At 40.7% G+C, this 118,566-nt stretch overlaps 3 protein-coding genes across 5 annotated transcripts; 1 reads left to right on the top strand and 2 right to left on the bottom strand.

The window, feature by feature from the left end:
* Nucleotides 1–6,279: 6,279 nt before the first annotated feature.
* GUCA1A (guanylate cyclase activator 1A) lies at nt 6,280–20,263 on the bottom strand. The gene is made up of 4 exons (XM_089514420.1): nt 19,812–20,263; nt 10,739–10,888; nt 9,617–9,707; nt 6,280–7,984 (listed from the first exon to the last, which is right to left on the bottom strand). The coding sequence occupies exons 1-4, from the start codon at nt 20,007–20,009 to the stop codon at nt 7,827–7,829; spliced, it is 597 nt and encodes a 198-aa protein (XP_089370546.1). The 5' UTR covers nt 20,010–20,263; the 3' UTR covers nt 6,280–7,826.
* A 4,654-nt stretch (nt 20,264–24,917) lies between these two features.
* CIMIP3 (ciliary microtubule inner protein 3) lies at nt 24,918–35,813 on the bottom strand. The gene is made up of 2 exons (XM_089514421.1): nt 35,772–35,813; nt 24,918–26,071 (listed from the first exon to the last, which is right to left on the bottom strand). Exon 2 carries the CDS (start codon nt 26,057–26,059, stop codon nt 25,658–25,660), a length of 402 nt encoding a protein of 133 aa, XP_089370547.1. The 5' UTR covers nt 26,060–26,071; nt 35,772–35,813; the 3' UTR covers nt 24,918–25,657.
* Nucleotides 35,814–51,287: 15,474 nt separating this feature from the next.
* Nucleotides 51,288–110,641, top strand: CUNH6orf132 (chromosome unknown C6orf132 homolog). Of its 3 annotated transcripts, XR_016280411.1 has the most exons (6): nt 51,288–51,528; nt 72,189–72,304; nt 97,217–97,292; nt 102,642–105,459; nt 106,603–107,187; nt 110,419–110,641. XR_016280411.1 is itself a non-coding variant. In XM_089514419.1 (5 exons), exons 1-5 carry the CDS (start codon nt 51,381–51,383, stop codon nt 107,038–107,040), a joined length of 3,180 nt encoding a protein of 1,059 aa, XP_089370545.1. In that variant the 5' UTR covers nt 51,288–51,380; the 3' UTR covers nt 107,041–110,284. The 3 variants fall into 3 exon arrangements, 2 of the variants coding, with proteins under 2 accessions (XP_089370545.1, XP_089370544.1); XM_089514419.1 differs by lacking the exon at nt 110,419–110,641 and having other exon boundaries at nt 107,019–110,284; XM_089514418.1 differs by lacking the exon at nt 110,419–110,641 and having other exon boundaries at nt 106,603–110,284.
* The last annotated feature ends 7,925 nt before the right edge of the window (nt 110,642–118,566 follow it).

The raw sequence follows: 118,566 nt of genomic DNA, 5'->3' as shown, positions 1-118,566 counted from the left end.
GAGAAAAACTGTGAGAATGAGTTGTAGTAACTAGTTATGAGGGGGAAATGCAAGGTGAAAGTTGGGCATGTATATTGGTTTTCAAACCTATATAGCAGAGGTGGACAATGTTGTTGTCCTGGAGGCTGGAAGTTATAGACCAAAACACTGCAAGCACATACTCTGAACATCTCTGTTGTATAGCTTTGTCAATCACAAACTCTTCTCAGGAATACTGGAAAACATCGTAGTCTCTGAAGATGCCAGCCACAAATGTTGGCAAAACATCGGGAATAAACCCTTCTAGAACACAGCCACATAACCCTAAAACCCCACAAAAATGTGGTAGTACATGTTTTGGTAAAAGTGATTTATTTATTTATTCATAGAATGAGGTAGCTATTATTTGGCTAGCTTTAAAAAAATCAGTCCACTATATTATGCTGTGTTTTGACTAATGTGTCAAACTTGGATATAAAGACAGGAGTAATGAGAACTTGTTACAAATGAAGCTATCTGACCTTGTCGCACTCTGAAGTTCAGTGAATCTTCTACATTATGCATTTACCTGAGGTCAGCCTGAGTTGAAGCTAAATTAAGTAGCAGCTCAGTTTTAGTGTATGTAGTACATTTGCAAGGGCAGTCAGTGTAGTATAGTGGTTTGAGTGCAGGACAAGGACTCTAGGAGACCAGAATTTAAGGTCTTGCTTGGCCATGGAAACCCAGGGGGTGGCTGTGAGCAAGTCACTAAGGCACACACCTCTTTCCGCCTCAGAGGAAGGCTACGGCAAACCTCTTCTGAAGAAATCTTGCCATAAAACCCCCAGTTTCACCTCATGGTAATCATAAGTCAAAAAGGACTTAAAGCCATTCAAGTACAAATATATTTGTAACTACATATTTGCCAATACGTGATCAATTTTCAGTCTGGTTATAACATTTGTCAGAGGCTTTTTAAAAATGGCTTGGAAACCAATAAGAAGGGTGGAGGGTGAGGAGTAGATACTGTATACTAAGGACTTTATCATATGCAGCTTCTAAACCATAATTAAAGCTTAAAGATTGTGCCTTTGACTATACTTATCACATGACACCATCTCCATCTTGTTGCTGCCTTCCTCTACAAGCATAGTTAGAGTGCATCTTGTCACTGACAGGAAAACCTATCAATAAGCCCCCAAATGCACTGCTGTCCCATTAGTCCTCAGGTGTGATAGGTTCTTTGCATGGCAGTTCTGGTACTGAGTAGTCATATGATGTCAGTGTCCAATCTTCTCCCCTATCTCCTCTCCTTCTCTCTATTCCCAGGCAGGCTCCCCCCCCACACACACACATTTAAAAAAATTCTTTTACTTTGTTTACTTTAAAAATTGTATTGACATACCTAGGAATTGTGTTAAAAATAAACAAACAACCCCCCCCCCCCCCGAAATGTATGCTGGGCAGGGCATGGAGATGGGCTCAGGGAGGAGTTCAGAAAAGTGTGGAAGACAGTGTGACGCCCCAGTTGCGCTACTGCAAAGACTTGTGAGAAGGAATATTTCCAAACCAGTATGAATCCAGTTCTCCTTACTAGTGCAGATCATGGTGAGAACAGATCTCATGTGATAAACTCCTGTGTGAAGATAATTTCTATGACTTTTCCTTCTTCCAATGCTTTATGCCTTCTTTGCCCTGTCACTGTTGTGTGATCAGCCCAGTTTATCTGGAATTTGAATTCCATTAATTCAGATTCAAAACTGAATTTAGTGACGCACAGAGGCAGCAGCAGAGGTATAGTAAAAGATCTTGAGAGTGCTGGATAGTTTAAATAATGAAAAATAGGATTGTATTCCTTTTAAACTAGTGCTTCTCAAACTTTGGTGCTCCAGATGTTTTGAATATGAACTTCCCGAAGGCCCAACCAGCATGGTCAGGAATTCTGGGGACTGAAGTCTAAAACATCCTGACAGTCAAAGTTTGAGAAGCACTACTCTAAAACAATGTTATCCTCTCCTACTGTCTTTCTCTAGTCAGTTTAAATGCCAGCCCTGTTTACCTAGAATACATAATAATATCACCTAACAATTCCTATAGATTGGAATCCCAAATGAACAGTCATTATATATGCATTTCAGAATATGGGGGAAGAAAATAAATTTGTCATTCTGTAGCTATTGTTGGGTTGATTGTGTGACTGTAAATGTGGATAAATTATATGTAGTACAGTAGTAATGTTCTTGATAAATTGTATCTCAGAATGAAGGGGAGCAAGACATTGTATTTCACTGCTCCCCAGAACATTAGTGTTCAGATGAGGAATGGGTAAACACTGTGTTTCAGAGAACCAATAATGTTTTCTTTTTTAAACATTATATTTTGGCTCATATAAAACCAGTGAGTATACAATATACATAAGGCTATGCTTTTTAGAACAACTGAATTAATTGGATTAGACTCATCATTCAATAATTGATTGAGTGGCTCTCTTCCAGTTAGGACTCAGCAACAAGAGTCCATCCAGTGTCAGATGAGTGACATATGAAAGAAAAAGTGATCCCTTTCCCCCTTCTCTTTGGATTTTTCTACAGTATTATGTATCATAATCTGTGTGTTGACTGCCATGACAGCCTTCCTTATGAACAAAGCATTCTGGAAAACTTAAGTGAAAGAACAGTGATTCAAGGGCCAGTCCAAGTGTTAGGCAGAGGAAGGTAGAGTAAGCAATGCAGAATGGAAAGAGCTGTGTGTGTAACATGACTTGTCCTTTGCCACCAAAGTGCTGTTGCTTTCTTTATTGATGTTTTTATTGTCACATTTTCCCCAAAACTGGGATTCATGACAGTTAACAAGTTAAAATCAAGTTAAAATCAATACAGATTAAAATGCATATAGGTAAAAATATACAAAAGGTTATTGTTAAAATTTAGTTAAACTATTCATAGAGTTAAAACCACTTAAAACATATCCATTAAAAAAGACAAAAAAATAAAAAAATAAAAACACTCTTTCCTTAAGCCAGTAGGAATACATTCTCTTCACTTACAGATGGAAAGACAAGGAGCTTGCCAGCCTAACTTTCCTTGAAAGGGAGTCTCATAGCTTCAGAGCAGCCATCAAGAAGACCCTCTCCCACCAACATGTCTGTGTGAGGGCAGTGCGACCAAAAGAAGGTCTGCTCCTGCTTTATGTTCTTCTGATATCTTGGGAAATACCCACAAACCCTGACCATGGGTCATGCGAGGAGGGAGGGAGAGCCTAATGCAACTTGGACTGTTAAACATCTAGCAGTCCTAGTTTTCTTGCTCTGATAATGTCACATCACTAGTGTTGAATTAAGACTGAACTGCCCCATTTGGTTGCCTTTTGCACATGGTAGCTGAGTAAGATGGGGGAGAAGGCATAGGACAGACTGCCTGAAAAGGGCGGCCTGCCGGCAGCCTAATTTTCTCCAGAGGGAAGCTGCAGCTGCCAAACTGCGTGACTTCCCTCCAAAGGAAAAAGAACCAGGAAAAAATGGCTTCTTTTTGCGCTGCAGGGCCGATGTAATGAGTGTGCCAGTGGCGCACTCGTTACTTAAGTGCCGTGTGGTGACATGTAGATGCCATGCAGTGCTTATGTAACAATGGTGGTGCCATGTACATGGGGCGGTGCCATTGTTACGGTGCCATGCCATGTTAGGGTTAGGGACCATGCAGTTGCTGTGCAGTCTGTAACCCTAAAATTGGCGCCAGCATGGCGCATTTGCACAATCTGTACCACACTGAAGTTATCCTGCTCTTTGCTTCAGGCAGCAAAAAATATCTTGGGCAGATCTGAGAAATTCAAAAGGTTAGGTAAAATAGCCTGAAAAACCCACAAAAAACTTTAGGTAAAATACCTGAACGGAGCTGACTTTCTAAAACACCATCTTTAACATATCCTTTTATTACACTGTACAATGAAAAGTATAAAACATAAAATCTTACATTTGTACAGAAATATGTACAGAAAATAAGAGAGGAATTTGGAAACATGTCATGTGCGATGGTTAAAAGCCAAGACAATTGCTATTTATTGGTTTTTTTTTATGGTTGCCAGGTTAATTAAGGGAAGATCTCCTGTTTCTTTAATGGATTTCCCTTTTCTATGCCACCATTAAAGGGACAGTTGCCCTGTCCCTTATTTCATCTGGCAACCTTAACAACCTTAACTAAAGTATCATCTAACTTCTTATATCTGCCAACTCTCCCCATAGGTAAATAAAATTCTACATTCAATCATTCCTAACAGGGAGAGTAAAAGTGTGCATGAAGTATTATGTGCTAAAGAGTTCTTCAAAAAAAGTCTTCAGGGTTCCCACAAAATATCATAGCCACATTCATTAGTGAACAATGAATATCAATACGATATGTAATCCAATTTCTTCAGTGGAGTAGATAAGACAATAATACAGTCTTTGCATTTTCCAGAACATCTATGATTATTGGGCCAGAAATAACATATTTCCCATGAAATGTTTTCAAGTCATCTAATTCAGAATTTTAAGCCTCCTATTTTTCTATCACCAATTTCTATCAATTGGAAATTGGGTGGAAAACTGCTTAATTATTTTAAAAATGACTATTACAACTTTCTGTAACATAAAGCACTTGAACCAAAAATCTCCATTAGTCTCTCCAAAATACAATTGGGCACTAAAATAACTAGCAAGATGATTGTCTGCACCAGGATCTAGATAATCCAAAAGAAATCTCAGAAGACTAGCAAATAAACACTGTATACAATATTCAGAGAAGGAGATAGCTGAGAAACACTTTTTGAGCCACAATATGTCACTATTGCACTTGATAAATTCTTCATGCAATACTGAGAGGCTTGTGCAGATGCTGTTTTGAATAGTCTTGTACACATTTAAAGGCACATGCTGAATATTTAAAAATGAAGAAAAATAATAGCAAAAACTATTATTATTTGATATTATTCTAGCTCTGGCTTTGGGCATATGCAGATTATCTATGAACAATTATATAGTACCATTCCTATTAATCTTATCCATACAGACAAGAAAACAACAAGCAGTTGTTTAAAAAGACTGACAATGTTAAGACTTTAAAAAAATACTCTTGCATTATTTATGGCTGTCTCTCTTGCTTAAAACATCACATTTTCTCCTCACAAATATGTATATTTGTATTCCCAAACACTCTAAAATACAGTTTTGGTCTTTAGGAGTTTCAGGGAGATGATGAATTTTCAGTCTATTCTCACAATCTTCTCAACAAACAAAAAAGCAGTTTAGATTTATTTTGTGTTGATGACTTTCAACCATACTGTGGCCACAAGTAAAACTAAATACAAATCAATTTTTTTAAAATTCCCTCATGAATGCTGAGAAAACTACTCTGACAATGACAGATAAACCTGATCCACATTATTTCTGCACATGTCATAAGAGAGGGTAAGATTATCATGCCCAACTCATTAATAGACATTTGATAATGTTATACAAATTGAGAAGGGAACATTTTGGCTGGTGTGTAACATGCCTATTTTACTGTGCATACCTATGCCAACATTTTATTTTTCTTTGCTAAATATAGCTATTAAATTTTGAAGTCTCCTTTACTAAATCAGCATAGGAGAACTTTTCGTTGTATTCATTCTGAAGCTAAGTTTTATCTCTAAGGCAATAATAAAGATATACAGGAAAAAAATATCAAGTGTAGCTTAATCCTTCTATAGAAGCATTTAAGCAGATATAGGTTTTCTATAGGTTCCTGAATTTCAGTGTTGGTGCCAGTTGTTTCATAGACCTGCTAAACTTGTAAGCTGTCTTTCAATCTCATGGTGCAAAATGTTTTCCAAATACAAACCAAAGGTAATATAGCTTTAACTCAAGACATATACAGACCGGCACTTTTTGCTGGCCTGTGAGTGGAGTCAGGGTGCAGCGCCCTGATGCTGGTCACCCTAACTCTGCCCCCATGGTGTCATTTTGGTGTGTGCAGGTCCACATGGCATGTTCCATCATGATGTACCTCCGGCGCTGCATCCACATGATGCAGCACTGAAGGGGCATTATAAAGCTGCACCGCAGCAGCTATGGTGCCCCTTGGAGGGAGCAAAAAGGAGCTGCTTTTTGTGGCTCCTTTTTGCACTCTCCAGAGGCCAGATTGGGGCCGCAGCATGAGGTTGCCATGGCCCCAATCTGGCCAGTAAAGGGGTGGCTGCATGCCCCTCAGTTAACAAAGTAGATGTGTTCCTAAGCATTACCATTTGCTACAACAAATTACTGAATAAAATCATTTTTCCCCTTGAAAAAAACAAAAACAAAAAGGCAGAAATAACATGGAAAGAATAGGGATAGGTGTCTACACAACAAAAAAGAAGAGCTGTTCAACATGTTTCAGCAAACTTTTTATCCAAAGCTAACGATAGTCACATGTGCTATAAAACTACCAGTTCACAAAAGCCTTAAACTAAAACATTTTGAACTTGCTGGAGACCATTTGAATGCTTCTTCCAAAATGTATTTGGTCTTAAGATTTCCATTTTTAATGGCCAAATTTATAGATATATACTCCAGTAACATGCTTGGGGAGCTGGTGAGACAGGCTTATCTACTCTCCTCTTTTCTATTTTTTTCTGTTCATATATGCTCAGTAAAGAATGCTGGAGCAGCTGCTGTTTACCTTGCCTGTTGTAGGCAAATGCACCCAGCCACAGTAGGATCAGCTGGAGCAGAATCTTGTTCTTTCCCAGCTCAACTTTTATTGCATTGTATGCTGCAGACATGCTGTGCCACCCAACAACAAAAGTCTATGTATTCCAGCTCTTTTTTGCCACCCTTCACATGCCAGCAATGTTTGAAAAAAAATCCCAAAACAAAATAAACCTTCCAGCAAAACAGAGGAGGAAAGAGAAGCTGGGCAGGTGTGAAGACTGTCAAAAGGAGCTTTTCGCAAGAGGCTTTGTTAACTGAAGTATGTCTGCTGAAGTATACATTTTCAACTCCAAATTTTTTATTACTGCAAATTTTTGTGACAGGTGAATGTTAATTTCTGTGAAATATCACAGCTTGCAAATTCTTACTTTACCTAACACAAATTATTCTATTCAATATAGTATACAAATTATTTTGGTTTCCTAATCTTTATATTGTGTGCTTAAATTGTATTTTCCAAGCTGCCACTTGCCAAAGACAGCTGCACTATTGTTCTTTGAAGTATTACATTGGTTATCTATATATACTTCACACACAGAGAGACTCTTTAAAAGACTATGCCACAGACCTTAGATCAATTTACATCAATGAGTCTTTGACACCTGACTTTGTGGAACCAAAGTCAGGCTGTCAGGAACTAGTTGGAGATAATATTGGGGTGTAATCCATAGCTATCAAGGAGAGCTGGTGTGTGAGCATTTTGTAAATATTTTACTTTTCAGTCCACTGTGATCTTACTCCTTGTACTCCTCACCAGAATCAGCAACATTCAGAAGCAGTCACGATGGCACAGGGATTCTTGTGGCACCATTCAAAACATTCCCTCAAACTGACTTCCCCCACTAACACTGCTTTTTGAGGAACTTGGCAGGTAAGCATCTCCTTTTCTTTCCACATAATTCCCTCTAGAGTCTAGCAGAAGCCCAAGACACTGTCTTTACTTCTCGTGCCTTAAAGAAGTGTCAGCAACAACCATCATTCATTGTGTTCACAAGAGACAATGATTCCAATAAAAGGTTGTGCTTATTTTCTATAGTCTGGTATCCTAAAACACCTGTTCAATTTGTTTCCCTGATTTTTAAAAATGTATTATTGTGTTTTATTTAAATTTCTTTTTCTTTAAAAAACAAAAATGCATGTTTAAACAACAACAACAAATGGTCTATTCAGCTGCCTCTGCCTTCCCTCCTTCATCAGGATTCTTCCCATCATTCTGGATCATTCGAACAATGTGAGTCAGGTCCAGGCTACGAGTAAGGATCTCAAGTAGAACCTCATCTTTCTGTACACCGTCCATGAACTCCTCCAGAGACAGCTCACCTACAGAAACACATAAAAGGATTTGGTTCCTACAGAGCCTAAAGTAACAAGAAGTATTTGGTTTAATGAGTAATCCAGGACATGGATATCCAATTATCTATTTCTAAGTTAGGATTGAACAACTTGTGGTCCTCAAATGTTATAGGACTGCAGTGCCCTTCAGCCCTAGCCAGTAAAGCCACTGGTAAAAGGTGATGGGAGTTGTAGTCCAACAACACTTGGAGGGCCATAAGTTGTCCATGTCTATTCTATATCTTGTGTACCATTTCTGGCAAACTCTGACCATGTTTTTCAAAAAGCTAAAAGATTGTATTTAGCATCCAAAGAACAGGGAATCCAAGTATTCAGGACAGGAATCATGCAACCCTCTAGATGTTGTTGGACTGCAAGCCCATCAGCCTTAACCAGAATAGCTAATGATGAAAAATGCTTAGAACATGGGGTAAACATTGCACATCCTTTCACTAGTTCTTTATCATGGGATATCAAAATTATACCCATTTAGAAAGAAATTACACACTAAATGTTGGCAAATACTGATAATACTTCCCTGTATCATATGATATGGACATGTTCAGTGGCTATCCCCTTTTTGGTTGGATATATTACAAAGCAGTTTTGTACTAGAAAAATGTTAGATATTTATAGATACACATATTCTTTCAAGTTATATCCCTGTGACATGGAATTTAACTAATGCTCCATTTGACCATTAGTTGGCTCCTGTAAACTTTGTCAAAAGGTTCATAATCCAGAGCTGAAAGATAAATATTTTCCATCTATTGTTCAATGGACAGAAAATCAGACTGCTACTCATGAATATGTATTATATAAATACCAACTTCAAGAAAACATGTTTTTGAGAACATGGTCAGATTACATCTTCATATACTATGTAATCCTTCCTTCCTTCCTTCCTTCCTTCCTTCCTTCCTTCCTTCCTTCCTTCCTTCCTTCCTTCCTTCTTGTAATCATATACTTATAAAAACATAATTAAAAATGTGACAAGATGTCACACTGACTGATCTACCTAAATATTTCTTCAACTTATCCAGTTTGAATTATTGGTTTTCTTCCCTTAAAGCTCTGTGTTTACCTTCCTCTACCCATCTGAATTCTCTTCTTCACATTTTAATGAATCCTGATAAAGTTACTACTGATTATGTGAAATGCCTTCAGGATAGATGGATGTTTTTCTCTGAGGATCTGTGCCTTTTCCTGTTGACTTGCTGGCTATTTTCTGTCATTAATAAACATTTTCTTGCACATCTCAGGACCAACTTAGAGTTGGAGCAAAAGGGGGGTGGGGGCGAAAGTAAAAGAAAATTTGAGAGTTTTGAGGGAAGTGAGATAATCTCAAAGTTTGTAAAGATAAGCTAAAATGGTTAGACCAAACCCACATACTTCGTGAAAATTAAGATGGCTGTTGGTCCACATGAAAAGAAGTGGGATGGCACTTTGCCAATGTACTGATCTTAGTAGCTAACATCAGCAGTCATTCCTCAGGTGCTGGATTTCCTCTACAACGCAGTGGTGTCATTTTGAAACCTTCGTATTAACTTCCATGATGGAATATAAACAACCATATTTTGGGAATACTAATTTAATATAACATCTCAGAGTTATCCTTACCATCTCCATTTATATCGATTTTATCAAACACCATGTTTGTGAATTCCTCAGCCGACATTATTTCATTGCATGGATTAATGGTCCGAATTGCCTGCAGGAAATAAAGATGGAGAACATTCAATGTGTACATGTTTCAGAATGATGCATCTGTGAACCGTATAGGAAACAAAAGACTTCTTTTCTGAAGCATGAATCAACAAATTCTTAGGTTTCCCAACTGAAAATTTCTGATTCTAAAATTGATGAAAAAAAATCAGGGCAGAGTATGCTACACCAGAGTTCATAAGGTTCCATCAAAGTTTTTTCAATGTTTTTGATTCTAAATTCTCTTTCGTTTTGAACAGAGATTGTGGACTCAACCCCCTAAAAATGTCATAATTGTATTGAGAGTATCTACCTTTGGTGGGAATTGGGAATAGCTGTAGAGAGTAAATAATTGTGTATAGCCATCTCCTAATCTCAGTTGCAGAATCCCAGCAATCCACCTCCTATAGTGCACTAACAAGATTCTGGCCACAGTGTGGGACTGAGACATAATGGCCAGATTCCTGTTAATGACAAGTGTAGATTGTACATATGTATGTTTGCTTTTTAATCACATGCAAAGTACTATACTGTAGCCCTTATTGAAACACTCAAACCCTATAATGGGCCACTACAGCTGCTTACCAGTGGGAAGGGGAACAAATGGGGAGGCAATTCAACAGAAGTAGGGAAGGGATAAGAAGGTACACTCGAACTATGAGCACATTTCCATTTCCTTGCTCCTCTGAGCAGAGCCAAGCCAGCTCATTAACAACTGGATTGTCTTCTGGCTCTCCCCACTCCCCAAAATTAAGTTGCAGCCACTGCCATTATTGAGGTTTCACAGCTGTGATGGTGGTAAGATTTGGATAGGGTTCAAAAGAAGACATGAGCAGGGGATGGACATGGAAGGGCATGGGATCCATGTTCTGCTTCCTTGATGTAGGATATCAGTCATAATATGGAACTGAAAGGCTAAAATACTTTCTGAATATCATGTATAAAAAGCTGAAAGGCAGTTTCCTCAAAGGCTCTTTCAGTTATATCTCCCAACTGCATAGCAACTGGCTAAGAAAGATACTGATGAAAATAACCCACCTTAATAATGTTTAGTAACTCATCTCTGTCAATACATCCATTACCATCCTCATCATAGAGTTTGAAGTACCACCTCAGTTTCTGCTCCACTTTCCCCTTCAGGACCAAGCTTAGAGCTGCTACATACTCCATAAAGTCAATGTAACCATCCTGTTGAAACAGAAAAAGCAGCATTTCAGAGGCATGAGGGAGCCACAATTACACTTACTGAATATCTACCTTGCAACAACCACAGGTATGTCTTCAATGCATGGGGGCATAGAAAATATAAACATCTATTTTTACAGACCTTTTCAGTGGGGTTCATCAAATCCAGTTGCATTTGCCAGAATACATTCTTGGAGACTTTAACACAAACAACTAATCTGCAATGGTGGTACAATGAGAATGAAATCATATGTCCATCTGTGATGTCTCACAGATCACAAAAATCAGTCTCAGCTGCTCTTATGAATCAGCATTCCAGTGTCCTCTTTCCTTCCTACTTCTTTTTTCATAGGAAGAAAAATTAAGTGGGCTGTATAAGCTCATTGACTGTATTTTCTTTATTTACAAGATCCTCAAATCACAGTCAATATAAGTATACACAGGAAACTAATGTTTGTTTGTTTGTTTTTAAATGGACACAAGGCTACCAGGGCTATCCTATATGTGTCTACTCACAACTAAGTCCCACTGAATTAAAAAATGTGGTTCATAGGATACATTTGGTTTCAACTGAAATACTTCTAATGATGGTAAGTAGTATCTTTCTGTACAGTCGTGACAGAACATAAGCTCAGGCAGGTGTATACAGGTAGAGCAATTATTAGAATCTAATGAATGTGACTTTTAAATTAGACACTTTACTAAAACCGTTGTATGGATCTTTGAAATGAAAAGAGGAATCGTAGGCAATAGCCAAAATTTAACAAGTGGTTATTTGGGTTTTTTTTATTTTGTTTTTGTTTTGTTTTATGTTACACAAACACAAATTGTATGGATCACAAAGATTTATTACTGATATTATTTGGGATAATGATCCTCAAACAAGGAAATTATATACAAAGGAAGACTAGAAATACAAACCATAGAACTGAATTTAGTTATTTTATGTATGTTGTTCTTGTTTTATATTTGGTGTTTGTCAAGTATATAATAGTTTAGCTATCTTTATATACATGTTTTCAAAATTTAATAAAATTTATATTAAAAAACCCTGTGGAACTGAATTATATTCACAAATTCCAATCCTTTGGCAAAGGTATGAAAAAAGACAATAGCTTCATTGCACACTACATATATTATTACTAGAGTCCTCCCTATTGCACATGTAAGAAAAGGAGTCCTCTCAGAGAATAAACAGATATATTGCTTATTTGGTTAAACCATGTTTTTCTTGTCTAGCTTTGTCCTTACGATTTCACGTTGAGTTTTGATTTTTATCTTTGTCCTTGCATTTCATTTCAATTTTGGGGGCGTTATATCTTTAGCTCTTGTTGCCATGTAACCTGAAGAGATTTGTGTCTTAGCCAGGACTTTCAAGGCGGTTTTAAAGAAGATAGATATTAGGATTAATGTCTATTTGCATACAGGGGAAACAGATATACATGTGGCATGTGCATGTGCTCAATATTCAATATACAAACCATGCCTATGTTTACACTAAAACTAAAGTATACTTATAACACTCTCACCTCTATGTTTCAAATATAAAATAACAAAATCTAAAAGCAGACAGAGCTCCTGCATCAACTCAACCTGTTGACCTTAAATTCAAAAATAGCTAATCTGATTTCTTCTACAGATGGTTTATTCCAAAACCAGATTAGGTTTTAACAATGTTGAAACCAATTACTGCTCTGGATATCCTGTATGTTGACTTAGTTATCAGGGTTAAGAATCAAAGAAACATTAAGATAGTCTCATGTACTCAAGAGCAGTTTCAAATTGTGTGGTTCAAGCACTAGTCCTGCATGCCACCTAGCAAACTTTATTTGCAGTGGAAGATATTTCGGAGTAAGGGGTTGGGAATGAAGCCAAGCACAAACTTTGCCTGTGTTTAAACAGCTCTCTGAATTCCAATGCAAAATTTTATTTAGGTCCCCTCCTTGTTTGGCTGGCATGTCATTTACATTTTTTCATGGGGGGCTAAAACATAAATGAAACATGCATCAACAGGAACCTAAGGCTGCATTTCTTCCTTGGAATTAAATACCATTAAAATCTATTATCATGATTATGCTCTATTTTGGAAGAAAGGTAGGATGTACCTTAAGAAAAGTAAATATAGAAATAAATTTTAAATATATATTTCTGTATCTAATATGTGTGTTACTCGTGCTTTTCAAAACCTATCCCTACCTTTATTCCTATTATTATCATTACTACTACTACTACTACTACTACTATAAGTTGAGTACCCCTTATCCAGAATTCCAAAATCCAAAATGGTCTACATTCAGTAGCTGGCTGAGATAGTGACACCTTTGCTTTCTGATGGTTAAATGTACACAGACATTTTTCATGTACAAAATTATTAAAATATTATTTATAATATTATCTTGAGGCTATGTTTAAAAGGTGTATACAAAACATAAATGAATGTCATGTTTAGATGTGGGTTCCATCTCCAAGATATCTCATTATGCAAATATTCCAAAGTACAAAAAATAAAAATTATATATATATATGTGTGTGTGTGTGTGTGTGTGTGTGTGGTCCCAAGCATTTTGGACATGAGAGACTCAACCTGTTTTATTACATTTGATCTTGAAATGCTTGTTCAGAAACTACTTTACCTGAGATTTTTGTTATGGCCAGATCCTTAGAAGCTTAAAAGATCTGCCAACTCTAAATGTGAATGGCAAAGCTGATGATTAGTCCCTTGATGTCAAAGGGCAAAGATTTATTTCCTCTGTGAATTCCATGGTGAAACTCGTCCAGGCAATGAAATAATTAAACTATTGTGTGTTGTAGTGGAAGAACAGTGTAAAAGTTGAATTGCAAGGAAGAAACAGTGGGCAGGTGTCACTGTATGAAGAAGTATTCATACTGAGGGAGTGGTTATCTGGTGTCAGTTATGATTAAGTCAGACGTAAGAACGGAAAACAAATTATGATCAGTTTTATAACACTGATCACCAATAGTTTCTCTCAAAACAATCAGACCATTCAGGGCTTTGAGTGAATGGTAAGGATTCACAGGCACATCCTGGGGAAATGCTGAATGCAAGTTAATAGGTTCTGATGGACGTTCGGTTATTGTTACAATATAATAATTTCCTTAATATCTTAAATCCTAGGAGATTTTTAAATTAATGAAGACCATAGTAGTTAAAGCAGCAAAGATCCTAGAATCATAGAACTGGAAGAAACCACAAGAGCCATCCAGCAAAAAACAAGCTTGCTCCATCCTCAATGTGACACCCCTTCCAATACTTAAAGAGAACTATCATATCACCTCTTAACTGTCTCTTCTCCAGGCTAACCATACCTAGCTCCCTAAGCCTTTCCTCATAAGGCATGGTTTCCAGACCCTTCACCATTTTAGCTGCCCTCCTTTGGACACACTCCAGCTTGTCAACATCCTTTTTGAACTGTGGTGTCCAAAACTGGACACAGTATTCCAGGTGAGGCCTGACCAAAGCAGAATAGAGTGGCACTATTACTTCCCTTGATTTAAACTTTACACTTCTATTGTTGCACCCTAAAATTGTATTGGCCTTTTTAGCTGCCACATTACACTATTGACTCATGTTCAACTTGTGGTCTACTAGGACTCCTAGATCCCTTTCAAACATAGATGTTTATCACACTATGCTCTTAAAGAGGTACTATTCCAGTGTGACTCCTCTAGCTGCCTCCTGTTGCATGCTGGGATTGGCAGTTTTAAGGAGGGGTATTTAGAATTCTCAGGCAGAGAAGTTCAGCTCCTTAAAACTGCCAATCCCAGCATGCAACAGGAGGCTGCTAGAGGAGTCACACTGGAATAGTACCTCTTTAAGAGCATAGTGTGATAAACATCATAGTCTCATTCAGGTGTCTCCCATCCTACATTTCTGCATTTCATTTGTATGCCCGAAGTGCAGTACCTTACATTTCTCCACATTGAAATTCATTTTGTTAGCTTTGGCCCAGCTTTCTAATCTATTTAGGTCATTTTGAATTTTCATCCTGTCCTCTTAGCTATTCTTCCTAATTTTGTGTCATCTGCAAATTTGCTAAGCATGCCTCCTATTCTTTCATCCAAATCATTGCTAAAGATGTTGAATAGCAAGATGAAGTAGTCTTACGCTTATACTTGTGCTAAATAAGAAATGGATGATATGTATGATTTATAGTTCATCAGACTAATAAATTATTGTTTCAGTCTCAAATATAGATATGTCCCATTGAACTTTTTAATTTGCCTCTATGTGAATAATAGCTATTGTAGGCTATATTTCAGAAGACAATAACAAAACATCCCTGAATATCCCCCCCCCCCCGAAACCACTATGAAATTCATGAGTTGCCATAAGTGGACAGGTGACTTGAAGGCACATGTACATACAAATATGCTTAGAAGCATGAAGCACATAGGTCATTGATTTGGCCTGTGATCATGCAAGGCCAAGCCCAAGCACCACTGTGAACATTCTTATTTAGCCTGTTATGTGTATCAGTAGCTGTGTCTTGGCTTACAAATATAATGGATGTTTGGGTGGACAGTATATAATGGATGCTTTGACTAACTAACGCTATGAATTACATAATCGAGCATATTGAATTCAGCACATAAACAAACACTTAGATGTGTAAGGAGAAATGGACAGGGAAATTGTGAATTATTGTAATTTATGTCCACTCTCTAGGTGCTCTTGTTAGTAACAGAGACTATTATCAGAATAAGCCAAAATATAATACTGATACATATTTAATGTTTACTGTTACCTGCCCTTGAGTTGGGCTCTACTCATGGTGACCCTGTGGATGAGATATCTTCAACACTCCCTATCCTCAACTGCTCTGATCAGATTTGCTATAGTCTACAAAGTACATTCTGATTTTCTTTTAGAATTTCATGGTTCACTCCATTAACCATCATATGTTTTCAGCATGGTCACTAGTGCCTCTTCTTTTCCTGAACCTTACTTGCATGTCTGGGATTTCTGTTTATATATGTGATTGGAGTCTGTGCTGCATAATTTTGATTGTGTGGGATATTACTGTTATGTTCTTGTAGTTGCTGCAGTTTTTTGTGTCTCCTTTTTTGTGGATTGGGATGTATATTGATCTCCAGTCTGCTGGCCATCTTTTTGTGTTCCATATTTGTTGGCATATTTTAGTTATCACTAGAGTTGATTTCATCTATGTGGATTTTAGCAATTCTATTGGAATATCATCTGTTCCTGGTGACTTGTTTTTCCTAGTACCTCTTATTGCAGCTTCCACATTGCTGTCTAATATTTGGAGTTCATCTTTATACAGTTCTTCATTTCATGTGTTGTATATTTGTTCTTCTCTTAGTATACATTCTCTTAGTACACATTCAATGTATACTAAGATTTAAAAGTTGTCATTTTTCGTTTTAATGCAAATGTTATGCTGGGTATGTAAGAACTCACGAAAGGGGAAATACTTCTGTCAATTAATAAATCTACTATAGTCAAACAGATATTTCTGAAATGGTTTTAAAAGATGATTAAATAGAAATAGCATCATGTGGGCCCTATTTATGATATTTTTTTACAGGACTAAATTCAATTGGTATACCCATAAGAGTTCACCCATTGAATCAAGTGATAAATGGTAAATCAACATTTGTGTGAATCACACCTATTTGATCAGCCTACTCTAAGTGTTACTAGCAACTGGATTTTTACTGTACTTACTGATATAGTTTTCCTATGGTTGCCTTTGATGTGTATAAACTATGCATTTATTGGAAAGGGTGCACTTTTAAATCAGTAGTTGTCCTTGCCTAAGAAAACACTATGATATTTATGGGGTTACCATAAGTCAACGGGTGACTTGAAGACACACACACCTCTGGATAACCTCTTTTTCAGCCATAAGTTGAAAATGACTTGAAGGCACACAACAACAACAACAACAACAATGCAGAGTTCTGTTAAATCTGACAACTGGTCTATTGCTTCTGATGACAGTTTTTTTTTTTGGGGGGGGGGGCAGGTTTCAGCCAGCAATATCACCACCTGAAATCTGCACTAAAATACCCACAGATAGTTTGTTATTGTTGTGTCTTCAAATCATTTCCATCTTATGGTTACCCTAAGGAGAACCGATCATGGGGTTTTCTTAACAAGATTGGTTCAGAAGAGGTTTGCCATTGCCCTCCCCTGAGGCTGAGAGTATGTGACTTGCTCAAGGTCACCCAATGGGTCTCCAGAGTCATACCATTAAACCAAGCTGGCTGAAGATAACATTCCCTCTAAAAACAGGAAATTTTCACTGTGAAGCTCATGGGTCCATACTCAATTTCTAAACTAACTACAGGAGCACAATAGGCTAACTGTATATGTGTGTAAAAATGTCCAGTTGTCTTTCAGAATTTAGTAGTGTAACAAAATAATTAGTTCTCTTGAAGACCAGCTGTGATCCATACCTCCATATTTACTGAATAATAAGTCTAGAAATGTTAGTCAAAAAATCGACCCAAAAAACCTGGGTCGACTTATCCATGGGTCAATGTAAGTACTGTACTTTAACTCTTTTCAAAAAGGGAACCATGCCCTGGTGAAAGGTGAGAACTTAATCTCATCTTGGAGCACCTAAAACAAGTATCAATCCTTTCTACTACCTCAACTATCCAGCCTTTAAGGTGAACACAAACAGTCATGCCTGTCAGAAATTTTAAAGATCTTTAGCATCATTTTCCTTTGCTTCATCCTTTACATCCTTTGTTACATGCTGCTAAGTTTTACCTCCAACTTATCCACGGGACATATCAAAATCCATAATTTTAGCCCCCAAACCTGCCCTCAACTTATACATGAGGTTGACTTATAGTCGAGTATATACAGTAGACGTCACTTCTTTAGCTCAATATATTTTTATTAATTCATTTTCATGTTATCTGTAATTGACCAGTGCAAGAACTACACTAAAAATAATGGATTTAAACTAGAAACTCGTTGAAAAGATTTTGAGATAGTTCCGTCTGGACAATCAAAGGTATATCAAAGTAAACCATTCTAGTACAAAGCTGATGGGAGAATAAAGCTGGGACTGCTCAGGTCCAAATTTATACTCTTTTTACTTGAGAGCAGAATTTGCTTCTACAATCCTGTGTCTAGAAAATAATCCTTACAGCTGTCTTTGTCCTAAAAGACCCTTACAGGGTTCTGAATCTGGCTCACTACCCCCTACACAGTGTGAAGTAATCTTAAACAGGTTAATGAAGGCATAAAATCAGAATGCTACGTGCTCCTAAACATATCACAGATGAAAATCAGGACATATGCCACCAAGCAGCATCAGAGTATGGTCAAGATGGCCAAAGTGATTGAGGAAGAACACACAAGCTAGGAGATACTGCAGCAGTTTGCTTTTGTCTGAACCTACTAGGAAGGGCAGGATCACCCTCTCTTCTCCTCTTTGCTGAATTAACTAAGTGCAAAATATTTTTGCACTTCGAATTCAGTTTGCTGCAGTTGAAGTAAGCTGAGTACAAAGGCCTGTTACAGACTGCCAAAATAAAGCTGCTTCGGGTCTCTTTGGAGGTATGCTATTTAAATGATGCATGGGTCCTAAGAGTCCGGAGGTAGCGCCAAAGCCACATTCCATTCCTAAACACTGGAGTGCAGCTTTGGTGCAGCTTCCAGATTCTTAGGATACATGCATTATTTAAATAGCATACCTCCAAAGAGACCTGAAGCAGCTTTATTTTGGCAGTCTGTAACAGGCCAAAGAAAGGTGGGATGTGGAAGGAGGAGAGGGAAATGGGGACATTTTAAAAATAGATGGAAAAGTGGGACAACTTTTTTAATTGTTAATTTTAATTAATTGTGACTGTCAAATCAGGACAGTTGGGAGGCATGGTACTATAGCAATATAGACCACAAGATAGCAGTAACTAACACTTGAGCCCCTTAGAAATTTCTAAGTTCATTTAACTAGGACAGCCATTGTGACTGGTTTGAGCATTGGACTATGACTCTGGAGACCAGGATTCGAATCCCAGCTTGACCATGGAAACCCACTTGGTGATCTTAAGCAAGTCACAATCATTCAGCCCCAGGAAATGACAATGGCAAACCCTCTCTGAAGAAACTTGCCAAGAAAATCTTATGATAGATTCACCTTAAGGTTGCCATAAGTAAAAAATGACTTGAAGCCACACAACAACAAACACAAATATTTACACTTGTCACAAGAAGCACTGCATAATCAGAATATTCTTATACAGTATCAACTAAAGCAGAAAAAATTAACTGAAGAATGTATAGTTTCAGTATTTTGCAAACGAAAGTGATTTGTGTTCATATGCAAAAGATTTTTATGCAAGTAATAAGAAATCCTGATGCATACAATGAAACAAAATCAAATGACTAAGAATAAAAACTAAAGCATGATGCCCTAATGTATTGCAGTATATGTGTTATAGGATTCCATTTTTCTCTGTTTGCTGAGCAGATCTGAACAGAAAACTTGGGGAATAGCTGGCTTATTCCATTTGAGCGCTATCTATTAAACAGTAAAGTTAAATGATCAAGCTAACCATTGTAAGCAAAATATTTCTGAAAAGATGCACTTTGATTTACATTTAGAGCACATTATCAAGGATAGTAATTTAGAACAGAACAATAAAAGGGTATGTGCAATTCAAAATCAGCAACTCTGAGTGAAACAGAGATAACTCATTTTCACAGATATAAATGTTTATCATGCCAAGTAGAAAATACAAAGAAAAGCAGAAGAAAAGAAAAAAGAAAAGAAAATGTTATAAGGAAAGTAAATGTTATAAAGAAAATACAAAGAAAAAAAGAACCAGCAGTTTTTATTTCACAGGTCTTTCTATTATAAATTTATATAAGATAATATTTAAGCACAGACACAGTAAAATGCCTTCATCCATTTTGAATGCTCACCTTATTAAAGTCGAATGTTTCAAACATTTGCTCAATGTATTCATTTGATGCTGGTGTAAGGTTTTTCAATCCAAAAAACTGCTTGAACTCATGCAAGGTAAGTTGTCCTGAGGGACATTCCGTCATGAACTTCTTGTACCATTGGTGGCACTCTGTAGCACTCAGTTCCTCAACGGATTTTCCATCCATGTTCCCCATTTTAAAGCGAAGGAGGTGGGCCTGTTTCTCAAAAACAGTGGAGCCCTTCAGTAAGTTTTCCCTTCTTTTGAATGAAAATGATTAGACAGTACGACCTTTACTAGCAGCAAACTTCCTAAGGCTTGACCATGTATAAGGAAAAGCTGGCAAAAGGCTTTCAGAGAAAATATCTCCCACACTCACTGAGGTTTAAAATGGCAAAAGCCTGTTCAAAGAAGTTCTCGATGTTTTAAGTACTCACTAAATCCTTCTCCAGCCAATGAGAAAAGAATCTTATGATGAGATCCCAAAAGGAGCATGGGAAGTTCAGGGCAAAAAATAGAAAGGTGGTATAATGGGAAAGAGTTTTCAGATTAATAGGTGTCAGGAGGAGATTAAAATGGCAAGCTTTACCTGAAGACAGCATTAAGCTTCTAATCCACTTCACTTGTGATTCCATTTGCGTAACGGACTAGAGGGTAGGGAAACATTTCTTTTGTCTTTTCCTTGTTTCCTAAAATCTCCTTGAAGAATCATAGAGTAAGAAGGGACCAAAATATTTCTGTACCGATCATCATGTGGGAAGCAAACTGATCAATTAATCAAGAAGCTTCTCAGATCAATTTACATAATCTTACACTGTGCCCTAACAACAGATCTCGTGGAAATACAAAATTCCAGCAAACCAATAGTTATGACAAATATAACATGACCCCCAAAAGTTAATAAAACAAGATAAGATCTAAACAATAAAACCGCAAGGTTAGAGGAAATCAAACAACAATCAAATGTCTATTTGAAGACACAGTGCAAAATGCTTTTAACCAAACGGGGGCAATTTTTGATGATGGCAGAAAATACCATGGGAGTCAAGTCATAGAGGAAAAATGCATTAAATAGTCCAGTCCAAATACTGCACATCCTTATGACAGACTGTTTCATGTACAGGTGAGAAGCACATCCCAGCAGTGATTAAGACTAAGGAAACTGTTATCATGTCTCATCTTCCTTAGTCTGAAGCATATGTGTTATAACCCCAATTTACCAATGCTTTGTATACCAATTCTAAAAAGCCTCACCACATCACTAAACATTAAAAGAAGAAATAAAAGTAATGTACAACAAAGAATGTTGTTGTTGTTGTTATGTGGCTTCAAGCCATTTCTGATTTATGGTAACCCTAAGGCAAACCTATCCCAGGTATTCTGGCCATGTTTCTTCAGAGAAGGTTTGCCATTGCCATCCTCTAAGGATAAGAGTATGAGACTTCAGCTAAATTATTTTACTTCCCAGTTTGGTAACTGTCTTCATTCCAGGTTATTTTTGTTCTTTAAATTACTCTGGAGGAGCCTTGACATGCCTCTGCATTGTAAAGATTTCTGGGAGTTAGAGTTTGTTGAAGAAATGAGTTTCCATATACTGTACTTTAGGAGAGTGGAGTAGTACCTCATCAAAATACAAATCCCAGGATTCTGAGGATGGAGCCATAACAATTAAAGTGGTGTGACACTATACAGGACAGCAGACACAGTTTTACCTTTCTGTCTCGAGCAATGTGAATCATTCCTCCATCCTGAGAGCAGCTTGGATCCTTCCTGATCCACTGAATAGGGATAGATGTTTAGCAGCACTGCCTCAATTGGGATATTTCAGGTAGGGAACTGGTTTTTTTGCAAACCATTGTGAGAAGATATGATTCCTTGTAGCAGCATTCCACTATATATCTTTTCACCTGAATAAATCTGCCTATTTTTTCATTATTTGCATTTCTTCAAAGGTTTTGTTCCTTATAATTTACTACCACTTTTCTTTCCCCATATGTTCTTTTTTAAAAAACTATATTTGCCTAATAAAGAGGCCATGGGCTTCAAGAGTTAGGATGACACATTCTGCTTGACCTAGTAAAGGTATTGGTGCAAAGTATACTTTGGATTTGTTTAATAATCAACACAGCTACCCTTGTTTGTTTGTTTTTCCTTCATCAATTCAGTTGCTTTTTTTCAGACTCTTTTCCCCATTTTCAGCAAGATTCACACTTTAGTGAAGATATAACCTATATGCTGAACCAGAGTAGAACATTATCAACTTCAACAGAAAACTGTATTTTTGTTCCTATCAGAGAAGATTTCACCAAGGGGATGGTGTCATTGTGCTGATACAAAACTAAGAACTAATTTTAAAAAATTTTCATAGACATTTGTGTTCCTTCATCTTTCATATTTTCCAGTAATCACCGCATCATTTCATTACTGTTATATATGCCCTCACACATATTCACTATGACATAGTAAAATGCTTTCCTAGCAATACCTCCCATTGAATGATAAACACCCAATTATTCCCCCAGAAGATCTCTTAACATATTTTGCACAATCTGATGTGGTTTAGCAGGTGAAAAGTTGTTCCCATTTCTATCAAGATGTCACTGGGTGGTCAGAGCTAAATTACACATGATGCTGCAGCGTTTCTCAACCCAAGCCTGTATCTCCAGTTGGTTCTTCAGGTTTGTCCTGTATGTTTATAGAAGCTGTGTCATAGGAAGGAGAAAATCAGATCAAGGAGACAGACGCAGTAGAGAATAGGGCAGTTCTTGGCACACTTCTATGAACTACGTTATCAGTGGATTAAGGACAAGGAGGAAACACCTAGTTAAAGCAGAGGAATTACCATGTCCACTTAGAACTCAGGACAGCCATTACGCAATTAGAGGATTTTGAGAGATTCCCTCCAATCTGCTGAGAACCCAATGTGTGTTGAAATTTAGCACTTGGTTATCCTGACCTAAGCTTGACTTTTGCTAGGAGCTACTCGGCATTTATACCCATTCAAGGATTTCCCCCTTGCTATCCCCATGGCTGCTTTTATCTTCTATTAGCTCCTTCCTACCTCGGGACCTTTCACACTACACATATAGCATTATGATCCCACTTTAACTTCCATGGTTCCCTCCTGGAGGGGTACTAGGAATTCTCAGCTAGAGAAAAATCCTGTCCAACTGTGGAATGGTTTGCAAGGCATTAATATCCTCAGAATTGAGTTTGCTTATATTCATACAAAAGATGCATTAAGTGAATGGAAGCAGTTTATAGCTACCTGGTAGCCATATGTAACTAAGCATGGAAATTGTTCTTAGGTAAATGGCCTTTCTTCGTTGTGATCATGGACAAGTGAGAAGAAAAGGATGTTTGGATGAGAAAATGCTACACTACCACACACGTAAAATAACCCTTAAGAATTTTGTTATAATGGGCACAAAATGAAAAGCTTAGACACACAAAGAGCTCAGCATCCTCCTTTTGTAAGGTGATAAAAATGGGAGGAAGCAATATTTCATCCGGTCACTTCCCCAGTAGAAGAAAAGCTCAGACATACTTCTACCTCAAGGAAGGCTTTACCATTATGCAGAGAGAGGCAGCTGCCTCAAGCAGCAGAACTGAAATGTTCTGAAAGGGCAACACATTGTTGTCTATTGCAATGGTTAGTATTTTCACTGCCAGTGTTGGGTGGACATATTTGTGAGTTTGTCTATCACCTACCAAAATAAACTGCCTGCCTTTGGATACTATTCTCTTTGATTCAAGTGATGGAATGGGGTATCATTTGCTGCTTTGTCTCAGGCAGCCAAATGCCTTGGAGTGGTTCTGTCTATTCACTTTTACCCCTACATGGGGCTCAGGCATAATGCTAAGCTCTTTCTGGGGGGCCCACAAAAATCCTGGAGCTGATCCTGCCAATTAAGTGTCTGCTTTAACAACTTCTGAATAAAAAGTACTACAAAGATGCCTAAGACAGCATAATCTATTTCTGGTGGTCCATAAACCGCTGGACAATGGAAGCACAGCATGAAGCTATGGCAATAGCCTCCCACACTATTGGTCCTGTTATATGAAAGCCCTCTCTGGGAGTTTATGATATGCTCATGTATGTTATTCACCTTTACTGCTTCATTTGCCATTTTAACACATTTCACCAGAGCACAAAAAAGTACTCAGGGTCCAGCTCCCAGAATCCCTCAGCCAACATGGCTTCTGAGTAGTAGTAAAAACATGTTTCCCAAGTTTGGTGCTTACTCTGTTACAAATCAACAGGAGGATAGTGTCCAGATGAAGATAAGCAATGCCCCCACTCTGTTGTGCTTTGGTTAGACTTTACCTGGAATACTTCGCCCAGCTCAGAGCACTATAGTTCAAAAAGGATATTAACAAGCTGGAGTGTGTCCGGGGATGGGGGGGTGGCAACCAAAATGGTGAATGGTCTGGAAAAGAAGCCCTGCGATGAACAGCTTAGAGAGCTGAATATGTTTAGCTTGGAGAAGGCTGAGAGGTGATATGATAATCATATATAAAAACCTGAAAGGATGTCACATAAAAGATGGCGCAAACCTGATTTTTGCTGCTCCAGGGAATAACTTCTTGACATCAAGAGCTGTTTGACAGTGGAACAGACCACCTCAGACAGTGATGGGCTCTCCTTCTTTGGGGGTCTTTAAACAGAGGTTGGATGGGCATCTTTTAAGAGTGCTTTATTTGTGTATTATGCATGACAAAGAATTGGAGTAGACAACCCTTGTGATCCCTTCTAACTCTATGATTCTATATTTCTATGTTTTTACTCTTTTAATGTATCCAGTGTAAATGAGTATCTACTTCATGAAGCTGACCATTGGCTTTGTACGGACTCATTCCCACTATAAAATAAATCATTTTTGAGTCAAGTCAATGAAGCGATTTAGCACTGAATAAACATTCACACTATTCTAGCCATGATCGAACCTATCCATTTCAATTTAATCCACTTCGCTTTCACATTCAGGAATGGATCAGTTCAACATGGAGTCACCTCACAGAGGTGACCATGCCACAGGAACCGAATCAAATAGACAGTGCATTCACACTTGCACTGAATTGATTCATTTCAAAAGAAGCAGTGAATGCTGTGGATCTGGTTTAAATGAGTTTAGCACTCAATAAACCATACCAGAAATTTAGTGCAAGTGCAAACAAGGGCCATTTAAACCAGTTCAGATCAGTTTGAAAACTGGTTTATTATGTAGTGGGAAGAAGGCCCTTATCTCTGCTGGAAACAGATGTATTTTAAATTTTGGAGCCTGAAAGTCAATGCACAATAGCTGAAGGGAATAACTAGTTATGTTTCTTGCCTTCTCTGTTTTAGTTGCAATATATGTAATTACAAGGGTCATTCCAGCTCATGATGATTGAAATCCAGAGGGCCCCACTTGATTTCCTAGCAAAAATGCGGAAAGCAAAATATACCTTTCTGTTGCTCTTGCCCTCCCTGTTTCTCTGCTGAGCAAATCAACCAATGAACCACAAACTAAATGAGGCAACTCAAGAGGAAAGGCTATGACCTCATTTGCTTTGTCTTTTGGTGTTGCTTCACTGCTTTGAATATCTATGCCTGGACATTGGGGCAGTTTGCATATTACTGACTCATGTAAAAAGATCAGAGTCAGTCATTTTGATTGTTTCTCCTCAGCTAAAGGCTTGGTTTGGTAAAATTCAATCCAGAAACATGTACTGTAAGGCAGATCTACTTCTCCTGAAGTTTCTAAAGTATTGTTTCCTAGATAACCTAGAAGAATGAGCTCAGTCAGACTTCATCTTAGAATGCCTTATAAATGAGACTTGCAGGCAAGTTGTGTGGCAGTTTCAATGTTTTGAGCCTGTGGAAAGCACACCTGGCTTTTTCACAACAATGGTTCGCCATTTTGGAATATTCACTCTTTCGACATCCAACACCTTCCTCGTGTGATCTGTGTCTCGGCAATATCGATAACCACAGGTTGGTTTCTGTAAGGTGTAAAATGGCATGTACGAATTGGTGTAGTTGGGGTTGTAGAAAGCAAAGCTAAGAGACTCAGCCTTGTATCCCCCTGGGTGTATGACAACAGGGACATATTCTGAAACTAAGGCCTGCTCCATCTTGTAGCCCAGAGCTACAGGTAACTGCTTCTTGGGCTTGGTCCCAGCAGCCGATGACTGTGGTAATGCTTTGGCCGCTTTCTTCTCCTGTGACATTGTGCAGGCATTGACGCACCCTCGGATTTTCATAGATGTTTTGGTCTGTAAAGAGAAAAGCCAGATGGAGGAACAGATTGAGTCTTTTTTCCCTGTAGCCAACTATTTGAATACCATTTTGAGGTCTAATTAAACTGAAATTAAATTAATTGAAATATGCTGACATAAGACTTGTGTCTGCTGCTGAATTTCTGAAAAGCAGCTTGTGTGGCTATGGGGGAAAGAGATATTTAAAGCACATTGTTGGTGGACAGATCATGCCCAGTGCATTTTGCTGCCACAGATAGAGCAGCAAATGGCACACTTTCTTCAATCAAGTCAAATTGCTTGGCATTTATTTATTTTTTTAGTGAAATCCAAACCTATGCATCTGCTCTCTTGGATGAGTGCAAATACAGGGAAATCACCAGTTCCTAGACCTACAGATCCATAAATCTACACAGTTTCTTTCGTACAACAATTCAGCTTCAGCCTAATGGCCTATTACAACAACCAGATACTGCTGCAGCTCTTGTACAGACTGAGTTGAATCCAACAAGGAGAAGTAAAGCTGAGTGACATCAGCATACTGATAGAATCCAATTCCAAAATTTGTTTTGTTTTTTGTTTTTTATTTATATACCGCTATTCCAATGATCATAGCGGTGAACAGCAAGTAAGCTAATTAGCAAGTAAGCTAATTTGCCCCCAACAGACTGGGTACTCATTTTAGCGACCTCGGAAGGATGCAAGCCTGAGTCGAGCTTGGGCCCTTTTGCTGGTCTTGAACTCGCAACCTTGTGGTCTTGAGTGAATGGCTGCAGTACAGGCATTTAACCACTGCGCCACCAGGGCTTCATCCTTCATGAGCCGACACAGTGGTTTCATATAAATATTGAACAGGATGGCACCTTAAGATATCCCATAGTATAATGGCCATGGGACTAAACAGGAGTCCCGCTGTGTCACTTTGTGGAACTAACCTTGCAGACAGGAGCAGAACTACCATAACACAATACTTCCTCCTACCATCTGGCACAGACAGACTAACACTGTGTCACTGTATTGCTTTTAAAGAGAACATCATATAGCTGGAATTCCTGCTAGCGAATTGGATCTAGGTTCTCCTTGGCCCACAGGAAGGAGGTCCTAGCCATAATGGACAATGCTGTGGAGGTCTAGATGACCAGAAAGAAGACCCTGTGAGCCTTCTTCAGAGCCACCTGTGCCCTCTTGGCTTCCTTATCCTTCAGCATGACCTCCTCATCTTTGGTTTAGAGGAGACCAAAGAGAAGAACAGAACATCCAGCAAAGTTTGGACATCACCTTTCTGAGCAAGGTGTAGAACCTTTCAGCTTGTGGACCTGCTAAGACAAGTCTTATCCATTTGTCATTTACTACATCCATAAAGTGTCTGGGAAAGGAAATCCCAAGCCCTAAAGCCTACCTCACTCACTTGTACTGTATATGTTCCCTTGGCTTGAGCAGGATAGTGGGTGGCAACTCTCTGAAATCTGATCCTGACTCAGCTGCTAGTTTCTCTCCCAGAAATAGTTGGTTGATGTACCTTCTAAAGTCTGGGTGGACAGGGAGACCCTCTATGATGAAGGGGGAGAATCTGGGGTTATGGACCTATTAACCTCCTCCATCATTCCAAGGATGGTCCTAATTGAATCAGCCCATATTTCTGGAACTGCACCCAATTCAGCACAAGAAGCCATGAATTGCTGGCACAGTGGGCTTTTTCCTGGCACTACACAGCCATGCATCCAGATAGGCCCACTAAGATTTTCTTCCTACTGTGGGAAAGCATACAGAGTCCCCCAACATGCCCAGGCTGCTTCTGCCCCTCTGCATGGCCTCACAGAATTAGGGAAGAATTCTTGTTGGCAAGAATGGCGAGAAAAGGCAGAGGAAGGGAAGGAGGGTTTTTTAAAGGGGAGAATGAAAGTGAAGAGATTGTAATGCTAGGCTGGCAAGGTGGAAAAGAACCTTTGTCCAGGCTGAATCTTCACTGCAGAATGAATGCAGTTTGACACTGCTTTAACTGCAATGGCTCAATGCGAGAGAATTGCAGGCGTTGTAGTTTTGTGAAATATTTAGCCTTCTCTGTCAGAGAGCTCTGGTGCCATAACAAACTACAGATCTCAGAATTCCATTGCATGTAGCTATTGTAGTTAAAGTGGTGTCAGAATGCATTAATTCTGCAGTGCAGAAGAAACCACTATGCTGTGGTTTCATCCCTTTGGAAAGCTGGTATGCAATCCATTTGACTGAAAGATAGACACCTGCCTTGTGAGTGAGTGGGAGGAACATGTCACTACAGGATGCCCTCTGCTTATTAGAGGAGAATAAGGTTTACACTTACAGTCATTGATATGGATTGGGAGGGATTCTGAAAATCTGAATCTCAGATTTCAATTTTGATTTTTGAAACTCAAACTAAGAAGAAGCTTTGATCCCAAACTAACTGTTAGTTCTGACTTGAGTTGACCTGTTGAATCAACAGAAATTCACATAAGGGCTGACTTACCATACTCCCATTCATTCATCAAGTCTCCTCTGGTGATAATTGGATTTAGGTTTTTGTTTTTTACATTTTTGGCAACTAATGCCAAGTGTATTAGCTAGTTTTGTCAGGAATCTGAAATCTTTGTGAGAACTTTTTTCTCATTGTCTCTTAACTGGGCAGTTCTAAATGAGATACTTTATTTTTTCCCCACTGACGCCTGCACTCTAGGTGGTTGTTTATTTTAAAGCCATGTTACATTCCATGACGTTGTGAGCTTCTTAGGCTGTATTATTTTCAGCCTCTAGATTGGGCTCTGCCTCCTGACTTGTAAGGCTCTTAATCCTGTAATAAGGGAGATCTGTGGATGTTTATGTAAAGGAATGAACGTCTATGAAGCAAAGAGATTTGGTGCTATGGAATAACTTGAAATTTTCTGAAGAAGGGAACAGCACATTATGCCTATTATAAGCACCTTATTTTAACCAACAGATCCACAAATTCCAAGCATATTTTGTCAGCAATCAGATAGTAATATAAAATTTCCAGACCACTTCAAAAATTGGTTATTTTAATTAAGCTTCGGTCAGACTGTGCCAAACTTATTCAGTTTTCTTCCAAACAGAGTCATATAATAATTAAGTTAGAGGAAACCACAGGAATATATAGCTAAAACACGCATGAGAAATGTCCATCCCACCCCTTTTTAAAGACCTTCAATGAGGTAGCGTCCACCACCAGATACCTTACAGATACCATGAGTCTAAATTCAGTTGCTAGTGCAAAATTGAATAGACTCATTAAGTTAATGAGAATTTAGTAAATCAATATTTATGTACATTCCATTGGTTCAATGGGTTTACTTCAGTTGGAACAAAGAATTTGATTTTGGTTTTGAACCATGACTCCCATCATTCCTAACCAGACTATGGGAATTGTAGTACAATCTATCTAGAGTGAGCCATCATGGGGAAGGGTGGACCATATCATAGAATCATAGAGTTGGAAGAGATCACAAGGGGCATCCAGTCCAACCCCTGTCATGCAGGAACTCACAATCAAAGCATCCCCGACAGACGGCCATCCAGCCTCTGTTTAAAAACCTCCAAAAAAGGAGACTCCAAGGGAGTGTGTTCCACTGTCGAACAGCCTTTACTGTCAGGAAGTTCCTCCTAATTTGGATGGAATTTCTTTTCCTGTAGCTTGCATCCATTGTTCCAGGTCCTATTCTCTTGAGCACAGAAAACAAGCTTGCTCCATCCTCAATATGACATCCCTTCAAATATTTAAACAGGGCTATCATATCACCTCTTAACTTTCTCTTCTCCAAGCTAAACATACCCTGCTCCCTATCATCCTGTTATCCCTCTTTATTAGGACAACATCCTCTTTTCTGTTACCTGTTCCCAAGAAATCAAGTCACTGACTATTTTGTTCTTAATTACATTCTGGAGGTACTCCATGAAAGCTTTGTTAGTGTGAGACATTGCAGGTGGCATCCTTCAGAATCATTGTCTCTATCTCTAGGATTTCAACTGTCCAGTGGGGGAATGGATACATCATGTCCCCTTCTCCATCCCCCCCCCCCCCACAAACACACAAATTAATATGTGCAAATGAACACTAAAACAGCACACAACCTGACATGCCAAGTACATCATCTTAGTGTAGGTTATTGGGAAAGGTAATATTTTGCCCTCTCCCTCCTCATTCTGCACTTTGTATTGAGTTTGCAGCAACTGAAGTAAATTGAGGACAAAGGGGGAAAGTTGGTGGAATAGAAAAAAACTGGGACAGTTAAAAGCAGTTGGAAAGGTGGGACAACAGATTAACTAGGATTGTCCTTACCAAATCAGGACAGTTGAAAGGTATGAAAATATGGCATTTCCCTTACAAGAGCTGATGGTGCCCTTCCCACTAAACAAAATCTTATTGTCATATTTCATACATAAACAGCTATCATATAGTAATAGTCCTACATTTCCCTACAACTTCCTCTTAATTCAGTGGTGGGCCACCTCAGAGGCCACAGGCTCTACAAGGCCTTCTTGGCTTCCACAGGCTGCATACTGCCATTCCTGTGGAACCAGAAATAAGATCCAAGTCACCTCTGATTCTTATTTTTGCTTAAAACATAATTAGTAGTTACCACCTCCTTTTCTCTTTATTTTCAAAGGTTAATTAACTTTTTCCTGTTCACTCACCATGGTTGAGTGTTCGTGAGTTGCCCTTAACACATCATTTCCTGTCCCTTGATGGCTTGAATTATGGGCTACCTCTTTGCAGTACAAATATATACTTTTATTTCATGAGAGCAATTTTGAAAAGAGAGGACCAGTAATAAAATCCCACCTCCATATGTAGGGGGAGAGAAACAAACGTTAAGGGTAATTCAAGAGCACTACAATAGCGGTGTGTTAACAGGGAGCAACTAGTACAGTGTCTGGCAGGGGGTAAGCAAGAAGAAAGTTATTAATTAAAGATGCAGAATCCTTTGGAAATTAATGCCACCATACTAGACAGGTTGGTGCGGCAATTGCATTTTCTGCATTTCTAATGGCACATGAAGGCCCTTGAAAGCAGCAGATCAATATGGAAGATGGGTAGGATTGCCATTTACTTCCAGGCCCTGGGACCATTGACTCAGAGATCAGTTTAAATTATAGTAAAAACAAGCTCATTCTTGTTTCTTCGTGGCTTCTATATAAAAACCTAGGTAGAAATGTGTACATCTTTATAACTATTATTACTATGTTGTCAAAAAAACAATTTACTAAACAATTATTAAGAACTTTGTGCACCACATGATTCCCATCCTTATATTAAATTGGTTTGACATATTTGTTGTTAACTGACATCAAGTCAACTCCGACTCATGGCTACTTGGTCAATGAAACATGCCCAAAACACCCTATTCTGTTATTCTGTTCAGGTCTTGCAGCCTCAGGGCTGTGGCTTTCTTGTTTGCGTCTATCCATCTGGTATGCAGTCTTCCTCTCTTTCTACTGCCCTCTACCTTTCCTAGCATTATTGTCTTTTCAAGTGAGTCATGCCTTCTCATGATGTGCCAAAGTACAACAGCCTCAATTCAGTCATCTTGGCTTTCAGCCAAAGCTCAGGTTTGATATGAATGCATTTATTTGTTGTTTTGCCCATTCATGGTATCTGCAACATTCTTCTCCAGCACCACATCTCAAATGAGTTGACTCTACTGTCAGCTTTCTTCACAATCCAGCTCTCATATTTGACATGTATGAGTGTTAATTTACCAAGAGCCATTCATTTCAATGCATTTACTCTGTTCAGAATAGTAACTGGATTTAGCCCTAATTAATCTTATCTAATTCAAACAAACAATCCATATTGTTCAAGATGGGTTAGAGAATAATATGTGTGTCACCAAGAATGTTGGGTGAGGAAAGAAAGGACAAGAGAGAGGCAAAGTATAATCGACTGTGGTGTAGGATAATCTTTCAACCTTGCAGTCTTCAGATGTTTTAGATCACAAATCCCATAATTCCCTGGCAGTTGTGTTCACAGTCCAAGATATCTGGAAACTGCCAGGTTGGGGAAAGCAACTTAAAGTACACAGAGATTTAATGATACAGACGGGAAGCGCCATCCTGGCTCCAATTCTAGGGTTCGGGAGTGCGCAGCCTCTGCATGCTCCTGAACCCTAGTTTGTAAGGATGGTGCCATCATGGCAGCCTCCCATCCACAAGGGGGCTGACATGATGATGCAAGCATGGCACAGTGTCCAGATGTCACTGCACCGTGCTTACATCATGGATGTGCAACAGTGCGCCAATGGCACACTCATGGCATCTGGACTGCGCTGTAAAACTTAGGCCCGGTACAGACGGCGGAGCGATGCCACGTGGCTTGGCTGCTGCAGCGTCCTTCACCAGCAAAAAGGGCAGCTCCAGCCCACCGTTTTGGGGCAGTCTGTTGAGCCCCTTAATTTGGTACAATCTTAATTTGAGAAGTGTTTTCTGAAAATGCCCTGTCTTGTTGATCTGAGCAAATCTGGTTGTACTGGAGGGCAGCATGCTCACAAGATACAGAATCAAAACTCATGACTTTACAGCAGGCATTTCTAGATGCTTTCTTCTCTCCCATCTTCTTTTTATTCTTGGAAGCATTTAACTTTTAACAGACATCAGTGTAACTGAATTCCCCCCAATAGATATCCATTCCAGAATAAACGGACAATACAGAACACCAAAGTTGAGGAAACTGCCTCTGCCTTTTCTTGATTCATTTAGATTCTCTAGGAGAAATTTCCATTCCTCATCTAGATTAACATTCTTTAGTATTCCATGTTCTGCAGGTAATTGGTATGATTTTGGAGTTTATGAACAAACAAACAGCTTCATTTATATACTGCTTCATACTGAACTAACAGTCTCTAAGTGGTTTACAACTGTAAGCTAATTGCCCCCAACAAGCTGGGTACCCATTTTAGCGACCTCGGAAGGATGCACGCCTGAGTCAAGCTTGAGCCCTGGCTAGTATTGAACTCACAGCGTTATGGTTTTGAGTGAGTGGCTGCAGTACAGGCATTTAACCACTGTACCACCAGGGCTCCTGAAGTGTGATGTATGTCTTATACGAGGAAACATTTTTTAAAATGTCTAGCAATTTGTATACGGATTTTGTATTTGTATTGGCTTAGTGTCTACTGTTTTTATATGAATTTGTTGTACACCGCCCTGATTTGAAGAAGGGCGGTATAAAAATAAAACTTTTATTTATTTATTTTATTAAATACCAGATAGTGCTAAAGAAGTCTTATAGGAAACACTAATGTAACATATGGTGCATCTACATGATAGAAACAAGGCAGTTTGGCACCACTTTAAGTACTGTAGCTCCATTTTATGGAATCCTGGGATCAGTAGATTTACAAAGTCTTCAGCCCTCTCTGCCAAAGAGCCCTGGTATCTCACAAAACTACAGGTTCCAAGTTTCTGTAGGATGGAGCCATGATAGTTAAAGCAGTGTCAAACCGCATTATTTATACAGTGCAAATGCATCCATTGGCTAAGAAAAGAAAGAAATAACGAACATATAAAATGCATATCTATTTAGATCTACTTTATGAACAGAGAATTTCCTCACACCCTTTTACTTACATTCAAAGAACTCAGTTAGAGCCAAATGCAAAGTTCCCATACTCATTTGAGCTGCTAACAAAGCTGCAAAACACTGGGTGTTTCCTAACACAGCATATTTCCCAGATGAACTAGCAAGCTTTCTATTAACCCCTTTCAAAGCCTGGGGCTACTAGTAGGAAATGATACGTGCAACACAACTCCTTTGAAACCCAGACACACAAACACATTGGTTGTGAAGTCATGGGAACTAAGAAATGATCCTCACAATTAATCTAATTGGGTTTCCACGTCTTCTTTTACCATCTCACTGTCTATGGATGGACAACATCAGGATTTGGGTACCAGTTTTTGTTCTAATCAATCCCATGATGAGCTGTATTCCAATCCTCCCTACTCTCACCTTCTGCGGAAATCTGGAAATGCTATGGTCCATAATAACCATAAGTAAGGGGGGGGAAACACCAAAAAACACACACACTATACTTCTTGTTGCAGAGTAGTGCTTCCGTAGGGTTGGTGTCACCCAGTGAAGTAACTCATGGTGTCACGCACACACACACACCATTGACCTTCTCCCATCCCATGCCATGCAGAATCCTTAGCCATGTTCTTTTGTGCTCACCTTACCCGTATCCTAATTCCCGCATACCACTGAGTGTGTCGGTAACACATTGTGGCATAAACAACTTGCAAAATTAAAGTCCTGCCTTTAAATGACAATATGCAGGACCTAAATGTATTTTTACATATATAGTTTCATGTGGTTATAAAGTGAAAATCTGGTATTTTTTTTTAAAAAATGAATAAGTGTGTGGTGTGTGTGTGTGTGTATATATATATATATACACACACACACACACATATATATGATTAAAATTATGAAAAACCCTGGCCCTCTCCTTCTCTCACTAAGCCTCACCCGACTCAACCCATCTCTTTAGCATTTTAAAGGGGCACAGGAGAGTGCCACCATCTATTTCTGCAAAGAAGCAGGACTTTGAGGGGAAGTGGTGTTACCCCACTTTAGGGTGTCACCTGGTGTGGTTCATATCCCCCGCACCCCCTTCGTGACTCCATTTGCAGGGAGGCAAGGTGGGCCTTCCCCTCCTCCCTCTTCCCTGTCAGCCTATAAAGGACAGGACCTCCATTTCTACCTTCTGGAGGGTGGGATCAGGCGTCCTCCTTTCCCATGACACATCCTCCATTTCCACCTTCTGCAGGGTGACCAGAGGTCCTCCTTTTCCAGTACATGTCCTCCATTCCTCCTCCTACAGCAGCAGTTTTCAACCTGTGGGTCTTGAACCCTTTGGGGGTTGAATGACCCTTCCACAGGGGTCGCCTAAGAGCATTGGAAAATACATATTTCCGATGGTCTTAGGAACCGAGACACTGCAGTTTTATGGTTGAGGGTCACCACAACATGAGGAACTGCATTAAAGGATTGCGGCATTAGGAAGGTTGGGAACCACTGCTCTAGAGTGTGACCAGAAGTCCTCCTTTCCCAGGCCATGTCCTCCATTTCCACTTTCTGCAGGGTGATGAGACGCCTCCCTTTCCCAGGACATGTCCTCCATTCCCATCTTCTGAAGGGTGACCAGAGGTCCTCCTTTCCCAGGACATGTCCTCCATTCCCATCTTCTGAAGGGTGACCAGAGGTCCTCCTTTCCCAGGACATGTCCTCCATTCCCATCTTCTGAAGGGTGACCAGAGGTCCTCCTTTCCCAGGACATGTCCTCCATTCCCATCTTCTGAAGGGTGACCAGAGGTCCTCCTTTCCCAGGACATGTCCTCCATTCCCATCTTCTGAAGGGTGACCAGAGGTCCTCCTTTCCCAGGACATGGCCTACCCTTCAGCTTCTGTCTCCATTTGGAGGAGGAACTAAGAAGCATGAGTTTACATATTTCTAGTTCAGTTTTTCTTTGGACGTGTCCTCCATTTTTCCTGAACGTCCTACATCTTGTGGTGCCTTGTCCTCCTTTGTAGGACACCTGGCCCCCTTGGATTTGGGGCTTCTGTTTGGTCCTGCCCTCCATGTTTTGCTGAATGCCCTAAGTTTCGTGTTGCCTCGCCCTCCTCCTCCTCCTCCTCCTTTGTGGCCTGGAGCTCCCCTGGGGCCTCTCCTCCTCCTCCTCCTCCTACCTCCAGTGGAGGGAAGCCCTTCTCGGCGCCACCCCTTGGCTCTCCTCCTCCTCCTCCTCCTCTCCTGCTCGGCTTAAGCCCCGGGGGAGAGGCGGCCAGGCAGGCGGGCGGGAACTGGTCTCTCGGCCTGGGGCTCCTCCGCTGGCCCTCCCGCCGCCGCTGGGCGCATGGTGGCCTCTGCTGCCTCTGGGCCTCTCCCTCCCCGGCCTCAAGGCAAGGGAGCGCGGGCTCCTCGGCCCATTGTGACCCGGAGGCAGGCGTCAGACCCAGGCACGCCACGCTGGGGCCACAGGGCCTCCTTTCCCAGGACATAGCCTGCTCCTTCCCACTTTCTGCAGAGTGACCAAGGACACGTCCTCCATTGCCACCTTCTTCAGGGGGACTAGAGGTCCTCCTTTCCCAGGACCCATCCTCCATTTCCATCTTCTGGACCAGAGGTCCTCCTTTTCAGGACATGTCCTCCATTCCAACCTTCTGCAGGGTAACCACAGGTCTTCCTTTTCCAGGAGGCCTCCTCCATTTCCACCTTCTGCAGAGGGACTAGGATTCCTCCTTTTGCAGGACATGTCCTACCTTTCAACCTTCTGCAGGGTGACCACAGGTCCTCTTTCTCCTTTTCCATGGCCTACCTTTCAGGCTTCTGTCCAGGAGCCATTCCCAAATGTCCTCCAGTTGGACCAGGACTGAGAAGCATGGATTCACATTTAGATGAGTGTGTTAAGCCTTTATTTGGTCATGTCTTCCATTTTTCCTCAGTGGCCTTCATTTTGTAGTGCCTTGGCCTTCTTGGCTGTTAGGACATCTGGTCACCCTGGAGCTTAGCTTCTATTTGATCACATCTTCCATTTTCTTGAACATCCTCCATTTTGCAGTGCCTCGTCTTCCTTTGTGGTTAGGACATCTGGGCAGCCTGTCCAGGGGAACCCCATCATCATTCCTGGAGAAGGAAGCGCAGTAGCCACCATCGCTTCCTCAGAGACCCTGATCTCGGATGCAACATGGGAGGACAGGCACTTCCCACATGCTCCAAGGCACTCTTTCACAATATTATCCATTGCTTTTGTACATTGATGAACAATTCAATGCAAAGCATATTCAGTGGTCCCTCCACATTCTCTGGGGTTAGGAGTGATGGACCCCCATGAATAAAAATAAAATAAAGCACTATTCTTTTTACCCGAGAGAACACCTCCCTGGGAATCTCCAGGTCCTCCAGTGCAACTCTATGGTCAACATCTGCCAAAAGGTGATCATAGAATCATGCTAGAGGACCTACAAATGTCTAGAGAAGTGTTTTCTCTAGGAACTTCTCTAAGTCTTCCAGCATAACTTGTGTCAGAGTTGCATTGGAGGACCTAGAGATTCCTAAAGAGGACACATTAACCAAAACCACAAAAGTCAAAGCCGCAAACATAGAGGGCCAACTGTACTGTCAAGAGACATAGCCTAGCTAGTCTCATGTATCAGTATGCAAAGGGCTCTTGTAGCACCTTTGAAACTTTATTGTTGCTGGGTGCTTTCACATCATTGCAGACTTATGGAAACTCTAAGCCGAACTGTAGCACAGTGTTTTGAACTCTGGAGACCAGGGTTTGATTCCCAGCTTAGCCATAAAACCCACTGGGTGACCTTGGACAAGTCCCACACTCTCAGCCTTGAGGAAAGGCAATGCCCAATCTCCTCTGAACAAATCTTGCCAAGAAAAGCCCATCTTGAAGGCGCACAACATACAACCTCTATCACAGGGTTTTCTTGGCAAGATTTGTTCAGAGGAGGATTGCCACTGTCTTCACCTGAGACTGAGAGAGTGTGAATTGGCTAAAGTCAGTGGGTTTAATGGTCGAGCAGAGACTCAAACCCTGGTTTCTAGAGTTGTAGTCCAATGCTCAAAGCACTACGCTTTGCTGAGTGAAAAACGTTGTGGCATGAGCTTTCATAGACTTGTTCTGCTTCCTCAGAATGTCTCCATGCTTCTGAGGAAATAGATCAAGTCCATGGAGCTTATCTCACGGGATGAATCCTGTGCAGAAACTAAATTTAAACTGAAAACAACCTGCATTTGCAGGTTGTTTTTCAGACAATGTTTGGGATTGACACAAATTGAAAGTTGAAAAAAACCTATTTGCAGGCTGTTTTTCAGACGACATTTGCGTGAAAGAGAAATAACGCTAAAATAAGCCAAATGCAACGTCATCAAAACCAGCTCCTTTTTACTTTTGCTAAATTCCTCAAGTACAAAGGAGTTTTCTGTGTTCTGATTATTTCCACGTTATTTCACTTTCATGCCAACGCATCTGACAAACAGCACCTTGATTTTAAAATCCCGTTTCTGCATGGGATTTTGCCAATTCGCCCTCTATGTGATGAACTCCTATGAAAGCTTATGCTGCAACATCTTTCGCTCAGTCTCAAAGGTGCTACTAGATCTCTTTGCATACATATACAATCAAGACTAACAATAGTAAATAAGCTTAAAACAGTAAATCACATCACTATGAATTGCATGGAGAGTGCAGGATGCTTTTCTCTGGTAAATTAGAGAATGAAAGCAATATCTCAGGTGTCTCCCTAGTTTTGACTGAATTAGGGGATGACATTTTGGTTAGCAGAACTTATCAACAGATGCCAAGAATCTATTGGAATCTTTGAAGTGATTTGTACAAGGTCCAAAACATAGGTCCACCCATTTGGGAAGGTTATTTCTTACTTTTTCTCTCAAAAGAGAGGTATTTAAAAAATAATAACAATTAAAGGGCTCAGCTTTAGAATAAATGGGACCAATTAGTCTGATCCTTTTCCATAGAAACTGTAGCCCTCCAAATGTTGCTGGATTAGAGATCCCATCAACTTTAGTCAGGAGAGCCTATAGTGAAACATAATGGGAGTTGGAGTCCAACACCTGGAGGCATTTTGCCCAACCCTGATATGTGGTGATGAAGCCAAGACCTTCTTCCCTTTCTTGTCCCCATATGTTTTTCTTTGGAATAAGGGCCTTAAGGGCAGTCTGTAGAGCCCCTTAGTTATGATTTAAGAATCAATGCAAAGTTCTAATGATTGCTAACCATTCACATAAATACTATACATCAGTTAATCTGTGGCTGCCAGAAAATTCCACATTGACTAAAAATGCTACTGAACTGCAAGTTTCACTGTGAGTTTGGTCCCCCTGCATCCAGCAAATCCTCTTCCCAGTTACAATGTCACTGTTGTGCATTGTGGCATAACTGCTGACGGTGTAGTATATAAATCAGTTTGTTTCATGGTTGGCTGCCTATGACAGCCTATCATTCTTAACAATCTTTAACATATTTAAAAGGTACTACACCCTACTTGGGAATGCATCATTTTAACTAGATGCATAGCTGAAGTTTCTTGTGAGTTCGTGGCATGAATAACTTGCGTCATGTCATAACAGATACTTACAGGAAAGGGAGTGTTGCATTAATTATATAACTCTGTGTTTTTATCCCTCTGCCAATGGGAGAACACATAGAATACAATGTTCTTGTTATGGCAGCTTGCACAGCTCAGTTTCCATCAGTGACTAGATCTGTGCATCTATTTCAACAACATGATTTGTGTTTACTTGAACTAATTTTTCTTAGTGTAATTCCCAGAATTTTTGGATTTAATTTGGGCACAATAGTCTTGATTTCCTTTCCTCTTTTTTCAATTGAATCCTATCATACATTTTTGTTCAACCACAGCTCCAAAGGAGTATTGCGATATCTGTAAAAATAAGTACTGCCTCTGAAAACGATCCAGCCTCCAAATAGGACATGTTTCTTCCTATAGCTCCCATGCCTTGTTCTTTCATTTAACTCATATTGTGTTATTATGACCTCATATTGTAATTTCTTCTGGCCATACTCCATTCTGTCATTTGACATGCATATAACCAACTGCAAGAGTGCACACTAAAATAAGTTAATCCTCAGAAAATCTCAGTCTATCCAACCCTTTCTAGGGAATCAACAAGGGTGTGCTTTTATTTCTGAACACAGACTCCCCAGCAATGTCCAAGCTTGGTCATCTTCAGAAGAGTCTTATGGATCATATATTGTGTGATGATAGATGACATACAGTAAAATACGTATGCGTTCAGCACATGGATTTTTCTACCCAGAATGACAATCTATTAAAAATGGTAGAATTCAAAGATATAACCATGTTAGTCTGTAGAATCAGTATGCAGAGAGATCTTGTAGCACCTTTTGAGACTAACTGAAAGAAAGAAGTTGGCAGTATGAGCTTTCCTAGACTGAAGCCTACTTCCAAATGCATCTGAGGAAGTAGACTTTAGTCTATAATAGCTCATATTGCCTACTTCTTTCAGTAAGTCTCAAAGGTGCTACAAGATCTCTCTACATATTAAAAATGGTGCGAAATAACTTATAGTCCCCCCTCCAATTTAAATAAGCATTTAATGGTCTGATTTGAAGAAATTTTTCATTTAAATTTAAATTTAAGAGATTTTTGCATTTCTTATTTGTCTTCATTTGTTGTATCAGCCATGGACATTTGGAGCATGAAAAATCTAACCAATCAGTAATAATATTCCATTGCACAGATACATAGCAATACACTTGTACATACATACATACACTTGTATGTTGCAAAAAATAAATAAATAAATCCTGGCCAAGGAAGCAGAAATTGTTGTTTCCAGTGTTTTATAAGAAAGCAGAGCTCATAAACCTCATCTATGCCACACACAGGCATGTAACTGACAACAAGATGAAAGCCATGTTGAATGCAGCCAGATCAGTGATCTGATCTGGCCAAGAAACTAAAGGTTTGCTGTCCCTGCCAAAATTGCAGTCTATTTCACAATTCTGTACATGAGAACCTCTTCTGAAGTGTCTCGGGTGCCAATTGTAGTGAATAAGTGTATATCAAAATAAAATCCACTCATGCTGATTTCAAACTGCATCACCTCATGGAAAAGCAGTTTAAAGAAGTCACTAAATTTTTACATGCCACCACTGAAGCCAGTTTGAAAGCACTGAACACCCTTTTTACATGAAAAATATATTTAAAAGTCCAGTCCTTGTCTGTCTTGAGCCAAGTTATTCATGCTTTAGTCTTACTGATTTCCATGAAACTGACGTATAACAAATAGAGCTGCCAGTTCAGGAGCATCCCAGGCCCTGAGGTTTCTGGGCCAGAGCCTGAGACCTAGGGATGGGCCCTGGTGATGTCATTAAGTGTTGTGTGAAATACCAACCACAGTTGCCCACAATTGGTCATTCAAACACAGAGACACACCCTATTTTCTTGTTTGGAAATGAAGACAGAAATCTTGGCTAAAGGGGATCTTCTCAGATCAAGGTGAAATGAAGGTATTTATTCCATCAAGATGAAATGAGGGAATTTATTGAGAGTTTGAGCCTAAACTCACCTATTTAGGGAAACAGGATGAGGAACGTAAAGTCATGGGCTTTCATGGCAGGCATCCATAATTTTTTGTGGGTTTTTCGGGCTATGTGGCCATGTTCTAGAAGAGTTTATTCCTGATCTTTCGCCAGCATCTGTGGCTGGCATTCTCTGAAGATGCCAGCCATAGATGCTGGCGAAACATCAGGAATAAACTCTTCTAGAACATGCCCACATAGCCTGAAAACCCACAAAAAATTGAGGATGAGGAACACTTAATCTAGTCTACTAGCTTCTAGCCAAAGGTTGGATGGAGAGCAGAGTAGAGGGTGAGCTGTGGCACCACTGCATCTGGTAAGGAAGGAGGAAGTTAACTAAAGTAACTCCATAGACCCATGGAAAGTCTTTCCACATTGCAGCAACTTGTAACAAGCTGCTGTTCTGCTAGTTGAACTGAAGCTTAGCACATAGCCCTCTGCTCTTGTCTGGAGCAGAACCCACCAAAACTGAAGAATTGTCACCCTTATTTCTGACCTGATCCATAAAAATTGACTCAGGGTGCATCTACCTTACAGAAATAATGCCATATTACTTTAATTGTCATGGTTCCCTCATATAAAATCCTGGCATTTGTAGTTTTGTGAGGCACCAGCACTCTTTGGCAGACAAGGCTAAAGCCCTAGTAAAATGACAGATCCCAAGATTCCATAGGCTGGAGCTACATCACTTAAAGTGGTGTCAAACTGCATTATTTCTAGAGTATAGATGGACCCTGAGGTCAGGCCCTGAGATCAGGTAACCCTAATGTAGACTGCAAGCTTGTAACCATTTAACGGGAAATAAATACCACTGAACTCAGTGGGGTTTAGTCTGGATCCAGCCTTACATGCAGATTTATTTTTCCATGATGTGTTACAGAAAAACATTGGAGTTCATAATGATATCACCATGTATATGCAGGCTAATTCTATCTCATTTCCACCCTACAAATCATATGGGAAAAGGAGATTGTATTACAAAATATCCATTTCTCTTTGTCTCTGTGGAGCACTGCCCTCTTGTGGAAAATAAATTGTCCTAATAACTTCTTTTTCATTGCCAGCCCATTTTCCGCTACATATTGATTATATTAAACACCTTAATTATTTTTAGATACAATACAAAACAATCTAAAAAGTCTGGAAACCTGTTGGTTAATTCCTGTAAGAGCGGCAGACTGAATCAATTGATTCAGTACTGAATGAGCAAATAGGTAAATCCAACTGGGGCTATTTTATATGAGACTAATAATAGGAGTTTGGTATAAAATTCCAGTTTGCTGAAATACTTGTAGGCTATTTAAAAACGTTAACATTCTCCCAGTGCATTTTTTCAAAATGCATAGCTAAAATAGACAAAGAAATATTAATCATCCAGGAATTGAATTTACTGAAGCTGAATTTACTGCAAAAACTGATGCAGACAATGCTGTTTCTTTCATACCAAAAAAGCAATTTTAAAAAACAGTTTTTTAAACAATGGCTTTTTTCTAAATAATATTTTTAAAACATTTAAAATAATAAAATTGTAAAGCTGAATAAAATTAAAAAATACTTCAAGTGCACTATTTCCTCGCAAAATTGCCATGAGTGATAGACACAAACTGAAGCAAGGTGACTGTGTTACTCATTAAATTCCAAATATCTTTTTCTGCCAACACAAGAACAAATGTAAAATTAATTTCACAGTACCTAAGGAATTGTTTTCTGTACCTGTTTATTTAAAAGAGTCATCAAATAACTCTAAATGGTGGATGAGGGGAGACATCAGTCAGCAGAATGGCCTTGGGTTAGATGAATGATAAATTGCCAGCTGAACAGTTGACCAACAGTATAAATGCCAAATTTCCCAGTCTGAAACTCAGGGTTGTTGTTTTGTTTCTTTCACTCCTACCTACATTTTAAAAAATCCTCAAAATTTTGCTCACTATTTTTGGGTCCCATCCACAGAGAAAGATGAGATAGAAATGAAATGAAATAAATAATCAGCATTTGGGCCACTTGATTATATCTTTCTTACATTTTCAAGTTCAGGTCTCATATCGTCAATAACATTCCAGATAACCTCAAAGCTGCTGGTACCAGCAGTCCTTTGAAAGAGAGTGTTATTGTATAAAACAAACATGTTTATTTCCATCCCGTGAAATGAGCATATTAAAATATTATTTCCACTCATGTGTTGTCGTTTGCTTTTCCCCTCTTCTTCTTCCTTTTTAAGGTTTGGTGCTATGTTTGTGCTTTCAACAAGGTGAGAAAAAAAGAAGCTGAAGTTGAACAATGATATCACATACAGAAATCACATCAGCTTCTGAGGTAGAGTAATAAAGACATATGCACACAATTAAATAGATAAGCTGCTATGCTTCCTTAGACGAAAATTCTGTTGAGCTTTCAGGTTATAAATAACAGTTATGTCAGGCTAAAGATCTAACTCCTACAATGTTTCCCCTCTGAAGTTAATATCAGTTCAAAGCCATGGAACACGTATTTGATCTATGATCTCTGTGTGGAGAAGGATGATTAAAAATGAGCAAAATATTCTGCCTTAGTTTACCTTCCTTCAAACATATGTGGTTCCATTTCTTTAGTTTATTTGTTTTGCCCAGATTCTGCTCTTCTTCTAAGAGCTGAGGGCAGTAAACTTGCATTTTATCTCTATGACATTGCTGTGAACTTGGTTAGAATTCTATTAAGGCATTCGCAATAAGGGTTAAAATCAACACATGACGAGGAGAGCACTACAGCCATCCCCTCCTTTCTCTTTATGTGAAGACAGAGATGTGACAATGTGAAGAGGACAGCATCCTCTCCTTGCAGAGCCTCTCCATACCATCCAGAATCTTCGTTTTTCATATGTTCTGAGAGATAATGCAATTGCTTTCAAATAATTGAATGTGATAGAGAGCCAGCATGGTGTAGTGGTTTGAGCATTGGAGACCAGGGTTTGAATCCTTGCTCAGCTATGGAAACCCACTGGATGACTGCATAGGCAAGTCACTCTCTCTCAGCCTCAGAGGATGGCAATGGCAATGCCCCTCTGAAGAAACTTGCCAAGAAAACCCTATGATAGGTTCATCTTAGGGTCTCTAGAAGTCAGAAATGACTTGAAGGCAGACAACAACAACAACAAAATATGATATAGGGTGTGCTTTTTATTTATTTTTTGAATTTTTATTAATGCATATAAAACAAATTATAAAAATGTATATTCTGTCATCACACATGTCAACATACTAATACAATACAATTCAATACAATACAATACAAACAAGTCTACATACAAAAAAACCAATTAGAAGTATATACATAAACAAGACAGTTCATTCACAAAGAAAAGCATTACTTCCTGTTGCTGTTCTTAAGTTATATCAACGATCTCTATTTGATAATAGGTAAGATCTTTATATCATTGGCGGAATACAGACTGCCCCTTTAGGGTGGCCTGCACCCGCTCCTTTCCCCAACAGATCGGGGCCTGAGCATGTTCTTTCAACCATTCTTCCCGCCCCCCCAATCTCTTTTGTAAATTGTGGTGTTCCTTGGTTCCTCTCTCTCATTCGCCTAAATATGCTATGAGAATGCGCAAGGGTGCCAGTTCGCAATTAAGAACCCACCAATGTGATGGCTTACTTCGCACAGAATCTGGGTCATGTTTGGGGAGGCCATTACAATGAATTTAAGGTGTGATAAGTAATCATGTAATTGCGTGAATTTTTGAATTGACCTTGCTATCTTCTCTTTCGAAATTGAGACCCTCCCATCCCATTTAATAAACTGCATTGTCACTGCTTCCCTATTCCCCCTTCCTCATTATTTGCTGACTGAGATAATTTCTTCATTTTGCCTAATGGTAGGTTCAGTCCTGGAGGGAGATGGTTGTGCATCTAAATCGATATGCTTGTCAATAATATGGAAGTCATCCCCTGAAAATGCAAGTAGTGACTTCCTGGGATATTACTGCAGTATAAAGTTGTAAGAGAGTAATACTTTCCATATTATGGCAAATGGAACCAGTTAAGGACCACAATAGGTTGAATACCAGTTGACACCCTGTTCCTTGCATATCAGTGAGGCAATATATTCACTCCAGATCTTAGTCCAAGCTCTAAAGAAGCTATCCCAGAGGTGGAACCCTCTCCCCAAAATAGTCTGAGTGTCTTGAATTGCTTTTTTAAAGTTTAGAGTAATACCAAGTATGGATTCCCTAAGACACTGACATAGAAGCATCCAGTTGCCACTGTTGAAGCCCCTGGTGTGTTTGTGCTCTGTGGATGGTCTGGAAACATTTTATGAATGCAAAACCTGAAAAAGTGCCATGGATTTGAAATCATTTTGTAATCTGAGAGATCAGGGTGGAAAAGAGTGTTAAGTAGTACTACTGATGTTTTTCACAGTCAACCAATCAATCTTATTTGAGATAGGTTGGCTGCAGAGTGCAGCTGTCTCTAAATTACCAGTTAAACAGATGAGAAGGTTATTTTTTGATGTAAATGCATTCAGCCATTTCAAGTAGACAGTGGTATAATCACATTAACTTAGCTGGTTTTAACACATGCAGACACATGCAAGGAAATATATAAGGTGTCACCAACAGTTCAGTTCTCTCAAAACCTCATAGGGCAATTTCACTACATTTTTGACTTAGAAGAGGCCATCTTCCAAAAGGAAATAAATCTGAAGTTGAAAAAATTGCCCCCTACAACCTCAAGGGAGCAAAAAAATGTTTTAAAGCTTTTTCTGCCCAAAATGTGGGGACTGTGTGCAGCCCACAGGCCAGACTTTCCTCACCCCTGGTCTAGAAAATATAAATACATAACATGCAAGTAGCAGAAACTAGATTATGATTTGCTTTTTATTTTTCAGTAAAATGATTAGCCAGGCATGAACACTGATACAATATTGAAGAGCTAGTCATTGCTAGAAAATGAGGAACACCGCACTCTGTGATAAGCAATTAAGATTATACTTTCATAGTTTTATGTGAACAGTGTTGCAGAAGTATAGCAAGTCAACATACCTATTTTATGCATAGGTTTTCCTTCTGTTGCAGAGGCAGGGAGGAATAAGAAGAAGAAGAAAAAGGAGGAGGTGGTGGTGGTACTGGTTGCAGCATTAATTCCTAGCTTATTCCTAGAGGTAAAAAATAAAAATCACAGGCAGCCCTAGAATTAGATAGCAAAGTACAGTAACAATAGTGTCATACGTTTTTATATGACTGACAAAAAATGTAACAAAAAAGCAAGCAAGCTCTAAAGTTCACCAGAGTTCTTTCTAGCTTTGTTCTAAGACTGTATAAGGGTTCCCAAACAACCTCTGAACTTACTACTCTTTAAGAAACTCCTCCCATTTTTGTTCCTTTGCTTTATCTATATAGCTTGCTAAACTGGTTTGATGAAATAATGCAAATACCAGATGATATGTCTTGCAAATTTCTTATTGGTATTGTCTGCTGCCCACTGTGAATCTACATTTCCTTTCAATGGGACAAGAATATAACTAAAAGAGAGATATCTTTTTATTGAGATATTTGCACAAAGAAGGGGTTTTCTCCACCTTCAAATCTTGGATTCTTATTTGGTGCACTTGAGATGGGCAGCCCCCACAGCTAGTGTGCAGCAAGCCTGCTTAAATCCCTGCATGTGTAAATGTTGGTACTGGAGAATTCTGGGCTGTACATACTCACCAAGTAGCTGCAATGTACATGGAAGAAACCTTCATACAATTCCAGCTGTGCATTAGAGCACATGTCTGTGGCCTCCAACATTTCACAGGTTAAAAACTGAGACACACGTGGCCATATCCAAAGTGTGGTCAAGAGGGCAATTATTAATAAGGTAGAACAGGAAAGGTAGGAGAAGCTACAGTGATTTATTTTTGTCTGACCCTACCTAGAAGGGCAAGATTACACACTTTTCTTCTCCACACCTGAATTAATTGAGTGCAAACTATTTTTGCACTTTGAACTCAGTTTGCAGCAGTTGAAGTAAGCCAAGGATAAAGGGGGAAGTAGGAATTGGCAAGAAAAATCATGACATTTTAAAAGCAGCTGAAAAAGTGGGACAACAGAAGTTTAACTGGGACTGGCCAGCAGACATCTTATATCTTTTTATTCATGCAAGCCTGTGACATTTATACTGGGTTGCGGTTTGAGGCTTTTAACTGGTTGGATGTTACTCTTTTTTTAAAAAAAAATGATGTATCTTAATTCTCTTTTATGTTTTAATGGTATTGTTGTTATAATTTGTAGTTTATTGTTAGTGCCAATTTTGGCAGGAAATTGGGATATAAATAAGTGAATGAATGCATAATTGAGTGCTTTCACCGGAATGTCAATAGCTGTCCAAATATTTATTTATTTATTTATTTAGATTTGGACTACTATGGACATTGGCACTATCAACAGCCCTAACAATAAACTCAAAATTATAACAAGAATACAATTAAAACACAAAGGAAAATTAAGATGTATCATTTTTACAAAAAAGGAGTAACATTAGAATGTCCATAGTAGTCCAAATGTTTATTTTATTTATTTATAAATACATACATAAAATAAAGATTTGGACTACTATGGACATTCTGGAAAGAGCACACAGTTATTCGCTCATTCACTTATTTATATATATAAATAACTTTTCTTGACATAGGCACAAATGCCTGAAGTGACAATAAATAAGACTTATTTTAACAGCCAGGTGTAACTGTTGTAGGAATTACTGAGATATGATATACAAAATCCTCTGAAAACATGAAATATACGGTATAAATGTAATATATTATTATTGTTATTACAGTCAGCCCTTCTTATACACAGATTTTTTAATACAGGGATTCAAGCATTCACGATTTGAAAATGTTCAAAAAAAGTATAAATTTCAAATATCAAACCTTGATTTTCCATTTTTTATAACGAACACCATTTTGCTATGTCATTATATTTAATGGGACTTGAGCATCCACGGATTTTGTTATATACAGGGGATCTTGGACCCAAACCCCAGCATATAACAAGGGTCCACTGTAGTAATCTTAATCCTAGACTGCCTTCAATTGATAAAATTAAACATAAGCCTTGAATTAATTAATTAATTAATTAAGCAGACACATAACCTCCTTGCATATTCTCCCACCCTCAGGCCTTGCCATTCAACAACAAAACAAGACACAGGTCAGTCATTGTGGCTTACCCAGCAGGTAATGTTTCATAAAATGACAGTGGCTCAAGAAAATTATGGTTCAAACTTCCTTAAAAAAATTATCCAGCATGACTGCATATTTTAGCCAACAAACATGTATTTGAAACAGGTTCACTTTCTGATGATAGATTAAAACAGACTAGAGGAAGGTTAACTACATGCTGCATGATTTGTATTCCTTTTAAAAAAATTAAAAATAAAATAAGTCTCCATGGTTTGTTATATTTTAGAAAGTAAGAATAAATTTTTGATATCTTGTTGTTATGTAAGACATAACTGATCCACATTACATTATGGTTCTTGTTTAAGTATATATGAGTTGTTTAACAAAGCCAGGCCAATTTTCATCTAGCCCAGTATTCTCTAAAATATTCTCTAGTCCAATATTCTCTAAAAGAAAAAAAAGAAAAATGCATATTTATATCCTTATTCTAAGTACAGTATTCAAATGTTAAGATATTCCCATATTGGTGGTGCTTTTAAGATCTGTATCCCATCTGTTCTTTTAATTGTGTCCAACTAACACACTTAAGCAACCATATCCTGCTGCTGGGTGAGCAGCTACACTATATAATAATAATAAATAATAATAATTTTTATTTTTACCCCACCTTTCCATAAAAAATGATCAAGACGGCTTATATATAGATGCTGTTGCATTCTCATCTAAATTTGATGAGCATTTTCCAGACCTAAGAAGAAATTTTGCTGGGAAAAAAATCTAAGAACTTCTTTTCTTCACCCCGTCCAAAACAAAAGGATCATTTTGCCAAATATTTTCTACTGTGTGTGTATATACCCCTTGGACTGGTTCAAGATTTTGAACTCTGCATACAAAATAGTGATTGGTAACATGGTTGCTGCTTTTGTTCCCACTTATTACTAATGCTAAGTTTTGAGAAAAAACTTGTGATGCTGTACGTACCACTGATGGGGAACACTCCCCCTTCAAAACAAAAACAAAAACAAAAACACTGATGGAAAACCTATCTTTCTCTCATTTTGGATACTCCAGTTTTGCCAACCGTGTATTGAGTGAATAATTTCAGGATGACCACCTTCTCCAGGGGTTTGAATTTTCGCACCATAGTTCAGAATCTGAATCCCCCAGATTTGAGTTTCATTATGACATTTTTTAATCTGAAGTTCAAATGAAGAAATTAGATGCTGAAAGTGGCATTTTGACCCAATACAGACAGGCAGGAAGTGCCGTCATGGGGCCAAAACTAGGGCTCAGGAGAGCACAGCAACCACATGCTCCTGAGCCCTAGTACATACTGGCAGCACCATTTTGGTACATGTGTGTTTACAGAGCACGCATACCCATGATGTGTCTTGTGTGACACGTCCAAATGGCATGATGCACAAGACATCACTGCGACACTCCAGGGTGGTAATCGCACCTTGGCAGCGTCGTCGGAATTTTGCATTTCGAAGCTCCTTTTTGCAACGGATCATTGTCACAGCCTCTGTCCACCCCTTTCCCCCATTCTGTACTGGGCCTTTGTTACCTTTTGGCTTTTAAAATATGAACCTTCAAGTTTACAGTGTTGTTTCTGTACAGTACAAATTTCAAAGAATCCTGAAAAACTGTAGTTACCTTTGTTTAAACGGTTAATACCCAATTCTTCAAATGGAAAGGTTGGGTTACATCAAAGTGTCCTTCTGCCTGTGAAAAGACACATTCAGTGGACTGGACTGGATTCCTCCTCCCCCTGCAGCCAGTCTTGCATCACCACCCTGGAAATCTTCTCCAAAGGGTTGGGAGACCATTAAGAACAGATTTGGGAGCTGTAGGAGGAGGAAAGGAACAGAAACTCATACTGTGTAAGCAAAGGTCTGTTTATTTGGTTTAGCCCAATAAAACCAGAACAGTCCCAAAGGCATGGTGGCTTATGTTCCGAGTAGGCATAGGTGCCTCATTTTGCCATTTAGGATGTGGTGCCTCTCCCTACAATGCAATGAGAACTAGGTGTGTGCTTCCAAGTGAGGCTTTTATAATATTATTTGTCCTGCCTCAGTTACAAAATTTTACAGGTGAGTGGACAACTCAATATTATCTTCCATTTGCAGCCTTCCCATCTGTATTGCTGATTACAGTTTTTTTAAAAAATAATAATAATCCATGGATAAAGATGAATTAGCTACCCAGTGCCCTTTAAATAGTTGTGCTAGGATCCATCCAGAAGTACCCATCATGAGGAGACAATTCCTTATTGTGAACACTGTTCTGATCTGAAAGCAGGCTGTTATTGTTCCCTCCAACACTGAATTATAAATGGTAAGGATATATAGAAACAGAAACTCCCAGTGGCTGCTTCCCATCTGTGGGAATGTTCGCCAGAGCTATACCTTGTGCTCATTGGGCAAAAAGTAGATTTCAGTAAATATGGAATTATGACAGCTGTATATTTCTATTTTATAAATTTATTGTAAAAGACACTTGAAATAAAACATGCATTTACTAATATTATTTCTTCTGCACCTAAACAAACAGGAAAGGTTAGAAACCTAAATCAATATTGACTGTAGGTTGGGGAATTCATGCATCAAGAACAAATGCATTCTTATTCACGCTGCTTTTCTTCTGCAAACCTGGAAAGTATGTTTGATTTTTTCCCTGAGAATTATTGTAAACTTTATATGGTGGAAGTTCATAGTCTTCCTTGGACATGGCAGTTCCCTGAGGAAGACCTTCACAAGTTTTAGGACTAAAGAACGGCCTGGAGTTTAACAATGGCTTATTGTAGCAGTGAGGAAAGAATGTGACCAAAGGAACTGCAGTGGGGTGTGGCCAGGTAACAGCAGCCAGCCTCCTGTCTCTCTCTCTCTTTCCCTACCTGCTCAGGTGGTTGAGCTTTAAAGCGTCTGAAAAGTTAGTTGAGCAGCCTACCACCTGTTGGAGATCTGTGAGCTCGATGGTAACTGAACAAACTGGAAATATGTCTTGCTAGAGAGAGTATTTGGAGACTCACCAAAGAAGGCAGAAGATAGAAAAGATGAAGAAGCATCATTCTGTTCAAGGAACAATTAGCCGACTTTTTGGGAAAAAACATGCCAGCAACAATTCAGCCAGCTCTCTCTTTGTCACCAACCCCCCCTGGATCTTCACGCAGGAGGTCAAATCTGACACCCAAGCAAGCTTTGGTTAGTATGCCTTTCTTGTTGCTATGTTTTTGAGTTTTCAAAGTAGAAAAAGGACTCCCAGGAGATCTGACAAACTTTTTACTGTGTAGTTTGTCCAATTCTGGCTCCAGACAGGAGAATATTTAGCCTGGGGAGTGATGTAGCAACTGGATAACTCTGTAATGGGGGTGAACAGGTTTGACCTTGGTCTGGGTGCTTTATTTGTGCCATGCATGAAAGCATTATGAAGCAGCCATGCGGCTGGAAAGCTGCAGGAAGCATTTGGGAGAGCTGACTGGATTAAAGAGAAACATGTTGGAACTTGCAGACCTAAACTAGCAGGCTGTGATCAGCTCTTTTAAAAAGCAAAACAACAAGCTGAGAAAAATAAGTGGATTCCAACACAATCTCTTGGAAAGCAAGAATATCAGAGTATTAAATTGTATGATGAGGACTGAACCATCACAGGTTGTAAATAAATCTCTGGCCTGGTACAGACTGCCAAAATAAAGCTGTATGGACTGACCTGGAGGTATGCTATTTAAATGATGCATGCATCCTAAGAATCCGGAAGCCGCACCAAAAGCCGCACTCTGGTGCTTAGGAATGGAGTGTAGCTTTGGTGCAACCTCCGGACTCTTAGGACCCATGCAACATTTAAATAGCATACCTCCAAAGAGAACCGAAGCAGCTTTATTTTGGCAGTCTGTAACAGGCCAAAGGCATTCTTTTTGAAGAGATTAAAGTTACACTGATTACTGCCATAAGGAAGCCTTTAGAGGGATATTTCATAGTTGCCTTTCTGGATGGTTTGTTTAGTCTGTGGATTTTATTTTTCTCTTGTAGTTTATAATTGTGCTACAACAGCCTGGAGGCTCAGGTGCGTGAGTGCCAGTTCTAGAGCACAGCTAATCAAATGGCAAATTTCAGGAACAAGTGCACCAACATCTTTTTGTTTCAGCAGGGGATTGTTTAGAAAACCTGCACAAGGTGTAATTGAAAGAAACAGAAGTTGCACAGTCAAGTCATCACTTGTGTCCTTGGAGTCCAACAAAAGTTACATAATTTGGAACTGATAGAATGCAGCACTGCTTCTATCATAATATCCAAGAGACTGGAGGGGAAATAATTCTATGAGCTTAAATGAAACATGAAGTTTTGCCGTTTGGTTTATTCCTTGTTCAACAAATGCTATGGGCAAAAGGGTTTTCAGTGTTTAATTAGCCAGCTGTGTCCCAAGTCTGAGCATCTGTCAACAGTGGAGTCGTTCTAAGTGTTAAAGTTCAGAAGAAACTTTTAAAATTGTTACAATACTTGATTATGGCAGCTAGAATTATATATGCAAGAATGTGAAACAGTACAGAAATGCCATCAATTCAGGACTGGATATTTGAAATGGACAAATTAACTATACTGCTGAAGGGAAAACAAATCAATAGATAAGTTTGTAGATGATAAATGTTTTGCACACCAGATCCCTAACTGATGGGCTGGTGGGTATCTGTGCTGGACGATATTGGCAATATTTTGCCCTAAAAATTTAAGGCTATGATCTGCAATGTGGATCTAACCTCTGCTGCTGTTCTTCTGTAATGCTGTTCTTGTTCTTCACCCATGTGTGCTGTCTTTTTCTTCTCTTTTATATGTAATAAGTATGTTTCTAAAAATATAAGAACAAAAACATGCTTTAATATATTAAGCAATGCAGCATTTGTGTTTGAGACAGCAGATTCCAATAAAGTAGAATGTTTTGTTTTTAATTAGACTTAAATCTCCACCTTTGTGTGTCATTGTAAAATAAGCTCACAGAAAAGGATGATGCTGAATCAATTTGTCTTTTTGCTTTTGTTGCAAAAATATCTCAGGCTGGTACTGTGCTGAATGTATGTTCAAACACTCACATTAGCCAAGTGCCCTTGCACCCACATTGCCTTAGTATAGATCTAACTAGTTACAAGGAGAATCTCACTGAGGTTGGTCTATAGGACGGTACAGTCTCCTTTGGCTTGCTGTGATTTCTCCAATTGCAACAGCTGTCATAAAAAAAATTGTACTGTGGATACTATCAGTGCAGTATGGTACACACGTTTATATGGAGAAAATGAGTTGCTAGATCCCATTTGGGAACCAAATTACAGCTATCCCCCAATATGGCCATATTTAAAGGTCAACTTTTGCAGTGTGGTAGAAAGTAATGATTTCCTTGTTCAGTAGTTTTCTTGTATCCCTTTGTCTGTGGCATCTTTCTATTGTTAAATTTATATCATGTGCTTCTTTAAAATGCAGAACTTCACATCTTGTGTATCTCATCACTCCTCATCATATATGATTGCCATTCTCAAACACAGCTCTGGAAACATGAAAGATAATTGCCCTATCTGTTACTGACTGCTTTGTGAAACATAAAGAATATTGCCAATCTGAAGGCAACTAAGGTATCAGGATAACATTGACATTATCCCATGCCTGACTCTTATGCAGGCCCACTGAACCGCATGTTTGCTGCAGCTGCATACTTCCCATGTTGCATGGGCTAAACAGGTTTGGATGTTGACATTAATCTCAATCTTAGATTTGTGCTGGATGAACACATGTTACCAAACCTGAGATGGGTGTGGGCCTATGGGTGTCACTGACTCAGAGATACCTCGATCTAGTCCCTGGCTCTTCCATCATCCATACGCCTCCCTCAAAGCTACAGATGCACTCAACATAGATGGCTGCACCTATCTGTAAACCATGTGATGGCATGGCATTATTAGAAATAGCCTGGACCAAGTCACATTCATTACCTATGAAGTGGTTTGGGAAGGTAAAGTTCAAGCAGGAGGTATCCCTTGTGCAGATAAAATCCAAACTCTAAGCACAACCTATTTTGTAACAATCTTCTTTCCCATGACAGATAATCACCCCATCTGTTACTGGCTGCCTTGAGAAACATGAAGAATATTGCCAATCTGAAGGGAACTATGGTATAAGAATAACACTGACATTATCCCCTGACTCTCATGCAGGCCTACTGAATTGCAGAAAAGAAGCTTGCTCCATCTGCTACATGACATCCATTTGGGTATTTAAATATAGCTAACATATTTAAACTTGGAGACTAGATGGTACAAAAGCTATGTCTTGTGAGGATGGTCAAAAAACATAGCTTTTGTGTCATCTTGTCTCTAAGTTTAAATATGATAGCCATATTTAAATACCCAAGGGGATGTCATGAACCAGATGGAGCAAGTTTCTTTTCTGCTGCTACAGAGAGTGGAACATGAATTAACAAATACAAATTGCAATAAAAGAGATTCTATCTAAACACAACTGTAAGAACTGTTCACCAGTAGAATAGACTGCTTCAGAAGGTGGTGGACTCTCCTTGTTTGGCGGTCATTAAAGCCAAGCTGGATTGGTATTTTTCAGGACTGATTAAATTTTATATTTCTGCATGGCATGTAGTTAGGCTAGAATGGTCCTTATGGTCCCTTCTAGCTCTATGATTCTTTGATTCTATGACTTTCAGTCATGACTTGGTTACTGTGAATATTTATTGTTGACAAAGTAAATACTGCTCAAATGCACTTTCCTGGGTCACAGATTCATGGCACAGTTTTTGTCTTTCATTTTCAAGTTTATAGAATCATAGAGTTGGAAGAGACCACAGGGGCCATTCAGTCCAACCCCCTGCCAAGCAGGAAGACACAATCAAAGCACCCCCAAAAGATGGCCATCCAGCTTTGTTTAGAGACTTTCAGAGAAGGAGATTCCACCACTCTGAGGCAACGTACTGCACTGTCAAACTGCTCTCACCATCAGAAAATTCTTCCTAATGTTTAAGTGGAATCTCTTTTCCTGTAGCCTGACAGCACACTGGGGCAGGAGCCCTTTTAAATATTTTCCATTGCCATAAATATGACCAGAAATTCTCTTGAATAACCAGATTTTTGTGCAGCAATCAGGGCTAGTCCAAGATATGTTGCTGCCTGAGGCAAAGAAGAGAACACCTACTCATTCCATGATAGAAAGCCAACTGGTTTGGCAGTACTGTAGTGTCTTGAGTTGCATTAGAGGCAGAAGCAAGTATAGGGGTAAAGGACAGATTGTATGGCTTATACATCTCTGTTCTACTGTTGAGGGGAACAGCCAGGGAAGGGAACAAACAAACTGTTGTGCCAGCACTGTAGAGCTTGGGAAGTTGCCATTTAGAAAAATAAATACAATAACAAATTGAAACTATCATCATCTGATCAGTGGTGAAATGTAAAGGTGGCTGGTGGCTTTGATACCAGTGGGACACTGAATCCACACAGAATTTTAATCCAGACTTTAAATGAGCTATCTAAGACATTAAACCTATTTGTGAGATAGCTTTGGCACAGTGGAAAGGTGGTTTAAATGTCAGCCTTTTTGCCTCAGTTTGTCTAACAATAGGGTTCACCCTTATAATAATGAGAATTCGAAAGCTGTGACTACCTGATATGTGCATGCATGTTTGTGTGGATAAATTACTTTCTTGGACTATATCTCACAGAATTCTAAGAGCTTCTGCAAGTTGTATATCCAGAAAGTACCTTTTCCAAGCTCTCATTTGTGTTATACTTTCTCTTAGCAATAGGGCAAGTGTGTTTGTGTGAATGCTGCTTGCCCAGCACAGCTAGCCCACCCTTTTTTGCCTTCCTAATCTAGGGGGTGCAGTGGGTACCAATCAAAGCAGGTGACACCTTGAAGGGGGATATCTCCTGGTGCACTTGTGGGAAAGGACTGCCTTCCTATGTACTGCTGTGCCTCTCCATGGGTGCACTGTGAACCTGAAGGTCCTGTGGAAGACCTGGTCCAACCACCCACAGGTGGCAAGAAAGATGGCTGGGATAGCTTGCCACTGTGAAAACCTAGAAGCCATTCCCTTCACCGAATAGTGTCTGGACCCATTCAGTTGAACAAGGTGGGTAGACCAGAATGGACAATCTTTTTAGATGTCCTGGTCCACCAACCTCCAGTGGCAAATAGACCCAAGCCTTTCTTTCTCACAGTGGCCTGATCTACTCCTGGAGGACCATTGGCCTGGCTGGGCAGGGGACAGGCAACCTAAGGGTGACATCATGAGTTACCACACTGGGGTGACACCAACCCTAGTGATGTTACTGTTCCTACTTTCAGGTCCTTGGAATGCTCTTAGGTGCTAGAGGGAGATTGATGTTGGAGGGGAAGAGGTGTGTGCCAGTTGCACAACTATCTCCTGAAACCCACAGATATTGCTATCCATATCTCTCACTGGTTGCCTAGCTACTACATGCTACTGTTTTAATCTCACATAATTCTTACAATTGAAATTGTTGGTTATAAACATTGGGAACAAAAATGGGTGAATATGTATGCCCTTTGCTTTTAAATTCAGTGTTAATGCTTTATAAATGAGTGAGTGAGGTTGGTCTCTACAAAATGCCAGTACAATGAACCTAGAGTACAGGACACATTTGTCTGCTTGTTTTTGTTTCTAAAATGTACACCATGCAGTTTCAGTGTCAATTGGTATTCCAAAAGTAGTTACCAATCAGAGTAATCAGAATTCTCAAACACTGAAGTTAATCTCCTGAAGAAGCTTCAAACAGTTAGTAAGGCCCAGTACAGATGAGAAGAAAGGCTGTCCTTTTCTTTAGCCTGGAGAAAAGAAGGTTAAGAGGTGATATGATAGCCCTGTTTAAATATTTGAAAGGATGTCATGTTGAGGAGGGAGCAAGCTTGTTTTCTGCTGCTCCAGAGAACAGAACCCAGAGCAATGGATGCAAGCTGCAGGAAAAGAGATTCCACCTCAACATTAGGAGGAACTTCTTGACAGTAAGGGCTGTTCGACAGTGGAACGCACTCCCTCGGAGCGTGATAGAGTCTCCTTCCATGGAGGTCTTTAAACAGAGGCTGGATGGCCATCTGTCGGGGATGCTTTGATTTGTATTTCCTGCATGGCAGGGGGTTGGACTGGATGGCCCTAGTGGTCTCTTCCAACTCTATGATTCTATGATTCTATGATTCTCCTGATCGTTGCCGCAGCAATCACACGGCTAGCGATCTGCTGCCATTTGTGCCCTGGGGCGTCGTGGTGACATCACGCATGCATCGCATTGATTGGACGTGGCACATGTAACGTCATCAATATGCACACTGTGTGGATGGCACTGCATAACAAGTCCCGAGCCCTAGTTTTGGCCTGAGGGTGCCACAAGGCCCCATTTGTATCGGGCCTAAGTTTCCCTTGACTATTTTACCTGTAATTGATTTTACTTGAAACAAAAGGTTTACTTACCTGGCAGGGGATATACCATGATCACGAAAGTGATTTTTCCAAGGTGAGGCTCATTCATTGCATTCGAAATTGTGTTTATGTCTTGTTTCAAGGACTGATATCAATGAAGACCAGCAGAAGATCATGTTTTACATGAAGTACAGTATTTGGTTCTTCAAACCCTCTTTTTCTTTCCATAAATCTTTCAAAGAGCTTATGTTGCCCTAGACTTGTTCTTCTGCTTCAACTCCTCTTCAACAAAGTTAGTGTGAAGGCTGACAAATATTCTTTGTCAGTCTCAGAAGGGCTTTATTATGATTCCTTGGCTCAGAAAGGCTTTTGTTTGCCAAGCCCCACTTCAACCAAGACTGTGTGGCTTTACATTAGGAAGAGTTGAATTGACTACATGGTGAAGTTTTCCTGCACGTTGTCTGTTCATTTTGATGATGTTTTTGCAGGACATTTCCACGCTGCATTGCACCCACCTTGTTGCTGCTGTGACTTGAGTAGATTTGGCCTGCATTTGAAGGGTTTGGAAGACACTGAACTCAGTCTTGTGGTCTGACATTGTGTTATAGGCTGTGGTGTGGTTTGTTAAATTTAAACTATGGACTGAAGAGTCTTAGAGGGCCCCTCTCTTTGGATCAGCATGGGAACGTGCATCCATATTCGTGCTCTTCAGCCAATTATCATGGCATCGAATTATTTTATGTTTATATCCCATTTTCCTCCAGTGAAATCAAGATGGCAACCATAGGTCTTCTCCTCCCCACTTTATCCACAGAACAAGAACACTGTGAAGTAGGTCAAAACTGAAAGTGAGTGACTGGTCAAAGGTCAGTGAGTTTTCATGGCACAGTGAGAACTAGAAACGGGATCCCCTAGGTTCTAGTATGACATTTTTGCCACTATACTACACCATGGCTGACTCAAGTATGATATATTTTGTTGATGCCAGGTAAGGACATGTTTCCTCTTTCTCTTCAGTTCACTTCCAGAAGGGAAGAAGATGTGAAGTCAAAGGCTTCCATGGCCGGCATCCATAGTTTTTTGTGGGTTTTTCTGGCTAAGTGGCCATGTTCTGGCAGAGTTTCTTCCTGTTTCACCAGCATCTGTGGCTGGCATCTTTCTCTGAAGATGCCAGCCACAGATGCTGGAGAAATGTCAGGAAGAAACTCTGCCAGAACATGGCCACTTAGCCCAAAAAACCCACAAAAAACTAGGGAAGAAGATGCTTTATTCTGCTCATTTGCACACCTTTGTGGTGGAGGAAGGTTCCCTAGCACCCTCCTGCACCATGGATACTGTCACATTTGCCACTGAAATTTGGTAGCAATTACAACAAGATTTTTGCAAATGCTGCTAAATTTCCCTGCCCTAGATAGGGATGGTGTCAGACTAGGGTTGCCATACCTGAAGACGTCCAAACCGGGACAAATGTAGGACAAGGTTTGAAAATGTAGGACTTTTTTTTTTAATTTCCTGGCCAGGAAATTAAAAAAAAGGTCCTACATTTTTAAACCTTGTCCTCCTCCTCCTCCTCCCGGCTTGGGAGGAAGCCTAGGCCTGCTCCCAGGCCGGGAAGGGGCGCGGGGGCTGCTTGGCATCACGGCGATTGCCGCGGTGCCAAGCGGCCTCCTCCTCCCCGGCCTCGCGGAGGCCTTGGAGGAGCCCGCGATTGCGGAGCCGCCTCCAATGCCTCGCTGTGGCCTGGGAAGGAGCGTCTCCACGGCCGGAGCACCGACCACGGAGAGCGCTCCCCGGCCTCAGCGAGGGCTTGGAAGACTCCGCGATCGCGGAGCCACCTCCAAGGCCTCGCTGGGGCCTGGGAGGGAGCGTCTCCGCGGCTGGAGCGCCGACCGCAGAGAGCGCTCCCAGGCCTCAGCGAGGCCTTGGAAGACCCCACAGCGCACGTGGGGGCGGAGGTGGCCGCGGGTGGTGCCGTCCCGGTCTTGGCGCCAAACCAGACCGGGACCGGGACGACACCACCTAAAGCGGGATTGCCCTGCCTACAGGCGGGATATGGCATCCCTATGTCAGACAAACCTTCTTAATGCGTTCCCCTACCATGTGCCAGGATCTAACACCATATTAGTATCCATTGGTTACAAGTGTTCTTTCTTTTCTTGAAAGTTTTCATGAACCAGAAGCCAATGGCTCATAGAGTGCCAGTTTTGCTACTTTGAATAGCATAGGACATTTGTAGGCCTCACAAATGCTCAGACTTCCACTAAATTTACCCAAACCAAAAGCAAGGCAGTGGAATTCTGTCATGTTATTTAAACTGGCTTTTTCAGATGACTCATATTTTATAAATTTAGGCATGCCCATACTCAGATTAGCAGAAGCATCTGTCCTAACTTTTGGTTCACCAGAGTGCCCTAATTTGGTCTCCCAGCTGTTCAGCTTTCTTGTAATTCCATAACAGCTGCTTGGCACGGCCCCTGCTCATGTGTCCAAAATCATTAGTGGGGTAAATCAGTAGAGGACATGGATGCATTTGGTCTAACAAAGGGAATGGGCATAGAAGGGTAGGAAAGGGAGTACTGTATAATGGTTAAACTATTCAGCCAGGACAGGGTTTTTCAACCCTTTTCAAGAGGTGACAAGGGGTTTTACAATAGATGTGGAACCAAATTTAAATCAAATCAGTCAAATAATCTTTGGAGCTGCATTTAAAATGAATATAATTTTACCAAGTTTTTAAAACAGCAATAAAGAAAATTCATGACATGCAGAGCTGACAGTCAGGAAATAGCTATTAACAAGTTTGTGTTCTACCAAATCCCATATGAAAGTATTGATTTCAGTTAGCGTAGCCATGTATTTCTCTGTAAAATTAACATCCTGTCCACATCCATAAATCACATGAATTATATTAATAAATTATATGGTGCACATATTTCTGTTTTCATGAAGAGGCTACATCCCAAAACACGGGATGATGATGATGATGATGATGATTTTGGACTATTGTTCACTCTACATAAAAGGAAAAGCTTTCCAACCCTCAAGTGGGGGACAACCCTTATAACAAGTGATACCTGCCAGTCCTATAAGGGACAAGCTTTCCAACCCTCAGATAAGAAGCTTCCCTTACAATAAGGACACCTGGCAACCCTAAATGGATATCATATCCCTCCTGCTACTTTCTTGTTCTAACCCCTACCCATCCACCCACATACTGGATTCCAAATGAATCATTGTATTTGTTAACACTTGTTTTGTACTCCATGGGTGGGAAAACCACTGGAATGAAATGAAAGAGTTAATCCCTTAATCCTTCCACCAGCTTCTTTATTCTTGTTCCTCTCTTTTCAGAGTGGCTTTCATTTTGCAGTGGCATGGGTGATGGTGGGGTGGGTTTAGAACATTGACAATTAATAAATATACCAGCTTGTGATATGTATTTGGACTTTAAGTGACCTCCTTTCTACATGGATTTTTTTTCATTTCACTGACCATTCATTAATGAGCCAGAGGATTGTCTTCACTGCTTTGGCAACAGATGGACTATACCAGTCACAAGACCATTTCTGTGGGTGTGTTTATTGTGCCCATTTCCAAGGGCAATGGTCTGTATTTGTACAATTTGGAAGATAGTTATACCCTGTGCCTTTAAAAAATATTGCAGTGTTTGTGTCAGGGCAGTTTTAGAGTAAATGAAAGGAAGTATGTTTGCTAGTATCTTGACATTAACTTTGACTTGTAAAAATAGCAGTTATTTTTTTTTTCAGGGGAAACAACTTGTTTTATCAGATATTAAGCTGGAAAAGTGGAGACCAAAGCAGAAATGTACATGGAAACGAGAGGACAGCAGTCTTAGGCCTGGGACAGGTGGGCCAAAAGTGGTGTACCACTGCCAATACTAGGGTTCCGGAGAGTGCAGAAACCGCATTCTCCGGATCCCTAGCACATCACGGCGGTGGCCTAATGGTGGCCTCCCATCTACATGGGGGCTGGCATCTTGACATAAGCGACACACAGTGTATAGATGTCACTGCGCGTTGCTTACATCACGAGTGCACCAATGGCATACTCATGAAATAGGCGCGCTGTTCTAAAAAGAACCAGGCTTGTCCAGGTTCTTTTTGGGGCAGAGGGACGCCGAGCAGTTTGGCTGCTGCGGTGTCTCTCCGCAGGCAAACAGGCTGCCGCTAGCCCACCCTTTTGGGGTGGTTTGTACCAGGCCTTAGTTTTAACTAATTTTGATGGTGTGGAAAGAAACCATAATCACTTTTAAGGCCCTGATTGATACCTTCAGATTTCAGTTTAGATTGTTGCTTAGCTATTTTTTCAGTTTGCCATTTAGGCACTCAGATATAATACAGTTTATATACCTACAAAAATTAGACACAAGACCAATTCAGAGTTCGTTTAAAGAAAACACATGCTCGTTGGTAGCCAGTGAGGACAGGTAGTGAATGCTAGGAGGGGACTGGTTGGTGAATATTGCAACTGTCTGGGTTTCCCATGAATTATAAACATGCCTGTGGCAAAAAAATTGCAACACAAGAAAGGCAGACTGAATCCAGTCTGTGTGGGCAGGATACACAGCAGGATGGGTGGAGAAGAACAGCTCACACGGAGTACCCAGAAGGAGGGCCAAGGTTTGAGAGGTTCTGGATTATACAAATGAGAGAGAAGATATGACATGCAGCACATGGTGCATATGAGCTAGAAGGCATCCTTCTCTGTACACCAGAATGCAGCCTTCTCCAGCCGCATGCTCTCCAGATGTGTTGTCTGGGGATAACAGAGATGTCATCTGATTTAGGCTGCATCCGCAGTGCAGAAATAATCCAATAATCCTTCCCAAACTTGATGCCCAGCAGCTAAGGCTGCATCTACACTGGAGTAATAATCCATCTTGACACCACTTTAACTGCCATGGTTCAATGCTATGGAATCATGGGAATTGTAGTTTTGTGAGCTATTTAGTCTTCTCTGACAGAGAGCTCTTATGCCACAAAAAAACTACAGTTCCCACAATACTGTAGCATTGAGCCCTGGCAGTTCAAGTAGTGTCAAATTGGATTATTTATGCAGTGTGGGCGCAGCCTTAGCTCCTGGGCACCAGTTTGAAGAAGTGTTCATTATAACGTAAGGCCAATGCACCTACTAAGGAAAATATGAAACTAGAGAAGATGTATATTGAACATCACACTCACTGCCTGTCTACTAGTCTTTAGTTTCACTTCTGTCAAATGAATGGCTGGATATACCAAATATTCCTATTTGTTGTTTTGTACTTTCACGTCATTTCTGACTTTTGGCAACCCTAAGGAGACCGTATCACAGGTTTTTCTTGGTATGATTTGTTTAGTGGGAGTTTGCCATTGCCCTCTTCTGGGTTGAGAGACTGAAGCTTGATCAAAGCCACCCAATGGATTTGCATGTCCAAGCAAGGATTCAAACCCTGGTCTCGCAGGTCTTAGACTAGCACTCAAATCAAAACACCACACTGGCTCACACAACCCCATTTAGCCAGATGTAAGTTGCATTACATTATATAATAACTGCAGATAAGGCAGCAGTCTTAAATATGGCAACAACTTGAGAAATAACAAGGGACATGTTTTTATTTATTTTGATGCATGGAGTATTGTCTCCTAATTAATTCTGCTGTCACAAAGCCATATCGCTCGTCCTCCTTAGGGAATTTTTAGGTGCCATTTTGTCTACCTTCAGTGTGTTTCAAAGGTAGCAGACATCCAGAACATAGCTTGCCATCTCTTTAGAAAGATTCTCAAATGGATAGGACATGTTTTGCATTCCAGTTTGGAGAGGCAACTATTACATGACTAATTAATTCTATTCAAGTTGAACTGATTTCCTTCTCATTCCTTTTTTAATTTCTACCCAACTGAGGGAGTGGGAGAGGTTTGTTTTTTTTTAAAAAAAAGGTGTGTCTTTATTATGAAATAGATATGCATAGCACATATTTCACCTGAATTGTTAATATCAAAGTCAACCAAATTATTTTTTTCTTTTAAATGCATCTAGTAGGGAAAGTAGGAAGACGAATTAAAGATTATAAGGATAGGTGAGTCCTTATACCCTATGGTATGCCAGTGCCTTATGACAGCCTAGACAAGTAGGTAGCTGAAGATTTTCACCTGCAAGCTAGTTAGTAAGGGAAAAATAAGCAGAAATGGGTATGTCCTTAAGAAGCATTTATCCAGCTTTTACCTAGTATTGCTGAAGAAAATACAGCCTATTTCCTAGGCAAACAATTAACTGACTATGGAGTTTATCACACCGGGGGAAATTGGGACATTAATCAGTGAGTAACCCAAGCAAATCATGCAATTGACATTAAAATGCTATTAAAATGAGATTAACACAAGAGCCAGGGAATAAATCCCAAGAATAATTTGCTGCAGTTTCTTGCCTGGTTATTCACAGGTTAATGGCACTTTAATCATGTTTCACCTCAACGTTGTGTGAAAATCATTAGTGCAACTGTGTGATAATAACCGGTTCATGGGATAATACCACTTTGAACATGACATTGTGTGAAAACCATCAGCACAATTGCGGGATTATCATGTGTTAATCACCGTTTATACTTCCAATTGTCCTCTATGTGATAAACTCCTAATAGGAAAAAGTGACTGGCAGCTATCTGAAACTGTTTCCATAGTGTGTGTGTGTGTGTGTGTGTGTGTGTGTGTGTGTGTGTACAGGCACACTTAATTAATTCTTTAATGGAGCTATCATTCATTCTATAACCCAGACTCAGCAATGAAATGGCGGTTGCACTCCAGCTTCAGGCGGTCTTGGATGATACGGATTATCTGGACCCATTTCAAACTGGCTTTTGGGCGGGTTACGGGGTTGAGACGGCCATGGTCGCCTTGGTCGATGATCTCCGTCTGGCCATCGACAGGGGAAGCGTGTCCCTGTTGGTGCTCTTGGACATCTCAGCGGCTTTCGATACCATAGACCATGGTATCCTTCTGGGGCGTCTAGCAGAGGTAGGAGTCGGTGGCACTGCGCTCCAGTGGTTCCGCTCCTATCTCTCTGGAAGGTCCCAGATGGTGCAGCTGGGAGACGTGTGCTCCGATGAAAGGGCCCTTAAAACTGGGGTCCCTCAAGGAGCCATTCTGTCTCCCATGCTATTTAACATTTACATGAAACCGCTGGGAGAGATCATCTGGAGACATGGGGCGCGGGGTTATCAGTACGCTGATGACACCCAAATAATTTTCTCTATGTCTCCGACTGATGCAGTGACTGAGGATGGCGTCTCTCCTCTCGTGGCCTGTCTGGAGTCAGTAATGGGCTGGATGAGGGAAAACCGACTCAAGCTGAATCCAGAGAAAACGGAGGTACTCGTGATAGGTTCCCCTGGTCCAGGAATGGCGGTGGTTCCACCTGTCCTGAACGGGGTCACGCTCCCTGTGAAGGACTCCGTGCGCAGTTTGGGGGTGCTTCTTGACTCGTCCCTTCGCCTGACTGCTCAGGTGAATGCGACGGTCAAGAGCACCTGTCATCAGCTTCGGCTTATTCGCCAGCTGCGCCCATACTTGGCCCAGAGGGACCTTGAAACTGTGGTACATGCTCTGGTAACCTCGAGACTGGACTTCTGCAATGTACTCTACATGGGGCAACCCTTATACCAAACCCGGAAGCTACAAATGGTGCTGAACATGGCAGCCAGGCTGGTCACTGGTACTTCCAGGGCCAGCCATATAACACCGGTATTAAAAGATCTCCATTGGCTGCCCATTCGCTTCCGGGCGCAATATAAGGTGTTGGTGATGACCTATATAGCCCTAAATGGCTTGGGCCCAGGATACCTGAAGGACCGCCTCTCCCCATACATTCCGCCCCGCACCTTCAGAACATCTGGGCAGCAATTACTTAGGGTTCCCGGGGCGAGATTTGTCTCCACTACTAGGAGGACATTCTCCATCGCCGCCCCGGCCCTTTGGAACACGCTGCCCATAGAGCTCCGCTCAGCCACCTCCCTGGCCCAATTTAGACGGGACTTAAAGACCTTCCTGTTTGGGATCGCATTCCCTGATTAAAGTCCTCTAGGCCTCCTCCCTCCACACTGGCAAGGGATTGGCTAATCCGGGGCTCTTCTGTCTTTGTTTTTATTGATTTATTGTATGGATTTACTGTGTATGTATTGTTTTTAACTTGTTGTAAACCGCCCTGATCTGATGGAAGGGCGGTATATAAATAAAAAATTTATTTATTATTTATTATTTATTTGACTGGGATGTCTATGAAATTTTTTCATATGGGAATTTATCTTGTTTTATCGCTGACTGTGCATATTCAGTGTGTATCCCTTCATCCTCTGTGCTTTTCGTTAATGAACCTATCACTCATTCTATAATCTGGAATCAGCAGTGAAATGAAATTGATTGGAATGTCTATGATATTTTTTCATATGGGAATTTATCTTATTTTATCGCTGACTGTGCATATTCAGTGTGTATCCCTTCATCCTCCGTACTTTTCGTAAATGTTTGTTTCTCTGCAGCAAATGACTATAAAGTATCCCTTCAAGCAAGGGTGGGGCTTACTGGTGATTGAGTGGCTCTGCTGATCATACATACCTGTTAATTCATGCAGGGGAACCTTATTAAAGTAATTATGAGCTGTACTCACTACTAGAAAGAACAGCTCAGAGATGTAGTCCTTGGCAAGAACATAGGGCTGGAAGCTAGGAAGTCCCCAAGTTCTATTCCTAGCTCTGACACTAACGTAGTCATTGAGTTTCCTCAACTGTTATATTTATGGGGATTAATTCGTTTGATGCAAGGTTTAGAAAGAATGGCTGGACCTACAAAAGAGATCTCATAAGTTCAGTTCACTTGCTTCGACTATTCCAAATACTGTACTTTCTTTTCCCTTCAGGATACATCCAGGAGTTATTAGAGACAGACATTTGCATCTAATCCATAACCCTCAAACATCTTCATTTTCAATTTGCTTGGGCCCTCAGGATATGGCTTACATTCTGTTAATGGCATATGCCAGTGGTTAACCTTACGCCAGTGTATTTCTCTTTTTTGGTTATTGTGGAGGTTATCTTTCTTTCTCACAGTAATAACCCCCCAAGACCTACCAGAAACCTGCTGAAGCCCACTCCCACAAACTTTTCATGCCTGGAGGAGAGTGGGTAGGGGAATTGCTTGTTTGGCTTTGTTCCATAGCCTTCACTTCCCAACTTATCACTTTTTTTGGCTGCTTATAAAATGTCCTGGTTTCTCTTCCTCCCACTTTCTTCCTTTGTTGTCCACTAACAAAGTGCAGAAGGATGTCCTTGGGTCCTGTGTAAGGAGAAAGGTGGGGAGATAAATAAATAAATAGGTTTCCACTCTAACTCAAAGGGGGAGAGAAGAAGAGGGTGCAGTTTCTTGCTCTTCCCAATAGGCTCAGGGAAAGGCTAAGTGTTCAACCTCTCCTACCTTTTGTGTTCTTTCTCATTAATAACTTTTGCCATCTTGACCAGACTCTGATATTGCTTGGCCCGATGCATCCCAGTTTTCATCTATGAAGTATTGGAGGCTATGCTGTCCCTTTAACCAGACTCAAAATTATTACATCAACTGCTGAGATCTCTGGAGGACCCTGGCAGACAGCAGCAGGCACAGAATGGCCATTAGTGGGTGTCTTCAGGGGCTCTATGAAAGGTTGGGGGAGGGTAGTAAATGGCTCAGCATAGAACATGCAGAACTACTATGTTAAACTGAGCCATGCAGGACTGTAGCCAACATATGTGAGAATTTGTGGTTGCTGGTCCTCTTCCCTGCTTCCTCTAGGTAAAACACCACTGGAAGCTAAATGTTCCAATGTGCAGTGCTTCTTTCAGGATATTTCATTCCACTATCCTTTCCTTTGTCATTTTCTGTTTCCTTTTCCCTATCGTCATAAAGCATTCTGTGCCCACTGAGCATGCTCAGTCTTCATTGGCCTGTTTGGGGACCTGTTTGAGTGCTTTTATATGAAGAGGTTTTTCTTGTTTTCCTGAAATGTTGGAGCTCCCACAAGAATGGTGGTTGTGTAGTTGTATGCCTTCAAGTGATTACCAACTTATGGTGACCCCATGGTGAACACAAGAGGTTTTCCTGGCAAGATTTGTTCAAAGAGGGTTTGCCTTTACTTTCCTCCGAGGCTGAGAGAATATGACTTGCCCAGGGTCACTCAATCGATCTCCATGGACCTGTGTCCAGTATTCAAACCACTACACCACACTGGCTCACAAAGTTGCTGGTATTGCCATCTTATGCATGGCCAGTCATATTTTGGTTACATAAGCACCTGCCTTTGAAGAACTGATAATATAATGATCATCCATATCCTTGAAATGTTTGTGGTGCTCCTCAGAATTGATTTCTCTTTAGAAGTAGCTCTTGGGATTCCTAGAGGATGCTTATTTTTGTGGTTGCCTCTCCCACTGGGGTGCTGTCTTCTGTTGAACTTGATGCATTTTAGAAAATACGTAAAAAGATTTTCTTATTTTGTTAGGGCATTTGAAAGCTGTAGTGTTGGTTGGGTTGACTTAATGTTAGGTGTCACTTGCTGTGTGATTAGTAATGTAATGTAATATTGTGTCTTATACTTTTAATATATTTTAATAGAGCCACAAAAATAATTGATGAATGTAATCAATTAGCCCTTTAATGCTTTGCATGTGTTTGCTTGGAGGTTCAGTCGGACATACTTCCTAGTAAGCAGACATGGTATTGCATCTTTCAAACTTATAATTAATTTAATTAAATACATTAAATCAATTAAATTAAATGGCATCTGAGTTTTGAAACATCCTATTTGAAGTTCTCAGTGCAATTGCAGATGGAAAACTTCATCTTAAAAGTAGCATTACATCTTATGTTTCACAGATGAGATGTGTCTTTTATAACAATGCTGCTGCATAGATGGCAAAAATCTAAAAACAAAGTGTTTTCATGTTTCAGAATTCCTTGTATTCATACAGGAATGATGAAAAGTTAAATGAATTCATTATTCATTGAAATGTACACCATCAAGGTGCATGTCTTTCCCCATTTTTCTGGGATTAAGACACATTGGGATTTAATTATGAGTAATCAACTATAGGATTGTGCTGTTAGCTGAGTAATACATCTTGAATCAGGTGTCAGTTTGAAACATTTATGTATTTTTGTATTTCAGATATTCACAAGTTAACCAATCTGGAGTTCTAGCTGGAAATAGCTTCAGCACCCTGGGTAGCTCTTTTAAAATCTGGATATGCTCTCTCAGGGCCCAAAATGTCTTGACCATCTCTAGTCTGCACCTTGTGAATTGGTTCCTAATTCCATGTTTAGATGCAGCCCTTCTATATTCTTTTCTCACCTTACTTGGCTTCTAAAGTAGCATGTGGAAAAACCATTTCCACTATTTGCCCAGTTCTTTCTGTAGCTGCCACTGGTCTAAATACCTAAATGCATCAGAACCCATCTTATCTTGGAAACTAAGCAGGGTCAGCTCTGGTTAGTACTTGGATAGCAGACTGCCAATGAGTACCAGTTGCTGTGGGCTATATTTCAAAGGAAGTAGCAAAACCACTACTGAGAATTCCACACCTAAAATACCTCTATGGAATTCACAGAGTTGTCATATATCAACAAGTGACTTGAAAGCACGCACACACACATAGAGGGAAGGATCTGGACCCTGCTGAGCCTTTTCAGTAATACGTTATGCATAGTGCTTGTTTCCAAAGTATTTCCATTCTCTTTAGGCAAAAATGAAGGGGTTAGATAAAGAATGGGGGGCACCTAGTAATTTTCTTTCCACTAAGCCTCACTCTATGCCTCCCACTGTACACTCTATTCATCTGCTGAATGAAAGAAATTACAAGTTCACTTGTCCTTTGCTCTGTTTGGTGTTTTCTTGCAAAGCCACTAAGACAAAAGGCGGTGCGGGTGCTGGCTGCAAAGCCAAAAGAGCACTGATACTCTTGAGCAATACTGAAGGCTCATTGTCTCTCTCTGCCCTGTGTGTGATTAAATGAGCAAGATCTTTCAGAGTGATAAAGTAAAGGAAAATGTTTGTGTATGAAAGAAGACTTGCTGTCCATGGGGCTGTGCAGGTGGCAGTGCCAGGCTGAGATTTTGCAGGTGATCTGTTTGGTACGGTTAGCTAGAAGCTGGCCATTGCTCACACTCTCACACCACACTGGAGTGCTATAAATTTGCCTGCCAAAACTTGTAGGCAAAAGGACACAATTTGAGTGTTGCTGGCAAAGGCTGGTTTAGTAATGGAGTTAGTCCACAGAGGTATATTCCTGCTGCACAATTATAGCAGTTTGATATAATTTTAGTACCATGATTCCTTCCTATAGGGTCTTGGTATTTGTTTGGGGAGGTACTTAGAATTCTCTAGTACACTCCCTAGAACTACAGCATTAGAGCTCTCTGGCAGAGAAATTTACAATACTACAAATCCCTGGATTCCATAATACTGAAACACAGCTGTGAAAATGGAATCCAAGTCTTGGTCCAGGCCTCAGAGATAGAGAGGAACTGCTGGACCTCATCCCCTTTCCCTCCACCACTCCCTTCTCCTTTTGTGTCATGTCTTTTTAGATTGTAAGACCGAGGGCAGGGAACCGTCTAATTAAAAAAATTGTATGTGCAGCGCTGTGTAAATTTACAGCACTTCATAAATAAAGGTTAATAATAATAATAATAATAATAGATATACACCTGTTCTATATGGAGATATGATAAATACAGAGCTTTCAGGTCAGAACTCCCAGATTCTATGCTGATGATGGGAATCTGTGACCTATAGTCCAAAAATAATCTTTCTAAGATGTATCATAGAGTCAGTGTGATGTAGTGGTTTGAGTGTTGGACCAGGGTTCGATTCCCAGCTTGGCCATGAAACCCACTGGGTCATCTTGGGTAACTCACATGCTCCCAACCTCAGGTGAAGGCAATGGCAAGCCTCCTCCGAACAAATCTTGCCAAGAAAACTCCATGATAGGTACACCTTAGGGTCATGATAAGTCAGAAATAAATTGAAGGCACACAACAACAATAACAAAGCTGTGCCATATAGATTATAATACTTTAGAAGCTACAACCTCTTGCATCTCCTTGTTGGTTGAACATTGGTAGCAAAGCCAAATTTGCATCTGAATGTTAAGTTGTGTGTTTTTTTTAAAATGTATATTACATAACCATGAGTTCTAAAGATTTCACTATATCTCAGATGCTCATCAAATCATAATACTTGGTTCAATGTTTAGAAAGTTACTTTTTAAAAAGTAAATATTTATAGGGAAGTTCAGCAAAGTTGGCCCTGATTAGTACCTACATGGGAGACTGACAACAAATACTAGTGCTGTGGGCTATATTTCAGAGGAAGGAACTGGCAAAACCACTTCTGACTATTCCTTGCCTAAGAAAACCCTATGAAATTCAGAGGGTCACCATAAGTCAACAGATGTCTTGAAAGCACATACACAGAGTTGGAATCACTGTTTTAAAAGGCAACTATAGTGGACCCTTGTTATCCGCTGGGGTTTGGTTCCAAGATCCCCTGTGTATAACAAAATCCGTGTATGCTCAAGTCCCATTAAATATAATGACATAGAAAAATGGTGTCCCTTTTAAAAAAATGGAAAATCAAGGTTTGATATTTGAAATTTATACTTTTTTGGTACATTTTCAAACCGTGTATGCTTGAATCTGTGTATAAAAAAATCCGTGTATAAGAAGGGCTGACTGTATTTGTCTTATTGGTATTCAAAAGTAACTAGAATATTTTTAGTTACTGTTACAATAAAAACTTTCAAAATGCTACAAACTGTTGACCTCTGATATTACATACCTAAGTAGTGAGGCCCCAAACCCACTGTAACTATAAAAGTAACTAAAACACTGCAGTAGGAGTACAAAGTTGTCTTGTTTTAACATTACAGTCATAATGTGTGTTGGTTGACTCTTAAATTTTGCAAAAAGGAATTAATTACAAATATGTCATTTTCTGGCTTATGAAGAGTTTCTTCAGGCTTTAGTCTACTTGTGTGTCTGTTGTTTTAAAGACCAGCCATTCATCCCAAGATGTTTGCGCTCTCCACACAAAGAAACTGTGCCACCCTTCGATAGTCAATCTCACAGACAAACATAACAAGCAATTTAGGCACCAGGATTAGTTTCCAAACAAAAGTGCAGTCAATATTCAGCTAAACAGAGGAAATTACAGACCTGAGTAACTGAAACAATTCTCTTGATATTTATCTGATTCAAAATACTGGTTTAAGTTGAAAGTCAGGACTTTTTACATAAACCCACAGTTTTCTGCCCATTACTTTGGAAGAAATGTAATGAGATTCACCATCATATGTTAAAAACAACATTTGGATGTGGCTGGTTTTTATTGCTTATTTCTTTCTCTTTCTTTTTTGATTTAGGTGAAGTGGATGGCATCTACTACGGGGATAATCGCTTTGGTTCAGTTACCGATTCTGGGACAGCAACACTGAAGCCACGGCCGAGAGTCCGGCCTTTGCTGACTTTTTTACCCCTTGTAAGTATGTGCTCCATGACCTAGATTTCACTTGCATGATATATACAGAACACTGTGATGCCATTTGTTGCTGTTGTTGTTGTATATCTTCAAGTAATTTCTTACTTGAAGTACTTAAGATATTAAAGTACTAAAGAATGAAGTGGATGTTAGCAGGATGGATAAGTGCATTCATGATGACCTTACACATGAGCTAAGGTCTAAGAATGTTTGGGTGCACTCTACAAGGTCAATGGTATTGGATGGAAAGTCTTTTTGTAAAATGTATGCTGCTTCACTGGATATAACACACAGTGTGATGATCATTCTACTGATAATCTTGGGAAGATCAGGTGGGATGAAAGGGCTAATGAAATTGTTGTTAGAAACAATTGTTATCTTTGGGAGATAAATTTTTCTTACCCTCTTAAAACAGTGGACTCTTTGAATATGGTATGCAACTGCTTTAAGCACCATGCATTGTGGAATATGCAGAATGCATGTAAGCTCAGTGTGACAATGATATCTCTGAGAAGGAATATATAACTTTTTAGATCTGCAGAAAAGTGAGCACATATTTAGTTGTCAACAAATGGGATGGTCAACTTCCAAATTATGCTTTCTCTCAAGCCAGATCCAAATAATTATGGTCTTTCCAGCACACATTTATACCTGATACATGGGGTGAAACCAGGTGATGATTTTTATGCTGAGGCTACCTATAGTTCACAAAGAACCAACATGATGGTTTGAATCTAGAACTAGGAATCTGGAGAGCAGGATCCCATTCCCCTCTTGGCCATGGAAACCCACTGGATGACCTTGGGGGAGTCACACACTCTTAGCCCCAGAAAACTCTGTGGCTCATCATAAGTCAGAAACAATTTGAAGACACACAACAAGCAAACAAATAGTTCACAAGTAACACAACAGAGCTTCTTTTTGCAATTGGGATCTCCACTGCTTGGTAACCTTCCCCACTCTCCAAATGCCCCATCTTTTCCCCATCCCTGCTTGCCACCTCAGTGCTCAGTCCAACACATTTCTCTTCCCGCTTCCTGACCCTGCTTTTGGAGATTTAGGGTCAGATATTCTTGGGAGGGAAAAATCATTGATCAGTACAGAGGACATTATGTAGAAAGCATTAGTACCATTATCACCTTTATATTTTCTGTGTGACATTGACTCTTTTACCCCATCACTGCCACACATTTAACTTATTTGGGGGCAATTTGAGTGCTGTTCTGTATTTCTGTCATATTGAAATATTGCCATTTCCAACACTTGAGTCACATGGTTTTTTGGGCTATGTGGCCATGTTCTAGAAGAGTTTATTCCTAATGTTTCATCAGCATCTGTGGCTCCATCTTAGAAGAATGCTGGCATGGAAGAGAGTGGGGTGACCGTGGGTTGGGAGGAGTGATTTCCATGTTAATCTGTGTATTGTTCTGTTGTTGAATGGCAAAGCCTCAGTATGGGAGGATATGCAAAGAGGATTAATGTCTGTTTAATTGGTGATCATTGTCTGCTGGGAAAATTCCTGACCCTGGGTGGTTTTCATTTACATTTTGCTGGGTCTTGATTTTAGTGTTTTTCAGGACTGGTAGCCAGACTTTGCTAACTTTAAGGGGTTTCTTCTTGCCTGTTGAAGTTGTCCAGGTGTTTGTGGATTTCAGTGGCTTCCCAGGGTCAGAGGTATTTCCAGCAGACAATGATCATTAATTAAACAGACATTAATCCTTTTTGCATATCCTCCCACCCTGAGGCCTTGCCATTAATCAACAGAACAAGACACAGATTAACATGGAAATCACTCCTCCCTACCCAAGGTTACACAGTATATATATACCCCACTCTCTTCCATGCCAGCATTCTCCGAAGATGCCAGCTACAGATGCTAGTAAAACGCCAGAAATAAACTCTTCTATAACATAGTCACATAGCCCGAAAAACCCATGCAAAACTATGTATGCTAGCCATGAAAGCCTTAAGTCACAGTTTTCTAAATCTGTTGTTACATCCCCTGCTTTAATTGTACTATATATTTAAGTGCACTATGTACTCTAGTGGCAGAGGCTGCAGATACAGTGAGCTGTGAATGATGTGAGGGGCCACTGTGCTGGCAAATTGAATCCTTGCTGGAGTAGATGAGAATAGAAAGTTCCTAGTAGGCTGCTGGAAATCATAATGCCAAATTGGGAAGATGTGGAGGAAAGATTGGTAAAGAAGAGAAACACCCACAGTCATCAGCACACAGGACATTACAGAGGTTATATTTTGAATCTGGAGAAAACACCCAGTTATTATTTTAATTGTATTTATTTTATTTTTATTTATTTTTATTTATATCTGACCTTTCACCCAACATGGTACCCATACAGTTGAAGTTCCCAAATTTATTGTGTGAAAAAGCTATTGTGGAGAAATAAGGAGTGGAAATTATTGTGAAGGGTGTAATATCAAACTTTTCCCAACTCTCTCACAACCGAAAGAAAAAGAAATGAGAAGTGGAGGAGAGATATGAGGGATATTTCCAGCACAAATTACAGTTGGTAGACTGGACTGGCATCCTTCATGCAAATTTAATGGAAATTATATTGGGTCACACAGTTCATAAATATGTTAAAGTAATTCCAGTTGGCTGTGTCATAGCCTAGCAATCTTGTTTTCATTAATTTCTAAGTTTAATCAAATCAATGACTCATAGAAGTAGAAAGGGTAAGATAAACAGGAGAAGTGGGAGTAGAAATGCTAAGTCAATAGCTGCAATGTCAAAATGAACAACACTGTCTTGTGGCACTCTAGTGGTGATATCTATAAATCTAGGGGTAGATGTGCTGGATGCTTCCCATTCTATTAAAGTTTTTAATAGAATCAGGTCAGCTAAAAATTAAATTCTTATTCAGTAATGTATCTCCATTACACAGTTAAAACAGTTTAATAAATTTAACAGTCATAGGTCCATCCTAAGAAATTTGGGTATTTGTAGTTTGATGAGGTAGTCAGCATTCTTTGCTAGAGAGCTGTGCTCTTATTTAGGGGAGTGGACTAATGCTCTCAAGCAGAGAGTTCTGTGTTCTGTCAGATGTGTATAATTGGGGTGGTGGTGGTGGTGGTAAATAACTACCTTTTTAAATAAAAAAACCCTTTTGTCTTAAACTTGTTTTAATTATATTTTGTTTTAACCTGTATTCTAAACCTCCTTGTGTACTACATTAGGGGGGAAGGTGTAATAGAAAGAGAATAAATTAAAATAATATTGAACAGGTCTGAAAAGATTTTGATCAAAATGAAGGTGATACGATATGCAGCTTTTATGGTGTGCCTCTCCATGCAAAGAGAAGTATACCATGCAAAGCAGTACTTGATACCTGTAGTTTTTTTTAAAGTAGTGATTGCTCCTCTCCCTTTTAGAACTGCTTTTGTAAAAATATACTTTATATACTATAACAGGTAATGTGCTCTTTTGGGTGGTGGTAGGCTCATCTCCCTGGGTCTAATACCAGTTGCCCAGACATTGCAATAATCTAGTGAGTTCTGTTGGCAGATACAAGGAGAATTCCGAAGGCCTGAATCACAAATGCACATTCACCATTTCATAACTGCAGAATCAAATAACAGATTACATATGTGAATGAACTAACCCAGATCAAACACTCCCAACTAGTCACTTCTTTATCACTGAACATACAATAGTTTTCCAATTCACATACTCAGCTGAAAGTCAATAAACAGACAGTTGAGCCAAGAGGGCACAGTGGTTTGAGTGTTGAACTAGGATTCTGGAGACCAGGAGTTGAATCCCTGCTTAACCATAAAAACCCACTGGGTGCCCTTGGGCAAGAAAGCCCTGTGATGGGGTTGCTGTAAGTTACAGTTGACTTGAAGTCATATAAGTTATCACTAAATTACCATCACATATGAAATTGGTTTAGATCCATATTTAGTCATGCTTAGTGTAGATCCTTTGAAATCAACTTGATTTAAATCAATGTGTCCACTGACTGCAGTAGGACTACTCTGACTGAATCTGGAACCAAATAGCAGCTGCCCTGAGTGTTTGCTTCCAGTCCCTTAGATCTTTCTTCCCTTAGGCACTTCCAGTTTCTTAGGCCTTCTAGGCTGACTTGTTTTTAAGTAGATTCTATTTCTTCTTGTGTTTCTCATATTTATATAAAAACACACCAATAATTATTTTAAGTGTATGTGCATGTGTATGTATTAATTACACTGAATTCCTACCTATATCATGCTGTTATTCAAAGAAATATCATTGAAAGTATTATTAGAAGCCAATGGTGTTATACAGGTATCACTGAGGGCATAACTGAAAAGGATGCATTGGGATGGCTAAGGCAGCATCAAGGAAATAATTCAAATTCAGGGGGTTTACAGAGGTACTTCTGAAGCTGTTGCATATCATGTTGCTGAATGTAACTGAAACAATGTGTTTTACGTTGGAGGGCAAATTCATGCATGCATTTCACTCAGGCTTGTTACAGACTGCCAAAATAAAGCTGCTTCAGATCTCTTTGGTGGTATGCTGTTTAAATGATGCATACATCCTAAGAATCCGGAAGCTGCACCAAAGCTGCACTCCAGTGCTTAGGAATGGAGTGTGGCTTTGGCGCGACCTCTGGACTCTTAGGACCCATGCATCATTTAAATAGCATACCTCCAAAGAGACCCGAAGCAGCTTTACTTCAGCAGTCTGTAACAGGCCTCAGAGACTGACCACATTGTTATACTGCTAAGAAGAGAAACGACATCTGTTTTCTTTTGACAAGTGCTGTCTTGAAATAATCCATGTTTGCAGTGTAAGACTCCAGATGTGTCACCTAAGTCCAAAGAGCTAGAAATATGAAAAGGTGTCTAGGTGAGAGCAGTAAACAGTTGCTTTGGATTTTGAATCTACAAACATTGCTATTAACTCTTGCATTTGACTTCTCTTCTTACCCTTTTTAGCAGGCATTGAGGTCTAACCTCTTTCACACATTCTTCAGATGTGTTGCTGTTATGGTCTGTTGCAACAAAAGTGACAGGATCTTTTACTGGTCATTGTCACCTCCACATACACATATTTTAAAAAACAACAACAGAGAAAATAGAAGAAGAGAAGGGAAAATATTCTTCAGGTTTCTCTTGGGTATTAAATACTGTAGCTGGTGCTGGGAAATACCAGAAAATAGTTTGAGGCAACGGAAATATTGTTAATTAAAACACACACACACACACACACACACACACACACACACTTACAGCACCAAATAAGTTTTCCAGCTACCTCCCAAAACCACGCTGTTAGAAGGACACTCTCTTTCCCTTCTCTTTTTGAAAGTTTATTTAGAGTTACAGTGCTGTCATGTATCAGTACAACTGCATTTTTGCACTTTCGCATTCCAACTCTACAGGGAAAAAACACTGTAATTCAGAGAGGAAAAAAATTATCCTTCACACCATAGGACCACCTCAGCAAATCACAGCCCAGGCTAAAAACAACAGCATGGAAGAAACCTATTGCAGATTCAAGAAATCACAATAAACAGCTCCCCAAAAGAATGGAATATGGAATGGCTGTGTGCAAAAGCAATAATGAGTAGAAAAATGTGACACAATCCAAGGAGCTACATTGCAAGATCACTTCTTTAAACCAAATGGGAAGAGCCTTGAATAATTTGCTCTTCTTTTTTCTTTTCTTTTGTTTTGTTTTTCATTTGCAACACTCAAGAGGGGCCATCCATCTTTCTCTCCCTAATTCTTGTGTTAACAAGAACCATTTTCATTTTGTGATGCTTCTTCCCCTTTCCCCTGCTATCAGTTTTTCAACTCAAAATCCCTTGCCTTGCTTTTTCTTTCTCTCTGGAGAGCCAGTATGGTGTACTAGTTTGAGTGTTGGCTTAGGACACTGGAAGACTGGGGTTCAAATCCCCAGTTGGCCATAGAAACCTACTGGGTGACCTTGGGCAAGTCACAGCCTCTCAGCCTCAGAGGAAAACAGTTGCACACACTCCCAAACATATTTTGCTAAGAAAAACATGTAGGGTTGCCATAGGGCAAAAATGACTTGAAGGCACACAACAATAGTGACAAAGAGTCTTATTTGTATCAGGAGTCCGGGGAAGGAAAGTAAGTGGAAACAGGATTCTGAACAGGCAGATATCTGGTGGGAAACAGTTGCTGCTTCTCTGTGCAAAATAACCACTCTCCAGCCTACTTTTTACTTTTAAAAATGTTGGGGCTTCATTTCAAGTTGTCAGATCAGGACAGTCTTAGGCCTGTTACAGACAGCCAAAATAAAGCTCCTTTGAGTCACAGTGGAGGTATGGTGTTTCAATGATGCATGCATCCTAAGAGTCCAGAAGTTGCATCAAAGCCACACTCCAGCCCTAAGGACTGGCGTTTGGCTTTGGTGTGGCTTCTGAACTCTTAGGACGCATGCATCATTGAAACACCATACCTCCACTGCGACTCGAAGGAGCTTTATTTTGGCAGTCTGTAACAGGCCTTAGGCTCTGAAATTTCAAGGCTAAAGCTGAGACCTAGGGAGTATGCCTTGTGATGTCACAGAGGGCCCTGGTGAGATTACAAGGTGATATCACAGGGCTGAGCCCTGGTGATGTCATTAAGCAGGATACATTCAGCATTAATCACCGGTTGCACAGAGTATGCCATTCAAATCTGAAACCCCAAGTCAAAGCGATGAGGAAAATATGCAGTCGGCTCTCCATATTTGCGGCTTTGACTTTTGCAGCTCTGATTATTATGTTATATCTAGGAATCACTGGGTCCTCCTGCCTGACTCTGCTGGTCATAGACTTGTGTTGGAGGACCTAGAGATTCCTAGAGAAAACAGTTCTTGAGGCATTTGTAGGTCCTCCAATGCAATCCTGTGGTTAGTTTCTAGTGAATATTGACCATAGAGTTGCACTGGATGACCTAGACATTATTAGAGAGGTGTTTTTTCAGGTTAAAAAAAGTACAGTAGTTATTTATTAGTGATTTCCCCACATTCGTAGGGTGCCCTAACCCCAGTGAATGTGAAAGGCCCACTGTATATAGAGATACCTCTCAAAGCATTGTTCTCACCCTGAGATTCCTCCCAACCACCATGTGAACTGGGGAAAGAGCCAGGCCCTGAAATCTGGCAACCCTCACTTCATTCCACATATGTTTATACAGTGTGTACTATGAATGTGCTTGAAGTTCATTTATCTCAGTAGGGGAATAAACATAGATCTGAATGCCATTAGTATTTCCAACTACAATAGACCCATTGACTTGACATAAGTGTAGACTCCTCAGTTAACGTGGGTCCACTCTCATTGCAGCTACCACTAGGATTCAAAACAATTCTTCATTTGCACAGCAAATAACTTCTCTCTCTCTCTTTTGTGCTTATTGTTGAAGTTGTCCTAAGAGGCAGTGCCACATAGTGCTATATATTGCAGATGAGCAACCTTCTAATGTGAGGTGTGGATGCTTCTGGCATTGCAAACTATTTTAAACTGGCCTGACTGGATTTTACTTAGCTTCACAGTTAGCCCATTGACATTTTTTTAACTAGCCTGTTTGAATGGATTAATAGCACATAAGCAATGTTGTTCTTCACAAAAAGTGATAGTAATTCTTCCACTTATGCAGCCTTTTTCTCATCCTCTCCTTACAGAATTTAAAACATCTAGATTAGATTACTGTAGTGTGTTCCAAACCTTCCAAATGATTTGGAAGGGACAATTCTAATTAATCCTCTCTCCTTCCACTTCCCGCTTTGTCCTTGCTTTATTTCAACTGATGCAAATTGAGTTCAAAGTGCAACAGTAGTTTGCACTGAATTAAGTCAGTAGAGAGGGCAGAATCTTGCCCTTTCCTGTAGACTCAGGCAAAAGCAACTGTTGCAACTTCTTCTAGTTTGTATTATTTCTTCCTCATTAATAATTTTTGCCATCTTAACCACAGTCTAATGTTATTCAGCCATATATGTCCCAGTTTTCATCTGTGAAATGTTGCAGGGTATGTTTGTTGATAGAGCAACTTTTGAAGATCATTTGAGATCTACATTCAGAACAGGACACACAATCAAGTGTTAAGCAGTCCATGCTCTGGCAGCCAGTACATTTCTCTGCACAATTCTGTAGTACTATTTTTTTACCTTTAAAATATGTAAATAGCCTGGTTTGGGACTTGAACAGCTAGATGATTATCCATTCTTTGATGTCATTGTCTTAACTTCTGTTCCTGGGCCTATATCTAATTGCTAGTCACAGCTAGAGGTGATCCATTTAACCAATAGATAAATAGTAACTCAGCAACTATGTATATCACATTGATTTAAGGGATTTGTACCATTTGAAACTAACAATTGGATTAAGGGCCCAGTTCCCCATTTTCTGGGATTAAGCATGTAATACGAGGGGGCCAGTGTGGTGTAGTGGTTTGAGCGTAAGACTTAAGATCAAGCTTCAGTTCCCTGCTTGGCCTTGGAAACCCATTGGGTGACCTTGGGTGAGTCACGTACTTTCAGCCCCAGAAAACTGCATAATAGGTTTGCTTTAGGGTTGCCATACATTGGAAACAACTTGAAGGCACGTAACAACAACAGCAACTACAAAGGGCAGGGCTTTTTCATAGTGGCTTCCTTCCTTCCTTCCTTCCTTTTTTTTCTTTTATTTTTTTGGAATCCTTTCCTAAGATACATGTATGTGATGTCAACTGTTTTTCTCCTTTACGAATTCAGTTAAAACACATAGCATTTTTGAGATTTTTTTTAAATGAGAGAAAACACTTGATGTTACCTGCTTTTTCCTCATTTCATTTGCTTGGGTTTTCATTTTCCTTTATATTTTTGATGCATTTTTTCTTATGCTGATAAACTTCCTTAAGGGCTTGTTTTAAAGTCAAAAGGCAGAGTATGAATTCTTCAGACTAGCATTCCTCTCCGCTTGTATTACTGACCATTCTGGCTCAGGTAATAGGAGTTGTATTCCAACACATCAGGCAGGTGAAGAGTGATTTAAGTGAACAAATTCAAAGAGTGATCCAAGCAAACAAGCTGTCTCACTGAAATAGAGAGATTTACATTTGACCAAAATCTTATATTTTACTGTTGGATAGAATCAATGGAAGTATAGTGTCTAGATTGAGGGAAGTAATAATATTACTCTATACTGTTTTGGTCAGGCCTCACCTGGAATACCGCATCCAATTCTGGGCACCACAGTTCAAAAATGATGTTGAAAAGCTGGAGCCTGTCCAGGGAAAGGCAGCCAAAGGGTCTGGAAACCATGCATTATGAGGAGAGACCTGGGGAGTGGGGTATGTTCAGCCTGGAGAAGAGATGGCGAATAAGTGATATGATAGCTGTGTTTAAATATTTGAAGGGATGTCATACTGAGGATGGGGCAAGCTTGTTTTCAGCTGCTCCAGAGAATAGGGCCTTGAGCAATGGATTCAAGCAACAGGAAAAGAGATTCCACCTAAAACATTAAACTTCTTGATAAATAAGAACTATTTGACAGTCAAATGAAGTACAGTGGAATTTCCTTCTTTAGAAGTTTTTAAACAGAGACTGGATGGCCATCTGTCGGGGGTGCTTCGATTGTGTATTCCTGCCTGGCAGGAGGTTGGATTTGATGGCCCTTGTGACCTCTTCCAATACTATGATTCTATGAGAATAGCTTGGGAATTGAGAGGGGGGCAGGGGGAGGAAGAGACACTGCCACCATGTGACCATCAATTATGCAACTAGTCTAGCAGCAACATTTCACACCTGGGGGCTTGTGTGATTGCAAGGTCATTGATGGATTTCCCTGTCAATGAAAAGGGGTGGGTTGAACAGAGCAGCTATGGGTTGGAGGTGTTGTTGTGTGATAAGCCACTTGTTTCCTATTGTAATTGTGGTTTAATTGTGGTGACGTATTGACCACATCAGTTTTATACTTACCCTGTTCCTGTAAGAACCTCTGGAGATCAGCATTCTTTCTATAGTGAAGAATGGAATTTAGTTGACTTATGTACAGTGGGACTGAGGTGCATATTAAAACATATTTGCAAGGGTTTTAAAAACTATGTTCCTAGGGAATGGTGGTGGGAAAGCATTTTGTAGTTTATGCTGAGCTGTAGCATTACATGTAAGCTTCTTTGACCCCTTTCTGAGCATCATCTACATTGCAGAATTAATGCAACTTGACAATGCTTTAGCTCAGGGGTTCCCAACCTTCTCGGGGGTCACCAGGTTGGGAATCCCCCCTGCTTCCCCCTCCTCCCCTTCTCTCCATGGGTGCCAGCGCTGGCGCAGGCACTGCGTGGAGAAATGGGGACGGGGACATGTCTGCCTCCTCTTTCCCTTCTCCCTGTAGGTGACGGCGATGGCGCAGGCAACCGCAGGTAGAAGGGAATGGGGCAGGGCCGCCTCCTCCTCCCTTTCTTCCCATGGCTGCCAGGCAACCACGGGGAGAAGGGGACAGGACTGCAAGCCCCAGCAGCCTTTGCAGCCGGAAGTCCCGCCCCTTCTCCCCGGTGGCCTCCCTAATTAGTTGGGAGGCAGGGAAGGGGTGGGAGTCCCGGCTGCAAAGCCAACCAATCAGGGAGGCTGCAGGTGAGACTTTCGTCCCCAATGGGGGTTGCGGCCCAACAAAGGTTGGGAACTGCTGCTATAGCAGTTTGTAGTTTTGTGAGATATTTAGCCTTTTTTTTTTTTATCAGAGAGCTCTGGCACCACATCAGACTACAAGTTCCAGGACATCATAGGATGGGACCATGATAGTTAAAGCAGTGTCAAACTTCATTAATTCTGCAGTATGGCAGCAGCCCTAGTCTGATGTATGTTTAGGCTTGTATTTCTTGTAAATACACTGTACAGTTGTTGAAACATACCTAACCAAGAGTTTGGATTGATAGTTTGGGGAGAGTAATAGTGAGCAAAAGAGTAGTATGTATGTGTTCCTATATTTAACCCTTTGTCCCAAATTGTTCCCCATCTGTTTCTGCTTTCCCTTGCCAGTGAGGTTCAGATGAACATTTATCAGTAGTGACAGGTATTTGTCATGTTAGTAGGGCAATGAATTTTCTCTGCTTTTAGTCCAAACTATCCAAGGCAATTAAACATCTTTAGATATAGTGTTTAGCACGTTATATAGCACCTTTTTAGTTCCGACTAAAATGTGGAGCACATTCATCACCATACATGGGGACAACCAGTTGCTACTGCTGTTTACTGTTGAAAGGAAACAGCAGTGGCTATTTCAATGCAATGGGAAAGGAAACAGAAAAAATGTTGGTGTGGAAATGATTGGTGCATGCATCTCACCCCATATATTAATGCATGCACCCCCACTTGTCTGCTCCACATCTCCTCTCCTTGCTGCTTACAGAGATGCCTTTCTTTATGAAAAGTGCCTGTGAGGGTTCATTTAATGCAATTTTATGTAAGGTAATAGTTAGGCTCTTGAATACTGGGTGGAACAGGTAATTGTGAACCTAAAATATGAAGCATGTGAGACTGAGCCCATGTTTCTCACCCTGTGTATATCACAAATTCTTGGCCTTTGCGCCCTTCCCCTTACCCAGATATTAACCCCTATGGAATTCTGCAGTTCTATGTACTGAGAAAGGAATGAGGGTTTGACCAGCTGTCATGGGTGGAGGTGTGAGTCAATATTTGAAATGGCTTAGGAGATGTGTACACCCAACATTGGATGGAAGCCCATTCGTATTCCTTTGCTTTGAAAATATGTCCCTGTAAGACTGAAACTTCCTTGCCACACCTTGTACTAAACTTGGCGTCTGGTTCATACTTTGGCTGCATAGCATCCAGGAAGCATATTTCATATTTCACTGAGAAAGAAAATGTATTCTAAGCAATTCTCACTGGAGCATGTCTGAGCCAGCAGCTGCCAATATGCACATGGCCAATGTGTTTCTGCTGTGTGCTTTAGTTCATATAGCTGTTTGGTGTATCTGGTCCATGCCACGTGACTCTCTCTCTCTTATCCCCACCCCACTACAATCAATCTGCTCAGCAGGCAGAATGAGGTGCAATACTGACACATTGATTCTGGAAAGTGGTTGTCATGCACTACTGGGTTTCTATCTGAATAGAAACAATTTTCATATTATTATTATTATTATTATTATTATAGCGCTGTAGATAAACATTTTTATTTCTCCTACTTTTTGGTAAAGGTGGACAACCTCTTTGAGTTTAAGAGCTTAATATATTTTCAGACACGGTATTCCAGGGATGAATAGGTAAAAAATAAAAGGATGGGATCAAATACCTCTATTCCAGTTTACTTTTTTTTTTTTTTTAGCTTAAAACTCTTATTGCCAGTAACTAATCTGAGTGGGGAACAAAGAAATTCATGCCACCAACTTAAGGTATCATGAGGAACAATGCATAGGGTTTTGTGGGGACTCTAGATGCCTGATTTAACTCCAAGACTCTGTAAGATGTCCTAGAAGAAGGCCTTTTCTGTGATAACACTGAGATTCTGGAATGCTTTTTTTCCCAGGGAAATCTGTCTCTGTCCTATGCCTGTTTCTAGAAGCAAGACATTTTTCCCCCTGTCTCTTGCTTGGGAATTTAATTGGAGCTATTTAATGTTGCTTTTGTGTAATATTATTATCATTTCTGTGAAGAATAGCCTAAGTATATTGGTTTTTATTGTCTATCGGCTACCTTGTTAAGTATACTGAAATATGATTGGCCAGCATTCTCTATCAGCTACTTAGGCTGCATCCAAACTGCAGAAATAATCCAGTTTGACACCACTTTAACTGCCATGGTTCAATGTTTTAGAATTCTGAGAATTGTAGTTTTGTAGCTTTCTCTGTCAGAGACTTCTGGCGCCACAATAAACTACACTTCTCAGAATCCCATGGTATACTTTAAGCATAACAGTTAAACAGATAGGTTTATTTCTTTGTATTCTGTCCTCACAGTAGCCTGTTGTCCTGACTATAGGTTATACATCAGGACAATCAAATGCTGTGGCACCCCTATTCTTTAAGAACTATCCATAGTTTTTCACGATCTACACTATCAAAGGGTTTTCTTAATCTATAAAGCACATGCTGATTTTCTTTTGAAATTCTTTGGTATGATCAATTATCCAGCTTAAGTTTGCAATATAATACCTAGTGCCTCTTCCTTTCCTGAAACCATCTTGGACATCTGGCATTTCTCACCCCATATATGCTCAAATTCTATGTTGTAGAATTTCGAACAATACTTTGCTTGCATGAAAAATTAATGCAATGGTCCTGTGGTTACTGCAATCCCTGGTGTCCCCTTTCTTGGGGATTGGGATGTAAATTGAGTGTTTCCAATCTGAAGGCCATGGTTTTGTTTGATGACAGGTTTTAATTAGGACTAGAATAGATTCTGTCTTTGTGGATTGAAGGAGCTCTATTGGTATGCCATCTATTCTTGATAATTTGTTGCTCTCCAGTGCTCTGAGTGGAGCTTCCACTTCACTTTTTAAAACTGGAGGTTCGTCTGTATATGGTTGTTCCTCAAATGAATCTGTCACCCTTTCATCTCTTTTACATAGTTCTCCTATGCATTGTATCCATCATCTTTTTTATTTCTTTCTGGTCATGTAATGTGTTCCCCTGCTGGTTGTAGAACACCCCTATTCTTGGTTTAAATTTCCCTTTTCTTTCTTGGATCCTGTGGAAGAGGCCTCTCATTCTTCCTTTTTTGTTGTTGCCTTCCATTTCTCTGTATTGATTATTATAGCAGTATATCCTTGCATATAGTACGTAATATAAACTTGCCCCTGCACACAGGTAATTGAATAGTTACATTCAGGGTTCTGATTCTATTTCTGTCATCTTTTACTTTTCCTCCTCATCTGTCCTTAATCGCTTGGAGACGTTCACCTCTCATCCATTGATGTGTCTCTTCCTTTTTGGCTACAGAGAATGTCTTTTTGCATTCTTCCCTGACAGTGTTCCTGGCTTTAGTCCAAAGTTTAGCAGGTTCCTGGTCAATTAGGCTTAATAGTGAAAATCTATTTTTTATATTGTCTTCGAATTCTATGGAGATGTTCTTCAGGCTGTATTTTGGCATGGTGGTTGGTTTAGTGTTCTCTTTTAGCTTTACTCTAACCTTTTCTACTAGTAGTTCATGGTCTGTGCCACAACATGTTCTTGGTCTTGTTTTTGCAGAGAAAATGGAGCTTCTCCATTTTTTGCTCCAATTATGTAGTGTATTTGATGTCTGTATTGGCCATCAGGCCTGTCCTGATTTTTATTAGAAGTTCATTATTGTTCTCTATAAGCATAGGCTGGATCTACACTAGACAAATAATCCAGTTTGACACCACTTGCTATGGAATTCTGGAAATTGTAGTTTTGTGAGACATGTAGCCTTCTCTTTCAGATAGCTCTGGTGCTACAACAAACTACAGTTCCCAGAATTCCACAGCACTGAGCCATGGCAGTAAAAGTAGGGTTGCCATAACCCGCCTGGGGGAGGGACAAACCCGGTATTTGGCCAGTTGGCACGGTCCCGCCCTGTTTTGCCCCTTGCCCAGGTTTATCCCGGGTTGAGCTGGTTGCCGCCACCTCCGCTGCAACAACCGCGGCCGCTCTGCAACCGCCACCGCCATTGCTGTTGCGGCTGCTGCTGCAGCCTTTCCACTGCCTGCTGCGCTTTGCCCTGGCCCTGTGTGCTCTTGCAGGAGCTCCTGCCCTTCAGGCTGGCTGGCCAATGGCTGGACAGCCCTTCCCTGCGACTGTTAGCAGGGGGTGGGGCTGTTCCAGCTCTACTCTCCCCATTGGCCAGCCAGCCTCAAGAGGAGAAGCGTCTCCTCTTTGGTCCCTTGCAGGGGCCGAGGGCAGGAAAGAGCTTTGCCAGCAAGTTATTTTTCTTCCTTTCCTTTCTCTTCCCCTGTTTTTTTCTTCTCTTCTTCCTCTTTTTCTTCCTCTTTCCCCTCCTCCTCCTCCTCTTTGTTTTCTTCCCCTCCTTCTCTTCTTTCTCCTCCCCCTACTCTTCTTCTTTTTTCTCCCCTTTTTTCTTTTCTTCACCTCTTCCTCCTCCTCTTCTTTTTATATTTTTCCCTGTTCTTCTTCTTTCTCCTTCCCATTTCTTTTTCTCCTCCTCCCCCATTCCTCCTTGGCTGCTGCTGCTCCTGTTGTTGTTGTTGTGTGCCCAACTCCTTTATGACTAATGGCAACCCAGCCTCTAGCCCCCCTTCTCTAGTCCCTCTTTCTCCAACCCTCCTTTCTCTAACCCCCGTATTTAACCCCCTTCTATCTAACCCTCTATCTATTTACCCCCCTCTCTCTAAGCCCCCCCTCCTTTTCTTCTCAGGGATCCAGGGCTTCTCAGGGCTTTGCCTCCATGTTAAAAAAAAGACTGACCCACAAATCCCCCTTACAGTAAGTTGAGATATACCTGGGGGAAAAGAGGGGGTGAGGGTTTGGGGGGGTTGCAGGCGGCAAGGAGAAGGAGGAAGGGGGGGAATTGCTAAGAAGGCTTGGAACATGTAGTTTGCCGGCTCAAGGGGCTACCTGTCTATCTCAGCTCAAATGCTAAGGATGCCTGGACTTGTGCTGTTGTGTGTGTTTTGGAATTTGGGGGAGGGGTGTTTGGTCAGAAAGGGAAGTACATTTCTGCCATCTGTCTAGGAATAATGCCAAAATGTCCTCCATTTTGAGCATGCCTAAGAAACATGCGTTTATATCAATACTTTTTTAAAGCATTAAATTTTTTCGTGTGTCCTCCATTTTAAAAATATGTCCTACATTAGGGGCTAAATTTTGTCCTACATTGTCTTACATTTCCCCCGATTTGTCCCAGTTTGGAGGTTGATAGTTATGGCAACCCTAAGTAAAAGTGGTGTCAAACTAGATTATTTCTGCAGTGTGGAGATAGTCCAACTCCCTAAATTAGCTGTTCAGTGACCTTTTTTGTCTTTCCATGTAGAGAGAGGCAAAGAATCAAGAGAGAGCAGGGGGCGGTGGGGGGAGCTCATTTTTTGCACAGCACCTGCAGAATAGAACCGTCAGAATATCTGCTATCTCCATAAATTGCAGTTAACATTGCTGTTAACTACCCTTAGGTAAGCCCTGACTCACAGCAACTCCATGGATGAAACATCTCCAAGACCCTTATCCTCCACTGCTCTGCTTAAATCCTGTAGATTTAATTGAATGCAGTCATTGGCGGGTGGTCTTCCTCTCTTTCTATTGCCCTTCACTTTACATTAATGTCTTTTCAAGTGACTGTGCCTTCTCATGATGTGGCCAAAGTACAATAGCCTGTTTCTCCATCTTGGCTTCAAGAGGAAGATCTAGTTTGATCCATTCAAGGACCCCTTTGTTTGTTTTTTTGACTGTCCACAGTATCCTCAGCACTCTTCTCAGCACATCTCAAATGAGCTGATTTTCCTCTTATCCACTTTCTTCACTTTCCAGCTCTCACGTCTGTACATGGTGATGTGGAATACTATGGCTTGGACGATTCTGATGTTAGTGTTCAGTTAAATGCCTTTATTCTTTAGGATCTTATCTAGTTCTTTCATAGCTGCCCTTCCCATCCCTAGGTGTCTTTTTTTTCCACTGCAGTTACCATTCTGATCAATGTTTGATCCTACATACAAGAACTCTTTAAGTATTTCAATTTCTTCATTTTCTAGGTTGAATTTATGTATTTCTTCCATAGTCATTATTTTTGTTTTCTTCATACTCAGTGTTAAACCTGCCTTTGCACTTTTATCTTTGACATTCTATAGTAATTGTTCCAAGTCTGTGATGTTTTATACTAGTAATATGGTGTTGTCTGCATATCTCAGATTGTTGATATTACTTCCATCTTCACTCCTCCTTTGTCTGAGTCTAAACCTATTATTCATATGATGTTTTCTGCATACAAGTTGAATAAATATGGTAATAAGAATGCAACCTTGCATGACCTCTTTGCCAATTAGGAATCAGGCTGTTTTTCCAAATTCTGATCTGATGGTAGACTCTTGTCCTGGCATACTTATAACATACTTATACTTATTAACATGCTTACAGAATTATAATTAGAAGGTGGATAATTCGTATTCATGACTATATATTTGATCTGGTCTATTTTTACCAATTGTTTTAAGAACATTTTAAAATATTATTTAAATATTTAAACATCCAATTTAAATTATTAAAATTTCACTTCTGATTCCCACCCCCACCCCCACGCTATTCCTTGTGAAGATGATAGAAGCATACCAATTAAAATGGTTGCTTGGCAATGGAGCAATGTTATTTTATGAGCCCTGGTAAAACAGTTCATGATGCAAAGTTAGGTGCCATGATCCTCTTGCAGGCATGCAAAAGATATTGGCTATATTGGGTAACAAAACCATGTGCCATGGCTACTTTTACCCTCAGGGTGAGTTAAATTTACAACAGTGAGGCACCTTGTTTGCCTTTTTTCTTTCTGTCAGACCTTTTATTTTTAAAAAGAATTCAAAGCAACTAAGGCCTGATTTAAACGGGCCTTTGCGCCACCCCCGTCACGTGATGGGGTAGGCCAAGGACGCAGCGTCCATACCGGCCTCACCCCTAGCACGTGATGGGGGCGTCAAAATGGCGGCACCCTGTATACACCATTTTGACGTGACGGACGTGTAACGTTCGCACATCCCGTCGCGCTGGCAATGTCACGAGTGTGCCATTTGTGCACTCGGGTATTGCACTGCCGGGAAGCCTCGACGTTTGGCAGCTGAGGCTTCCTGCCGGCGGAAATGGAGGCAGTGGCAGACCGCCCTTTTTGGGTGGTCTGTATCATGCCAAAGAAAATAACTCGTAAAATGTAGACATAACATAAAACTTCATCCCACCAATAGCATGTATACACAGACAAACACACACAGGAACGGGGAATATGTGGCCTTCCAGATGTTGTTGAATTGTCTCTCACATCATTCTTTACCATTATCTATGTTGGCTGAGGCTGATGGGAGTTACATTTCAACAACATCTAGAGGGCCACACACTTTCCTTTTCCATTCTACTACATTGATTGATAGATTGTTGAATTAAGGCCGTAAAGGAGATTCTCAATGCATAAAACATTTAAAACACTAGGTACAGATGTAAAACATTTTGAAACAAATCAAAACCTCTTATTTAAACCTCTCATTTAAAGTAGTAAAACAGCCACAGAATCTACCTCTAATTTTAAGCACTAAAGGACAAGCAAAGCAGCAGAGGCTTACATGCCCTCTGGAAACACAAAAGGGATGGAGCCAGCCTGAGCTCCCTTGGAAGAGAGTTCATATTTTAAATTCTGCTGTAGAGAAAGCCCTGTCATGTGTACATAGCATCCTATGGAAAAGAATTAAACAGGGTGAGAGCAGCCACTGAGAAGGCTGTCTCCCATGTCCTCACTGAAAGTGAATATGAAGAGAAAGACGGTATGAGGATCTCAAAACTCAGGTAGATTCATATAAGGAGACATGGTCATTCAAGTAGTCTGGACCAAAGCCATAAGGGGCTTCATAGATCATGACCAGAACTTTGAATTGTGCCAGGAGACAAACTGGTAACCAGTGGAGCTGTTTCAAAGAGAACTAATGCTCCCTGTGACCGTCCACAGTCAGCATGTTGGTCACAAGATTTTGGGCCTGCTGAACAGCAACTCCATGTAGACTGTATTACTACAGTCCAAACAGGCTATAATCAAGGTGTGTGTTACAGAACTGATTTCTCAAAGAATGGGTGCAATGGGAAAACTAGTCTTAACTGTGAAAATGCACTCCTGATCATCACTGAAACCTGGGCATCCAGGTTCAGCGTAAAGCCCCTATCACCAGTGCTGCTCCAAAAAACTGTCCTGCATCTGTGTAACAGAAGGTTATGGCAGCATAAGGCACCAACAAGAATCCATCCATCAATTTTGTATCACAGTGCATAGGGTCCTATTACTTGTACCTTCCCTTCTTCCATGGGAGGAAAGAACAGATGGTGTTAGCCATAACAAATGGGTCTGTGGCCTCATGAGGATTAAGACATACTGGATTGTAAAGGATGTGTCTTTGTTGTGATGCAAATGGTTATTAAATTTTTTGGACTTTGAGAAGCTCCCAGTTGCCACATGGCTGGAAGGAGGAGATGCCAGCCTGCATGATCTGCCCCTCCATACTATCTTAACTTAGGGGCTTGACAGACCACCCTTGACAGACCGCTGCAGCCCCAATCCGGCCTTTCCAGGGCGCAAAAAAGAGCCACAAAAAGAGGCTGGAAAGAGCATTATAGCCGTGTTGTTGCAGCTTAACAGCAGCACTCCTTCAGCGCTGCATCATATGGACGCAGCGCTGGAGGAGCACCATGATGCCACATACCGTGTGGAGCGGCACGCAGCATCTTGGCACCCTGGGGTGGAGTCAGGGCGTGTGGTATTTGGACACGACACCCTGACTCTGCCCCCAGGCCAGCCTTAATGGCCAGACTGAAGAGGGCCTAAGAAGAGAAACAGCAAAATGCAGGCCTATGGCTAACATCTTTTTTCCCTCATGTTTGGTTTGTAACACCTCACCTGATGAAGAAGCTAGTGAAGCTTCGAAAACTTGCAACATGTATATTGTGCATTTAGATTGGCCAATAAAGGTATCACTGTTTGGTGAATTTTTGACTGGATTTGCTATGTGGCCAACACGGCTACCCCTGGATGTTTTTAGTATCCATTACACTATCATTACAGTGAAGGCTTCTCCTACAAAGAAAGATTGTTGCACCCGTGTCCCATAATTCCTGTTCCACAAGCCTGAAATTCTGGTTTTTAAGTCATTGTTCGTGGTGAGAGTGGTTCTTGATGAGTCAGACAGATGTAGACAAAAAGCTGTCCCTGCTACTACTGCTGAATATTTATTCTGCAGCAATAGTGAGCTAGATTCTCTCTTGCTGTTCCTCCCTGTTGCATCTTGTAAGATCTCTGTCACTGGATGCAGCAGAGGTTTTACAAGACATATTAGTGAGGATGCAGAATTCAGAAACATAGTCATGTTAGCCTGCAATTTCAGTATGCAAAGAGATCTTGTAGCACCTTTGAGACAAACTGTGTGAAAGAAGTTGTAGCACAAGCTTTCATAGAACTGGTCTATATCCTCAGATGCATCATGCTGTGTATCTGAGGAAGTTGACCAAGTCTATGAATGCTTTTGCTACAACTTTTTCTACACAGTTTGTCTCAAAGGTACTATAAGACCCTTTACACAGTGAGGACGTGGCATTCCTCAGTGGTACTATAAAGGGTTTTGAACACCTTCTGTTTTCAGAAACTAAGCAGATGGTCATAAATGTCAGTCACATTATCTATCATTGCAATATTTTTATAACATTTCATGATGTTGATGTTGATCTTTTTTGTCTGAGAGAAGGGGGGTAATAATAAGGATCGGGGGGCAACAGGTTGTGAGATCCTAGATGCAAGGACTCACACCATTCAGAAGCCTGAAGAATGAAAGGGGGGGATCAATGATCATACTTTTGTATCCAGGATGCTCTCTACTACAGTTGGCCCTCCTTACTCACTGATTTTTTTATCCACGGATTGAAGCATCCACATCTTGAAAATATTCCAAAAGAAGTATAAATTCCAAAAAACAAACCTTGATTTTGCCATTTGATATAAGGGACACCATTTTGCGATGCCATTATATTTAACAGGACTTGAGCATCCACAGATTTTGTTATCCACAGTGGAACCAAACCCCAGTGGATAACAAAGTCTCACTGTACTATAGACACTAGACACCTGAAAATAAAAATAAGGTGAATCCTCTAGATTCTGTTGAACACAAAAGATTTCACACGAAGAAGCACTTCTGTGTTGTGTCCATGGTGATGATATGACAAAGCTGAGTGAATTAAAAGCCTGACCTAAAGGCATAGATTGAAATCTTGGACAGCAATGGCAGACTGCAAAGCTTTTGTGAGTGTAGCTCCACTTCCTTCTTCCCGACATAGTTGATCTACCTACCTGCCACCAAGGCATTATCCCCTACAGCCATTTAGTAGCTGCAGGAAGATGAAGGGCCGGCAGGCAGTGACCAGTTGTGTTTCAGTAGTTGGCCACAGGAAGATGACATCCTCCTCCTAGACCTCCAGAGAACCCCTTGGGGACAAGAAGGATGTTTTTTCTTCCTCTGGATGGCTGATGAAGGACTACCATCTGCTGCCTAGTCACCTCACCTCTTCCTTCAGCCATGAAATTGACATTTTGGGGACACCTCCATGGCTGGTATGTAGGCTGAATGGACAGACTTTAGATACCCCCGATGCCAACATCCATAAAAGGGCAAATGCAGACATAATGTAACTTTACACTGTCTAGGTCACCAACAGAATTCTTGGCCACAATCCTAATGAAGTTGCCTAGGTCTCGGATTGTTTACTGCAGAGATAGAAGTCATGTGTGCCCTTGTCTTGAATTCCACAATGGAAGAAAGGCAGTTGGTAAATAAGATAGATAAAAACTTTTTAAAGATGCAGTGAACCATCCTACCTTGGCTCAATCAGTATGATGACAGAGTCAAGTTGACTATTTCTAAATAAAATTTCCTACTGCAAACAAATCTAACCTCTTTGGCCTGCTGCCCTGCTTATTAAACATTAGGAGAGTCTTGAGAATTTTAAATATGTGAGTGTCTAGAGATGTGCATAACATTTAGACATATTAAATCAAGGGTTATATTTCACAGGACAACCAACAACATTTGAGGTGTGTCTGTAGGCTATTTTTAGCACCCTTGTATTTGTTGCATTATTGCATGTTGGAGACTTGTGATTGTAAAATGTACCATGATTTTTCTATTATGTGAGGCTTTGGAATGACAGGAAATTTACCACTGCATAAGAATTTGCTTAATTAGATCTTGGATTGTTGCCACAGGGAGAAATAAAGAAAAGGCAACAAACAAGGACTATTTCAGAGATCTGATGGTGTGGCTAAAATAATATTCCTGGTATTAAAACAACAAACACTCCTAAGGAATCTTAAACATTCACAAATATATTGTGACATAAGCTTTCATGGGAGTGGACCAATTTTGTCATGTGCCTCAGTTGCCTGAGATGCATTTTTGGTCTCCATGACTTTGGACAGCAGTATTGTGGTGTTCTGGAATAAAGGCTAGCCATCTAGAATAATATATATCTTAAATCTTATATTACCTATAGAGTTATATGTTGTTGAGAGACATAATGATTCCTGAAAAGGGAAATTCAATTTAAGTGCATGTCCAAATGTGAAATGTTTCCTAACTAAAGCCATTGTTTACCGCAAAAGGCACCTAGCTGTGAGAGGATACTAGTACAATTAAAATCACAGCTATTACAGAAAGTGTCAAAGAAAAAAAAGTATCAAAATATTTTGCTTCTACTCTTCAAGGTGCATCCAAGATGGCAGCTTTCTCCAGTCAATTTCATTTTCATCCCTGAATTTTTAAAATATATTCAACAGACAGTGTATAAAATAGGACAGAGAATGGCTGCTAAAAGTCCTTGGTTTGGTGCCACCTACTGTGTTGGTTTTACTAAATCATGAGGATTAGCACTGCTCAACTGCCTGTGATATCAGCAGAATTTCCACATGGCTGTGCATGTGATGCTTGGATTCACCTGAAATTCAAAAACATTTTTACATGGAAAATGAGTTTTTCAAACTACTGAAAAGGTAAAGACAACTCAAAGTACAAGGAGAAGAATAGTCGGACCCACCAAATGGGGTGGGGGGGACTCAAAGGTTCAGGGACACTGCTAGAGGGCAGTGATGGCTAGTGGCTTCCATAAAATTGGGGCAGTGAATACATTTCAAGTTTTAATGCAATAGGATTTTGGAATATATATATGAAGACAGACCAATGGTTCTTAAACTTGTATCTCCATTTTCTCCTGCAGCTTCCATAATCCCTAACCATTGACCATAATCCCTAACCATTGACCATGAAAGTATAAGACCAACAATATCTTGGCACTCATGTCTGAGAACTATTGATCTAAGTAATCTGTATAGTATCCAAACTGTAGAATAAATTCACTTTGTCATAATCATATCTACTGTATTTATAAAAGCTATACTGGATGCTGTCATATGTTTAGTGGTGGAATATAGCACAATACGTGGTTTAAGGGTGTGAAAGGATGGCTACGACGTGGATCTACTCAGCTTGGGTGAGGCAGACACTCAATGCTGCTAGGTTAACCACTATCATGGGAGCAGGAAGAATGACTTTGACTCCTGACTATGACCTCACTATAATTTATGTGCATTAACATAGTGCATTCAGAGGGGTGCATGAACATTGAAATATCTTTTTGTGGAATGAGCTCAAGAGTGAATCATTAGTGGAGGAGCATGATAAACTCTGCTTTAAGGCTGGATTGTGGCAGAAGCCCTTAAGAAGTGCAAGAAGAATCATACTGGGATTAGCCCAAAGGCCTGTTTAGTTGGGTGTTCTTGTATGATAGCCAGCTGGCTACCTAGGAGAAGCCCATAAGCAGGAAGTGACTGTAATAGGCTCCTCCTGTTACTGTTCTTCAATAACTAGTATGTTGAAGCACATTTCCTCTGATATAGAGTTAATTCATCACCATCATTACTAGTAGCAAAATCATCTTCACATTGAACGGGCATTAAGTGAACTGGGGGGAGTAAAGAGGAAGCCATCCAAAGTAACTCTGATTTGCCTTAACATTTTCACAAGCATAAAACCCAGGTAATAGCCATGAAATAGTACACAGGGTTACTCACAGATCTGGAAGGGACCCATAAAATCATCTAGTAAAAGCCCCTACCAATACTGGGTACCCACCTCTACTGCATAGCTAGGTGATGTCTATCGAGTCTCTTTTTAAGAGGATCTACTGTAGGAAGCCACCACCTTACTGGGCAGCCTGCTGTTGAATATTTCACACCTTGAGAAAGAATTTAGCTGAAGTCTCATGTCTAATTTGAACCCATTGCTTTGAGGCTTGCCCTCTGGAGCAAGAGAAAACACATTTTCACAATGCAGCTGTTCATATATTTCAAGATGGCTATCAGTCATATTGCTTCTTAATTCTCTTCTCCTAGTTAAAATTGTTAAATTCCTCCAAGCCTTCCTCATATTATTATAATAGTAATGCTTTTACTTGTATTATTTGTATGAGCTTTATTCATGTTATAAACTTTGTCAATTCTTAGAGGAAGTGGTAGTCCTTAGAAGAGCTCTCTTTGTGCCTTGTAAAAAAGGCATATGCAGGTAGCAAACATTAGCTTGATTCTTGGCTGTTCCTCCTACCTTCAGTTAGACTTGTCAAATCAATTCTTGAATTATGAAACAACATGTAGGTAAATCCATTGATTCAGTTAGTCTACTCTAGTTTGGAATAACAATAATTAAAATCTATTCTAGTGGGGATTCAGGACTTTGTCTGTAGTCCTTATTGTTGAAATCATCAATGAATGATAGATCATCCCAGGACATAATGCACATCATTCCCTTGATTATAATATATGCTTCTTCCTATGGATAATGCATGCTTTTCCAGAAACCAAGATTTAAAGGAAGTCAGGTGGAGTATCTTAACAGAATGATGGACAGATGTAAGTAAGCAGCTTCATACTCTTGTCCTATTTCTGTATGGAGAACTTGGAAAAGTTACCGTTTTCAGCAACAACTGTTAGAGTTATAGAGAGTTGAACTCCAGGAATTTTACTAGAATAAGTAACATTTCCAAGAGCTGTTTGTCTTCATGTTACCAAACATTGGGGGAATTCTTCCACTGGAACATGTTTCTTAGAGTAATGAGTAATTTTTTAAAAAAATGCATTATTTTCCTTGTTGTAAAGAATACTTTCTTTGGAACAGAAAACGGATATTTGTCACAAGTTTAATCTTTGAATATTTCTGATTGCTAACTAGTTTATGGCTGCAAAGTCTATTTTTTAAACCTTTCCAGAATGCTCAAGAGGCACATGGCGTGGCTGTACCAACGCCATCAGTACCAGAAGGCTTTGAAGAGAAATCACCTCCGGGTAAGATGAAAGTTTTCCATAGAGCTAATCTCCTTTGCATATGTGCAATGTTCAGTACAGCTTATTATTACTTAAATCCCAAATCTTTGTATTGGGAAGTTAATCATGACATCCTTGCAATGCCAGTACAATGACAAATGTTGTGGTTCAGATTAATGTTAATTTATGATCTTTTACTTTTCATTAAAGAATGACCAAGTCTTATGATTAAGCAGTTAGGCAGCAAGTCCTGAGCCAGTAATAATACATTGACTGTGTAATCAGTCAAGTTATTAAACCTGTATTCAACGAAGTATATCATCCACCTAAAACAAACAAACTGAAAAACAACAACAGTTAGAACACCTCATGGTCAATCAGTGATGCTCTTGGGTCAAGACTGTAGCATAAAAGTCCAGAGCCACTCTCCACAGATCAAACAGTCTCTCAATGTGGTTAAAAACACATGGTTAAAACCAGTAAAAAAAATGTAAAAACCATTTACAGCACACAGTTCAACACAGGTAAAATTCATCCACCAAACAACTGCCTAAATAAAAATGCTTTCAGCTGCTGGTGAAAAGAGCAGGGAAGGGACTGACCTGACTTCTCGTGGAAGGGAGTTCCACAGTCTGGGAGCAGCCATGGAGAGGGCTCCCTCCCAAATCCTCACCAACCACACTTGTAAAAGTGGTGGGACTGAAAGAAAGCCATTCCCTGCTGATCTTAGAATTCACGCTGGCTTGTATAGGGAAACACGGTCCTACGGATAATCTGGATAGGGCAGCAGTTCATCAAGTGCTGGACATAACCACCCAAATGTTATACCGAGAACAAGGCAAATAGCACAAGAATCCAAGGGTGTGTGTGTGTGTGGGGGGGGGAACCTTTAAAAGGCAGATGGGGAAATGACCCATGGCCTTAGATATCATTATACAGTACTAAGGCACAGAGTGTGGAAAATAGAATGAATTTGAACTTTTAGCACAGCAAAGCAAATATATAATAGGCATCACTGAAATCTGGTGGGATGAGTCTTATGATTGGGATGTAGTAATAGAGGGGTACAGGGGATTGGAATGTCGCTTGGTTGATGAACGGAATGCTGCGGTTATAGCGTATCTGATTTTAGTAAGGACTTTGACAAAGTCCTCGTTGATGCCCTTGTGAAAAAGCTAGTAAAATTTGGGTTAGACAATGTGACTATTAGGTGGATTTGGACTTGGTTGCCAGATCAAACCCAAAGGGTACAATGGCTCCTTCCTTGTCCTGGAGAGAAGAGACTAGTGGGGTGTCACAGGGTCAGACCAAGTCATAGATGATGACAAAGCTATCAATGGCTCCTGATGATACTGGTTATATATTACTTGTGATGCTAGAAACGGCATTCCTCTCTACCAGTTATTGGATGACACAAATTTAAATATGCTATCTGCTTATGGGCCTCTCATAGACCTTTGGGTATCCACTGTACAAATAAAATACGAGACTAGGTAGGATTTTGGTCTTATTGATTGCAAGTCATTTTATGTTCTTTGTTTTGAATACCTGCATCTCAACTGTTGGGCCTCTTCACCAGTCTACTGCACTATACTGTATGCACTAGATAGTGGCAGCTACAAGCCCATTAGATTACATTTTTGTGGATATCCATTCATTGACAAATGAATACTCCATTATGATACTCCATTATGATTAGCTCTGTTCATAGCCCTCTAGGGCTGCTATAGTGCATGGAGGAACAAAAGGTCTCCAGATTTCTTATGTTATATACCAAGACAGCCTTTCATGAGCCAGAAAAGTCCTGCCTTAAGAACAGTTCAATGCACTTTATCTTGTTTCCATATCAAATTATAAGGATTTTCATTACATTGAGGATTTACAGTGGAAAGGCTGTTTAAGTAGTCCTTACCCTCTGCCACCTATCAGATGTGTTGGGCTACAAATCTCAAGACTACATGGCCTGTTCTCTGGGAATTTTGGGAGCTGTTGTCAAACATACATCTAGTAGAGCCAGCATAGTATATTGATCTGAATCTTGGATTAGGATTCTGGGAGACCAAGGTTCAAGCCCCCACTTACCCATGAAAACCAAAGGCACAGTCCCTCACCCTCAGAGAAAGGCAATGGGAACCCCTCTCTGAATTTTTTTTTTTTTTTTTTGCCAAGAAACCCCTGTGATAAATTCCGAAGATAAATGCTGCAAGGCAGGCAGGATATACATCCAAAGAATAAATAAATAAATAGGTTCATATTGAGGTTGCCCTAAGTCAGAAAATACTTGAAAGCATACTACCACCACCCATCTAGAAAGCAGAGGGTTGTAACCAACCTATTTGGTTCTGAAGCCAGCAAAGCAATAATGAACATTTGAAATGTGGCACCAGATTACTTTTCAGCATTACAGTATCTAATGATCTCATTTGTTCATGTGTTTTAAGAAGAGGTACTTTGTTTTTATTTTTAAATGTTCAATTTTTAATCATTTTCTTCTCTATCTATCTATTCAATCTTTTTACTTTTCTGGCTGTCCTATAGATGTGATTTCTTTTTAAAAAAAAAACAACAACTACTGTACAATGAACTCACAACACTGAGTGCTGCCAAGGGAAAGGCTTAGCACGGAGATAAGGGGGAGTTGAATCAACCAGCCTCTTCAAATGACATATTCAACTACTTTTTGCAGTCAGAGATCCATGGCAATTATCAATTTTTTTAAAATTAAGTTACTTCCCTGTTAATGAATAAAGTATTGTTTGCTACAGACCCCCCTTCCCCCAATAGGGAAGCTGGAAAGCAATTTGATTTTGTTTGTCTTGCTTGTTTGATAGTGACCCTTGATAGGTTGCCAGCCTTCCAGACTCCAGCTTCTGTTCCCTCAACAAGAGGAACATTTCCTGAACACCAGGCTAGGTGGGGTAGTATATGTGATTTCACTTACTAGCTGCTTGAAATATCCACTGAATTCTTCATAGAGATTTGTCAATTCCAGAAAGGCGAGACCACCATCAGGCTCAGGTGTATATGAGTGGCCACTGAATTTATAAGATGTGGTGGGCTAGGGATAATTTAAAGCAGTGCTACTCAGTAAAGTTGTGGTCCATGGATTGTGCCAATCCACAAACCATCAGCTGCTGTTTCTTGGAAAGTTCGCCGGAAACAAAGAAAATAGTTGCAGCTAATGGGCAAAAATATGATACCAGTCCCTGGTACGCTAGCAGAAAATATAACTGTTGGTCTCTCACAATGGATAGTTTAGGAAACACTGATTTAAAGTGCAGCATGAGCATATAGGAGGGAGACTGGACCCTTCCCACACCATCCAAAAGCTTTGCTCCAGCTGTTCTCCTCACTATAAAGCATCATAGCTGAAAGTAACACAACAGAAAACTGATGGGAAGAAGCGGTTTGGGGAGATTAGTATTGGCAAGAGAAAGATACATTCTCCAGAGGATTCCCATTCACTCCTCCTGTGCTTTAAAGTCAACTCTCTGACAGATGTGTGCTCTATAGGAATTCTGCCCAACTTGAGTTGCACAGATGTTGTAACATCTGTTTGCCTGGTAGAATTAAATGTGAACAGTGTGAGATGTATGTTTGCAATTCATATGCAGGTTTGTAAAAATGCAAATAGAAGCAATCACAGTGGAGTGGGCTGATATTTATCAGGATTGAGGTGAGAGGGAGAGAGTTAAACCTTTTTCTCTCCTGCTGAAGTTCTGAGAAAAATGTCTTCTCTGAATTTGCTTTAGTCCCAATGACTGATGCTCAATAAGATAGAAGGCAATAGGAAACAAGGACGACTGCATTACAGGTGGATAGGCAGATAGCTAGAAGGAAACCATGGCTGGCCTGGGTTTGCAAGATCTGAGGAGGGTTGTTAATAACAGTGTGATGTGAAGGTCCCTCATTTATTGGGCTGCTATAACTCAAAAGTCAATTGGACAGCATTTAATAAGAATCCAGTGGATAATTATTGCTTCCTCCCTCTCTAGTGGATTCAATTTGCATTTTTAAAACTACATGTTAAATGGAAATATGCATCCAAAACATGTCATGTCACCATGTGTTGAGGCCTACACACTGCAGGCACAGTAGGCAGCTTCCCTAGACTTGGGGAATGCACACTCCACTGGATTTCTTGTGCCTGTTAAAATGTGACCACCCAGTAATTCTGCTGGGAAGCATGATACATAGCAGGGAGTGGACAGTATTTCCCAGAAAAATTGTTGGAATCTGAGTGATGGCAGTAACACTGTCAACAAAAATAATAATTGTAAGCCGCCCTGAGAGCCATTAGGGCGGAATATAAATACCTAAATAAATAAATAAATAAACAGCAGTGACCTGAGGGCACTTGCAAAAATAGCTAGGAATATTTGTGGATATGGTCTCTGTGTTGCCCACTCTAGGGGAGGTGAAGAAATGGGGCATATTATCTAATAATCAGTTTGGAAAGGTTCTCTTTGGACTACAGTTCCCCCTCAGAATTCACTAGCCAACACTGCCAGTTCTCATGCTGGCTGGGGGCTTCTACTAAGTCGTGGGCCAAACAGCAATTTATAAGCATTTCCAATAATCCACAGGCAGGAAGACCCACTGACTCTATGAATATACCCTCTTCATATCCACGGGAGACTTTAATGCACTTGTGAGAAGACAGATGGATTTCTGGAATGAGATAAAGAAATTCTGTGTATGGTGCTTTAACACTGCCATAATTGCCATGGCTTCATCCTGTGAAATTCAAGGATTTGTACTTTGATGAGGTGCTTACAATTCTCAGCCAGAAAGTAATAATGGTGTAGTTCAAGGGATGGCACTAGTATTCCAAATCATTAATCCCAGGATTTCATAGGAAAGAGTCATAGCAGTTAGTGTGGGATGAAACTTCTATAGTGGGCCTTTGATATTTACCCCCTGTGGATACCAAAATTCATGCGGGCTCATCCCATTAGATACAATGGCATAATCAAATGGTATCCCTTATATAAAGTGGTGAAAATCAAGATTTGTTTTTTGGGATTTCTATATTTTAAAAATATTTTCAAGCTGTGGGTGCTTGAATCCGTGGATAAAAAAATCCACGGATAAGGAGGGCTGACTGTATAACTGTGCAGTGTGAATACATCAAAGGTTTGCTTCTGCTGTCATTTATTTATTTCACAATCCAAAAGAACATCTAAAAACCAAAGAAAGCTATATATTAAGAAAAATGTGCATCAATTTCCTTTAATTGTTACCAAAATTTTAGTTCCTATTGTATTTTCTAGGAAAAAGACAGACAGACATACTTTGATGAAGCCAAAATATTCAACTATACTAATGTTAAATACAGGGATTTAATCCTATGTGCTGTTTTCTCTCTAGGACCTGGTTCTCAAATTAATGGCACTTACAGAAAGTACAATTCAGTGCTTGACCTGAGACCCAAACCATTTGAAAATTACTTGGATGATGACTACATTCCACCACCACCATCAGTTCCTCCTCCACCACCACCTTCAGTTTATCTCCCTGTAGCTCAACCTTCCATACAAGTTGCAGCTCCACCTTCTTTGGATGTACCACCTCCACCTTCTGTGGCAGCTCCACCCCCACCCCCACCATCTATGCCTCCTCCACCACCACCTTCAATGCCAGCTCAGTCTCCTTCATCTCTGGCTCCACCTTCATATCCATATTCCAATCTGTCTTCTCCCAGTACTCCGTCCCCACCAGACTTTATTCCTCCTACTCCTCCTCTGGCTTTTGTTGATGGTGCAGCCCCTCCACATTCACCACCACTTCACACTCCACCCTTCTCAAATGGTGTGTCCAAATGGAAATCTGAGACTGTTTTAAATATCAGGGAGCTAGATACCATCCCCCACAATCTGAACCTCAATACGCCTTCAACTCCTACCCAAAAGGAATCACAGCTGTCACAATCCAGCCCAGACCCTCATCTCACTTTCCCTCGGTCATTAAAAATACCTCCCCCTACTCCTGTGAGAACATCGTCTATTCCCCCAGGAGAAAAAGAAACCAACTCCAAAGATGAACTGCTCCCTAAAATGGTTCCTCACAGCCGACCTGCCCTGCCACCAAATTTTACTGTACGGCCTGCAGCTGCAGTTCACTCAGAGGGAGAGGCTAAGGCAAAAACTACTTTGGAAAAGCCCTCCATATTAATCACAGAATCTGGAAATCCAAAGATACCATCAGATTCTAATGGCTCTTCTACTACTCCACATGCATCCTCTGATGATGATCATGATGATGACTGGAAGGAGCGTACCAGTTTGGACAAACTGAAGCATGAACTGTCTGCCCTGCTGTCCTCTTCATGCAGAAAAGAGGACCGACAGCAAGACAGAACTGTTTCTTCCAAGCCTAAAACCAGCATTACAGATAGCAACCAGGTTATTACAGATGGATTAAAACAAGCTAAGCCTGCCACAAGTGGCCCACAGTCACCACAAGCAATAGAAAGTGAGAGGAGGGAAAAGACACCAGCTAATACACCTTCTCCAAGAAAAGCTTTTATCGGTGATGCCATTTCAACTTCAGACACTCAGTCTGCCTCCATGCAAGCAAATTGTGTTATAACATACAAAGATGAGTTGGAAGCCTTGTTGTCTCCAACCAAGAATGGAGGCCCACCCTTGGCTCTTACAAACCTGAGACATAATCCAGAAACAAAAAAACAAGTTACTCTTCAGTTTGGTGGTAGTCAGATCAATAGTGGAGAGACCAGGCTTCCAATACATCAGAACAGCCCAGCATCAGGAGTGGCAGAGAAAGACTCTAAGGCTCCTAGCACTTCTTCTGGTTACTCACCAACTGACAACACTCAAAAACCTCCAGTCTCCCCTCTGAAACCAAAGAATGGACTCTCAGTTCCAGCTGCACCTTCATCAGCCTCTTCTGGCGTCCCCTCACCCATACGAACGGCATCTCCCACTGTGGATTTCTCCCTCCTGCAGTACAAATTGCATAGGACAAAGTTTGGGTCTGTTGACAGCCTGGCCTCTGCCACTTCTTCCCAAACTACAGAAGATGGCCCAGCAAACCTAAGGGACTTTGCAGAGCCTAGGTCCCCAATCACATCTACTCTTTCTAGGAATGCTGATAAAGCAGATAGTGAGGTTTTGATTCATCCTGTTACAGGAGAGAAAGTAGACAGAGGCTCCCCAATGGCTCTTCTCTTGGCTGCACAGCAACGGGCCCAGAGAGGCAGACGTTCTGCTGTTGCTTCCCGGCAGAATAGTTATCTATCTGAGAAGCCTCTGCTCAAGTTATCAGAAAAGCTACACAATAGCAGTCAATCAGACTGCTCATCCACCATTTACTACAGTGATGCCAAGCCCAACTCCATCACAGTTGTACCAAAGTCCTTGCAAAAGGAATCCCTGGAAGTCTCAGAAAATAAGTCTCAGAATATCACTTCATCAAATGCATATCGTTCTTCTAGTTTAGTTCAAAGTCTGCTGGGATCCAGTAACTTGAAACAGGAAGACCCTCATAGTGTGCCAGGAGGAACAACTGCATACCCTCACACTACACCTCCAAATCACACACTGAGCAGTAATGAGGATGTGGAAGAAGAGTTTGATTATGAGATCATTCCCCCTCCACCAGAGTTCAGCAATGATGCCAGTGCAGCTCCAGATGTCTCTTCAAATGGGGAAGAAAATCACAAAGACAGCAACATCCCAAGTGACTTTCAGACCTCAGATAAGAGACTTAACTGCAGTCACTCAAGCTATGACTATGGCAACAATTATTCACTAACATCCAAACCAACCTTGGAAAACAACATGAGACCCAGTGGATACAGCCACCATTATCCAGGTGGGAGCTACTCCTCTAGTTATCTCAGTTCCTATTCCAACAATCGGCCTCTGATTAAAAAGCGTCTTTATGTGTCAGAGACAGACAGGTCATATGGCAGGGCAGCCATGTCTACTCGCAGTATGAGCACACCCACTACCTATGGCCACAATACATTGGCATACAATTCACAGGCTGTTGAAGGGATGCACCGGGTCAATTCTACTCACAGGAACGTAACCACCAGCATGCAAGGAAGAAGGGTGTCGCTGGAATTACCTGGGAAAATATTGACTTATAATAATGCCTCCAGTGATGCCAGGTATAAAAGCCAGAGTGGAGAGTATACAACCAATGCAGCGGGTGCCAGAAGGTATGTTTCACTTGCCCTAATTACAAGTTATGGTGCGAGCTAGGGGCTGCAAGAAAAGATTTTTAGTTAGATACAAGCATGCAGGCAGCATCTGGTGGGGGGATTACAGTTTCCACAGCCTTGTACCAGAGTTCATAACAGGGGATTAATGAATTTAAATTCTATGATTTTTTTTTTCTGGGGAAGGATCCTATAGATTTCACCAAAATTTCAAAGGGGCCCATGATCCAAACGAGCTTAAGAATCACTGGTCTACTAGATGGAAGTTTTTTTTCTCCCTCCCAACAATAGTAGGAAAATCCTAGCTAGCTACTTTTATCAAAGCATGCTTTTTAGCATGCTTTTTTATATCTCATATCTTGTTGTTGTCCCTAGTACACTAACTAGAGACCAAATCCACAGTCCTAGATACGAATGCCAAGTCAATAAAAGTTGCACATACAACTATTTTCCATTTACAAAGCAGCCAGTTGACTGACTGAATTGAAAATATTCAAAATACCTTGAACTAGGTGTTTGCTTCTCCCTCATCAGTTCATAATCAAGAAAAGAAAAATTACCAAAATCTCATCTGGACAAAAGTACTACCATTACTGGATGGGGTACTGTTCACATTTCAAAATATATTTGCATTGTAAATCTTACATACCTCAGCTAACTAGGGCATACAGTACTTCCAAGTAAGCAAGATTTATATATATATATATATATATATATATATATATTGAGATGCTCCAGGCAGCTATGTTATCTACCATTTATGATAGTATTTCAGTAGTGTTTCAGATTACCCAGAGAAGCAAGGATCTGTTCTGTCTGGAGAGTGGTCAAAAAAAGAGGGAAGAAAAAAAAGGGAAAAAAAGATTTTGTTTGTACTGTATACCTGGAGTTTGTGCTTACATTAACCTAAGGACATCTCATCACCAAAATCCCAGTTTACTCAAGAGTTAACAAAAAACAAACAAACATATATTGTGATGCTGCAAAATATTATCTTGGAATGAAAGCTGACCATCAGTTTTTCTTATATAATTTCCCTACCTGGTTGTCATACATTGTTTCAGAGGATCTTGTATAATGAATTGTATGATTAAGGACTTCCGTATTGCTTGTTGGTATTTTTACTTTCCTCCTCTCCTTCAGGCCTTCCCATGGAAGTCTTCAGTATGATACAACTGCAAATACATTCACTGTCAGACCTGGGACAAGACAACCCATTTCTTATTCATACCAAGGAGGTCTTCGTTGAGACATGCATGTCAAGAAGAACTTGCCACACAACTCTGGCCAAATCTGATGCTACACATCATAACCTCATCCTCTCCACTTTGTTATGGGCTTGCTTTCATAGTTCTTTAGGGCCTGGAAGTAGTCCTGTTTCCTTCTTGTAAACAGACTGGTTGTAAGTTATTGTCAACAAGGGCAAGAATCAGTCTAGAAAACATATCCTACTACTTAGGGCTTCTGTGCAGTACAGTAACAGAGTAAACTTTGTGTGATACAGCAACATTTCTTAACTTAAAGCATATGTGTAATTCTATAGACTTCCTTTTGTCTAGGGTGAGCTTGGCCAGTAGGTAACAACCTAGAGCCTCTACTTATGGGGAAAACTCTACTTTTTACAACACCTTCAAGAACATGCAACCAAACAGCAAACAGTACTGAAGAAAGGTTTAACATTCTTGTCCTACAGAGGGACAAGAAACAGCTAAGGAGTCACAGAAAAAGGTAAGCAAAGGCCCCAGGTTTTCAAGAAAGGCTGTTAAATAGCAACTAACCCCAGCCAACTGAGGCCTAGAGCTGAAAGAAGTGGGTTGTGCTGAGAAGAAAATAGTATAGTTGTGGGAGAGGGGAAGAGAGGTTCACAAGGGAGAAAGCACAAGTGAGGCAAAATGCATAAGAGGGACTAGGGCAACCTTCTCCCACCTGAAATCCTCCAGGGTGTGTCATCTCTAGCCACTATTGCAATGGCTATGTTGGCTGGTGATGATGAACTGCTTTCTAACACACCTTGAGGACATCAGGCTGGGGGACATTGGACTAGATAAGAGATGAGAATGAAACTTCCCAACCATGTTAAATAGCCATACAACAACCAGTTTGCTTGGCTTATTGCTGTTACAATAACCTGTAACACTCGATTGTGTAATTTGATATGAGCAAGAGATTTTGAGTAAGAAACTGCACAGAGAAATACATTTAAAGGTTCCATATGTTTGTTAAGTTGCAACTTGTACATTCCATTTAAAATAGGGGCAAGGGACCTTTTTTTGGACTGGATGCCAAATTTCAATTTAGAAAGGGTCTCCTGGACTGCATTTCAGTTGTGGGCAAATCTATAGTATAGAAAAGGGTCAAAGCAATCAATTTGGATGATTTCCAACCAAGATACAGCCAAATTCTATACATGTCTAATGCTCCTCCTACTATTTATTGGACAGGATGAAAAGCTCAGTGGCCATACTATCCCTGAACGTTTAAAAATTTGGGATAAATCTTCTGGTTCCAATGTGACCCTTGGATAAAATGCTAGTACTGTACCTTTCCAAGCAGCTAGCTAACACATTGGTTTGGGGATTTTGATTTTTTTGCATGGTGGTGAGGGCACTTTTACAGAATAGGTGCTGGCACCTATACACATTATGAAGATATATTTCAGTTTGCAATTAAAACAGAGGAAATGCAGGTTGAAAGCTCATCTTTGAAAACCACACTCTAATACTAGCTAGCCAGGTTTCTCCGGGTGTAAATATTACTCAGTAAGATTCACTTTAAATAGGTGAATGAGTGTATGATTACAGCAGTGTTTCCAAAAATTTAACCCTCCAGGTATTTTGGACTTCAGCTCCCAGAAATCCTAGCCAGTTTAGCCAACAATCAGGAGTGCAGGGGGGTGAAGTCCAAAATATCTGGAGGATGAAAATTTGGGAACCACTGGATCAAAGCATCTTAATGCAACTTGGTTTGTATTCTCAAATGGGACTTACCCATTACATAATTGCTGGTTATTTATGTTGGTCTATTTGTCTCTTACAATTTTTTTTGACATCAATAATAATTCTAAACCTCTTATTCATAAGCTAATTCCACAGTCTATGCATGCAGCTCTGGCTTTTAGGATTGCACTCGCAAGCTATTTTCCTGCAGGAATAACATATTTTCATATTTTCTCTCTAATGTTGCTGTAATTTAGCAAGTACAAATATAAAATCTTGCTGATTTGGCCTGGCAGCAGATTTTTTCATATAAAGGCATCTCTCAATATTATGCCATTTCAGTTCAAATCAGATCTATTTATTTAGGTGATCAGATCTCAGTCTGTTAGGGTTGCTTGCTTCCTCAAAAAGAGCTCCTGTGTAAAATAAAGTTATGGTAGCTGCTTCTCCTTTCAAGATGAGGAGAGAGCCCTCTATTCTGCTGTATTTAGTCATCTGACTTTAAATTGCATTGCATTGTTCCCTATGCTTAATTTGTACATAAATGCCTAGGCTGTGATACTAATATAAGTTAACTAAAGATGTTCACAGAAAGAAACTATTCCATCTTCTCCTCACCCCGTAGTCTCCTGCATCCCCAGGACAAGGAAGTTGTCCTAAACAATGTGGAATGGGCTCCCAGAGGACTCTAAATTTTCTTTCCATGTTTGCTTATAACCAATGACAACTGTTGGCTTCTAGGGTGGGTGGTGGAGGTAGTACTGAATCCACTCTAGATTTTTGTGCAAATATTATGGAAGCTATCCAAGACACTGAAGTTGTCTTGAGGACTGATGCCCCACTGGCATGGAAGCCCACATCGGCTTCTGCTTATTATTAAACTCATCCATCAAGTTGTTCTGATCAGAAACTGCAGAGACATGGTTCTACTATTCACATAAATGTGTTCCAGACACAGTAAAACACACATACAGTATATGTGTAGGGCAAATGTGAAGTGAAATAATCTCAGTGCCTAAGGGGCTATACAGACAGGTGATTAAAAGCCGCCCGTTTTTGCCCCTGGTTGGTTCCGTGGCAGCCACACAATGTGGAACTGACACGCTCCCTAAAAAAGAAGCCGCTCTAGGCAGTTTCTTTTTAGGGTTGTCATTATGGAGCTCGCACGCCATGATGATGTCCTTTTGGGAAAGCATTGTTTGGGCACTCTGATGCACGTGCGTCATCATGACGCACCCCATGTAAACAGGGGCACACCATGATGGCGCACGGGTGCCGATAGTAGGGCTGGGCACATGTGGATGCCCAGCCCTATCTATTCCTAATTTTGGGCCCAGGCCAACACAAAGCGTCCATCTGTACCAGTCCTTAGACTTACAAATGAAGGGGTGTCTCTCTCATCCTGGGGGTGCTGCTGTGATTTCTAGTGTGTTTTCTCAGGCTGCATCTGTACTGCACATATCATCTAGTCTGATAATTTAACAGCCAGGGCTCTCTGCCAGAGAAGGCTAAACGTCTTCTATTCCCAGAATTTCATAGCATTAAACCATGGCAGTTAAAGTGGTTTCAAACTGGATTATTTGTGCAGTGCAGATGCATCTATTCTTTGCTTGTATTAGTGGCCCTCTCTCAACTGCAGTTTCCAAATAAACAATGTTCTTGATTAACAGAAGCTGAAATGAGATATGGAAATAGCTTGGGATAAGCAAGGGAGCTTGTACTCTCAGTATATATCACAGGTTGTTAAACTTAATTCAGGTTGCCAATATTAGTAAATGTTCACAGAGACAAACACATGTAATATTTACATTATAAGGAGATAAAAACTGTAAAATAAATGTAAAACATGAGAAAATGCAATGTACTATGGAGATATAAAGCACTTTGAAACAAGCAACTTGAATGTGTTTTTAAATTTTCTCAGCCTCATGCAGTACTTTCTATCTAGTTCACATAATGTGCACAGATATATAAACATGTGTTATGTAAATCTAACATAATCCTAATTTACCTTGGAATTTAGGGAGCCAATGTAGTGGTCTGGAAGTTGAATTAGGACTCTGGAGACCAGGTTCAAATCTCCACTCAGCCATGGAAACTCACTGGGTGACCACAGGCAAGTGACACTCTCTCAGCCTTAGAAGAAGGCACTGGCAATCTCCTCTGAACAAATTGTGCCAAGAAAACTCTAATAGGATCCCCCTAAGATGGAAGTGGCTTAAAGGCATAAAACAACAAAACTTGAAATTTACTGTATCTTAAAATTAAGAATGAACTAATCTATACTAAGTTTCAAACTGTTTATTTTGTACTTAGTGTGTGTACATCTAAAAGACAGTGTTTCTTTAACTCTTAACACATCAGCTTTTTCTCCCAGTGGAAATATTAGATATAATGCAATAAATTCTGAAGTGTTGTTCTACACTGAGAAAAATGAGAATCTGAAGATTGTGAGTGGCTACAGTCATAAAAGATGAGTTCTGAGTAAACAAGAAGAACATGCACAGAGATAATACATACTTAACTGGAATACTGACAGCCATAGAATCTGCACTGAGTGCATTGCTCCATAAACTTACACAATACCTCTGTAGTATTCCATGTGCTTTCCTTGTGAGAATGTGGGGACAGTACAGAATGAGCAACTATCCATAAAGAGCTTTGTCCAAAATGATCATGAGAGCTAAAACAAAACTAATATTCTGACACAAAAGATTTCAGCATTTGGGCATTTTCTGTTCAGAACAAGTTTACATTTGATAAATAATCAAAACTACATTTATTTATTTACTTATTTTGTTTATAGCCCACTTTTCTTGCAAGTAGGATGTAATATGGCTTTCAGGATCAAACCCTGGCTGCTGCACTAACCGATTAGTAAACATGAAATCCTATATACAGGTCTCCTGTATATGTATATTCAGGTCCGTGAATTCAATATATGTAAATTTGAGTACTGCTACAAATCAGCAGCATAGGTAACTGATGTAGTGGGAAAATATTTAATAATTATCGTTGTGCATAAATGAACATCACTACAAAAATCAGTCATTTACCACAAGTAAATTATTGAGAAATCTGTAGTTAAGTCTTCTGGCATGCAGTTTTTATCATATGCAGAACTCTACTCACAGAGGAAGCTCCTCTCATAGATGAATACATGTTATTTGTACTTGTAGTATCTACAGGACCACTGCACTAATTTCACATGCAAGCAAAGTCACGCTCAAAATTCCGTAGCAAACAATTCTGGATCAAATATTGATCAGAACAGTGACTGCAGTTAAGAAATAAGAGGAAGAATAGATTGGGAAGGGCAGCTATGGATAAGAACATGGGGGCCCGTTATAAACGGGCACCCTAGGACGGACTCAGTCCGTGCTAGGGTTAGAAAGGGGCGTCTCTTCCAGACGCCCCTAACCCTAGCACGGATTGAGTCTGTAACAAATGGCGGCGGCTGTTCTACACGGCCGCCGCCATCTTGACACATAACGGACGCTCTGCGTCTGCACGTCACGTCCCGGAAATGACGCTGTGAGTGCGCGACTAGCGCCTCGCGGTGTCTCTTCCGGGGAGCAAGAAGGAGCGTGATTTTCGCGCTCCTTCTTGGCAGTGTCTGGGAACCGCGCCGTTTGGTTGCTGCGGTTCCCAGACGCTGCAACTGGCGGCGGCGTGAGACGTCCCCTTCTGGGCCGTCTGTAACGCGCCAAAGTGCAAAAACATAACTCTGAACACTAAAGTGAGGATAGTCCAAAGCCATTGTATTCCTCATCACCATGTATGGATGTGAGAGCTGGAGAGTGAAAAAAGCCAACAGAAAGAAAATCAGCTCATTTGAGCTGTGGTGCTGGAGAAGTGCTGAAGATACTGTGGATGGTGAGGAAGACAAACAACTGGGTTCTAGAACAGATCAAGCCCAAAATATTCTTGGAAGCCAAGATTACTAAAGCGAGGTTGTCATTCTTTGGCCTCATCAAGAGGAAAAATGAATCATTAGAAAAGGCAATAATGCTTGGAAAAATGGAAGGAAGGAAGAAGAGAGGAAGACCACATGCCAGATGGTTACACTTGATCAGGGAGGACATGGATCTGGGCTTGCAGGACCTGAGCAGAGGGGTTGAGGACAGGGGGTCTTGAAGATGTCTTATCCATAGGATCACATGAGTCAAAGTCAACTCAAGGGCGGTTAACAACAAACATGTTATTTAGAACATCTTATGCCATGTTCTTTGCCTGAATATAAATATGTTTTGTTAAATAATCACAGGAATGTGGAGCTATTGGACATGAACTCATTACTTTTCTGCTCATGGCAAGTAACAGTTTGTCAATAGATTCCTTTAGTGCTATGGCAGAACAAGGAGATAGTATGTGATCTGAGGCTGGCCAATTGTGTTCAGTTTTAAACTAGAATCAGTTGCTTCTGCAGGAGTATTATTTCCTAGAATACTAGAAATTATTGCATGTTCAAATGTACAGGTGAAAGGGTACACAGGTACTATAAGGATATAGAGTTCTTACTTATGATTCTGATTGGGACAAGACACACATAGCTCCTGGACCCCTTTGTTGCTACATCTTCCTCTATTACACTTACCCATCCAAAGCACTTGAACCTCCAGGAACAGCAGTTCTTTAAAACAGAAGTGGACCTGTGGGGTGGAGCAGGCCATGGTCAGTCCCAAATGGTGGAATTGGCTGCTGGACTCCTAAAACTTGCCCACCCTGCTCTACACAAGAATGGTTCCTGCCCACATCATGGCAGGATGTTTTAGTACAACACTTGCCTGTGAGGAATCAGTGAATTTTAGTCCAAAACATCTAAAGCTTTTTCCAAACTGTGGACTAATCCATAAGATGTAGAGACAACCATTCAAATCTTGGTATCATACACGCAAAAGGGTTTAGGGTTTTATGGCCATTTTTTTGTCTTGCAGAAAAGTGATCCTTGTTAAAGCAGCTTCTGCCTCCCTCACTGTTGTATTTAATACCAATACCCAATGAGTCATCTTCACTAGAGATTCACACTTGATGGGGCAACATGGGCAGGTAAGCTTGTTCTGCTGCTTACAAGCATTCAGATTATAAATAGAACACAAGCCTTCAAAGCTGCCCATACAACTCCTTTCAGCAAGCCCTAACAGGACAGTCTTTTGAGATGGCAAATACTTCCATTAATCCTCCCAAAGACCCAAAAAAGAAAACTGTGAAACTTAAACACAAGCATGCATGATCTTGTATGACAACCATTTTAAGTAAAGAAGAAGAAGAAGAGAATATGCACCTTCAGCATTTTTACAATGGCAACAAAAACAAAATCCAAGGGAGACAGACAAAAGCCAGTTTGGGATGCATCTTTGGGAAATTCAACATTGAGCCCCACATTCAGCTCTTTTCTGCAGCTTTGGACAAGAACACTGCCAGACACTACACTCTTCCAGAAAGTTCAAAATCTCAGCTACATTGATTCTTCCTTCTCTTGGACACAGGGACAGAGCTCATTCTTCATCCTCATGTCTATGAAGAAGACACAGGGCTATTCTGTTTCCTTATTTCTGAGGGGTTAGCAAAGGCCAGGTAAGCCCAGTCCACCAAGCAGGGGTTACCAACTTTGTTATTCTTGGAGGCCATTATACAAAAAACATTGAAGTGCTACCCCTTTACACTCTAAGCTCTTGGAACCCATACAAACTTCATACAGAATTGCAACAGTCTTTTGGATGTCTTCAAACTATTCAAATACACCACTGCCATTCCCTTTTCAAACATCCACTTTCTCACAGTGGGGCCTGTTCTAAAGTACATAGGGTTGAATTACAGCCTTCACTAGCCAAGCCACATAACTTAACACTGATGCAATTTCCCATATGACACACTACAGGCTTGCAATGGTAATATTTAGGCCATTGAAGGGAGATAAACACCCCTTGCCAGCCAACAAGCACAACAACACAATGCATTACAAGTTGAAACATGTGCATGCCATCCACACTATATGGCACCCATACAGCTAAGTACATATCTCTGGATTTGTAGAATGGTTACTACTCAGTGTGAACTGCTAGGCTCAACTTTGGCAGCAGCCATACGTGATCTTCCAATTACCACACTTCACTCAAGGAGCTTAAGCACCTGCGATTCAAATGAAAAGATTGTGATCAAAAGGTATTTTCTATAGAAGGGTTGGTTTTTCCAGTGTAATTTTCTATAATTTCGGGAAAGCAGCAATTTCATTGCCCAATTACATTCTAACCAGTTGAATTAGGTGATACACTTCTATTAGCAGGCAGTCTTAATGTTGTTTAAAAAAAGGAACTTTAGCAGGAGCGGCCCCCCGAGAGACTCAGCTGTGCCACCGGAGCGGCGTTTCTGGAGGGGAGGGGCTGGTGGCAGCGGCCCCTCTAAAGCCGGCTCCCCGGCTCCGTGGAAGAAACGCCGCCCATGCCCCCTTTCCATCGGGCAGGAGCGGCCCCCCGAGAGACTCAGCTGTGCCGTCGGAGCGGCCTTTCTGGAGGGGAGGGGCTGGTGGCAGCGGCCCCTCTAAAGCCGGCTCCGTGGAAGAAACGCCGTCCACGCCCCCTTCTTTCATTGGGCTCTGTTTCTGGAAGGGAAGGGCACCGGACACTTGGGGGGAAAACGTGCATATTTGCACAGTCCCGGTGGGCAGAAGAGGGGGTTATGCGAGGTGGGTTCCTTGCTAGCATTGTAGCAACGGAGAGCTGCTTTGGAATTTCTCCAATGCTGCTTTGGTTGGTAAGGGAGGGAGAAGATTATGGATAAGGGGTATGCTATGGCTGGGGGGGAGGGTATATCTGGTGTGAGTGGAAGCCCTATTAGAGTAGTGTGGGGCAGGGGGAGGTATGGCGGTAGGAAGGTGGAGAAGCGTTACAGGGGAAGACGAGATCGATGTGTAATATCTATCTCGCCTTCCTTCCACCTTCCTAACCAAAGAGGCCTGAGGGTCAATCCAACCATACCACAAACCCTGTCTCTGCTCCTGTGCAATGCCAGGTCAGTGATGAATAAGTCCCACATCATATATGATCTTTTAGAGGACAAGAACTGCGACCTGGCTTGCATTACCGAGACCTGGCTTAGGCCTGGAGATGAAGCGGTGTGGGCACGGGCCCTTCCTGCTGGGTTGTCGGTTAAGGACCAGACCAGGTTAGGTGGGCGGGGGGTGGGGGGGAGTTGCTTTGATTTATAAGAACACTCTTCCTCTAACCAGGAACCATGTCCGGCAAACTTCTTTTATCGAGTGCATTTACCTTACCCTGAAGGCCAGAGACAGTCTAGGGATTCTGTTGGTCTACCGGCCACCCCGTGCACTAACGGACTCCCTGGCTGAGCTGACACACCTGGTCTCGGAGCTGGTGTTGGAGTCCCCCAGGCTTCTTGTCCTGGGGGACCTCAACATCCCCTTCGTGGCCAGTCAAAATCCATCCGGTGCGGCTCGGGAGTTCATGGATTCCATGACTGCCATGGGCCTGTCTCAACTGGTCTTGGGACCGACGCATCCTGCGGGTAATACACTCGATATGGTTTTTTGCACGGACATGGAAAGTCCGTGGGCGGAAGTAACTAATATTTCCGCCCTGTCATGGACGGTCCATTTCCTGGTGGAGGCAAAAATCAAGGCTTCTACCCAGTTCCCTCCCGGGGGTGGTGGACCTATTAGAATGGTCCACCCTCGAAGGCTGATGGAACCCAAAAGGTTCCAAGAAGCCCTAGAGGGGTATATGGTTGGATGTGACGGCGATTCTGTTGATGCCGACTACCATCTGGGACACTGATCTCTCCAGGGCTATACACAGTATCGCTCCCAAGCGTCCTCTCAGGCCTGCTTCCAAAAAACAGCCCTGGTATACGGAAGATCTCCGGGCAAGGAAGCGGGTCCTGCGATGACTAAAGCGCAAATGGCGAAGCCATCATCTTAACCGACAAGGCTCTCCTGGCCTCTCTTTTAGATGACTATGGAGAGGCGATAGACGCAGCAAAGAATTCGTTCTATGCTGCGCGTATCGCGTCCGCGGAGTCGCGTCCAGCAGAGCTGTTCAGAGTAGTGAGGGAGCTCACGCAGCCTTCCCCCTCTCTGAACCCTATTTTGGAACCATCCAAGGCCTGCTGTGACCAATTCAACAACTTCTTCGTGGACAAAACCTCTCGGATAAGGGCTGATCTCGACGCCATTATTGGGTCAGAATCCGGAGTAGAGGCCTCCAGAGCTTCCGTGGACTCTCTTGTACTGGATCAATTTGAGCCTGTAAGTACCGAGGATGTGGACAAGATCCTTAGAAGCGTTAGGAAGACAACATGCTCACTCGATCCCTGTCCCTCATGGCTAGCGGCTCAGGGGGGAGTAGGTGTAACGTCTTTGTTGCACCAGATTATTAATACATCATTCAGAGATGGGCAGTTTCCAACCAGCTTGAAATTGGCCACAGTAAAACCGCTGATTAAAAAGCCCTCCCTTGACCCCTTGTTGCATAGTAATTATCGGCCTGTTTCGCTATTGCCATTTTTAGGGAAGGTGATCGAGAAAGCGGTTGCACTCCAGCTTCAATCGATCTTGGATGATACGGATTATCTAGACCCATTTCAAACTGGGTTCCGGGCGGGCTATGGAGTTGAGACTGCCATGGTCGCCCTGGTCGATGATCTCCGTCTGGGCATAGACAGGGGTAGCGTGTCCCTGTTGGTGCTCTTGGACATCTCAGCGGCTTTCGATACCATTGTCCATGGTATCCTTCTGGAGCGCCTGGGAGAGTTAGGAATCGGGGGCACTGCGCTCCAGTGGTTCCGATCCTACCTCTCAGGAAGGTTCCAGATGGTGCAGCTGGGAGACGTGTGCTCTGATAAGAGGGCACTTACATCTGGTGTCCCTCAAGGAGCCATTCTGTCTCCCATGCTATTTAACATTTACATGAAACCGCTGGGAGAGATCATCCGGAGGCACGGGGCGCGGTGTTATCAGTACGCTGATGACACCCAAATAGTCTTCTCTGTGTCTCCGACTGATGCAGTGACCAGGGATGGCATCTCTCCTCTAGATGCCTGTCTGGAGTCAGTAATGGGCTGGATGAGGGAAAACAGACTCAGGCTGAATCCAGAGAAAACGGAAGTACTTGTGATAGGTCCCCCAGGTCCAGGTTTGGAGGTTTGTCCACCTGTCCTTGACGGGGTCACGCTTCCCCTGAAGGACTCTGTTCGCAGTCTGGGGGTGCTCTTGGACTCATCACTCCACCTCACATCTCAGGTGGATGCAACGGTCAGGAGTACCTGTTATCAGCTTCGGTTGATACGCCAGCTGCGACCCTACCTGGGTCGGGGGGACCTTGAAACTGTAGTACATGCTCTGGTAACCTCTCGTTTGGATTTCTGCAACGCGCTCTACATGGGGCAACCCTTGTACCATACCCGGAAGCTTCAGTTGGTTCAGAACATGGCAGCAAGGCTGGTCACTGGATCTTCCAGGGCTAGCCACATAACACCGGTACTTGAAGATCTCCATTGGCTGCCTATTCGCTTCCGGGCGCAATACAAGGCGTTGGTTGTTACCTATAAAGCCCTAAATGTCTTGGGCCCAGGGTACTTAGAGGACCGCCTCTCTCCATATAATCCGCCCCGCACTCTCAGATCTGGGGATAAACATCTTTTAAAAGTTCCTGATGCGAGACGAGCTGTCACCACGCAAAGGGCCTTCTCAATAGCGGCCCCTAAGCTCTGGAACTTGATCCCCGACGAGCTCCGCTCGACCCCCTCCCTAGCCCAATTTAAAAAAGGGCTGAAAATGTACTTGTTCAAACAGGCTTACCCTCAATAGCCCTATTATGTTCCCCTCCCCCATTGCTAGCTTGGATGCTTGTAAATGCTATTGTGTATTGTGTTTTTAAGCTGATATTGTAACTGTTTTTATTGTATTTTATCTGTTACTGTATTTTATTTGTTATAGGGATGATATATCCCATTATTGTACGCCGCCTTGATCCCTGGAAAGGCGGGATAGAAATAAAACTTTTATTATTATTTATTATTTATTATAACTGTTTTATTTATAACCCAGTACATGTCTGAGTCCTACTGCAGAAAAAGCAACCAAAAAGTCCACATTAGGCTCAACAATTTTTGTGGCATAAACCTTTGTAGTGGCAGATCTAGTAGGATTTTAGTA

Source organism: Sceloporus occidentalis, unplaced genomic scaffold (genome assembly GCF_023333645.1).
Source record: "Sceloporus occidentalis isolate IW3139 unplaced genomic scaffold, rSceOcc1.0.p SCAF_3, whole genome shotgun sequence".
Lineage (NCBI taxonomy): Eukaryota > Metazoa > Chordata > Lepidosauria > Squamata > Phrynosomatidae > Sceloporus > Sceloporus occidentalis.
This window is presented reverse-complemented; position numbering and strand designations above follow the sequence as displayed.

Excerpts from the sequence above, each read along its gene's own strand:
- GUCA1A (XM_089514420.1), bottom strand. The coding sequence starts at position 20,009 with ATGGGGAACATGGATGGAAAATCCGTTGAGGAACTGAGTGCTACAGAG. Across the intron at positions 10,889-19,811 it reads AAACATTCGACTTTAATAAG|GATGGTTACATTGACTTTAT; the intron begins GTGAGCATTCAA and ends CTGTTTCAACAG. Across the intron at positions 9,708-10,738 it reads AGTTACTAAACATTATTAAG|GCAATTCGGACCATTAATCC; the intron begins GTGGGTTATTTT and ends TATTTCCTGCAG.
- CIMIP3 (XM_089514421.1), bottom strand. The coding sequence starts at position 26,059 with ATGAAAATCCGAGGGTGCGTCAATGCCTGCACAATGTCACAGGAGAAG.
- CUNH6orf132 (XM_089514418.1), top strand. The coding sequence starts at position 51,381 with ATGAAGAAGCATCATTCTGTTCAAGGAACAATTAGCCGACTTTTTGGG. Across the intron at positions 97,293-102,641 it reads TGAAGAGAAATCACCTCCGG|GACCTGGTTCTCAAATTAAT; the intron begins GTAAGATGAAAG and ends TTTTCTCTCTAG. Across the intron at positions 105,460-106,602 it reads AATGCAGCGGGTGCCAGAAG|GCCTTCCCATGGAAGTCTTC; the intron begins GTATGTTTCACT and ends CCTCTCCTTCAG.